Below are 144179 nucleotides of genomic sequence, written 5' to 3'. Positions count from 1 at the left end.
TTACATCATCAGGATGCATTTTGCATATTTTCCATGTGGATTTAAATAATGCCAGTCAACGTTTTGAAACTGTTGATATGTAATATCAAGCAATGTTTTTCGAACAGTGATAGCTAGTCTTAAGGCTGTGACTTGAAAGCCACTTAGCTCTATACGGCAGAATTTTGTGGACATTGCCTCTATTGAGTATAGCTCATGTGCCCAGCCTGTAGGCTCTGGTCGATGAGCGTAAGTGTGTTTTACCAAACTCCGCACGGTTTTCACGATCCGCTGCTTATACTGAAGGAGAATGAATAGAGTTGCTGAAACTTCGCTATCATCACACACATCCATGACGGAGGCAGGATTCGAACCTGCGATCGTAGCAGCAGCACGGTTCTTGACTGAAGCGCCTAGAACCGCTCGGTCAGCGCGGCTGGCGACTATGTGGTATTTCTGAATATATAACCCAGTCAATGAAGACCAAAAGATATTGACAGAGAGAAAAACAATTCAAATTTTTGTACACCTGTAGCAGAGAGTGTCGTGAAGAACATAACAATAATCGAGAAAGATGGGATGTGAGCGAGGAGGTGTGGGTGGGGTAACTCATTTAGATTTTCCTTGAATATCTCGTAACATACGGCATTTAGCGTTAATGCTTGCCAGTAATTAAAAATAAATTAAGAAAATATATTAAACTTCTGTTACGGGGCTGGACAATGGCGAATGTCTGAGAAGTGTTCCAAGTTACAACATCTTCCCCTACTACTGATGAAAAATTCTTGGATTTCAAGCCAGGTAATGGCTTCAACATACGATGGTATATCAACTCTGCCACGGGGCTAGAAACGCTGCTTTCATCGTTGAGTATTGTTGCGTTCAGTACTAGAGCAATTCCCACTTACACTGACAATGAAATGCGAATTTCTTATTTTCACTGTAGTGCCTTTTTATAGCATTCCGGCTGAGAGACTCGGCATTGCTTGGGTATTCATTTTGCCAATTTCCTATTAGAAATGGAAACAATAAATGAACTAATGAACTGTGCTTATAGCGTAGCATCGAAAAAATGTCATTTCCATGTATTTGTAAAAACACCTAGTGTTTGCGACACTATTTTGTAAACGTCCCCATGCTAACGTTTTTACATTGCTCTACAGACGGCTATTGTTTTCGCCCGCAGCTGTTTGCGATTCGCAATTGAAAGCTGTCAAAACTGCTGCCAGATATCAGGGATTTCCTTAAGTTGACTTGACTGTAGAAGTGTCTTTGCAGTAAAGAATAAATCTATTAAAACTTCAAGTATGACACAGCATTTTTTCATACACCTGTGATAATTACATCATATGCCTTGAACTATGTATCGTACAATGACGTATTTGTGCAGTTGGATTCAGCGGCATATATGGACACTGTCTGCGAAATGTGTTACGTGCAGAGTAAGTAGCAAAGAAGTAATACCCGTAAATTCAAAAATCATCCATGATGCAACAGCTTTTCAAGTATCTCAGTATTAGTTACGTCATATCTTCTCATCTATATGTCATGCAATGACATCGTGGATTCGGCGGCATATTTGTGAATACTGTCTGCAATATGTGTTGCAGAAAGAGTGAGTAACAAACAAGTAATAAATTTAAACGTCACACACAGGCCGGCAGTTTTTCACAGATTTCAGTATTTAAGACGTCATATCTATTACACTATGTGTGGTAGCATGATATTATTTGTAGGCGCATTCAGCGGCAAATGTGGCTACTATCATCAAAATTTATTGCGAACAAAATTAGCAGCACATATGTAATATATTTAAACGTCTTGCATGATGCGGTAGTTTTTCACGCGTTTCGTAGTTCATGACGTCATATCTACTGAATTATGACTGGTAGGTGGTTTTTCCGCTACAGCGATTGTTTCAGGAATATGTGTAACAATTGTTTGAAATCGATCCATTGGTTTACGAAGGGATACGGAACATACACAGGTACATAGATACATATATACATGCATACTCATCCAAAAGGAACTGCCATTTTTGTCAGTATGCAGTAGTTAGAAAAATGATTTGCACTTAGATAATACACCATTCACCTTTTGAAGAAATATTTCCAGTATTTTTCAGATTTTTCGTCTGTAGGCTCCCACCATAAGTGAAAGCTGTGCTTATTAAACTGAACACTCTCAAATTTAATTTGAAAGGCTGCTTTAGGACCAACTAGTTTTCTCTGTGCAGAAGTTACTTGGAACAATCTAGAGCCTGTTGCTCTATTGCATTCCTTATTTGTTTACTAATACTGTATAGCAAATTTGTTTTCGTCTATCTAATGTGTTAGAATTTTGTGATTTACTCAGTGCCTCGTTCCATGGCAGAGTAGTTATGGGTCACAGTGCTTCACACCACCTAAATACAAAACGAATAATTATCTCGTCTTCCGCTATATTTGATTATCATTTACTGTTAATCTTCTTCTTTGAATATCGTTTTGTGAACTTCATAGTCTTACCTCTGTAATGACAACTTCCATACCAGAGTAACGTGTTTCTTGGCTATTTACCCAAGTGCCTTATGTGCATTTTTTAGAATCTATAGATTAGTTTCATGCATACCGTGGAAATCAAGACAACGAGAGTGGAGAAAAAGGTTTGGAAATTTGAAGATCCTATGGGACCAAATTCCCGAGGTCATTGGTCCCTAAGCTTACACACTACTTTATCTAACTTTAACTTACGTTAAGGACAACATACACACCCATGCCTGAAAGAGGACTGGAACTTCCGACGGGGGGAGTTGCGTGAACCGTGACAAGGCGCCCTAGACCGCATGTCTATCCCGCGCGCCAAGAGAGTGGAGGAAGGAAAGCATTACTTGAGACAAGTTAAAACTATTGCTGCACTAAGGTCCTTACCACAATAAGTGCTAGTGGCGGATAGTGCACTGCCAGTATTATTAGCTGTGTTACATAGCAGTTTATGCCCTGAGTGTCATGAAATCTGTTTTATAATCGAATATGCAGAGCCCAATAGTCTGCATAGTCATGCCGTTTACGCTGCATAAAAATTACAACCAATATTCTTTATGTTAATGACTGATTTTCCAATTATTTCCACTTCCCCTTTCATACTGATACGGTGAGTGAGCACGTTATTTCGGCAGCCTTCTCGGGGCTTTCAACTGTTTCATGGAAGGGAAGTGAACAGAAGAGTCATAAGATTTATTGCCCATGAAAGCCATTCTTTGCACAAGTGTAGAGTTAGAGGAAACAACTACAGTGTTCACGCAGCTGCAACATCCAGGTGGCTCGTCATAAAAACTGCATGAAAGCCATTTTTTGCACAGGTGTAGAGCAAGATGAAACAGCTACAGTGTTCACGCAGTTGGAACATCCAGACAGATCGTCATAAAAACTGTATTGTGTGAGAATCGAAAAGGAATCCTTGTTAATCAGATAAAAAAAAGTTGAAAACGTCAGCCTCTGTAGCATGGGAGCAGCAGATGAGTTGTGGCACATCTTGCTGGAATGTCTGTTCACATTGTAGCCAGGGTTTTCTGATTGTTCCTAGTAATTAATTCAGGAAAAGGAACAAGTATTCACACATGTGAAGGTGCAGAGATTTTGGTTCGCCATTACTGAAAATCTGTCATGCGGTGGGAGTGATTTTCTGCCTTCTTGCCCGTGGCGTACCTTGCTGGTTAACCATGACAAAATCTAGAAGAGTAGGAAATTGTTAAGCTTATTTACAAAACCTTCACTGGTCGAAATTCAAGAGGCCTGCTACAACTTACCAACAAGATTCCGACAGGGGTAAAGTTTCAGAGGGTAAAGTCAGAACACAAATCATTTAGGGACGCCATCGGAAATGCACTTGCGTCAGGGACGTGGAGGAAGACGCTTACTCCCTGTCGCTCCAGGGTACTGAAGAGATATAGCTGAAACTCAGGGCATAGTACTGAGGACAAGGTGAACATATAATTTTCAGCCACAAGTGCAGCTGTCTTCCATACTCACACAATTTAACAGTGGTAAGCATGTACCAACGTTGCAGTCACTGATACTAGGGGACTGCAACGTCAGCTAACTTTGCTTCAGGATTTCATTTCCCAGATATAATTTTTCACAGCCACCTATTTGTAGTCACCATGCGCTTTGGCAAAAGTATTGGTGTTCGTTCTTGATTTTCTGGGACCTTTTCTTTAATCAACTAACCCTTTTCGCAGTCACTAATCATATTCACAACATTGCTTTATTCCATTTCTTTACCCTCTCACTTAGCCGTGCCAAGGCTATAGATCATATTTACAAACCCAAGTACGCTTATTAAACGTTCATACATTTTCGTCAATTGGTCTGATATTTGAATACAATAAACAACATTGTGCCAGTGACCACTAGCTTCCTTTCATAGTTTCATGGCTTCCTTCATTAATTGTTGTTGTTGTGGTCTTCAGTCCTGAGACTGATTTGATGCAGCTCTCCATGCTACTCTATCCTGTGCAAGCTTCTTCATCTCCCAGTACCTACTGCAGCCTACATCCTTCTGAATCTGCTTAGCGTATTCATCTCTTGGTCTCCCTCTACGATTTTTACCCTCCACGCTGCCCTCCAGTACTAAATTGGATCCCTTGATGCCTCAGAACATGTCCTACCAACCGATCCCTTCTTCTAGTCAAGTTGTGCCACAAACTTCTCTTCATTCCAATCCTATTCAATACCTCCTCATTAGTTACGTGATCTACCCATCTTATCTTCAGCATTCTTCTGTAGCACCACATTTCGAAAGCTTCTATTCTCTTCTTGTCCAAACTGGTTATCGTCCATGTTTCACTTCCGTACATGGCTACACTCCAAAAAATACTTTCAGAAACGACTTCCTGACACTTAAATGAATACTCGATGTTAACAAATTTCTCTTCTTCAGAAACGCTTTCCGTGCCATTGCCAGTCTACATTTTATATCCTCTCTACTTCGACCATCATCAGTTATTTTGCTCCCCAAATAGCAAAACTCCTTTACTACTTTAAGTGTCTCATTTCCTAATCTAATTCTCTCAGCAACACCCGGCTTAATTCGACTACATTCCATTATCCTCGTTTTGCTTTTGTTGATGTTCATCTTATACCCTCCTTTCAAGACATTGTCCATTCCATTCAACTGCTCTTCCAAGTCCTTTGCTGTCTCTGACAGAATTACAATGTCATCGGTGAACCTCAAAGTTTTTATTTCTTCTCCATGGATTGTAATACCTACTCCGAACTTTTCTTTTGTTTCCTTTACTGCTTACTCAATATACAGATTGAATAACATTGGGAAGAGACTACAACCCTGTCTCACTCCCTTCCCAACCACTGCTTCCCTTTCATGCCCCTCGACTCTTATAACTGTCATCTGGTTTCTGTACAAATTGTAAATAGCCTTTCGCTCCCTGTATTTTACCCCTGCCACCTTTAGAATTTGAAAGAGAGTATTCCAATCAACATTGTCAAATGCTTTCTCTAAGTCTATAAATGCTAGCAATGTAGGTTTGCCTTTTCTTAATCTTTCTTCTAAGATAAGTCGTAGGGTCAGTATAGCCTCACGTGTTCCAACATTTCTACGGAGTCCAAACTGATCTTCCCCTAGGTCGGCTTGTACCAGTTTTTCCATTCGTCTGTAAAGAATTCGCGTTAGTATTTTGCTGTTGTGACTTATTGAACTGATAGTTCGGTAATTTTCACATCTGTCAACATCTGCTTTCTTTGGGATAGGAATTATTATATTCTTCTTGTAGACTGAGGGAATTTCGCCTGTCCCAGACATCTTGCTCACCAGATGGTAGAGTTTTGTCAGAACTGGCTCTCCCAAGGCTGACAGCAGTTCAAATGGAATGTTGTCTACTCCCGGCGCCTTCATTAATATGCCTATGTTAGGTGTGGTACCTATACTTTCAAAGTTAATTGGGCTACTCCTAATGAGAACATTATCAATTGTGTGATCTTGTTTGTTTTTAATTTTCATGATCTTATGAAGAGCTTCCCTTTCTTGGTCATTGTGCATGGGATCTGTAGCATTTTAGAAGTACGCTGAACAGCTATCACCAACGCACATTAGAATTTGGTGGCTTTGCCAACATTTATTTTCGAAATCGTACACACTTATGATTTTCCTAGAAACTTTTTTCTAGGGCAGCACATTAGAATTTGTCACTATTTGAATCATTTGCTTATTAGTCACATTTTAACAAGAATAGTATTTAGAAACACCAAAATAATAAAGAACTTCAAGAAACTGAACTAAATGTAAGTTGCCTGCGATGTTCTGGTTTGTTCAGCAAGAATAAGGCAGGTGAGTGGTGTCAGCCATTTTTCTGAGTTTCAGTGCTGCATTTCTGGGGGATGTATTTTGTGTGCTTGTGCTTCTCTTATATTTTCATTTAGTTTTTTGGTGTCTCTAAGTTAGAAATTTGGTAATTAGGGGCACGTATTTTATTTGTATCAGTATTTGGATGGGCCACGGTTACCTGTGCTGATGGATGTAATTTAGAAAATATGACTGAAACACAGGGAAGCAGATGGTTCATCTGTAACTGGACGTAATTTAGAAAATATGAGTGAAACATAGGGAAGCAGCTTCTCCGTCTGTAACCGTAAACAGTAGCAAGACAGTTCGTAGAGTATCAAAGTTAGAGAAAGTCGTAATAATAGTTTGGAAGAGTCGCTAGAGACAGCTAGTAAAACGAATTACATGCTGGCTAACAGGTAACAATCCGAGGCTGAGTCGTAGGCTGAGTAGGGTGGAAAACTACATAGCCACTGGACACGAAGAAGTGACACAGTGTGTTACCAGTCATGCACCAGCTTCTTCGTCACGACCAACTATTGATCTCCAGTCATTCTTAATTGTGATTGCGTTGGAAAACAAGCGTCGTTTTCACGAAGAACGACCACCGTCATAAGAAAACAGAAGAGCGTCACGAAACTGCTGACGAGTGTTATCCATACAATTTCGGAGAAATGTTACAAAAAGTTCGTAGAACAATTGAAAAGGGCTGAAAAGTTTTTCAAAAGACAGACCTAAGTTTTGCGGCACTCAAGTTACGCAATAAACAGCAAGATGAGAAGAGCAATGAGATTTTCTGCAGGTTAGAAGAACAATTCAACGGACATAACGAAAGTTTTGAGACGATAGGTCACCAGTTAATGGGTCACGGTCAAGGACGTGACGAAAAGATGTAGATACGCATAAAAAGATTGGGAAGGAAATCAAGAAAGTCGAAGATAAGTCGGAGTAGATATTTGAGGAACAATGCAGTACTTCGGACAGTAACCGAGGCGCGTTTTCTCAGGAAGTGAAGGTCACGACCGTTCAATTGGTGAGGACATTCATGTTATTAAAGTGTGGAAGAATGAGGTAATGCACTACATAACACTAGAGACAAGTTGAGTAGTTGTTAATATGTAGTGACGCGGGTTTACATAGGATCACTCCAGTCAGTATGAAAGATCAAGAGAAAATGACAGCATAATTTCAGATTACGAAAATACAAGCAGATACCAATCGTGTAACGAGAGAGAACGTCATGGTCTGCTGCATAAAAAATAAATTTCATATGCGAACATTTTCGAGAAGAGGCAACCGCCACGATGTAAGTGATCACAGCAAAATACAGAATTTACGTGGAACTGAAACAGGCATTTCTCGAAGAGAGAAGCAGGAGCGAATTGAACTAGAAATTTTAATGATGTAGCATTATGCTGAATCACAGTTTCTCAGTCCAATTCAATACATCAAGGAAATCGTGAAAAGAAACTACTTGTTGAGCAGCAAGAGGTAATAAAGATCTGCCAAATAAAGTTACCAAACAGAATTGAGAAATTTCTTTTCGATATCTTCACATTTATCAGTCAGCCATTTCACCTCAGTTTCTCTCAACTTCCTATTTATTTCGTTGCCACCCTATGTGATCAAAAGTATCCGGACACCTGGCTGAAAGTGACTTACAAGTTCGTGCCGCTCTCTATCGGTAGTGCTAGAATTCAATATGATGTTGGCCCACTCTTAGTCTTGATGACAGCTTACACCCCGCAGGCATATGTTCAATCAGGTGCTGGAAGATTTCTTGGGGAATGGCAGCCCATTCTTCACGGAGTGCTGCATTGGGGGGAAGGTGACGATGTCGGTCGGTGAAGCCTGGCATGAAGTCGGCGTTCCAAAACGTCCCAAAGGTGTTTTATAGGATTCAGGTCATGACTCTGTGAAGGCCAGTCCATTACAGGGACGTTACTGTCTTGTAACCACTCCGCCACAAGCCGTACATTATGAACAGGTGCTCGATTGTAGTGAAAGATGCAGTCGCCACCCCCGAATTGCTCTTCAACAGTGGGAAGCAAGAAGGTGGTTACGACATCAGTGTTGGCCTGTGCTGTGACATTTCCACGCAAAACAACAAGGGGTGTAATCGCCCTCCATGAAAAACACGACCACACCATAACACCACTGCCTCCGAATTTTACTGTTGACTTTACACACGCTGGCAGATGAAATTTACCGGGCATTCACGATACCCACACCCTGCCATCAGATCACCACATTGTGTACCGTGATTCGTCACTCCACACAACGTTTTTCCACTGTTCAATCGTCCAATCTTTATGCTCCGTACACCAAGCAAGGCGTCGTTTGGCATTTACCGGTGTGATGTATGGCTTATGAGCAGCCGCTCGGCCATGAAATCGAAGTTTTCTCACCTCCCGCCTAACTGTCATAGTACTTGCAGTGGATCCTGATGCAGTTTGGAATTCCTGTGTGACTGTCTGGATTACACTTACGATCCTCTTCAACTGTCAGTGGTCTCTGTCAGTCAACAGACGAGGTCAGCCTGTACGATTTTGTGCTGTACGTGTCTCTTCAAGTTTCCACTTCACTATCACAACGGAAACAGTGGACCTAGGGATGTTTAGGAGTGTGTAAATCGTGCGTACAGACGTATGACGCAAGTGACACCCAATCATCCAACCACGTTCGAAGTCCGTGAGTTACGCTCTCTGACGATGCCTAATGACTTCTGAGGTCGCTGATACGGAGTACCTGACATTAGGTGGCAGCACAGTGCACCTAATATGAAAAACGTATGTTTTTTGGGTATCCGGATACTTTTGACCACATATTCTTGTATTTCTGCATTCCTGAATTTCCCTGAATATTTTCGTACTTCTTTCTTTCATCGAATAATTGAAGTAGCTCTTCTGGTACCCGTGGTGTCTGAGTAGTTACTTTCTTTGTACCTATGTTTTTCTTTCCAACTTCGGTGTTTGCCGTTTTTAGAGTGTCCAGTCCTCTTTAACTGAATTGCTTACTGAGCTATTCCTTATCACAATATCTACGCTTCAGGGAACTTCAAGCGTGTCTTTTCATTCTTTAGTATTTCCGTATTTCACTTATTTACGTATTGATTCGTCCTGGCTAATCTCTTTAATCCCAGCCTGCTCTTCATCACTACCAAATTGTGAACTGAATCTATATCTGCTTCTGGGTACGCCTTACATTCCAGTATCTGTTTTAGGAACGACTGCCTGACCATGATGTAATGTGACTGTATCTTCCCGTATCTCCCTGCCTTTTTCCAATATATACCTCTTTCTCTTGCGATTCTTGAACAAAGTATTCGCTGTTACTAGCTGAAATTTACTGTAAAACTTAATTAGTCTTTCTCCTCTCTCATTCCTATTGCCAAGTCCATATTCTCCCGTAAACATTTCTTCTACTTTTCATAACGGGATTTTCACTCTGTAGCGGAGTGTGCGCTGATATGAAACTTCCTGGCAGGTTAAAACTGTGTGCCGGACCGAGACCCGAACTCGGGACCTTTGCCTTTCGCGGGCAAGTGCTCTACCAACTGAGCTATCCAAGCACGACTCACGACCCATCCTCACAGCTTTAATTCCGCCAGTACCTCGTCTCGTACCTTATGAACTTCACAGAAGCTCTCCCGCATCCAGGAATACTAGATTTTCATTTCCCTTTACGTATTGAACTACCCATTCAGTGTCCTCATATACTTTCTCTATCCCTGTAATGTTGGCATGTGTACCTGAACTATTGTTGTCTCTGCTGGTTTACTGTCGATTCTCATGAAAACAACCCTGTCACTGAACTGTTCATAGCAACTTATTATCTGCCCTAGCTTCCTATTCAGTACTCCCGTTATATAATTTTCTGTTGCTGTTGATATTACCCTATACTCATCCGACCAGAAATCTTTGTCTTTTATTTTTCATTTCACTTCACTGACCCCGACTATATCCACATATCCTGTGGATACACATTACTTGTCTTTAATGCAGTGGTTTCCATTGACTTCTGCATCATCATGGCGTTGATCATCGCTGATTTTTCTGCCCTTAGGAGCGGTTTCCCACCCCAAGAGCAAGAGGATGCCATGGACCTCCATCTGCTCCTCCGCCCTCTTTCAGACGGCCTTTGGCAGAATGATGGTGTCTTCTCCTGCAGGAGGTCCTCGGCTGCCAATGCTGATTTTTATTCAAAGTTTGATCGGTCCCCAGGTTCGAACGGGGACCGAGGACAAATGGAAATTTGTGGTATGGTCTTATGGGACCAAACTGATGAGGATATCGGTCCCTAAGCTTACACACTATTTAATGTAACTTAAACTAATATACGCTAAGGACGACACACACACCCATGCCCGAGGGAGGACTCGAACTTCCGACCGGGGGAGCCGTACGGACCGTGACAAGACGCCAGAGACCTCGCGGCTACCCAGCGCGGCTGGACCGGGGACAGTTTGATTTCTAATCAAAGACGCTACTCCCAAACGACGGTTCCAAAAAGCATTGTTAGAAAAAGCACTGTTGGAAAACAACTATTGTTACCAGTTTCACAATCAAGGATACGTGTATGAGGTAGAATCAGAGAGAATGATGTACAGAAATGTTTATTTTAACTGGCATCTGGACGACTTCCCACCAGGGTTAAAACTGTTGAGACTATGTGGAAGGTGGACAACGGATTCGGCATTGGACAAGTTTAGCCTATAAGGAGGTTGTAAGTTTTATAGGTTTGTTGTTGGAAGTCAATAGCAAGAAGCACTGAGCAATAATGGCTGGTAAAATTGTAGCACCAAGCCTTTTTATGTTTTGTTGGAAGCGATGGAACACCCAGCGTGTGAGGATTTTGTATTTTTTTTGTATTTAAGAAAGCCAGTAGCGTATGGCCATTTGTGAAGACTTAGGTAAATGTAGGATACTAACATGCCACGTCGTGTAAAGGTACGTGACATTGATCAGCTGATGGCACAGGATTTGTTTGTTTCTTTTATTTACGCTGTTCGCAGTGTATGCGACTGTTTTCTAGGGGAAGTCCTTAACAGTAATACTGAATACCTTAGAGGAAGAGAAGCACAATCCATGGGCAAAATGAGTGCTAAAGACTGACTAAAAAAAACGGAGGGAAGATAAGACCACAAATTCAGGTACGGGAATAATCTATAATCTACGTAATGTACTGAATATCAAAATGGAAATTTTGTGTTTACTTGTATTGTTAACCATATGTTACGAATGTGTATCTTATGTGTGTTTTAAACTAGTCATTTGCGTAGCTGAATGACCAACTTCTTCTTATAACTGTAGGAACTGAGGGATAAAGATGTATTTATAAAAGGGCAACATTTCGCCAGATAAGGCAGTATACTCGTGCACGCTGCCACCGCAGTATTTAGACATAAGGCACGCCAATAGTTATCATAACAAGCATGCTGAACAAAGTACAGAGGACTCTGGTAAACATCTGTGGATACCTCGAGAAGTAATGGCCAGTGCATGCACTTCGTATTAACTGCAAGTTCACTAGCTTATTACATGAACTACATAAAATTTGACGTTTTTCCGCTATCAAACTATAAAGAAAAAATTATGATATAATACGTACCACTATGTTCATCTGTGAACGTCATGTTTCAGTACTGATTATTTTCATATGCAAAAGACCAAGGAGCCGAATTTATTTGTTCACTCTAAGAAGCTACTGAGACAGATACAATGTTTATTTGATGCCATTAACAATTACTAGTTTTTAGAGGCCAGGAAGGCACAATATTCATTTATTCCATTTTTGAGAGGCCAAGAAGCCATAATACTTCGACAATATGTTTGTTTACTGCGGGTTTGTAATTTTATCGGAAAAGAGTTTTAAGTGTCATGGTTATTAAGTAAACTTCATTGTTGTCTTTCTAATGTACCTATGTAACACTGTTTGAGGGCATAATGATCGACATGGACAATTATGTGCAGGAAGAGACGAGATGGGACAGCTGTCTGCGGGAGCGAGGTGACCTTGACACACTGGTGCTGGACGAGAATGCGTCTACCGCTGAGCGGCTTTTGACAAGATGGTGCCACCACCCTCACATCAGTTGGGTCTACGCTCCAGTACACTAACCTGTTTGTCACTTGACTCCTTCCAACCGAGTGGAGGCGGTCGTCCCAGCACCACGATGGTACCAGTTTCTACAGTTGGACGACCTGCAGTGCCGAGGGTGGCACTGCGAGAGATAACAGTCTGCTTATTCAGCTGGAGACAACCTTTCAGATGGTAGGTAGTGTGGTCTAGAAGCAATGATGCAGAGGTCATTAAATCAGCATCCACAATATTAATTATCTGGGAGGTTTTACGTTGACCTGTGGGATTAGCAAGTCTGTGTGTGGGGACTGCACGAGGAACCAATTTTGAACTTATTATTTTGTTGTGCACACAAGGTTATACTACACAAATGAAACTCGTTTTAAACTTTCATCCACTTACGCACTTAAACCATCAGGCAAATAACAAAGATGTATCTAGATTGAATTTGCAGGCGACGTCGTATTTATTTGATACTTGCGTGTGAAAATGAACATGATTATGCCACTCGCCTCAGTACTGATTTATTTCTGAATCAAGAACATACACTTTACTATTATTCAGTGAAGCTATTAGAAACTGGAACTTGTGAACTTCATGATGAAAAACACTGTGAACATTGTGAGAGTTATCCATTTGTTGTTTACGAGCAGGCTATGGACATAAACATCAATGCCAGCCAGCCCATTGATTACAATGAAGGTGTGTCACAATTCCAATGAAATATGTTTAAGTTTTTAACATTATAACAAAAGTTTCATGTTGCCCTATGGCTTGGTGCAAGTCTTTCAATTGGAAGACACTTTGACGAGTTGCATGTCACTAAAACAAACGGCACCCGGCTTGCCCGGTCACCCATCCAGGTACCATCAGCGCCCAACGTTGCTTAACTGTAGTGACTCTGTACAAACCTGTGTTACCAAAGCGGCAAGGGCGCTAGGTGTAAACTTACAGCATTTTATTATGGTGATATAACGTGATAATTATTTTGATTTGTCTGAGAAGATCAATGTTTGACATCACAAATGCGATGCCTGGTATTTATCTTTATTTACTTGTACTCCAAATAAATTTACCTTACACCAGTATATATGAATGAGTGTGAGGAGGCTTCTGAATAAGTGCGTGCGTATATTTCCATGTTCGACACCTTGGTACTGGCACAACCTTTTACACCAATAAGATGTGGCACGAAACTTACCAGTCGGTGACCATGCAAAACAAAACAAAATAAAGAGCCCGTAGTCCAACGAAAAGTACTTTGATGAACTTGTGCTGCAGATTAAGTACAGCACAGATACTTGTACATCAGCATTCATTTTGAAATTGATGAGGAGTGGTATTACAAGGATTTATTCCACAAGTGTCATTCATGTAACCTGTTTTAGTGTCTAATACGCAGACCCAATAGTCATTAAGGTCATATTATTCAGCAGCATGAACTCTGCAAGCAATATTCATTACTGCCACTGACTGCATTGCAAATTGCTTTAACATCTTCTTTCCTATTGATATGGTGAGGCAGATTTGTTATTTTGGCAACCTTATGGTGGTTTTCACCTGGCTCACGGAAGGGAAATGAACAGAAGAGTCATAAAGCTGTTTGACGATGACAGCCATTCTATGCACGGGTGTAGAGCAAGAGAAAACTGCTACAGTCTCCATGTAGCTGGAGCCTCCAGGCGGCAAGGCGGATCATCATAGAAACTGCACTGAGTGAGAACCGAAAAGGAACAGCATTTAGCTACATAAGAATCTGAAACCAAAGCGAAAATATGAGCCTTCGTAGCATGGGCGCAGCCGTTGAGCTGAGGCACACTTTGCTGGAATTTTGTTCAGACGATAGTAAAACAGTTTCTAATTGGTTCATAGTAATTATTTCAGTAGATGGGGCTTTTGGTTGCCCAAGACTAAAAATGTCATGTAGTCGGAGAGGTTTTATCTTTTCTTCCCCGTGCCATACCTTATTGGTTAAACATGACACAATCCAGAAGAGTATGAAATTGTTAAACTTATTTATGAAATTGTCATTGGTCAAAACTTGTAGAGTCGGCTCAATTGACCAGCGAGATTCAGACAGGAGTAAAGTTTGAGAGAGAAAAGTCAGAACACTCTCCACATAAGGAAACTGTCAACGATGCACTTGTGTCATGGAAATGGAGGAAGAGACTTGCTCCAGGTCATTGCAGGATGTTGCAAAGGCAGATGTCTCTGACTTATAGTACCGCAGCTGAGATGAACTTAGAGTTTTAAACCCACTATAACAACCGTCTTTCTTATTCACGCAGCTTAACAGTGGTAAGCATGTGTCGTCATTGCAGCCAGTGATACAAGGGGAGTGGGAGGCTAGATAACTTAGTTCAGGATTTCATTTTGCAGATCCAATTTTTTGCGGCCAATTGGTTGCTTTCATCATACACTTTCTCAAAAAATATTTGTGTTCGTTCTTCCTTTTCTGGGACCTTTTCTTTGAATCACTAACCTTTTCACAATCACTGGTCATATTTGAGACATTGTTTTATTCTGTTATTTTTATACATCCCGAGCCATGGTCTAGGGGTAACGTCATTTGCTCGTATATAAACTGCCCTCCGTCCCGGGTTCGGAACCCACCATCGCTTGAATTTTGATTCATATTCAGCATTTGGCGGGCGAAGATTTCCGGCATGAGAAGTCACCCTCATTCTTCCAACGGCCTTGTCGGGATGGTGGACGAGTTCAGGGCACTCTCTTGTCCTTGGGGTGGGAAACTGCCCCTAAAGGCGGAAGAATCAGCAATTATCAACGGCATGTGAATGTAGAAGGCAATGGAAACCACTGCATTAAAGACACATAACGCGTATCCACATGATATGTGGCCTGTAATTGAAAAAGTGTCATGATGATCCCCCCATCGGGAAGAGAGTCCGGAATAGTCCTCCATTCGGATCTCTGGGAGGGGACTTCCAGGGGGAGGTGACCATGAGAAGAGGATTTAATGATCATCGAAGGGATAACGTTCTATGAGACGGGGTGTGGAATGTCAAAGCTTGAATGTGGAAGGGAAGCTAGAAAATCTGAAAAGGAAAATGCATAGGCTCAATCTACATATAGTAGGGAGTCAGTGAAGTTAAATGGAGAGAAGACAACGATTTATGGTCGGATGAGTATAGGGTAATATAAACACCAGCAGAAAATGCTATAACCCGAGTAAAATTCGTTATGAAGAGGAAGGTAGGGCAGAGAGTGTGTTGCAGTGAACGGTTCAGTGATGGGGTTGTTCTTGTCAGAATCGACAGCAAGCCGACACCGACAACGATAGTTCAGGTATACACGCTGACGTCCCAGATGAAGATTAAGAGATAGAGAAAGTATATGAGGATATTGAAATGGTAATAAAATATGCAAAGGGAAATGAAAATCTAATATTCATGGGGAGACTGGAATGTAGTTATAGGGGAAGGAGTAGAAGAAAAGGCTACAGGAGAATATGAGCTTGGGACAAGGGATGAGAGAGGAGAAAGAGTAATTGAGTTCTGTAACAAATTTCAGCTAGTAAGAGCGAATGCTCTGTTCAAGAATCACAAGAGGAGTAAGTACACTTGGAAAAGACAGGGTGATACGGGTCAGACAGAGATTCCGAAGTCAGATACTGGACTGTAAGGAGTACCCAGCAGCAGATACAGATTCAGTTCACAATTTAGCGGCAATGAAAAGCAGGATGAGATTTAAGAGATTAGTGAGGACGAATCAATACATAAGAAAGAGGAAAATAGAAGTACTGAAGAATGATGAGATACGCTTGAAGATCTCTAAGGCTAGAGATACAGCAGTAAGGAATAACTCAGTAGGCAGTACAGTTGAAGAGGAATGGAAATCTCTAAAAAGGGCAGTCATAGAAGCTGGAAAGAAAATGTAGGTACAAAAATGGGTTCCTGCGAAGAAACCATGGGTAACAGAAGAAAACTTCAGTTGATCAATGAAAGAAGAAGGTACAAAAATGTTTAGGGAAATTCAGAAATACAGGTATCTGAGGAAGGAAATAAATAGGAAGTGCAGGGAACCTAAGACGAAATGGCTTCATGAAAAATGTGAAGAAAACGAAAAAGAAATGATTGCCAGGACTGACTCAGCATACAAGAAAGTCAAACCGTGATTCGTTCACACAAAAAGCAAGGATGGTAACATTAAGTGCAACGGGAATTCCAGTGTTAAATACAGAGGAGAGAGCAGGTAGGTGGAAAGAGTACACTGAAGGCCTCTATGCGGGGGAAGATTTATCAGATGTGATAGAAGAAGAAACAGGACTCGATTTAGAAGAGATAGGGGATCCAGTATTAGAATCAGAATTTAAGAGATCTTTGGAGAACTTAAGATCAAATAAGGCAGAAGGGATAGATAAAATTCTATCTGAATTTCTAAAACCATTGAGAGAAGTGACAACAAAACAACTATTCACATTGATGAATTCTGCTTACTGGGCTACAAAATAACCAATGCCGGACGGAGCAAAGGGGGACAGAACACGCAGATTTGCCCTGGCAAAAAGGACATTTCTGGCAGAGAGAAGTCTACTAGTATAAAACATAGGCCTTAATCTGAGGAAGAAAATTTTTGAGAATGTAGGTCTGGAGCACAGCATTGTATGGTAGTCAAACATGGACTGTGGGAAAACCGGAACAGAAGAGTATCGAAGCATTTGAGATGTGGTGCTACAGACGAATGTGGAAAATTAGGTAGACTGATAAGATGAGGAATGAGGAGGTTCTGCGCAGAACTGGAGACGAAAGGAATATGTGGAAAACACTGTCATGGACAAGGGACAGGATGATAGGACATCTGTTAAGACATGAGGGAGTGACTTCCATGGTATTGGAGTGAGCTGTAGAGCGCAAAAACTGTAGAGGAAGACAGAGATTGGAATACATCCAGCAAATAATTGAGGACGTAGATTGCAAGTGCTGTCCGTTTATTAAATGTTCGTATATTTCATCCATTGGGTAAATAATTTTTTCTGATGTCTTGTGGCAGAAAACTATATTTTTATAGTGACCACTAATTTCCTTTCGTAGTTTCACTCTTCCCTTTATTAATATGTCTACGAGTAAGTAAGTTGAGGTACCAACACTTTCGTGCTTACTTCGGTAAGACGTTATCCATTGTGTGGCCTTGTTTGTTTTAAACTTGCATGTTCTAATGGGGAGCTTCCCTTCCCTTTAGTTCAACAGGGATCGAATGTAGCATATTGCGGGTATGCTAAATTGCTCAGCCATCACCCCAACCCTGACTACACCGCACACATACAATCTGAGATTTAGTGAACCGCTTACTTACCTTGCCTCGACCCTCAGGCCTTCACTAACCACCCGTTACTCAATCCTTCCAAACTCCACAGCTGCTCATCAAGGATACTGTAGAACTATCTTCTCAAGGAGAATGGATATAATGAATAGTTTGGGTTCTCTACAGCCTCACTTTTTATTTTCTTGCTTATAATTTAGCAGTGTGTCCTCTGAAAGGGGCAGGAGAACTACATCACAGAAGGTTACAATTTCCGTGTTGTCGGAGTGGAAGCGGTAGTCGTTGTGTATAGCAAATTTGCTTATTTGGAGCAGTATGGCGAATGACTCTGTGGCTGAGTGGTTTACGTCGTAGAGGTCTGGCGTTCAGTATTGAGTCGAACTTTGTTTTTTTTTTTTTCTTTGACTTATCTTCTTTCATGACTGGCAACGATTCGTTAAAATGAAAAATGTCAGAGCCCACTTTCAGCTGCTGGGCAATGCGGCCAGACGTCGCAGTGAAGCAAGTGTATTCGACCTCCAGTACTATCATGCTTAATAAAACAGTGTAGTATAGTTTTCTTTACTTATCTACGTGTTTCATGGATGATAGTAGAGACTTGTTGCTATCATGTGGAATACGTCAACGTTACAATTATACGTATCTATTACACTTTATCAGCGAAAAATAAAACAACTTGCTGAGCATTTGGATGACTGTATAGGCAGGGATTTTTTTTCCAAAGAATGATTTATACTTAACTTCAATAACTTCTCTCTATCTGTCTGTTTCTCCCTCTCAAATACGCATACACACACAAACACCCCCCCCCTCCCCCCCCACACACACACTCACCCACACATACACACCGGCTCGCGCACATATACAACATTATTACTCTTTCATAAATTTTCCTATGATTAAGGAATTCTCAAGCAGTTCTGATTTCAGTATTCGTTTGAAGTTATTATAGTGTCTGTTAACTTCTTTTCATCACTGATTATGTGTTCAAAGCTTTTGTGACTCTCTGTGCCATACTTCGCCAGAGTGAAGAGATGTGGTGATCATTTCCTCACATATTGGATTTATGAAGGTTATTGTTTTGCAGCTGAACAGATTGTTATTAACAAGGTGTGAATAGATTGTGAAGTTATTGTCGGTAAGCCAACTGTTTAAACATTTATCAACAAAAGGTTCTAGAATGGACACTACGCATTACACCTCGATAAAGAATTACACTGGAAGGAGACACCAAAAAAAAGTAGTAAATGAAAATAGAAAAGGTAAGCAAAGCTTTTGGTATTTTAGTCTCCAAAATCTGATTTGTCCGTGATGCAAATGTTGCAGAACTTAGATCTGTAATATTTGACATTCATTTCAGGTTCTTATCATCAAAGAATTTGGAATGTTATGTATCACTCACTGATTTACCCCACTTCCCATTATTTCTAACATATTGAGGGGTACAGTGCAGTACAGAAGTGTGTGTATTATGTTTCATCGAAGTACAGTGACATCTCATTTCCAGAGGATAAGTTTTTAATTTTCATAAAAATTTTGTTCACATTTTCTAATGTTGAAGTTTCTCTGTCGCGCTAGAATATAACACATGCATCGTCAACGAATAGAGCTGTTTCACCATCGTAGATGTATCATGGCATGTCATTCATGTAACAACAAGATCGGATCCAATATCGACTCCTGTGCTGAACATGTAGTGTTCGTTCTAAAGACGTTGGTTCTCTAGTTTTAAAATAATTTTAGGATTGATGACAGCTTATGGGGGAAAGACTCGACGACTCCCCATTGGACAGTGAACGAGGAAAGGGGAACCAGTTAGAGGTATCAGAAGTACGCTCCGCCATACACTGTTAGTTGACTTGTGGAGTGTTAGGTACATATAGGTATAGAAAGACACCATGCAAGTATTTCTTTAAACTGACTGAGTGAGCCTCTTGAATAGCAGCATGGCATCTTAGCTGCTGCGCCAGCCCTCCCATTGGTTTAACCCCTGAGGGAGTGACTGGGTGCAATGCCCAGCAGAGGAAAGGAAACCTGTCGAGTCCTGTACCAGCCGGTAGATCTGAAAGAGCAGAGACGCGGCCAGCTAATTAGCAGGGAGCTGTGAAGCGAGCAGAATGCGGGGGCCTGCGTACTCTGCTTTCTGCAGGAAGCCAGGAATGTGGTTCACCCTCACTGAGTTCGTCCACCCTCTGGATGCAGCGTTCTGTGGCAGACTGAATGGTACACCACTGCATAGGCTACTGCTCGTTGCGTCTACAGGGCACTAGAAGTCACCCAAGGCCTCTTGCCGTTTCTTGGAGACAAACATTAACGCACAGGAAAGAACTCTTCGCAAATTCACGAGTTTTGCAGTATACTTACATCTATATCTACATGACTGCTCTGCAATTCACAGTTAAATTCCTGGCAAAGGGTCCTTCGAACCACCTTCAAGCTACTTCTGTTCCGTTCCATTTCCGAACAGCGCGCGGGGAAAATGAACACTTAAATATTTCCGTAGGAGCTCTGCTTTCTCTTATTTTATTACAGAGATCATTTCTCCCTATGTAGGTGGGTGCCAACAAAACACTGAAGAGCCAAAGAAACTGGTACACCTGCCTAACATCGTGTAGGGCCCCGCGAGCACGCAGAAATGTCGCAACACGACGTCGCAAGGATTCGACTAACTTCTGAAGTAGTGCTGGAAGGAACTGACACCACGATTCCTACAGGTATGCCGGTAAGTGTGAGGGGGTGGAGCTTTCTTCTGAACAGTACGTTGTAAGGCATGAAACGTCCCCTTATGAAAAATTATACATGACTGTGCTTAAACTGACACACAATATTTTTAGCGCAACGCAATCTGACTTTCAGTAATCCCTACAAAAGAATGGCCCTGACTAACATTAAGCTATGCCTTTCACAAATCACTTACCTCACAAAAATCTTCGTTACTCGAACTACTGCAATACAGCGAGCGCCACTACTGCCAGCTAAAGAAAAGATTCAAACTACGGAAGGCACTAACTACTGACAGGCATAGTAAGCAAATGAAAGATTTTAATAGAGGACAAACAATGTATTTACCTTAATAGTCATAATATACATATAGCAGTTCATGACATCCAGTCTTACAAATTTCAAAACTCCGCCATTTCTCTCCCCACATCCACCTCCAACTGCACAACGCTACGCGCTGTTCACATCCAGTTGCCCAACACTACAATGGCAGACAACAATGCAAACTAGCCACAGACTGCACACAGCACAGCCAGTGATTTTCATACAGAGCGCTACGTAACGTTGCCAATAAGAAAACATAAACAGCCTACTTACAGGCATCCCATATATGCTCTATAATGTTCATCTCTAGTGAGTTTGGTGGATAACGGAAGTGTTTAAACTCAAAAGAGTGTTACTGGAGCAATTCTGGACATGTGGGGTGTCGCATTGTCCTCCTGGAATTGCTCAAGTCCGCCGGAACGCACAATGGACACAAATGGGTGCAGGTGTTCAGACAGAATGCTTACTTACATGCCACCTGTCAGAGCCGTATCTAGACATATCAGGGGTCCAGATCACTCCAACTACACACACCCCACGCAATTACAGAGCCTCCACCATCCTAAAAAGTCCCCTGCTGACATGCAGGGTTTAAGGATTCATAAGGTTGTCTCCATACCCGTACACGTCCATCTGCTCGATACAATTTGAAACGAGACTCGTCCGACCAGGCTACACGTTTCCGGTCATCAACAGTCCAATGTCGGTGTTGGCGGGTCCAGGCGAGGCGTAAAGCTTTGTGTCTTGCAGTCATCAAGGGTACACGAGTGGGCCTCGGAAAACCCAGTTGATAACGTTTCGTAAATGGTTCGCACGCTGACAGTTGTTGATCGCCCAGCATTGAAATCTACATCAACCTGAAGAAGGTTTGCACTTCCGTCACGTTGAACGATTCTGTTCAGTTGCCGTAAATCCCGTTCTTGCAGGGTCTTTTACCGGTCGCGCAAGACACTTGTCTTATATAGGCGTTGTCGACCGCAGCGCTGTATTCTGCCTGTTTACATATCTCTGTGTTTGAATATGCATGCCTATACCTGTTTATTTGGTGCTTCAGTGTATTTTCGCACTAGGAGGAGAAAGTTAGTGATTGAAATTTCAGGAGAAGATCCTGCCGCAACGGAAAATGCCTTTGTTTTAATGACTGTCACCTGAATTTGCTTATAATATCTGTGGTACTGTCTCCTCTCTTTCGTAATGAAATAGAACGAGTTGCCCTTCTTTGAACATTTTCAATGTCTTTCATCAATCCTATCTGATGCCGATTCGACATCATGCTGAAATACTCCAGAAGATGACCGGCTAGCGTAATGCAGACTGTGGTTAAAGTGGACCCGTTGTATCATCTAATTGTAATTGTTCTGGCAAAAATCGCAGTTGTTGGTTTGCTTGCTAGACAACATTATCTAAGTGAACATTGCAGTTTAAGTTATTCGTAATTGTAATCCCTAAAGTTAGCTGAATTTGCAGTCTTTGAATAAGTGAGGCTTAGCGTGTAACAGGAATTAAACATATTCCTTTTATTGCTAACGTGCGTGACTTCACATTTTTCATTAGTCAGAGTCAATGGCTACTTTTCTCACCACGCGGGTATCTTGTGTAAATCATTTTGCAATTTGTTTTGATTATCTAATGGCTTTACAAAATGCTAAATGATAGCATATCGGGAAACAATTTAAGAGAACTGCTCAGATTGTCTGCTAAATTATTTATGTAGATGAGGAACAGCTGAGGGCCTATAACACTTCCTTGAAAAACGCCATATATCGGTTGGGTTTTACTCAATGGTTTTCCGTCGATCGCTACGAAATGTGACCTGTCAGGCAGGGTATCACGAATCCATTCACACAATTGAGACGGCATTCCTTAGGCATGCAATTTCTTTAGGAGTAGCTTGCGACGAACGGTGTCAAAAGCGTCCAAATCTAGATATATGGAATCAATTTGAGACCCCCGTCGTTAGCACTCATTTCTTTGTGCGAATAAAGAGCTAGTTGTGTCTCACAAGCACGAACTTTTCTGAATCCGTGCTGACTGTATATTAATAGACCGCTACTTTCGAGTTAATTCATAACGTCCGAAGAAATTATATGTTCCAAAATCCTACTGCAAATCGACTTTACTGACATGATACCGTAATTCAGAAGACTGCTTCTGTTTCCTGAGTATTGGTGTGATATGGGCAACATTCAAGTCTTGTGATACGGATGTTTCATCGAGCGAGCGGTTGTATATGATTTCTAAGTATGGAGCTATTGCATCAGCATACTGTGAAACGAAAGATATTGGTATTCTATTTAGAATACTGACTTAGTACTTTAAGCTGTTTCGCTACACCGAGTATATTTACCTGTGAGCTATTCATGTTGGTGGTGAAAAGTCCCTTTAGAAAAATCTATGAATTATTGTGCTGATAAACCTCTTACATTATTTGATTTTCAAACAGCTGAGCAGAACTGAACGCACTCAGACATTTCTCTCTTTAATTATTCTGATCAACACTAAACTGTCACACAATATTTTTAGCGCAACGCAATCTGACTTTCAATAAACCCTACAAAAGAATGGCCATGACTAACAATAACCTATACCTTTCATGAATCACTTACCTCACAAAAATCTTCGTTACTCAAACTACTGCAATACAGCGAGCGCCAATACTGCCAGCTAAATAAAAGATTTTAACTACTGAAGGCACTAACTACTGATAGGCATAGTTAGCAAATGAAAGATTTTGATAGAGAACAAACAATGCATTTACCTTAATAGTGTTCAAAAGTCATAATATATATAGCAGTTCATGACATCCAGTCTTACAAATTTACTGTCTCTGATGGACACACGTCCAGATCATCCGCTCTCAAAACTCCGCCATCTCTCCCCCCACATCCACCACTGTTGGCGGCTCACCTCCAACTGCACAACGCTATGCGCTGTTCACTTCCAACTGCCCAACACTACAATAGCAAATATTCCAACAATGCTAACCAGCCACAGACTGCACACAGCACATTCAGTGATTTTCGTACAGAGCACTACGTGGCGTTACCAACATAAAAACCTAAACAGCCTACTTACAGTGGTTGTTCTTTATTCGAATTATTGAATATTTACTTTGTCTTCTTTCGTGAAGGAATTTTGGAAAACCGTGGTTAGTAACTTTGTTTTAGCGGCACTACCATCAGGAAGATTACCACTGCTATCGGCGGAGAAGGAACTGATTTTGTCTAGTCGCTGGTGTACTTAATACGCACGACTACAGTCTATTTGGATTTGTGCCAGATTTCGAGACAGGGTATCGTTGGGGAAAGAATCTCGCTCTGAAGACCGCGCTAAAGTTCGAGATGGTCAAATGTGGTGCAGCTACGATAAATACCAAGAATATTAATGTATATAACAAAGAGTATTCAGAATAGTTCTTAACTTGGGGAATATCACAAGGGGAGGTTGTTGTGGATTGGCAGGAGAACCAACCCGTATGAAGAGAGGAAGCCGAATGGCACGCGTTTAAGCTCACACAGGCTGGCGAGAGGTCTGGAACAGCGCAAGGAAATTAGAACTTAGAAAAACGGACGCAGATGGTGGAATACTTAACTTTAATCCATTAATGTTGAACGTAGCTCTTGTCTGTACATTCTTTACAATATCAATAGCAACTGATAATGGCGCCTTGCTAGGTCGTAGCAAATGACGTAGCTGAAGGCTATGCTAACTATCGTCTCGGCAAATGAGAACGTATTTTGTCAGTGAACCATCGCTAGCAAAGTCGGTTGTACAACTGGGCGAGTGCTAGGAAGTCTCTCTAGACCTGCCGTGTGGCGGCGCTCGGTCTGCAATCACTGACAGTGGCGACACGCGGGTCCGACGTATACTAACGGACCGCGGCCGATTTAAAGGCTACCATCTAGCAAGTGTGGTGTCTGGCGTTGACACCACAGAGGTCATAAGTTTTACATGCCACCTCGAAAAATACCAATTTGCGGCCTCAAAACTTGATAATACAGTTAGTTCTTTACTCATCCTGCAGTGTGACACATCTTCCCAGTGATGGATGACTTGACGGAGACCTTGGGTGTTGAAGTCTATTTTGGCTATTCTGGAAACGGTGCCCCTGAAAAATACCCTCGTAGTCATTCTGGACGTAGCTGCCATGTAATATGATTTCTTCAGAGCAATAATTCACTGTGTGTTATGTTTGTACAATACCAGGGTGACGAAAAATTTTGTGGACAAAATAAGCACCACATGTAAATGTGTCCTGTGCAGACTGAACTTGGGCATCCTCCATGACTTTTCGACTTGGCAGCCACTTGTAATCACGTCGGGAGATGTCGGTGGTGTCCTCCTGTGACTGCTTGTTCCTTAAGAGAAGAATCTGTTAGCAGAATCCATAGCATTAGCACCATTAGCACCAGGGACCTTGTGCGATGACAGTTGAGTCGTCGTCTTTTCTGGCTGTCGTGAATCAACATATTTTCTCCACAGGTTCCTCTGCCAAGGGGTCATAGTGACATACCCAGCAATCGTGCACGGAAATTAGGTGGCAGAAGAAGCCATTTAGACCGGCCTGACACAGCTGCGACATCCCCACTCTGTTTGATAGGATTTTTGGATGGGTGTGAGCATTCGCGGAACTCAGCTAACAAACTCTTCGAATGTGTGTGAATTCCTAAGTGACCAAACTGCTGAGGTCATCGGTCCCTCAGCTTACATACTATTTAAGATAACTTAAAACTAACTTATGATAAGAACAACACACACACCCATGCCCGTGGGAGGACCGGAACCTCCGACAGGAGGAGTTGCGCAATCCGTGACATGGCGCATCTAAACGTGCGGCCACTCCTCACGGCGACTCAGCTATCTGTGGCGATCTTTATCATATCCAAAATGTCTTGCAAGGTGTTGAATATCGATGCATGACAGAGTTACACTTCTTTCACTATCGACTCGGTTGCGATACGCAAGTCTTCGAACACCAGAGCCTCGATTTCCAGTCCTTCACAGAGATAGGGTCTGGCGCTTCGTTCCCCGTTACTCAAACGTGTTTCATCACAATGGAAGAGTATACGTCAGCTAACCAATATGATAATGAATTGTTGCCGCACATCTCCATCAGCTCAACATGGATTGTTCAAGCATCGTTCCCTTTCAAATGAAGAAAACGATTAACAACATGATATTATATTTTCTCAATGGACTGTGCCACTTTGTTTTGGCTCATTTAGCGGCATGTACGGTACTGTGAAAGAGGGTTTCAATGTGAGCCAGAATCTCAGACAAATACCTACAAGAAAAAACAAAAAAACAAAAGAATAAGCACGCAGCTCAGTTTATCCAGGGTGTAAGGTGACAATAGTTTCTCACCTTACAAACACTCATCTACATACTTTGCCGTGATTTACAACCGGAATTAGGCATCATTTGATAGGTTGAGCATCGTATATATGAATATTTAATGAAGACTGACATTGTCACGTACGCCTTGTAAATAATTGTTAATGCTTATTGCATGAAAGGTGACGGAGCTTCTTTATTATCAAAACGGCGTAATAAATGATTGCCTATACTAGTAGAGGTTGGAAAGCCAGCGGAAATGAAACGGCAGGAGTAACTCAAGCCCTGGGTGGAAAATCCCGCACAGGTATGTTTGTCCTGCTTCACACAGGAAGTGCCAAGATGTACGATCTGGGCACCTGAACGCAGAAGTACAATACAGCATCGGCTGGGCAGTTTTGTAGCGGGAGCCAGAAGCATAACCGGATATCACTTTGGAAACTCTGAAAATCTTCAACGCAGCAGAGAAGAACGAGGAAGCATTACCTCAGAAATCGCAGGCTGGGTTATTTCCGAGGACTTTTACCATGAGAAGCGTACCATTATATGAGTATAGGAATTTCCTCGCAAACTTTTCGCAATCGACGACAAAAGACTAAAATACGGTTGTTCGGCATTCGGAAGAATCTGTAGAGAGGGAGAACATTCAGTGGTTTCGAGAATATGATTCGCCTTCTGAGGTACGAGGGAGGGGAGCCGAGCTATGCTGGGAAGCCAGCAGAGGAGAAAGGAAGTCTTCTGTTTTGAGCGTCTGGTTTTGATGGTCGCTCAGTATCAGCTTTTGTTGGTACAGACAGACTTGCTGCCTTTGCTCTCAGGAGATTTTATAGTTAGAACGGTTAGTCACAATACTGTTGTGAACTTATACGATTCTGGACTTAGCCTCCGGATAGGGAGTCGTCGTTGAGCACACACCGTTCAGTGATTGAGAGCACTTCTTCTCTCTATACTCGCGTAGAAATATTATCTGAATTCCGTCCTTGTGGCTGGGAGTTCGCGATTCTTGCCTGTAGAACACATAGAGGTTAAGAGACGGTATTAGATCATAATAGTCAGAGGTCCGCTTTCTGCCGTCCTAGTGTTTGAAAGAGTTTTATTTTGTGGATGGGGTCCTTCCTTCGTCACAGATATGTACGAGAACCATCACTCCGACGCACCGGATGCAGTACATACGGTGATATTGTTAATTGCTTCGGCTTATTAGGGCTATAAAGCTAAACAGCTGTGATCGCGTAAATTTTATTTCCACTGAGGTTGCACACCACCGTAGATGATCTTTTACAGTAGTGTCTTCTAGTGTTTGGTACGTAGATGATGTCGTCTCGCGTTATTTATATTAGATCGCGTAGCCATAAAAATGGGCAGGGGCAATTGATCAGTGGTATTAGATAGGAAATTCATTTGTATCTCTTCATGTCCATTGGACATTGATATATAAACATTTGTAATATGAAGGGGTTTTTATCTATAATAAATGTATAAATGGAAACAGCATTTATCATTTGGTAGTTACTAGTTTCCTTGATCATTCATTTATGTCTATGTTGTAATTTATATGTTAAAGAGCAAGAAGGAGAAAATCACCATTAACAGATTCTAAGATGTGCTTCAGGGGGTAGTCAAAAAGGGCCAAATCTTCATTTTCGCGCCTGCGGTAGCATCTTAGAGGGGTGATAATTAAAACTACACTACAGGGAAAGACGATGTCTATTTTGATCCGTTGACGGCATATGGCACCTGGGATATAGTATATTTACTGATAATGGTTTCGACGTCGTCCACCAACAGAGGCATAACTACCAGAGCTCCATCTGCGCCTACACATTAGCAGGGTGGTGCAAACGTGTGAAACAAGCAGGTAACCGTACCATGTACACCCAGTCGTTCTTCCTATAGCTAACTGAGCGAGTTTGGAAGAGAGCGGATTGTGGCCTTCCGAGTGGCGGGATGACCTTTCGGAGAAATGCGTTGCAGGTTGGACGTGCTGCGTCAGTTGTGTAAGGATGCTGGTATCCGTGGTCACGTGAACATTTTCTCACCCACAGACGAATTTCTAGACATTTACACAGCAGAGACATAAGCCAGGATCGTCGTATTGTAAGGGCGGCAGTGGCACATCGTACAGCTCCCGCAGTACATATAAGAGGGATCGGGAGCCCAGAAGTGTGAACACGAACTGTTGCGGGCCGGTTACAAGCTGTGGGAGTAAGCGACACACACTTCTAGAACGTCTTCCACTTACGGCACAGCATCGACCTGCACTTCTGCCCTGGTGCCCTCAGAGGATCACTTGGAAGACAGAATGGTGTACTTTGGTCTTCAGCGATGAAACGAGATTCTGTCTGCGCGTACTGCGTAGAGCTGGGGGCGCTGTGTCGTAAAGTGCATTCGTACAAGACATACTGACCCCATCCCAGGCCTCATGGTCTGGGGTGCGATAAGCTACAACTCTCGCTCACCTTTGGTGTTTCTGGAGTGGATGCTAACTACCACTTGCTACTTGCAGAATGTTGTTAGATTCTTTTTTTTTCTTGCTATTCTCTCAGCGGGAAGGAGATGTGTTGTTCCAACAGGATCTTGCTCGTCCACACACTGCCTGTGAAACTCAGCATGTTCTGCAAGACGTACGGCAGCTTCCCTAGCCAGTACCATCACCGGTCTTGCCTCAGTCGGGCACGTGTGGATATGACGGGACGAGAAGTGCTCGAGTGATCGTCATCCAATAACTGTTATAGAACTACATGAACAGGTCGAGCAGGCGCGTCATAATGTATCCCAGGACAGTATTAACCATCTGTACGATTAACTGGATGCCAAGACATCGCCTGCACTGCAGCCCGTGCATGTTACACCACGTACTAATATGGGTGCTTCCACATGGGTCGATACCTGACCCCTCAAGAACCGCTTATGCTATTGATCTGTAAATGTAATCATTTCATGTACTGCGTATGCTCTGTTGCAACAGTAAACCTCGAGTGACTCTGAAAGCTCTAAAAGGATGTACTATTTTTTTTTCCGGCAGCGTACCTCTGCTAATTCCTGGACGGATGGTGGAGGGTGGGGGCTGTGTCAAAATCAAATACTTTGAGTAATAAAAAAGAAAGGGTTGAATTATGGCTTTCTCATTAGGTTGTCCGTCAGCCGTTTCACGTCTCTTGCAATTAAGCACGGATATTCTTTTGCCCGTGTACCACCCCTTCACGTAGCTACACTTCGCTTTCATTCCTCTCATAATGTTTCCTTCGAGTTCAGTCTTTCTTTGATCAGCTTGCTCTCTGACCACCAACGAGGTTTGTGAACTGATTTCACGATGAAAAGACCGCCTCCCACACATAATTAAAAAAAAAGTACATATTGGTTGAAACTTTAGTTCCAGACACACTAGTGCCTTCGTTCTGAGAAATCTATTTAGTCTACTAACAACATCCCACACCAATTTAAATGTTTCTTTTATTTCGCTCTTCTTGCTTGCATCCATTCTTAAAAGTCAACACTTGTCAACAGCACTTAATTCTATTAGCATATATTTTCCTGATTTGGAAGACAGATAAATAAAATCCTCAGTTCCAAGACACAGTGTCGTGTCGAGCTGCACGGTTGATTTCCTCGCCTCCAGAGAATGAATTATTTAGTATTAAATTTTTCTATGTGTTTAACCAATTTTCTGTGTTATTCTGTAAGAATTCATATAAGCATAGGTAGTATAGTAGAGAGCAGTGTATAGCTTGTAGTAGCTGTCTGGTGACGGGAGTAATAGTAGACCTACGCGTAGTTGTGTGTTATTACATTTATTTATTTATTTAACCTGGTCAGATTCGGACCTTGAGGGTCTCTGATACATCGGACCAGTCTTTGATACATGCAGTACCTTTCTTATCCTAGTTACCTATGAAATAACAGTAGGTCTAATTTTAATATGGCAAGTAACAATAGAATGATTTGACTGTATGTACAGACAGTGTGAATAAATAATAATGACTAGAGCAAATAAAGTTACTACTGGTAGTACTTCTACAACTGCTGCTTCCAATAACAGTTATGATAATAATAATGATGAAAAAAATTAAATGTCGTGTGGTTATGGCCTCCAGTCGGGTGGATCGGTCGCCTGGTACAAGTCTTTTGAGTTGACTCCATTTCGGTGACTGACGTGTCGATGGGGATGAGATGATGAGGATAAGGACAAGGGGTCCCTTGGCAGGGCATTCCGTCGCGTTGACCACTTTCTTTTGTTTCCGTTCGATTTTTTTCGTTGTACTTGGTCGTAGCGGACGTCACATGACATCCATTGAAGTTCGTTGTTGATCCTGTCACTCAGTTTTTTTTTTAATTTTTTAAATTTTTTTCATTACAGAGACCAGCCAGGTCTAGGTTACCGTGCCAGCACCACTCAGCTACCGGGGTGGACATAAAAATAATAATGATAATGATAGTCACAGTGACAAATTGCCTGTTGACTTCTGTATCAGGTTTTTCGGTCGACGTTTGTTTGATGATCTTTTTTTGACATTTCGTCACCACAACTGGCTGGCATTGCTGGTGGCGGATTATAGTCGTCGACGTCACGGCCGCAGGTTATACGTACACGACGCGCCAACGTCTGAGGACTTCTCCGTGGTCAGTAACGCTGCGGTTCTCCCCTTGCTACGTGCAACTGTCGATCGCTGTAGCACGCAAATCCAGGACTTTCACCTTGAGGCTTTCTTCTATCTTGTTTAAGCTATTGTCATATTTGTGTATTTCTATAGTTTCCCTAAACAAGCGGGTGTGATAGCTCTTCTCTACAGCAAGAACTTCCGTGTTGGCGAGTTTTACTCTGTAGTCGTTCTCAGACAGCGTGTGCACAGGTGTGGTACAAATACGTCGACGATACCTTCACTGTTTGGAGCCATGGTGAAGGACTGCTCGGTGATTCTCTAAGACGCCTGACCAGCCTCCACTCCAACATAAACTTTACCAACAGGTACTCTTTCTAGACGTGCTATCCGCGATGGATGGTGTAAACATGGGATACAGCGTGTATCGAAAACCGACACACGTGGACCGATTCGTGCACCAACTGCCAAATCACCACCCGAGCCAGAAAAGAAGCATGACTAATAAGTTTGTAACGCGAGCAGAGCGAATATGTGAGACGCAGCACCTCAGAAGGGAGATGCTGCACCTGAGCAGCAATGGCTACTTCACCAATTACATAATAAGTGTCACAGAATCAAACACTCGGTTAAGTGCTACATCGGAAAAGAAATGTCGGGTACGGTCTTTCTGTCATACATTCCCATAGTGACTGACAGAATCGGCCATATATTGCACAAACACGACGTAAAGACTATTTATAAACCGAGAAAGAAAAACTCAAGGAGTGTCTTAGACCGGCAAAGAACTGACCCGCTTGCAGTATTGGGATTATTCCACATATCATGTACATGCGGATAAGTCTACGTTGTTATGACTGGACCATCAATCAACACGAGGATCCCCGAACATAAGAGATATTCTAGGTTGCGGCAGTTGGAGAAATTGGCCATGGCGGAGCACGTGCTCTGTGAGGCCGACCACATAATAAAATTCGCTGAATGTGTACCTGGACAGCGGTAGACATCATTGTTGATTCAGTAGATATGTCATTAACTGGATATGTTATTCTATTCTCTAATTCAATGGGCGAGATTATTCCAGAGCTGGATTCCTGTTATTGAAAAGGACTTCGAGGAAGTGCCTGACCGATAAAGTGGATAGCTCTGATGGGAACAAGTCTTTCGGTCATCTTATTCTGACAAGAGCGCTAAGGTCGAGGAAACATATGAGGGACAGTGAACGTTGATAAGACGCTAGAAGGGACAGAGTGTGTGTATATCTCTACACCTGTCTGCTCGTGGCCAGGATGCCAGGCATATGATGGTGAAATGTGATCAAAGAGTCGAACGTGACAGATATATCGACAGGCGTTCATTTTCAGTTCTAGGGGCCGCGAGCTGTCCAGAGAAAGTCCTTGCAGGAAACATCGTTGTAATCAATAATCTGAAGTATAAATTTTCGTACAAGTTTCTTTTTCAGGTCAAGAGGAAAGAGATAGTAGAGTCTAAAAGTTGTTTTTCCTTCTTAATGTTCAAATTTTCTCAAATATGATGACTGCTTACAGACGAGGTTCAAATGGCTCTGAGTACTATGGCACTTAACATGTCAGGTCATCAGTCCCCTAGAACTTAGAACTACTTAAACCTAATTAACCTAAGGACATCACACACATCCATGCCCGAGGTAGGATTCGAACCTGCGACCGTAGCGGTCACACGCTTCCAGACTGAAGCGCCTAGAACCGCTCGGCCACACGGCCGGCTATAGACGAGTACAAGGCATTGTAGGCTGTTAGTGTTACGCATCCTTGTACAGGTATATAGGTGAAAGACTGGATTTTATTGTTTTATTTTATGTAATACATTTTTGTATCGGTTGTGTAGAGCCCTATTTACCGGTATTTATGAGCTGCAGAAATATTCTGATTCAGCAAAATTGTATTTCTATTCTGTTGATATTAAATAAAATAATTATTAAATTGTGCCCTTGCACAACCCCCAATCCGAACCCCAATCGAACTAAATCGCACACTACAACCAAAATTTGCAGATAATAGAGCCAAAATGCTTTTTCTTAGACGCCATGAAGACAGTTCACCTAAAATAGGCATGGGTGACACAGAAATGGAAAAAAATTTACGCAAAATTGAACTGAATAGCTGTTAGTATCATGTATGAACGTGGATATTGAGTTTGCTATCAACGACAACAAAAGTGAGAACCTGTCTGAAACAGAAGCAGGACTAACAATGTGCGAAGTGCGTCTCAGAGACTGATTATTCCCTGCTTTAATCAAACTTCTTTACAAAAACCTCAGTTTTATTTCTTCCACCGTTTGCTACGTACTATTTCCATATTGTCATATTAACAATAGGGGCGATTCTCTCTTTAAATCTAAACTTTAGTTAGATGCCGTACCTTAGTGGAGCATTGAATGATACTTGTTTTCGTTCAAGGGTAATGGTCTCATTCTCGTAAAATTTGGTAACCACGGTTAAAGTGGACACAGGTGATTATACAAGTTCTCAGGCTGCATTTTTATTACAACTGAACATGAATTAGGTGATTTTGTCACCAAACTGTTGCCAAGCTCTCTCAAGCAATGGCCCTCATGTAACATTAGGAGCTTAAAGTTTGCTGAAACTCTTAAGTAGCATGGGAAATTTTGTGCGTATATAGCAAACATAAATTCCAGAAATTAGAGTGTTTATCGCACCAATCAAATGCATTAGGTCTAGCGAACCCACTCGAACAAGAGTAACCGAATTCGGTGGACATATTAATAGCCAGGCCGTTCTCCCGGTCAGCTGATGGATTGACCTAGCAGCGTGGACAAATCCCGAGCAAATGATGCTAGTAGATGGTGACTTATATACCTAGTATCGACTGGAAAAGTGAAGTTTACATTACTGACGTTAAGGACGAAATGTCTTGCGTAGTAACACTAAACTGATTGTCAGACAACTGCCTCGAACAACAAATCCAACAGTCCACGTATGACAGAAGTATCTTAGACCGACCGGTTGTAAAGCGACCCGATCTTTTCGAGAGTCTCAGTAAACAAAGAGACGACTGAAGGGCATACGCCAAATATTTTTTAAAATAAGAACGACTACGTGGAAGAAAAGGTTGTTCCGTGCAGTGAAAATGTGCACATATGTTTGGAAGACATTGCATAATACATCGTATAACACGGAAACTGCAAATACTACTCGTATTTCATTCCTAGGCAAGGCCGCGATAGTAAAAATGAAAGCCTTTCCGTGAGTGGTAATCACGAATGCTGGAGGTGGACACACAGCGACGTACAGAAGACCAACTCCTCAACCTCGTTTACCTTCTGCCCCTCCAGCTCAACTCCTGTCGCTCTGCCATTTTTGTTTCCCTTGACCTCCAAAATGCCTATGACTGTGTATGGCATCCCAGTCTCCTCTTTAAACTCCAAACCTACACCCTGCCTATCAAATTTGTTCGTGTGGTCGCTTCCTTCCTCTCGCACCGTCCTTCCTATGTCACCCTCCACAACACCAACTCCCGTATCTTTTATCCAAAGGCTGGCGTCCCCCAGGGTTCTGTCCTCTCCCCTTTCCTTTATCTCTTGTATATGGCTGATATGCCCAAGCCACCCCCACCAGTCCACCTTCTCCAGTATGCTGATGACACCGCCTTCCTGGTCTCTATCCTACCCTTCAACGGTCCCAACGTACCCTCCAAACCCACCTTAACCAGTTCACCACTTGGTGTAACCAGTGGTTCCTCCATCTCAACCCCTCCAAAACCCAGGCAATTATCATAGGCCGCACCACTCGCTCCTTTCGCCTCCATGATTTCTACCTCACCCTTTATGGTCATCCCATCCAGCTCACCTCCACCCTGAAATACCTTGGCCTCACCCTCGACCGACACCTCACCTGGATCCCTCATCTCCAGACCGTCCAGCAGAAAGCCCATTCCTGCCTCCGCCTTCTGAAACTACTGTCTGGCTGGACATGGGGACTGCATCCTTCTACCATCCTCCACACCTACAAATCCCTCATCCGTCCTATCCTCTGCTATGCCAGCGTTGCCTGGATCTCCGTCCCCACCCGCTTTTACAAGGCCCTCCAAATCCTTGAACGCCATGCGCTCCGCCTTGCCTTCCGTATCCGCCTTCCTTCCCCCACACGGCTCCTGTATGAACTGATCCCCTTCCCCCACCTCCTCCTATTCCTCCAACATCTCCGCATCCTTTACATTGTCTGCAGGCTTGATCCCCCCACCCTCTGGTTTCCTCCTTCCTCTCCAGCCCCCGCCTGTTGCCGCGCCTCTATCGCTGTATCCCTCCCTCTCTCCACCTCCACACCCTCCATCTCCTTCATCAGGGGAATTTCCAACGTCTCCCCCTCCTGGATGACGAACTTCGCCGTGACATCTACCCTTCCTTCCAACTATAACCTGGCCTTGTTCCCCTGCCCCCTTCCCAGGGCCCCCTTTTTCCTCTCCCCTCCTTCTCCCAGAGCGCATTTTCCTCCTCCCCCCCTGAGACCCTGCACCCCATACTTTCCTCTTTCCTTCCCACATGCCTCCCTACCTGGCCCTCTCCAGCATGCTCCCTGCCCATCTCCCCCCCTCTCTTCCCATGCCTCCCTCCGTCTCCCCCTTCTTCCGGTCTCCCTCATCTCCTTGCACCTGGCAGATCCTCCGTTTTGATCATCGTCAGTATGCCACGTCAGTGTTGTGTTTAGTACTGTTTCTTCTGTGCGTCAAGAGGTGTGATTTTAATTGTGTACTGCCTTGAGGTTCGCCGTCAGTGTTTGTTATGTGCTACGCCATCTGTCGATACCTTCTATGCTCCAGTCATACTGTGCCTCGTGTTCTTTTAATTGTTGCAGTGTGTGACTTTTTGTGTGTGCTACTTTTAAACAGTTTTTTATCTCCATCTTAGTCACCCCGTTTTTTTGTCTATTACCTTCCATGATGTTCCCCCTTTTTTATATCTATGTTCACCATATTCTCTCCTTTGTTACTTTTAAATGTCTTCTATTGTTTGTTCTATGTCTTTCGGGTGAAGAGCAGCGCATATGCTGCTGCCAGCCCGCCCCGATGGGGAACTGAAATACAATAAAGGAAAAAAAAGCGTACTCGCCAGTACTACTACAGTGGCATTCACCTGAAGATGGCCAGAAGACTCTGCGCCGAAATATCGTGGCAGGACGTTACTGATATCCGGCAGTTCTCCCGTGTTTTAATGGAACAGTTAGTATGCCGGGAAAGCTTTAAACATCACAGTGCAATCGTAGTATATCAAATCTGTTATTCACGACTGCACAGTATTACGTTGGTTCTTTCCATGACAGTCACACGATTATAGGATCTGTGGGTTCAAGAGGGCTATAATAAACTGCTGCAGGATGGCTCAGCAACGTCATTTGCTTTGAATTAGAAAATGGGCAGAATACAGCAAGACAAGGATCCAGACGGACGCGCGACAGCTTTTGGATCACACTGACTGACAGCGTGTCGACCATTGTCACGATAGTCCTTGAGACAGCGTCAAAGAATGACGCACCGACAGAGGTGCTCCGAACACTGGACATTGTAGGGCACATCTTTTCTCACTTATCCCGTTTCTGCGTAGGACACAAAGTCATACGGGTGTAGCACTTAGCACTTTGCATGATGGTGTGAGCTGTCATTGCGTACACAAGTCGTTTACGTATGTTTCGTATATCGGGTAATTTGGACAGCAGTCGTTTCATTCCTGTCATGTCAAGGCCAATGGCTGTCCACTATCTTCGAGGACCCAATAGCATTATCCTTCAACAAGAAAACGCATGACCGCATTACGTCCGTGCTGCCTTGACTTACATAGAAACATAGGCTGTTCGACCTTTAACCTAGTCAGCACATTTTGCAGATTTCTCAGCAGCTGAAAATATCTGGTCACGTGTTGCAGAAAAACTCGTGCGTTATCACTCACCATCTAATACGATTCATGAATTCTGGTATCAAATTGAATCAGCGCTGAATGATGAAGTTGCATCTGACATCCAAGTTCAGCTCGACTCGATGCTGAGTTCGGCCCATTGTTGCTGCCTGAGGCGGCAGCTCTGTGTCGTGAATTTCACTCCTTGTATATCAATAAAACATAAATTTAATTATGTATTCTTACCACTGTGCAGCATATGCACAATAAGTACACTTCATAATTCGATGTTGTTTCTGGTTTTGCAGTTTGAATGACCAGCAGTATAAATCGACTGGGATAGTGATTGTTGAGTTTCTCACTGGCAGCAGTGTCAGTTGATTATAAGGAATAATAGATTCTCTTATAGGTGTCTTGTCTTCAGTCGCTGCAAGATTGTTAACAGCGTATAAAGATTTTGTTGTTACCTGAAGATAAGACTAGATACTCCTCAGTAAAAGACTCGAACTGTGCGAACTGACGCCAATTATAATTTGATAAGATCCTGTGGATAAGTTAATTTTCTTATTTGATATCCAAGAATGGTGCTTAAATAATACGTTTTCGTTCGATGGTGCAGAACTATTCTCAGATCTACTCTAGCGATCAACAACGAAATGTCATTCAGAAAGGAGTGCATATTGCCTGCTGTAGGAAGGGTTACAGAAGGAGAAATTTTAATTACTATGCATGAAGCTTAAATCAATGCCGAAAATTTATAATTATGAAAGTTTTCAAACCAGAGGTAATATTTCAAAAATAAAGTAAGAAGTTGTGAGAAAAAACTTATTTGGTACACTATTTTATTTGTTCCTTAGACACGACTACAGAAAATGATTATAATCATTATCGGTTTCGGCCATACATTGACCATCTTCAAAATTGTACGTCACGAGTAACATACGAGTGTCGAAGAAAGCATCCACATCATTTGGCATGAATTGACTTCTTAACAGTAGTTCAAGGTAGTGAAACTCTAAAACAGTATTTACATGCTTAATGTAAGGAAAGAAAGAAAGAAGAATAGCGTCCCGTCGACGGTGATATTATTACAAATGGACCACAAGACTGAATTGGAAAAGGATTGGGAGTGAAGTCCTCCATGCCCTTACCAGAAAAACCATTCTTCCATTTTCGTCAAGCATTCTAGGGAAAGCACCCCATTAAATTCTATTCAAAGAAACTACCTCCGAACAGCCCAAAGGGTACAAGTACGCTGTAAACGCACCGAATTTCGACATATGAAGGGAAGCTGGCGTTCAAATTCGAATTGTCAGTGGGTGCATTAAGAAAGAAGCACAAGTTTAACATGAACAAGAATGTGTTTTAAAAAGAAACACTAACATGTGATTACGTAGGCTTTCCCAGCGTAATAAGTCTTGAAATGAACACTAACAGTCTTGATAGCAAAATCATTTATTTTGTGGTAGCCGGTTTCGGCCAGGTTTTGACCATCTTCAGATCTTCATACTATGACGGTAAGATCTGGCGAACGTCAACTGCTGAAGTTTGAACAATCGTTGCATGGTATGAAGGTCTGAAGATAGTCAGCACAAAATAAATGTTTTTGCAGTCGAGCCTGTACTCAGTTTTCCAGTAATTTGCCGTACCGCTGATCTCCACGAGAAAACTACTGAACGAGAAAACTACTGAACGAGGATGGGCTGATTACAGATGCGATCCATTCAAAAGGACTTCTACAGCATTCACCTGAAATGACATCTATGTCAGGGTGTAGGAAGGGGAGTTTGTCCTCCCTGGCTCTCTGCTTCCTGCGACCTCTGCCGGGGCTTTGCCAGGTCTTCGCAGCAGGGCGGCATAGGCGGCTTGTCAGGGGATGAAGGATGCGAGGCGGCCAACCGGCAGACGCTGCTAGACACGCCCTCGAGGGCAGAAGGGCAGGGGCCGGAGAGGGTTGCGCGCTCATCTGCATGCGCGCTCGCCCGCTTTAAAGCGGCCCCATTGGCTGCCGCCGTATGCACGCCACGCCCCCGCCGGCTGCGCCGTTTTTTACTCGCCGTATTCAAATCGACGTCTGCGTCCCGACGCCTTCTCGGCGCCGGCGCACAGCGTGTCTGCTGCCGAGGGCGCAGGGGTAGGCAGAGAAAAAAAAACTCCGTTGCGGGGGCGAGCGTACGCAGGAGCCGTAGCAGCCAGATCGCAAGTCGGTGCAGTTACGAGGGTCGTTCATTTTTCCTCAAAACATGGTGCTTTGATTCACGGTTTAAGTTCACCGTATTGTTCTCTTGTTTGCAACGTAATTTCCGTTCAGTTTTATGGCCTTACGCCTCCTTAATGTGAGGCCTTGGATGCCGACGTGATACCACTCTGCAGGTCTCAGCCCAGATCTTGCAGCATCAGTAACTTATCCATCATTGCTGCAGAGTCCGTCCTTCAATGGACCAAGAAGACGGAAGAAGATGCGAGATCCGGGCTGTAGATCGATTGAGGAAGAACTGTCCACAGAAGCATTATCATCTCCTCCCGGATGCACAGACTTGATTTTGTGAACATAGGCACGCAGCAATCACTTTTTCAATTTCTTACGAGTTCCACAGGTGACTTCAGAGTTAGTCGTTTGACCATGAGGGAGAATACTGAACAGAATAGCCCCTTCAGAGTCCCACAAAACTTAACCAAAACCAAAACTCCCCCCGCACAGGCCATGAAGGCCCAAAGGTACCGACTGGCCGCCGCGTCATCCTCAGCCCACAGGTGTTACTGGATGCGGATATGGAGGGGCATGTGGTCAGCACACCCCTATCCCGGCCGTATGTCAGTTTCCGAGACCAGAGCCGCCACTTCTCAATAAAGTAGCTCGTCAGTTTTCCTCACAAGAGCTGAGTGCCTCCTGTTTGCCAACAGCGCTCGGCAGACCGGATGGTCACCCATCCAAGTGCTAGCCGAGCCCGACAAGAAAACTTTACTAGCTGACAGTAATCTTTTGAACTTCTTCGAAGGAGAAGTTGTATGATGACACTCCATGAGTTGCTTTTTATTTGCAGCTGAAAGTGGTGAATCCATGTTTCATCGCCTGTGACAATGTTTATGTTGTACCGCTGAAAAATACACTCATCAGTACGACGTTGGGTCCTTTGGTTTGCTCCAGGAGGACACCGAATTGATGCTACATAAAATATTAGTTGACATTATTGCAATATGGATAACAAGAATTACTTAACTTTGGACAATCATTTCCACGGGAATGACTGAGTATTTAACACTTCTTCTGAACACTAAAGTATTGTTTGAGACTGACAGATTACGAGTCTCTCACTTGAAGCACAACTGACAGAACTTCACTAACAGTTCTGCATCATATATTGATCACACATATGGCTTGCTAAAAGACGATGTTATCATCTTAGTCGATGATCCAGGACTGGGCTGAACGGTACTGTACACGGTCGTAAGTAGAAGATCTGTTGCGGCGGCGTAGAGAAACGTTTCGGGGCGTGGCTACGATGGTGTCGCTTATTGGTCGATGCGGCTTGCAGCAACTATCCTTTCTTGTGGTTGGGTTGCGAGGTACCAAACTTTCTTTTGCACCTCGCTCTTCGGTCGACACCACAGTTTCACAAGACATCGTCAGTACAGGTGTTCCTTCACTCCTTTTTATGCTCTTCAGTTAGGCTTCTCGAAGCCCAGTGGACCAATTTTCCAGCACTTCCAAGAGAGATTTCAAGTTGAGCACAGAGGCGTTTGATTGTTATTCGTCGATAACCTCTAATAATAGTGCATGGAAAATGTAATAATGCAGGCGTCACAGCTGTGTGCGGCTGGCCTGCGTTTGGTAGATCAGATTTGCCTCTCTTTGGTCTGTTGACGATAGGCGCTTCGCCCACGGATTCACCCTCTTCTCATCTGCTGCCCGTTGCCCGTAGACATTCTGTAAACGCCTGCGAATATTTTTCATGGTTTGGTTTTGCGCCAAAACAAATTTAATGACTGCTCTCTGCTTGGAACGCACGTCAGCTGCAGATGCTACTCACAAGCGACTTGTAATCAATATCGTCTCAGTTACGCTACTGCATTTGTGATTTCCTGTCAGAGGTTACAGGTCATAGTAACTGATGAAAGTCATCGAGTAAAACAGAAGTGATATGTGGAGTTCCTCGAGGTAGTGTTACAGGCCCTCCGCTGTTCCTTATCTTTATAAACGATTTAAGACACAATCCGAACAGCTCTCTTAGTTTGTTTGCAGAAGATGCTGTCGTTTATCGTCTAGTAAAGTCGTCATAAGAACAAAACCAATTACAAAACGATTTAGATAACGTGTGTAAGGTACAAAAATTGGCAACTGACTCAATATAATGAAAAGTTTGAGGTCACCCAAATGTGTGCTAAAAGAAGTCCGTTAAACTTCGGTTACATGATACATCAATCAGATCTAAAGGGCGTAAATTCAACTACATACGTAGGAACTACAATTACGAACAACTTGAATTAGAAAGTGCAGAAGGCGAACCAAAGACTGCGATTTATTGGCAGAACACTAAGAAGATGCAACAGATCTACTAAAGAGACTGCCTACACTACTCTTGTCCATCCTCTTTTGGAATGCTAGTGCGCCGGGTTGGATCCTTATCAGATAGAATTAACGGAGGACATCGAGAAAGTTCAAACAAGAACAGCACGTTTCGTATTATAGAGAAACGGAGGAGAGAGTGTTAGGGACATCGTACCGGATTTGGGGTGGAAATAATTAAAACAAAGGCGTTTTCCGTTGCGGTTGGATCTTCTTACAAAATTTCAGTCACCAACCTTCTCCTTCGAATGGGAAAATATTTTTTTTTAGGCCGACCTACACAGGAGGAAACTATCAACATAATAAAATAAGGGAAATCGGAGTTCTCACGGGAAGATACAGGTGTCGTTTTTTCCGTGTGCTGTTCGAGAGTAGAATAATAGATAACTAATGTGTTGGTTGTTCGATGAATCCTCTGCCAGGCGATTAAGTGTGATCTGAAGAGTAGCCATGTAGATGTAGATAAAGACTCGTTATAACGCTGCCATCTGTCGGTAATTACCGGAAATATATGAGATCCAGCACGAATGTTTGAATGCAATGTCGCAAGCATAATCACATTTTTTAGGCAGAATTGGTCGAGGAAAAATATTGGTGTTGTATTACTTACTGGACACCCATCGTAGTTATTCTGCGCATTCACAACACGAATTATGTAACTGACGGTAAACAAAGACCTGTTCTTTAATCAAAAATAATACTCATAATAATAATCTGTCAAAAATGGTAACGATGTAGCGCTGAACAATTGGAGATACTAGCTGTGAGTCCACAGTAGAGAGATGGCATGGAAAGCATCGGTCTGTCCTCTAAGACTGCGTTTGACATCAGAAGAGGCTGGAGGGCGCCGACACAGAGACAATAAGGTGGCGCGATGCCTGCCTTTAAAAATGCAGGAAGCTACGAGAGGTCATGCGGAAGTAAATACAAAGCAAACTCGTAGCACACGATGTGTGCTTTACGTCTTCAGTATAAAAAGTTTCGAGAATGGATTGCTCGGGGTGTTGTTAAACTCACATTGGCTCGACTGTGTTATGTGATTAAGGCGTTGACCCTTTATGCGAATTTCTGCACAGTGTCAGTTCTGCAGTAGATTCAAGTTGTTAACACCAACACTCCCCACCCGTGATAATTTTCACCGGAAAAGAACATTCCGCATTTTGCATTCCAGTTACGTCGCAGCAGACGTCCACGCGTCGTTGTTTTTGTTCGAGACTCAAGTGCAACAAACGTTGCACACACTGAAATGAAATGAGCGTATGGCATCGTTGTCCGGGAGGCCCCATCCGGGGAAGTTCGGCCGCCAACTGCAAGTCTTATTTCAGTTCAAATGGTTCAAATGGCTCTGAGCACTATGGGACTTAACATCTGTGGTCATCAGTCCCCTAGAACTTAGAACTACTTAAACCTAACTAACCTAAGGACATCACACACATCCATGCCCGAGGCAGGGTTCGAACCTGCGACCGTAGCAGTCGTGCGGTTCCGGACTGAGCGCCTGAACCGCTAGACCACCGCGGCCGGCTCTTATTTCAGTCGACGCCACATTGGACGACTTGCACGCCGGCGAAGATGGTAAAATGATGATGAGGACAGCACAACACCCAGTCCCTGAACGGAGAAATTCTCCAACCCGGCCGGGAATCGAACCCGGGCGCGCTTGCACGGGAGGCAAGCACGTTACCACCCAGCTAAGCAGGTGGACGTTGCACATACTTTTGTCTTCTTAAAACTTTCTGGAGAATTTATTGAACTGCGTCGAGTTCGATAGGTCGTGCCCGGTGAGATGAGCACTTTCTTTGTCGGTTAGAGGGTCTTTCGTTTTCACTCTGGTGGACGAGAAGGATTGCGTTGTACGATTGGAGACGGTGGTCGTCGGGGCTGGGCTGGGTGGACGGTGTGTCTGGTGAAACGCAGGGTCTTCCTGGAGAGCAATTGGTCAGCTTTGTCGGCGCACCGTTTCCCTCGTGCAGGGAGATGCGGCTGTTGGCGTGACGTGCTGGGCCAGCCTAGTCCCGTTCTGGCTGTACTTAATACACGCAGTACTCGCTTTAATCCTGGAAAGTTTCGCGCGATTCGTCGAAGCCCTCCTGCATTAGACGACCAAAACACCTTCACCACGGGATTTCGCCGCGTTGGTCTTCTTTGGGTTCCTTGGTCAAGGAAAGATCCAAGATCTGCTTTATGAGCGTCATTTGAACGTTCTCCAGAGTTTTGTCTCCGTTGCATGCTGTTGCTTGGGTTCGAAGCAGCTTGGCGCTCGCCTTCCGCTTGACTTTTCAAATTTATTGCCCGCGAAAGGCAAAAGTCCCGAGTTGAAGTTTTGGTCCGGCACACAGTTTTAATCTGCCAGGAAGTTCCATCATCCACATAGGTTCCGAAGATAGCAATCAGTTTAACAGTTCATGCGTTCAGGTTGTTGGTAAGAGTAGTATACCGAAGAATGGAAAATAAAATTTAGGGTCTGTTAGGTGACGATCAGTTTAGATTTAGAAAAGATAAAGGCACAAGAGAGGCATTTCTTACTTTGCAGTTGACAATGGAAGTAAGAAGCAACATTAAAGAGAAATCAAGACAGGTTCGTGCGATCTGTTTGCCCGTAGAAACCGTTCGATAGTGTAAAATAGTGCCAGATGTTCAATATTATAAGTGAAATAGGGATAATATACAATACGTGCAACAATTAGTAAGAGCGGGAGTGCTCGGATTAAAAACTGTGTTAGACAGTGATGTAGTCTTTCGCCCCTACTGCACAATCTAAACATCGAAGAAGTAAAGATGGAATAAAATAAAGGTTCAAGAGTAGGTTTATAATCCACGGTGAAAGTATATGAATCATAAGATTCGCTGGTGACATTGCTATCCTCAGTAAAGAGAAGTTACAGGATTTCTTGAACAGAATTAACTCTCTTATGAGTACAGAACGTGGGTTGAGAGTAAATACAAAGAAAAACGAAAACAGTGAGAAGCAGAAACGAAACAGCGAGAAACTTAACAACATAATTGGGGCTTACAAAGTAGATAAAAGTAAGGAAATCTGCTACCTAGGGAGCAAAATAGCCCATGACTGACGGAGCAAGTATGAAACAAAAAGCAAGCTAGCACTGAGCAAAAGGGATTTCCTGTTCAAGAGCAGTCTTCTAGTATCAAATATAAGCCTTTATTTTTGGGAAGAAATTTTTGAGAATGTACGTTTAGAGCACAGCATTGTATAGTAGTGAAAGATGGACTGTGGGAAATCCGTTAAAGAAGAAAATCAAAGCATTTGAGATGTGGTGCTACAGAATAATGCTGAAAATTAGGTGGACTGATAAGGTAAGCGATGAGGAGGTTCTACGCAGAATCGGCAAGGAAAGAATATGTGGAAAACACTCAGAAGAATAGGTAGGATGATAGGACACCTGTTAAGACTTTAGGGAAAAAGTCCCATGATACTAGAAATTAGGTAACTGAGTACGTACGTTGCAAGCGCTGTTCTGGGATGAAAAGGTTGGAACAGGAGAGCTGCTTCAGACCAGTGAGAAGACTGGTAACTAAAAACAAAAATGAATAAATAAATGAATAAAAGGAAGTAAATAGAAGGGTTTAACTGACGAAGATCTCCAGTGAACTTAAGGAACTCCATTTGGCAACGATATCTCATACACATTTGCTGCTATTGTGGAAACGGTTCACCACATGTACACGTCACATTCTTATCTACCTCTATGGCTGACGTTATTAATGATACCCAGCAAACTGGAGCACCATACAGCGGTAGCAGAATGGACATAAAAAATTTTTTCGGAATTTGTAAAATTATTTCGAACGTAGCAACCAAAAAATTATTCGAAGGTAGCAAATTCAGATAAATACAAGAAATATCGCCTAATCATTTTAGCAGCTCATGTACGCAAGTTACTGGCCAGAAAATATACGGTAGGATTGAAAAGAAAATTGATCTGTAGATGATGATCAGCCTGGATTTAGGAAAGAGAAAGGCACCAAAGAAGAAGTTTAGGCGTTACACCTGATAGTACTCGCAAGACTTAAGAAAAATCAGGACAATTTCATTTCATTTGTTGACACAGAAAAGGGTCGTACAATGTAAAATGGTGCAAGATATTTGAAATTCTCGTGAAAATAGGCATAAGCTGCAGAAAAAAACGGGTATATATGACATGTTATAAGATTTGTTTAGTGACAAGAACTGAATCATTCCACGACCAATGAAAAGAGGAACACCGAACTTTTAAGCTGTCCGACATGAACCTTCAAGCCCCAGAATGAAACTGGAAACACAAAGTGTAATATTCAACAGAATAATCACATACACACACACTTACATAACCTAAGAGCAACTGAAACTGGATTTTAGTTGCCTGCTGTTTGGACATTAAGCAGAAATTAATGGTTCATGAAGAAACTGATCAAGAATTGAATAACTGTACTTTTTACTCTCTCCTTATAGCGTCCAGCAGTGCACATCAGGGTGATTCCTCAGATTAGTGATCACAGAATCTGGACTTGGAAGAATAACTGAACTATTATTATCAACACCCAGGTTAAGAACTAAACGTTCATCTAACGTTATCATTAGTAAGCCGCACACAGTCCTGCATATCACGATATATGTGGTGGGTATACTGGCGACTGAGAGAGGTGTACTGAACAACATTAAATCAGTATTTAGTTAATTTGCAGACTAATAGTTATAGCCATTAGGAGTAATATGTTTTTAGGTTGCGTAGTATCTGCACGTACATGTGGCAAGACGAAGCCATTAATGCCTATTTTCACCTGGGCAGCAAGTCAAGTATTCAATTATGGACACATGGCCGAAAAACGTTTAGTCTATACTGACAAGCGTTGTACACTTACAGAAGCAATTATGGCCATGCGGAACACATCAGGTCATAAAGTTTGTAACTGTCTGTGGAGAGACTGTTCGATGTAGAGAAAAAACAACCAGCACACTGATACGTGTACGTATTAAGGAACAGCATAAAAGATATCACACCCTTTATATTTCAATAATGTGCCACATAACTCCGTAGTGCACCTAGAAATTAGCACTAGTCCACAACAGCCGCCGGTGATTCATCTATTTACACCAGAAACTTGCGAGTACTTTCATGTAAAGTAAACCTTATTACTGCTCATATGCAGCTGCAGACCTAATTCATCAAATAGCTGCCGATGCATCAGAATATTAAACTGTCACAGTTTGCCCGTCAAGTACATGTTCAAATGTGTCTAAATTACTAAGGGACCAAACTGCTGAGGTCATCGGTCCCTAGACTTACACACTACTTAAACTAACTTATGCTAAGAAAGACACACACAGTCATGCCGGAGGAAGGATTCGAACCTACGGCGGGAAGGGCCGCGCAGTCAGTGGCATGGCGCCCTTAACCGCGCGGCCACTCCGCACGGCCACCCGTCAAGTACAAATAACAATGAGCCGGCGAGGTAATATGCCGCAGTGACGCGAAAAACATAGTACTGAAACGACTCGGTTCTCATGGAAATAATTCATAAAAGAATCCCATTAATTTGTATGTATTGTTGCCAAAAGAAACCAATAGAATTGTATGCATACAGGGATTCACACAGCACTGAACTCAGAAGTGAATCTCCCAGACTTAACTGTAAGTATGTTTTCAGAACACATCTTTAAAGGAAGCAACGACTCTTCCAAAATTCAGGAGAGGAAACTTTGAAACTGCAGCATGACTGATTGAGAAAGGTAACGTTCACTCCTACAATCGGTTTCAATTTAAGCAAAAATGAGCAACCTGCGAGTTCTCATTTCGCCACGATCCGAAGCCGAAACACGTGGTTACTGCAAGTAAACTGTGTAGAAATTTAGATGCTATCCAGAACTAATGTGACCATTTGTCTAATATTCACTACGGTAAATAATTGAAATGCTCTCTCTTGATTTCTTAATCTCTGTAGAATTTCCAGACTATCTCAGGTCGACACCAGATGGAGCCAGTCTTCTTCCCAAAGCAAAAACAGAACTGAACTTGACGAGACACGTGACCAAAATGAGAACAGAAAACAGAACTTTGGATGTACGCCAATACAAAGAAAGCTCGTGGCTTCAAAGCTCACGAGAGCTTCCCGACATCCAAAAGATGCGAGAAACGCCTCAGTGGACCGCAAAGAGGTTGCACAAAGACCTTATTTCAATAATCGACACTGAGTGTAGCATATACAAGCAAAATATTGCAAGAACTACTATATCGATATACTAAAAGCAAAATATGTTGGATAAAAACGAAATAGCCAAATTAATAGGCCACTTTCAAAGTGTAACAGCGATCAGTTAGAATGAAACACTAAGACAGAAGAACTCGAAGTAACGAAAGGGTAAAGAAATCAAGCAGTCCTTCTGTTCGACAGTTCAATAAGCAATGAAAGAGACAAAAGCAAGCTTCGGAATTCCGAAAACATCCAAAGTAAAACATCATTTGTTATATATTTCGTTAATGACATTCCTATCTCCGTTGAGATGATATTAATATTCTTGTACGTTGCTACAGTGTCATTCTTGCAGAATCTGTGTACCCAACGTTTTTACGGAAACTGGCTGTCATTGTTGTGACTATCAGATTTCCATTAGTTTGAGGACTATTTCCAGTGTTTATCGCCGTAAATCTTAGTCATTTGCCGTTTAGTGATATTGTTGGATGCAATCACTCTATTATTGGTGGTTATAATTTATTGTCGTACAATATCCACAAGCAAAATACCGCTTGTATCAGGTTATAACTGAATAAACATGTCATCGTTACTATTGACATATGTATCTAGGAAATCGTTACCTAACTGGGAAAGTACAACACGTTTGTGAGGGATTCTACACATTTTGGGGGAATCGAGATAATAAAGATTTCTCCAACAGGTATGTTGGTTAATCTTGATATACATTCTTTGGACATGAATGTTTCGGTACAAGGAGCTTTGGACTTAGTGGAGGAAAAGGTGTCTCCAGAAACTGCATGTAAATCATCTACATCAATAGGCGAGAAGTATTTTATAAATACACTGAATGAGTAGATAACTGGTAATGGGTTTTCCCCTGGACATACCTTAACGGAAGATTTTGGAGGAAGGACTCCGTTACGTATATGACATATTCATCATCTGGCCACATGAACCACGCTAAAACCGCTTGTACCATGGAAAGAGGAGGTAGCTGTGATTTTCGTTTTCTCAGTATTCTGGACTGCGGACAACCCGATGGAAAACTGAGACTCACAATACATAGGAAATCCACAAATACCTTGAGATAACTACCGTCTCATGGAAAGCTTTCTAAAAACCGTAGTAATATATTACGATAAACATAGGTGAACTTTGTCAATAACGAACAAAAGTATTCTTGTTTATGTAAGTAAATGTGCTCTCAATGACGGAATATTATTTTTGAACGAGAAAATTCTTCATCATTATGTGTTTTGAAAATAAAAATATTAATACTAAATGTATTTCTCTGTAACAAATACTAGGAATAACAAAGACTATGAGTATATCATCTCACATGATTTCTATATAATTATGTGATAAATACTTGGATGAATAAAATGAGGACTCTGGTGTCAGCTGTCGAACCTTCTAGACGATTTTGTACGGGATTGCTTCTGGATGCATGGTACATAAGTTTCTTCAGACTATATGTATAAAAAATGATTGTCCTCGTAATCGAATTTCATACATATCCCTCCATGAGAATATAATTAAGTGAAAATAATTAATTATCACTAGAATTCAAATTTTATCATTGACCGTCTGCCATTACTTTATCGTAATAGCGTATTGGCAGCCATTGTGTGGAATATAATTAATAACATCATTTTCGAACTTCACTGACAAGATAATAGGAAAAAAATACTTCAAATATTTTTTTGCAGAAAAACTTTTCATTAATTATATACAACGACCGCAAAGATAATAAATAATAATATGAGGCTCAGGCTTCCTATGTATAAATCGCTGACTGGTAAAAATCTTGTTTTCCTTGCTATAAATATTATTCAAGTCATAACTAAAAGACTAAAAGGTCAGTGTTTATCAAAGAATTTACGTTACATTGAGAATAACGGTGCAGCTACGAAGGTGATTATACTGTGTCTCTGTCTGCAACAATATTTACTTATCGAACATTAATTACTACAGTTTTAAACAAACGACAGGCATATTTGAGCAAACCTTGTTTGTTGACAACGTAGGTGTTCCGGCGTATCGACAAGCGCCGGCTCGAAGATGAAGAACACAAGAGTAGAGAAGGCTGTGAAACGACATCAGCCAATAGCGCGCTGACTAGGACGTCATCACGACAGGAGGGGCCTCTACAAGACGAAAGTAAACTACTGGCCATTAAAATTGCTACACCAAGGAGAAATGCAGATGATAAACGGGTATTCATTGGATAAACTGACATGTGAATACATTTTCACGCAATTTGGGTGCATAGATCCTGAGAAATCAGTACCCAGAACTACCACCTCTGGCCTTAATAACTGCCTTGATACGCCTGGGCATTGAACCAAACAGAGCATCGATGGCGCGTACAGGTTCAGCTGCCCATGCAGCTTCAACACGATACCACAGTTCATCAGGAGTAGTGACTGGCGTATTGTGATGGGACAGTTGCTCGGCCACCATTGACCAGACGTTTTCAGTTGGTTAGAGATATGGAGAATGTGCTGGTCGGGGCAGCAGTCGAACATTTTCTATATCCAGAAAGGCCCGTACAGGACCTGCAACATGCAGTAGTGTATTATCCTGCTGAAATGTAGGGTTTCGCAGGGATCGATTGAAGGGTAGAGCCACGGGTAATAACACGTCTGAAATGTAACGTCCACTGTTCAAAGTGCCGTCAATGCGAACAAGAGGTGACCGAGACGTGTAACCAGTGGCACCCCATACCATCACGCCGGGTGATACGCCAGTATGGCGATGACGAACACACGCTTCCAATGCGCGTTTGTTGAGTACTCCGTCGCAAGCGCTCCTGTATGTGATGCAGCGTCAAGGGTAACCGCAGGCATGGTGTCCGAGCTGATAGTCCATGCTGCTGCAAACGTCGTCGAACTGTTCGTGCAGATGGTTGTCTTGCAAACGTCCCCATCGGTTGACTCAAGGATCGAGACGTGGCTGCACGATCCGTTACAATCATGCGGATGCCTGTCATCTCGACTGCTAGTGATGCGAGGCCATTGGGATCCAGCACGGCGCTCCGTATTACCCTCCTGAACCCACCGATTCTATGTTCTGCTAACAGTCATTGGATCTCTACCAACGCGAGCAGCAATGTCGCGATACGATAAACCACAATCGCGATAGGCTACTATCCGACCTTTATCAAAGTCGGAAACGCGATAGTACGCATTTCTCCTCCTTACACGAGGTATCACAACAACGTTTCACCAGGCAACGCCGGTCTACTGCTGTTTGTGTATGAGAAATCGGTTGGAAACTTTCCTCATGTCAGTACGTTGTAGATGTCGCCACCAGCGCCAACCTTTTGCTCTGACAAGCTAATCATTTGCATATCACAGCATCTTCTTCCTGTCGGTTAAATTTCGCGTCTGTAACACGTCATCTTCGTGGTGTAGCAATTTTAATGGCCAATAGTGTATAAGCGCCGCTCCTGCCAGTCATGCCCGCACAGTAGCCGCACTTTACCAGACCGGGACTCGCAGACCAGTACAGATCTATACCGACACTACGATAGTAGTTATTAGTGATCCATATCCATTGCTTACATAGACATTGTCTACAGCGAAGAACGTTACTTATATGCATGTCTCCCATCGCTTGCGATAACCCATTGTAAATACAAAGTTAAGTAATGTCAATCTGCTTATTTGTAATGAAAACATTGCTTACATAGACATTGTCTACAGCGAAGAACGTTACTTATATGCATGTCTCCCATCGCTTGCGATAACCCATTGTAAATACAAAGTTAAGTAATGTCAATCTGCTTATTTGTAATGAAAACATTGCTTACATAGACATTGTCTACAGCGAAGAACGTTACTTATATGCATGTCTCCCATCGCTTGCGATAACCCATTGTAAATACAAAGTTAAGTAATGTCAATCTGCTTATTTGTAATGAAAACATTGCTTACATAGACATTGTCTACAGCGAAGAACGTTACTTATATGCATGTCTCCCATCGCTTGCGATAACCCATTGTAAATACAAAGTTAAGTAATGTCAATCTGCTTATTTGTAATGAAAACATTGCTTACATAGACATTGTCTACAGCGAAGAACGTTACTTATATGCATGTCTCCCATCGCTTGCGATAACCCATTGTAAATACAAAGTTAAGTAATGTCAATCTGCTTATTTGTAATGAAAACATTGCTTACATAGACATTGTCTACAGCGAAGAACGTTACTTATATGCATGTCTCCCATCGCTTGCGATAACCCATTGTAAATACAAAGTTAAGTAATGTCAATCTGCTTATTGGTAATGAAAACATTGCTTACATAGACATTGTCTACAGCGAAGAACGTTACTTATGTGCATGTCTCCCATCGCTTGCGATAACCCATTGTAAATACAAAGTTAAGTAATGTCAATCTGCTTATTTGTAATGAAAACATTGCTTACATAGACATTGTCTACAGCGAAGAACGTTACTTATGTGCATGTCTCCCATCGCTTGCGATAACCCATTGTAAATACAAAGTTAAGTAATGTCAATCTGCTTATTGGTAATGAAAACATTGCTTACATAGACATTGTCTACAGCGAAGAACGTTACTTATATGCATGTCTCCCATCGCTTGCGATAACCCATTGTAAATACAAAGTTAAGTAATGTCAATCTGCTTATTTGTAATGAAAACATTGCTTACATAGACATTGTCTACAGCGAAGAACGTTACTTATATGCATGTCTCCCATCGCTTGCGATAACCCATTGTAAATACAAAGTTAAGTAATGTCAATCTGCTTATTTGTAATGAAAACATTGCTTACATAGACATTGTCTACAGCGAAGAACGTTACTTATATGCATGTCTCCCATCGCTTGCGATAACCCATTGTAAATACAAAGTTAAGTAATGTCAATCTGCTTATTTGTAATGAAAACATTGCTTACATAGACATTGTCTACAGCGAAGAACGTTACTTATATGCATGTCTCCCATCGCTTGCGATAACCCATTGTAAATACAAAGTTAAGTAATGTCAATCTGCTTATTTGTAATGAAAACATTGCTTACATAGACATTGTCTACAGCGAAGAACGTTACTTATATGCATGTCTCCCATCGCTTGCGATAACCCATTGTAAATACAAAGTTAAGTAATGTCAATCTGCTTATTTGTAATGAAAACATTGCTTACATAGACATTGTCTACAGCGAAGAACGTTACTTATATGCATGTCTCCCATCGCTTGCGATAACCCATTGTAAATACAAAGTTAAGTAATGTCAATCTGCTTATTGGTAATGAAAACATTGCTTACATAGACATTGTCTACAGCGAAGAACGTTACTTATATGCATGTCTCCCATCGCTTGCGATAACCCATTGTAAATACAAAGTTAAGTAATGTCAATCTGCTTATTTGTAATGAAAACATTGCTTACATAGACATTGTCTACAGCGAAGAACGTTACTTATATGCATGTCTCCCATCGCTTGCGATAACCCATTGTAAATACAAAGTTAAGTAATGTCAATCTGCTTATTTGTAATGAAAACATTGCTTACATAGACATTGTCTACAGCGAAGAACGTTACTTATATGCATGTCTCCCATCGCTTGCGATAACCCATTGTAAATACAAAGTTAAGTAATGTCAATCTGCTTATTTGTAATGAAAACATTGCTTACATAGACATTGTCTACAGCGAAGAACGTTACTTATATGCATGTCTCCCATCGCTTGCGATAACCCATTGTAAATACAAAGTTAAGTAATGTCAATCTGCTTATTTGTAATGAAAACATTGCTTACATAGACATTGTCTACAGCGAAGAACGTTACTTATATGCATGTCTCCCATCGCTTGCGATAACCCATTGTAAATACAAAGTTAAGTAATGTCAATCTGCTTATTTGTAATGAAAACATTGCTTACATAGACATTGTCTACAGCGAAGAACGTTACTTATATGCATGTCTCCCATCGCTTGCGATAACCCATTGTAAATACAAAGTTAAGTAATGTCAATCTGCTTATTGGTAATGAAAACATTGCTTACATAGACATTGTCTACAGCGAAGAACGTTACTTATATGCATGTCTCCCATCGCTTGCGATAACCCATTGTAAATACAAAGTTAAGTAATGTCAATCTGCTTATTTGTAATGAAAACATTGCTTACATAGACATTGTCTACAGCGAAGAACGTTACTTATGTGCATGTCTCCCATCGCTTGCGATAACCCATTGTAAATACAAAGTTAAGTAATGTCAATCTGCTTATTTGTAATGAAAACATTGCTTACATAGACATTGTCTACAGCGAAGTACGTTACTTATATGCATGTCTCCCATCGCTTGCGACAACCCATTGTAAATACAAAGTTAAGTAATGTCAATCTGCTTATTTGTAATGAAAACATTGCTTACATAGACATTGTCTACAGCGAAGAACGTTACTTATATGCATGTCTCCCATCGCTTGCGATAACCCATTGTAAATACAAAGTTAAGTAATGTCAATCTGCTTATTTGTAATGAAAACATTGCTTACATAGACATTGTCTACAGCGAAGAACGTTACTTATATGCATGTCTCCCATCGCTTGCGATAACGCATTGTAAATACAAAGTTAAGTAATGTCAATCTGCTTATTTGTAATGAAAACATTGCTTACATAGACATTGTCTACAGCGAAGAACGTTACTTATATGCATGTCTCCCATCGCTTGCGATAACCCATTGTAAATACAAAGTTAAGTAATGTCAATCTGCTTATTTGTAATGAAAACATTGCTTACATAGACATTGTCTACAGCGAAGAACGTTACTTATATGCATGTCTCCCATCGCTTGCGATAACCCATTGTAAATACAAAGTTAAGTAATGTCAATCTGCTTATTGGTAATGAAAACATTGCTTACATAGACATTGTCTACAGCGAAGAACGTTACTTATATGCATGTCTCCCATCGCTTGCGATAACCCATTGTAAATACAAAGTTAAGTAATGTCAATCTGCTTATTTGTAATGAAAACATTGCTTACATAGACATTGTCTACAGCGAAGAACGTTACTTATATGCATGTCTCCCATCGCTTGCGATAACCCATTGTAAATACAAAGTTAAGTAATGTCAATCTGCTTATTTGTAATGAAAACATTGCTTACATAGACATTGTCTACAGCGAAGAACGTTACTTATATGCATGTCTCCCATCGCTTGCGATAACCCATTGTAAATACAAAGTTAAGTAATGTCAATCTGCTTATTTGTAATGAAAACATTGCTTACATAGACATTGTCTACAGCGAAGAACGTTACTTATATGCATGTCTCCCATCGCTTGCGATAACCCATTGTAAATACAAAGTTAAGTAATGTCAATCTGCTTATTTGTAATGAAAACATTGCTTACATAGACATTGTCTACAGCGAAGAACGTTACTTATATGCATGTCTCCCATCGCTTGCGATAACCCATTGTAAATACAAAGTTAAGTATTGTCAATCTGCTTATTTGTAATAAAAACTATTAATGTGATTTGCTTGAATTGTTGTATACCCTTCCGAGACCGCAGCATCCTTTAGTCACCCAAAATAAGTAAATCTAGTACTTTTACTCAGAATTATTTGCATACATAGCAATATTGATGATTGTTGACGTATATTTTAGCTGCTACTACGAGTGTGCAAAACATACGCGACGTCACGACTTATAAACATTTTCATGCATGATTGCAAACGTTACAAACATATATCATTCATAAAAAAGAAGAGAGAAACAAAGACGATATAATGTGCTCTCGCCGTCACCTTGAGGAAAAATAGTACGCTAGAAACAAAGGCATATTGTATCAGTGACAAGGTTAATTTAAGACAAGACTTCACTCATTTAAGGAAATATTGATCACAAATGCTCTAGGCAGAGCTTTGAAGGGGCAGATGAAAAAGAGAAGGCACAGCACAGCAACTTGTGGCTGTGCTATCTGTCGCATAAAGGTTTAAAGCCAAGTTTCTGAAGTAAATTAAAGCTCCTCAAATTTAAAGTGGATAATGTTACTTTCAAAGGGTAACAGTAAAGATCATTGATTTATTGCTTTTGCTAATTAATTGTTCACTTTATAACTGTACGCGGTGACCTTTTCGTAACTGTTCAAACAACAATATGTTCCGAAAACGGAAGCCACAAAGAACGACGATACTATTTTCTCTACTGATTTCATATATAAATGCGAGCGCCTTCCGCGGATTAACGAAATCATTACTCACTATTACGCTACCAGTTGATGACAGTACGGTAATCTCTCATCACGCAGCATCAAAAGTTCCAGATAACCAGCAATGCCTAAGGATTATTATTTACTAGATCACGCCTTTGTCATTGTTAGTGCCACTCACAAGTGTGATGATCTAAGACGTCTAAGGCGAAAGCTTTCACGGAAGATGCACACGTACTTCTGGGTTCTACACTAAAACAATTCACGTCCACATACGGCCTTCATTATTGAAATTTTTGACCAAGAATAAGACGTTCCTTCCCTGTCGTACTCACCAGTGACTTCTCCCTCTTCCCCAAGACGACAATCGAGATGAATGATCGAAGGTTTCACGCACTGGAGGAGATAAAAACCTTTTTTGCAGAGGGTACTTAAAATCTTGAAGACTGCCAGAATACATCTGAAAAGTGGCAGAAACGTTATGATTGATGTACTCGCTCCCAAGGGGACTACTTTTAAGGCGACGGTGCTGAATACTATTGGAGATGGAATTTAAGTTCAGGGAGAAGAAACGAAAACTTCGAAGAAATTTGTCACTGAAATCGTAATTCTGTCAGAAGAACGAAGGACTTGGAAGCGTAGTTAAACGGAGTGGAAAATGTCTTGAAAGAAGTATATAAGATGAACATCAACAAGAAAGAAAAATGGAATGTAGTCGAATCAAATCAGGTAGCGATGAGAGAATTGGATTAGGAAGTGAGACACTAAAAGTAGTGGAAGAGTTTTGCTATTCGGCAGCAAAAGAACTGACACTGGCCAAAGTATAGTGGATATAAAATGTAGAATGATGAAGAGAAATCTCTTTATATTGAATATAAAGTGTTAGGAAGTTTTTTCTGAGGGCATTTGTCTGGAATTTAGCCTTTTACGGAAGCAAAGTGCGAACGATAAACATTTTATACAAGAAGAGACTAGAAGCGTTTGAAATGTGAGACCGCAGAAGAATGCTGAAGATTCGATGGTTAGATACAGTTATTAACGATGAGATGCTAAGCAGAATTGGTAAGAAAAGGTAGGGCCTACTTGTGGCATATCTCGACTAAAAGAAGGGATCTGTTGACAGAACATGTTCTGAGACATACAATGACGTAACAGAAGTAATGGAATAGCGATATGCACATACAAAGATGGTGGTAGTGTCGCATACACATACTACAACACCAGTGCATTAGCGGAGCTGTCATTTGTACTTAGGTGATTAACGTGAACAGATTTCCAACCTGATTATGACCGCACGACTGGCATAAAAAAACTTTGAACACGTAATGGTAGTTCGAGCTAGACGCACAGGACAAGCCATTTCGGAAATCTTTAGGGAATTCAGAATTCCGAGGTCAACAGTGTCAAGAGCATGAGGAGAATATTGCCTCTCACCACAGACAACGCACTGGCCAACGGCCTTCACTTACCGACCGGGAGCAGCAGTGATTGGGTACAGTTGCAGTGCGAACAGACAAGCAACACTGCTTGAAATAACCGCAGAAATCAATGTTGGACGTACGACGATCGTATCTGTTAGGACAGTGTGGCGAAATTTGGCATTTATGTGCTACAGCAGCAGACGACCGACGCGGGTGCCATCAGCATGATATCGCCTCTAGCGCCTCTCCTGTGCTCGTAATGATAACGGTCGGACCTTAGACGACTGCGCTACGGTCTCAGGTTCGAATCCTGCCTAGGGCATGGATGTGTGTGATGTCCTGGGTTTAGTTAGGTTTAAGTAGTTCTGACTTCTAGGGGACTGATGACCTCAGATGTTAAGTCCCATGGTGCTCAGAGCCCTTTAAACAATTTTTTTTTAGACTGCAAAGCCGTGGTCTTGTCACTTGAGTCCAGTTTCAGTTGATGGTAGAGCTAGAGTGTGGCGCAGACCCCACAAAGGCACAGAACCAAGTTGTCAACAAGACGTGGTGAACGCTGGCGGTGGCTCCATAACGGTGTGGGCTGTGTGCACAACGGGCTGCGTCCACTGTTCCAAATGAACCAATCATTGACAGGAAATGGTTATTTTCGGCTACCTGGAGACAGTTTGCAACCATTCATGGGTTTCATGTTCCCAAACAAGGATTGACTATTTATGGATGAGAATGGGCTAAGTCACTGTGCCACAACTGTTCACGACTGGTTCGAAGAACATTCTGGGTAATTCGAGCGATTGATTTGGCCACTCATATCGCCCGACATGACACCAATCGTATATTTATGGGACATAATCGAGAGGCCAGTTCGTGCATAAAACCCTGCACCGGCTACAGTTTCGGTATTATGGTCGGCTATAGAGGCTACATGGCTCAGTATTTCTGCAGTGGACTTCCAACAACTTGCTGAGTCCATGCCACGTCGAGTTGCTGTACTACGCCGGGCAATAGGAGGACCGACATGATACCTGGAGGTATCCCAGGATTTTTGTCACCTCACTGCAAACGAATCACTATTTTAGGGTTAGGGGGCGGGAGGAAGTGTGGGGGTAAAAATCGCAGAGGAAGACCATGAGATTCAGAATGAGATTTTCACTCTGCAGCGGAGTGTGCGCTGATATGAAGCTTCCTGGCAGATTAAAACTGTGTGCCGGACCGAGACTCGAACTCGGGAACTTTGCCTTTCGCTGGAAAGTGCTCTACTAACTGAGCTACCCAAGCACGACTCACGCCCCGTCCTCACAGCTTTACTTCTGCCAGTACCTTGTCTCCTACGTTCCAAACGTTACATAAGCTCTCCTGCGAAACTTGCAGAACTAGCACTCCTGAAAGAAAGGATATTGCAGAGACATGGCTTAGCCACAGCCTGGGGGAAGTTTCCAGAGTGAGGTTTTCACTCTGCAGCGGAGTGTGCGCTAATATGAAACTTCCTGGCAGATTAAAACTGTGTACCGGACCGAGAATCGAACTCGGGACCTTTGCCTTTTGCGGGCAAGTGCTCTAGTAATTGAGCTACCCAAGTACGACTCACGCCCCGTCCTCACAGCTTTACTTCTGCCAGTACCTTGCTCGCGAAAGGCAAAGGTCCCGAGTTTAAGTCGCGGCCCGGCACACAGTTTTAATCTGCCAGGAAGTTTCAAAATGGCTCTGAGCACTATGGGACTTAACAGCTATGGTCATCAGTCCCCTAGAACTTAGAACTACTTAAACCTAACTAAGCTAAGGACATCACACAACAAACAGTCATCACGAGGCAGAGAAAATCCCTGACCCCGCCGGGAATCGAACTCGGGAACCCGGGCGCGGGAAGCGCGAACGCTACCACACGACCACGAGCTGCGGACAGGAAGTTTCAAGACCATGAGGTGTTTACAGTGAGCAGGTTGAAATGGACGTGGGTTACTGTAATCATTCGGAGTTGAAGAGGCTTGCACAAGATAGAGTAGCGCGGAGAGTTACATTAAACCAGTTTTCGGACTGAAGACCACAACAAGAAAATGACTTAATAATTTAATTAACATATCTCGAGAATTTAACGGCGCCACCTTGTGTAACTACCAGACGTAAGACAGGTGGAACAGCCTCGCCGTCGGAAGCTCGTTGCAGTGAGAGTGACGGGCTGGGGCGCTGGTGGTGGGTGGGTTAGGGAGCGCATGCAAAGCAGGTGTACTCGGCGGTCCCCTGGTGCATGAGTGATGGTGGCCGGCGGCGCTTGCTATTCAGCGATTAAGTGGCCGGCCGCGCACAAAAAACCGGCCGGAGTTACGGGTTAGCAGGTAGGAGGCGCGTGCGCGGCGCGTGCGGGGCGCGTGGCCGCCAGGTACAACCCTTCCCTCACCGCGCGACACCCTCCGACATAAAAAAAGCCACACACACCTCCGCCTCGGGGTAGGCGGGCTCCGGTTACCGATGCGGACCCGCTGCAGCGGACGGGCGACTCCATACGCACTAAAGCCGGCGGCACACGGACCGTGCTGTCGAACGTTAACGTTGAGCGTGCCAAGTTCAACGTGCTGCTGGACGCTCAGGAGCGATGCGACTTGTGCATACGGTACGTGGGCCCCAACATGGTATACGCGATAGCAACGCACTCCAGCGGCAGTTGAGGAATGCTTCTAGTTCGTAAATCACACTGTTTACTCAACGGGCTCGCGTAAAATTCCCACGCCAGCTCTATTAAAACGCACATTTCCTCCATAGTCCACGAAAAGGAAAGTACCATGTCCAATCAATAAGGACACAGGCTTATAAAAGTTCCATTACAAATTTGGAATACTTCTCCGCATAAGATAAACATTATTTCATGATCCCCACATTTTAGTAGAACCCTAAGGTCAGGCTTACTTGATCACTGTTCCTACCCAGTAGCAGAATCTTTGCAACATGTCAATTACGAAGCGTAAAAGATAAAGGAGCAAAATATCTTTATGCAAGTAGCGCAAGCTGTCCTGTAGATTAAGCCAATCGAACAGTCACCCCTAAAAAAAAGGTGAACTTATATTTACATAACATCAAATATTTTAGTACGTAGTTATATTAAACTAATAATAAAGTATCAGAACCTAATAAAAACGCGAATGTTAGGAAAAAAATTTGGTAGTGTCTAGACGCGAACCACTGCCCCAACTATCAACTCTAAGACAGCGACGCTACTCATTACGCTAAACCAACACCAAACGCGTTGTGTGTAATCGTATTATGTTACCGCTTGCTTAATCGTAGATATGTTACTGATTGAAATTTAATTATAAAATCTTGTACCAAGAAATATACGTTTTGGGTGGATCTTCAGTGTGTCACTGCTTTCAAATACACTACTCTCATAATACGCAAGTTACAATAATTATTTTGCCACGAATATGATGTTTCTCATTTTATTGTGACGAATCACACAGCTAACAACGGGTTTTCCAGTGATTCTCAATTTGCTGGTGCTCAGAAACGGCATATATACATATAGGCTTGAAATGAATGCCAATATGGCGCCTCAAAACTCTGTACTGAAGGGAGACGGCGTGCGTGTGACGTAGCTGGCGTTGTGCCATCTCATTGGTCAACGCTCAGACGCACGCTCGGAATATCTGACATGCCAGATATTGCTCTGCACGTTCGGAAAGACTCCCGAACGTGCTATTCCACGCTATGACGTCAGAAACTCGGCACGCTCAACGCTCAACGTTCGGATGCACGGTCCGTGTGCCAACGGCTTAAGGCGTAGCGAGGACAGGTTTCGGTGTCGACATCTACAAACAATCTCTGCAAACCACTCTGAATGCATGGCACAGGGTACTGCATTTTAGGAGCTCCTCCCGTTACAATCATGCTTGCAGCGCGAGGAGAGGGACTGCTTATCTGTGCCCGCTGCAGTTAGTCCGATCTCGTCTCCGTGATCCAATATGAGCTATAAACTGGGCGCCGTAATATACTGTATCGTTAGATTCTTCATTCCATGCTGATGCTTGAAACTTTGTAAGTACGCTTTCGCAGGGTGATTGAGATCTTGACTGACGGAAAAAAATCGTTAAAGCCAAAAAATGTTAATGTAGAGTAATAAAATTTCGGCAATTTTCTTAAGATAACACATTTATGTGATTAACATTGCAAGATCACAGCGAGAGCGCGAGATGGTCACTGAAAATGTGAAATGCTGGTATATTAATGACCGGTGTACCCGCCAGAATATTAAATGTAAACATGCCAAAACCCATGCATTGTATTGTACGGGTGCTGAAATGCCTGGGCTAGCAGGACAGAGCGGATTAGGTTGTAGAAAGGGGCCAAAATAAGTTGCTGTCAGTTGCACTCAACATACAAACTTTATTTATCAACACGCAATATTACAACAAGGATGCAAAACACTCAGAACTTTAATCGACCTCCTTTGATTAACTTTCGATCGGCTGAAGGCCACACTCAAAATCCAAGACACAAGGCCTAAGCAAGAAATTGAAATACAAGTTTCTTCTGGAGGTTTCACCTAAAATATTTTCTAAATCTTCAATCTAAACAGGCTGAAGGACTTAGCAATTTAATTTTAACGGAACTTGGCTGGAGGCCGCATATTAGGCAATAAGAAGAGTTTCAATCAAAAGGCAGAAGGCCTTATCTTAAAACATTTCATGCAAAATTCGGCTGAAGGCCCCATACAAAAGCATAACAATCTTAAGCCTTAAGGGCAAGACAAGAACATTAATTTAAGAGCTAGTGATACTCGGCTGAAGGCCACACAGCAACCAAATAACTATAACCCAAATAGGGAAATTACTATGCAACACACATGGAACAGAGCTCAGAAGTTTCCAGTGATCGGCCTGGGATTGTAACACTAACGCCCGTTTAGGTGAGACAGGCAGCCTGTCAAACGACTTCTTACTCTGTAGGCAACCCAACCGACAGACAGCCAACCGACCAATCAACAATATCAGTTCCACTCCATACAACCAACAAACTGACCACAAGGTTTCAATATAACGACACACAGTATATTTGCGCCCGCAACGACCAACAACACCTCAGCTGTCGAACTACACGCCACGCTGTACAGCAACAACACGACGAGGAAAATACACTGCCGAAAATTACGTCAACGACCAGGTCAGGTAACCGGAACGTCAACGGCCACGAGGCAGAAGATACCTCTGGTGAACTTCAATAATAGGGAATAAATTAAGCTAAACTCCGCAGGAAGACGGGTGGAATCTTAGCCAACTTGAATACACACACGTTGTTGCTTGAGGGAATGTGCCAAAAGCGACAACAGGGATCAAACGACGACATCTAAACAGTTGAGGCTCGATAGTAAGTTAAGTGAGGACTCAACTTTCATGTCCAGCATCGGTCGGCGACGAACTTCGCAGCACATGCAAGCAGCAGTTCACACTACAACACTATACGCCACACCAAAGATAGTACAGCAGTACTAGTATCGATACCCGCTCCTGCTGCCATTCACGGAGAGGACAGCAACATTATCGCGATAACCGCAGGAGAAATAAAACAACGGAACTACAACCAGGGTTTAACCCAAGACAAGCATGACACGAGCCAGCCACGGCTCAGGTGCCGGATGTCAGTTTGTGGGATGGAGTTCTGTGCCAATTACATATGATTGGTCAATACATGGACGGTTAGTGCTGTTTGTGGATGACGCTGCAGTTATCGTCCGATGATGTCCCATATGTGATCAATTGGAAACAGATCTGGTGATCGAGCAGCCCGAGGCATCATGTCGATACGCTGTAGGGCACGTTGAGTTACAATAGCGGTATGTGGGCGAGGGTTATCCTGTTGGAAAACACCCCCTGGAATGCTGTTCATGAATGGCAGCACAACAGGTCGAATATTTTCAGTCACAGTGGATAGGATGACCACGAGAGTGCTCCTGCTGTCGTATGAATTCGCACCTGAGACCATAATTCCAGGTGAAGGACCAGTGTGCGTAGCATGCAGACATGTTGCTTGCAGACTCCCAACTGGCCTCCTTATGTCCAACATACGGCTATCACAGGCACTGATGCAGAATCATTTTTCATCAGAAACCCAACATACCTCCAGCCTGCCCTCCAATGAGCTCTTGCTTGACAGCAATGAATGTGGTTTGGGGTTAGTGAAAAGCACGTCGCAGGGCGCCTGACTCCGAGCTGTACTGAAAGAAACCGATTTGTAACAGTTAGTTGTGTTATTTGGCTGCCAAGTGCTGCTCAAATTGCTGCTGCAGATGCAGTAGGATGCGCATGAGCCATACGTTCAAAAGATAGTCTTCCCTCTCAGTAGTGCCACCTGCCTATGTGGAGCCCGGTCTTCTTGCGACCATACCCCGTGACCACCGCTGCCAGCACTCATATAAGGTTAATAAATTCCTGCCAGTTCTTTCTACAGTTCCACAGAAGGAACATCTGGCTTCTAGTACCCATGTTACCGACCTCGTTCAAACTCAATGAGATGTTGATAGTGGCGTCTTTGTGGTCTTAAAGACCTTCTTGACTAACACAACTTACCACGTCTAATTTCAAAGATAACTAATGCTCACGACCGTCACAGTGTATTTAAAGCATATCTGATTTGCATCCTCATAATGGCAGTACTAGCGCCAGTCTTATGCGACTGGTGTGAAACTTGAATAGATGTAATATTTCAAATGTACAAACAATCCTAGCAGCGTTAGTTTATGTCGATAACTACACTCATGCTCATAAATTAAGGATAATGCTGATACATTGTGATAAAACGCTCTGGTGGGCGGTTTGCGGGTTTAAATCACCTCGGGGTATGCCCATGCAGTGAATTTGACCTGCGGTCGTCACACGGTGGCGCTGTCAGCAGTCCACATAGGCAGAGGTGTGTTGGTGCATGTCAGAGTACAGTGCAGCGAGTAGGTGTGCAGACGTTTTCAGACGTGCTAATGGTGACTGTGTGTTGAAAATGGCCCAAAGAACACATACTGATGATGTTATGAGGGGTAGAATATTAGGGGCACTGGAGGCTGGTCAAACACAGCAGGTCGTAGCACGGGCCCTCTATGTGCCACAAAGTGTGATCTCAAGATTATGGCAACGATTCTAGCAGACAGGAAACGTGTCCAGGAGTAACAGTACTTGACGTCCACAGTGTACAACGCCACAAGAAGACCAATGTCTCACCATCAGTGCCCGCAGACGGCCACGGAGTACTGCAGGTACCCTGGCTCGGGACCTAACCGCAGCCACTGGAACAGTTGTCTCCAGACACACAGTCCACAGACGACTGAACAGACATGGTTTATTCGCGCAGACACCTGCAAAGTGCATTCCACTGAACCCTGGTCACAGGAGAGCCCGTAAATCATGGTGTCAAGAACACCGTACATGTCCTTGGGACAGTGATCTCAGGTTACGTTCACGGACGAGTCCAGGTGTAGCCTGGTTTTCATTTGGCGTGAACCAGGAACTCGATACCAGCTCCTTAATATCCTTGAAAGGGACCTGTGTGGAGGGCGTGGTTTGATGGTGTGGGGTGGGATTACAATTGGTGCACGTACACCCCTGCATGTCTTTGACAGAGGAACTGTAACAGGTCAGGTGTATCGGGACGTCATTTTGCACCAGTATGTCCGCCTTTTCAGGGGTGCAGTGGGCCCTACCTTCCTCCTGAAGGACGATAACGTACGGGTCCCACCGAGCTGCCATCGTGGAGGAGTACCTTGAAACAGAAGATATCAGGCGAGTGGAGTGGCCTGCCTGTTCTCCAGACCCAAATCCCATCGAGCCCGTCTGGGATGCTCTCGGTCGACGTATCGTTGCATGTCTTCAAATCCCTAGGAACTTCAGGAGCTCCGACAGGCACTGGTGCAAGAATGGGAGGCTATACCCCAGCAGCTGCTCAACCACCTAATCCAGAGTATGCCAACCCGTTGTGCGGCCTGTGTAAGTGTGCATGGTGATCATATTCCATACTGATGTCGGGGTACATGGGCAGGAAACAGTGGCGTCTTGTAACACAAGTGTTTCGGGACGGTTTTCTAAATTTATCACCAAAGCGTGGACTTACAGATTTGTGTAGTGTGTGTTCCCTATCTGCCTATCCTATTAGCATCAGTTTTGTGTAGTGCCACGTTGTGTAGCACCACATTCTCCAATTATCCTTAATTTATTAGCATGAGTGTACTATTCGGTGTTGAGCCTATTTTCTGTAGGTCTATGTTCAACTTCCTGTCAAATAAAAAAGATGTGTGTGCACTTACGATTGCGGATACTTGCGACCCCGAACATTTACGTTTTTACCTACTCTGACACGTAGGTTACCCTCGTATCCTCCTCCTCCAGTCCCACCACCCGTAGATTTCCTTAGGGATAATGCCACGCTGCCACAACGTAAGTCCTTGTCCTCACTTTGCTTCCGTAGTTCCTACTGTGGCCACCAGCATGGAAGTTACTACAACGACTGCGTATCGTAAACTGAAAGCACCTCAAGAAGATGCGGTTATGTAGGTGTACTTACGCCAAGAAACAGGATTATGGCAAGGGAAGGATATATTCGAAGAACGTAGAAGTGTTTAACATATCAGAACTTCTCTGTGGATCACCTGATGTCACAGCTTTGGAAATGAAGAAGAAGGTGGAGAGGGCGAGGAGGACAACTCGAGAAGAAACTATGCAGTTATCCGAGATACAGGGTGACAATTATTGACCTATATGAAATGAAATTATCGTCACTTCTGACCGGTTTGCTTTAGAACTTTCAAAGTGACCATATTTTCTTTCTCTGTTTTGATCGTTGTCGCGCAACACGTTATTAATGAATTTTTCGCCACAAGGGATAGCGAATTTTGCTAAATTAACGTGCAGTGTATCGTTATTCTTTTCAACCATTCACATAGTCATTTCATCTTTCCTTATTTTTATTTTTTTTTGGACTATCAGACATAGTAATTAAAACGGGTATAAACGCTACGTTCAAAATGACTAGAGCTCCTTTGCATTATACATCGTTCCTTTCCTGTTCCTGCCATGGTGATGGATTGTTCCTCTCGCAATCAAAAAATAAGTATGAAAAGAAGCTACTGAACAGACAGGGAGATTTATGCTTGGAAAAACTAATTAAATGTTGATATAGTCGATGGTAGTGCCTTCGTTTCTGAAAAGTTTTAAATATTTCGATTTCCAGATACTGAAAAGAAGCTCTATATTTAGGTACAATAGAACAGTAGTTAGAATTATGCAACTACTGCGTCTAAAATCCATCTGTGTAGTGGGACACTATCAATAATTATTGATACGCCCGCTAAAACCGCTGGGCAGAACAGGTTATAGGATTGTGGAAAGGGCCAAAGGTCGAGATCAGTTTCTCCTTCTAATTGTCATTTTTTGTAATTTAATAACATTTATAACCAAAGCGGAACAATGCCGGACGTTTACCGAATGCAACTCTTTCACGGCTGAAGACCTCCAAACAAGAAATCTTGACAAATCAACAAGATTAAAATGCCATTAAAGAAGCAAATCAAATAAATAAAAAAACTTATCAAGGGTACGTGGAACGCCTTAAGGCTAAGCAGATAGAAACACATATGCAAGGTGCAATACCAATGGTTGAAGGCCAGAATAAACTTTCAAAATTTTAAAATATGTTACCATAATCCTTTAAAGGCAGAAGGCCGCAATGTTTAAGCTTGAATGATAAATATAAAAATTAATTTTGCAAAATTTTTGAGAAAATAAAAAAATAACCATAAGCCTTGAATTTAAAGTAGCTGAAAACAGATAATTAAACACCATTGGCCGTCAGAAGCCTTTAGAGAGGTCGGTCTGCCCTCGTTCACTTAGGCGAGACAGGTGATGAGCCCAACTACACTTGATCCGTCGGAACCCAACCAGGGGACAGCCAGGGACCGACCGACACAACGACTTGCTCCCCGTCAATCAGTACATGAGAATTCAAACCGGAAAGGTTACAAACGTGATAATCCACAATGGAGTATGTACTATCTGTCAAAATTACACACCATGTTGGACAGCGACAACAGGTGAGGAAAGGACGCTGCCTGAAATTACGTTAGTGGCCAGGGAAGGTATGTGAAACACTAACGGCCACAAGACAGAAAATTCCACTGGCGCACTCAAATTGTAGTCGACCAAAATAGTTAATTGCACCGCATGGCGGCTACATTTCAGCGGTAGAACACTCGGTTTTGCTCACAGGAAAGCCTCCCCAACAGTAAACCACCGAAACAAACGACTCAAACATGAATCAAAGTGGATTGGGTAGTTGAAACCACTACTCAACTTTGACCTCCAGCGTCTGTGAATCACGAAGCTCGTAGCGATCGGACAGCTCCACACACACACCCCAACACTGCGCAGGGGCTGCCAGCGGCCCCAGCCTACTGCACCGCGAGGAGATAACTTCCCTCATCCGCAACAACCGACCGACTGCCTTCAGACCCCTTAGTCGGGAACTATATGCACCAAACCAAAGATGGTACACGGCACAAATATCGATACACATCACTGCTGCCACATATAGAAGGAAGAAGAACCACGACGTAACCGCAACAAGGGCGGGAAACCAAACACAGATAGACAGTTCACGAAAACGCATAGTTGGGAGTGAGCACGGCTCAATTATGTCAGTATTTTCATTTGGAAACATAATTTCAAAAAGTCAAGATGTCGAAGAAAGAGGCCCATAACGTACTGGCTGTGTCGGGTAAGATGCAGAGACGGCAGCTTGAAAGCGGACACGACAAATACAAGAAAGGGCCGCCCTCGTCTGACGGATCGCTGCTCAAATTACGCCAGGCAAACCGTGCCGACCGCAGATGCCCGCCATTGCAACAGCCCAGCATTCGTCAAACAAACCTGTGCGCACTCCTGCTGACCTTCTTTGTACACGTTCTAATCCTCCTGTCAGTTCTATTTGGTATGTGATCCACACACCTGAACTGTATTCTAAGTTGCGGAAAGGATTTTCTCGTGTGGAACTTGGCTTACAAAAAGAGCAACCTCTCGATAACCTTGAACAGAACCAAATGATGAGGTTTTTAATTTAATTCCGGGCCCTTGGGAACCACAGAAAAATTAAAGCCTAATTCATATCTTAATATATCTGTTCATGTGTGTACAGAGTAAGACGCATGACTCGATCGTCATGTGCCGTGTGCTTGTGTCTCAGATTGCAGGTGGTGAGGTCGACAGAGGCTACACTGCCGCACTTCGGCCGGCCGCGGCTACACAACACTGGTCTAGCAGGAGGCTATTGACTGACCTTTGCTAGCACTAAGATGAGAACAGAGCGCCGTGTCCCGTTAATACAGACTTCATCCACCTGCGCATCGCTGGACGGCGGACATTTAAATGATTAATTTACCGAATCTTTCCTGTCCAGTGTTGCAGAACCGCCTCAACTTCCCCTTGGTCGTAGTCTTTTCTTATCTCTTGGAACTCAGTGAAGCAAATTCTTTGGTTCAGTTATCATCCATCTTCCTGGACTGGCTGCCATTCAGCTAACCTCAGTTTGCAATTATAGTTACATTTACACATTAGTAATAACCCATCTGTTTCCTCTTCCATTTGTTTATTCCGCTGTTTCTTCTAATAATTCCAAACATGCATCAATTCGTTAATCGCTGCTCAAACATCAGTTTTTCAATAGTTTTCGCATTAAGAAGTTTATGCATCACTGCCAAAACTCCAGGCAGGTAATATGTACTAACTGAAAACGTTTCATTTGAAATCTTATTGCGCAAAACGCTATTTGATTTGCCAATAGCGTTCCAGTGAATTTTAACACTTCCATATATTTCTTTTCGAGTAGTTATCACCAACTGCCCCATATACGAGGAGACTTCAAGAAGTAAGAGTCTTCGACAAAAAAAAAAAAAAAAAAAAAAAAAAAGGAAACACCGCGGGAAATTCATGCTTGATCATAAATAAAGCCGAGGCAGCAGGTTGCGCTTTTCTATTTGAGCACGAACGGCACCTGTGCAGTGTCCTATGTATGTTGCGAGTGTCAGTAGTGGTCTGATCTGTGTAGTTGTGAGTGCATTATGTCGGTGCTAAGTGAATTAGAACCTGGGCAAGTTGTTGGTGGTCATGTGGTGGGTGGTTCCGTAACCGTGTTTCAAGAGGCACCATATGGAAGATTTATACCGCATGCACTCAAAACGAAACATCATCCGGTAAATCACAACGAGGACGCATGTGTGTGTCGAGCGGCCGTGGCAGATTGTCACTGAAGAGGATTTTGACCAAAAGTAAGAGGGCAACAGCTGCAAAAGTGATTAATGATTTTTTTTCTTTTCTGGTACCACAGTCATGTAAAATCCTTGCAAAGATTTTTCCGTGATCTAAATGCATATAATGCGTGTATTTCGCTATCTAGATTACGATCTTACGCCATTTTCAGGTGTTACGATGTCAAAAACAAGTCAGACGAATTTGAAAATGGATTAAGGCTTCTAGGCGCTACAGTCTGGAACCGCGCGACCGCTACGGTTGCAGGTTCGAATCCTGCCTCGGGCATGGATGTGTGTGCTGTCCTTATGTTAGTTTGGTTTCAGTAGTTCTAAGTTCTAGGGGACTGATGACCTCAGAGGTTAAGTCCCATAGTGCTCTGAGCCATTTGAACCATTTGCCAGGTCCATTCCAGATTTGAACTTGGTGGTTCCATCTCTTTCGAGATCGTCTCTAATCTCTGCTTCCCAAGCAGACGTAATTTTTAAACTTCCTAGACAATCTTTAGCTGTTCATTACGTAAATACCACTTTATCTCGTGTTGTTATATATTTCCTGTTAGAAGAACTACACGTATTTCATTTGTGTGGCCATCGCTATGCTATGGGGTTACCCCCTTCCCGTCCTCCAGTAAAAGCTTATTTGCACCACAACTTCAATCGAAAATTTTCTGGGTAGCCAGCCGGGGTGGCCGAGCGGTTCTAGGCGCTACATTCTGGAACCCCACGACCGCTACGATTGCAGGTTCGAATCCCGCCTCGGGCATGGGTGTGTGTTACGTCCTTAGGTTGGTTAGGTTTAAGTAGTTCTAAGTTCTAGGAGACTGATGACCTCAGAACTTAAGTCCCATAGTGCTTAGAGCCATTTGAACCATTTTCTGGGTATTGTAGTTGGTATTACGTGTAGTAGATTAAGAAAACACCATCAGTTACCATGTTTTACGGACTATAAGAGGCACCTTTTTTCTTCGAAATATTGCCTCCAAAATTTAGGTGCACGTTATAATCGAAATTAATATAAAAATATCTAGTATTTGCTTTAAAATTCCAGCTAGTATTAAAAATGGCCATGTGTTCGATTCCGCGGGAAACCTTTCCTCTATATGGCAAAATTGGATTCAACTGGCAGCATCAGTGCACCGATGCGACGAACATGATTTCCTGGGATTCACAAGCTTGCTAATACTGCCCCTCCCTCCTGTCCTGGTGCCACAACCCAGAGCACTGTCTAGCCTATGATGCGTCACTGCAGTCAATGGTGCTAGTGAACTTGAATTGAAAGTGATTTGTGCTATCGTAACAATACTATATTCTTGTTAGAATGGTCTAAGGCGCCTTGTCACGGTTCGCGCGGCTCCTCCTGTCGGAGGTTCGAGTTCTCCCTCGGGCATGGGTGTGTGTGTTGGCCTTAGCGTAAGATAGATTAAGTAGTGTGTAAGTTTAGGGACCGTTGACCTCAGTAGTTTGGTCCCATGGAACTTACCACAAATTTCCAATTTCTTGTTAGTAGCTGGTTTCGTAAAGGATAAAATAAGAGGTTTTTATATTCATGCGAGCTATAAATTGAAAGTAACAGCATATGCAGAGGAGCATGGAAACAGTGCAGCTGAGCGGCATTTGGGCCCTCCGCCAACAGAAAAAACCGTTCGCGATTGGCGGGCACGTAAAGATGAACCGAAGAAAATGAGGAAGACTACATGTGCAAATAGAGGACTGAATGTAAAATGGCCAAAACTAGAAGATGATGAATTTCATGAATTTTAAAGATCAGTTCGGTTTTATAAACCAAGATTTTTTTTTAGTCTGGCTTTGCAGTCTAATAACAAAAATGGTAAAAATGTTATTTTTTTTTAATTCTTAAAAATTAAGGTGAGTATTATAATCCGTAGCGTCTTGCAGCCGAAAAATGTGGTACTCTAGGCAATTTTGAGACGGCACTGGGGTACAGAATTTCTAAGCCCTCAGCTGCCTTCCCGTCCCTCAAGGAGCATAATCCAGGGTTCGACTCTCTCCGAGCTAAGTGAATCGATCCGAAAGCAAACATTTTAGGTTACACCTTAGCTTGCTTCACATTAGTGTCAAGTATCTCTTTCACATCGTAGCGTTGGTATCGTTGTACTGGATCTACTGTCTTTCCATAATTTGGCAGAGTCATTTTATTTTAATTTTGTGACTGTATACCCTTACTGCGCCGTAGTTTTCAGTTTAGCTACGTAGGGAATTTATGTGCGGCATCTGTCTGTGAATCGTGTAAGCTACGTTCTGTGAGTTATTGTGTTTTAATTCTTTGTGTATCGTACCTTCCGAGCCGGTGACTGACACCAACATAGCATTTACTTAAATATGCGTGGAAAACTGCCTAAAAATCACGCTCAGACTTTCCAGTGTACACGACCGTCAATTCTCCATCCAGATTCGATCCTGATCTACGTTATCTCCACATCTCATAAGTTAGCTCAGTGTGCGTTACTCTATAGGAGCAAGCCTGTTATAAATCAAAGCTCGCAAATAACTCTGACCAGTCACTTTTATTCACGAGTTGAAAATACTAGAAGCAGTCTACGTGCCCTCGTTCTCTCCCTATCCTCCTTCACGTCTCTTCATGCCTGTGTTGTCTTCTTTTATTTTCTTCCGAAAATCTCTTCATTAATTCACTGCGTTTCTTTCTTCTTATCGTCTGTCCATTTCTCCCTTTTCTTTCTTTCATTTAGGCTAGTTCGTGCTTCTTGTCTTTTATTTTATTTCTGAATTGTTTTCTGTCCTTAGTATCTACTTCTGACTTTTTCAACTGTTGCAGATATTGTCCTTCTTTCATCCAAAAGGTTTTTAATTTGCTTGCATTAAGATTATTGAAAATTTTCTTGGCTACTCTGTTTTCATCATCCTTCATTTATGCTAACGCATTCACACTTACTCACATGCTACTTCTACAGCTAAATATCTGTACCCGAAAGACATCTTCGAAATAATAACGCGCTACGTAACTGTTGCTAATCCATGTGTACTACTGCAGTTCCAGGGAACGTTTTATTCAGCTAATATTGTGCAGCCCCTGGGGCCATCCGGTCAAGTCGCAAACAAAAGTGAAGACCTTTATCACGGGTTTTAGTAGGCTGGCGTCTGTGTTGTACTCCACGATGTGGTTTCGAAATGAGCCAATACGCGATCGTCAAATTCCCCAGCCACAAGGAAGGCCGCCTTCCCTTGTTACAAGATAATAATATTTTATTCCTTTCACTAGAGACATGCGTCTCCCTTTAATAATGAAATGAAATTGGTATGTGGCTAGAGCCTCCCTTTTACCAGACCGGTCAACTGGTGCAAGTCTTATTATTTGCGCCATGTCGGTGTCTTGACTTCCATGTCGATGAGGATGAAACGATAATGAAGACAACACCCAGTCTTCGAGCGGAGAAGATCTCCGACCCGACTGGGAGTCGAACTCAGGCTGAGCCGTGTTGCGATTCGATTTGATTCTGGCGTCAGTCAGAGATACTTGATTCCACTGCTGCACATACCACGCGGCTATTATTGAAGTACATGAAATAAAATCTTGATAACTTCTGAAGGGTTTGCGTTAGGACTTTAAAACTGCACGGTTGACAGCGGGGCATGATGGAAATTAATGTGCGCTGTATGATTTGGTTTAGCAACGGAACCCACTTTCATTTGGATGGATTCGTCAATAAGTAAAATTGCCGCGTCTGGGGGAGGATCTAAGTTCCTTCATGCTCAACGGCTGATTATGTAATGTTCAGTGTCCAGTCACGCCAAAATCTGTGCGGAATTCCTTGTGGCACAGTGACTACCGAACGGTACGTGAAAGTTTTTGAGCATGGTTTCATTCCCATTACCTAAAGTGACTTTGATTTCGACAAGATGTGGTTAAAGCAAGACTGAGCACGACGCAATCGAAGCAGGAGAGTGTCTAATGTCCTGGAGGAGCACTTTGGGGACCGCATTCTGCCTCTGGGGTGCGCAGAGGCCTCTGGCATGGGCCTCGATTGGCCGCCTTATTCTCCGGATCTGAACACATGCGGCTCCTTATTGTGGGGCTATATTAAAGACAAGCTGTACAGCAATAACCACAAAACCATTGTTGAGCTGAAAACAGCCATTCAGGAGGTCATCGACGGCAGAGGTGTTCCGACACTTCAGCGGGTCATGCAGGATTTCGCTATTCGTCTGCGCCACATAATCGCCAATGATGGCGGGCATATCGAACATGGCATAACCTATATCCGAATATCTGTAGTGACGTTTACATGTTGAATAAAGTGTGTGAACGCCGTACTTTGTAACTAATTTACGTTTCTTTTTATATAGTTCAATAATTGTCAGCCTGTATGTTTTACCCGGTCGCTGTGTGGACACCGGGGGCGTGGCAGTCAGTGGGGTACTTAGCGCTGGCCGAGCCTGCCCGTTTAAATAGTCAACCGCTTCCCGTTAAGACACTGTAGAGACAGTTGGTGGATGGAAACACGGCAGTTCGTGGCAATACCGTCAACAGTCAGTTTCTGGATTCGTGTTCCACTTCAGCTACCTTTTAATGTCAACTATATGGAAGATACGTAAAATTTTGTTACCTGTTTTGCTTCCGCAGTTCCGCAGTATCTATTGTGAACTGTGATTGCCGTTCTGGTAACCCGGATTTTTTACTCTGTGTGTTACGTGGTTCATTCTCTGTATTGATCTCGCTCCTGTTGGCGGTTGGACGAGCGTGTGAGGTGCAAGGAGCACGTCGCCATTTCGCTCGTTCCTACTGAAGCTAGTTCATTCACCGATTTGGTTCATGTGTTTCTTATAATTAAATTTTGTCTCTGTGTGAAAGATGTACGTAGTGTTAATCTTATCAGAATTGTGTGAATATTTTCTGTTTTGGAATTAATGCTCTTAGAGCCTTCAGTTTTATCTGGTTGAGTCCGCAGCTCGTGGTCGTGCAGTAGCGTTCTCGCTTCCCGCGCCCGGGTTTCCGGGTTCGATTCCCGGTGGTGTCAGGGATTTTCTCTGGCTCGTGATGACTGGGTGTGATGTCCTTAGGTTAGTTAGGTTTAAGTAGTTCTAAGTTCTAGGGGACTGATGGCCATAGATGTTAAGTCCCATAGTGCTCAGAGCCATCTGGACCATACATGCCCTGGGGGTTAGTGTATGTAACGGCAGTGTATATTTCCTCGCCTTGCCACTGACGTCCGGTGAGGCGTGTAGCTTTGACAGCTCTCTTGATTGTAGGTTCTACTCTGGTGGTAATGGTTCCTTTCTCGTTCTGGGAGCTCTAAGCACAGTATTCTGCAGATGGAGTCCAGACAGCCGGTTCTGGCTTTGGCGTATTTTCACATCTTTGTATTTGGTTTATTGGACGTCAGGTAGCCTCAGCAAGATTATTATTAGTCATTCGTTGGACTGCTACTAGTCTAAGTTACCATCTTGTGAAGTGAATGCAACTCTTGGCTGCCTATTTCATCGCTCGCGAAAGTGTTTGTTGTCGGACCCGCTCAGAGGTCGATTCCTGGTGCACCGTCTGTGACTGGCCCTTGTGTTTTATTACTGTATTTGCTATTTTACTGTATGTTTATAAATTTTTTATATAATTGCCATTCTTGGCATTACAGCAGGTTTAAATGATTGTGCTACCAAGTTTACCATAATTTTGTCTCACCTGTTTTCTAATCAGTTGCTTGTTCTTTTAAATTAATCTTTGCTGTTGTATTTACTGTATGTTTTTCTTAAATTTGTTGTATAATTGCCACTCTTGGCGTTAGAGCAGGTTTAAGTGGTTGTGCTACCAAGTTAACCATCATTTTGTCTCACCCGTTTGGTGATCAGTTGCCCGTCTTTTTAAATTAACCTTTCCTATTGCATTGCTGTTTTACAGTGTGTTTGTTAAATTTTTTATAATTGCCGTTCTTGACGTTAAAAGCCTTCAGCTGTGGTTACTTCCCTTAAAATTCTAATTAGGATCTCATTGGCTTGTTTTTAAAACATTATTAACTGTGTCTCTATTTTACACTCATTTGGTAAATTGTAACGCACTGGAAGCACTATTAATTACACAGTTGTTTATCATTTCATTAATAACGTGTGATATCTTTATTTATTGCTGAGTCTGGAATTTCCATTTAAAATAAATGTGTGTAATCGTAACCGAATCCTGCCTTCCTTGAGTACCAGATTTCACTGAGTACTGAAAGATTCACTGTGCGTCAAAAACATGTTAAATTTTCTTCTACCTTTTCTTTTAGCTGAAACCTTTTATTTAAAATTGAGATAAAGGCAGTAATAAGCGAGCTCAGTACATGGGTCTGGTGATGATTTCATACAAGGGTTAGTACTGTACCAAGTTTCCTTTAAAAAAAGGGGAGAGAAGAAACAAAAAGATCCTGGGACATAAATGTGTTACAGTTTGACAAAAATATTTCTTTTCTGTGTAACTAGCTCATGACTTTGCTAACCAGTTCCATTTCACAGGCCCCTCGTATTGCATTCTGCTGCTCTGACCAATTACCTACGGAGGCGGACTTCCTTTCAGAGAAGCCATTATATTTCATCTTCTTAAAAACTTTCATGTTCACCAAGAACTGTGCAAATTCCTTGTAATGTTAGGAGTCACGATTTCGTGCCACGGTCCGGTCCCGCGGTTATGCTGTCCGTTTGAAAATCTTCCTCCTCGCAAGGGGCAGTGGGCGGGGGAGATTGCCTGTCCGATCAGCAACGGCTTTTACGAGGAAAACACATCTGCAAAGTGCTGCCCTGGGGCGGCCGGAAATCCTTCTCGCCATACTAGCGTAACATCTCTGTATGCTCCTAGCACACCCTGACAACTCGTTACCTAACAAGACGACAGTTCGAAATTTTTGACTACCCCTGGTAATAGCATTTATCGCAGTGTATCTGCTTCCTAATGTGTCTGGAGAGATTTGTTTCACATCTCACAGTCGAAAATGAACTCATAGTCTGTAACATGTCTTGTACAGGCAGATGGTAAATGATTCATTGGGCTTCAAAGCATTCTTTATTGACAAGTACACGACGAATAAAAACGGATGAGCATGAAAAGATAAGTATACTCCCTGAATTAGCCTGCTTAACCCGCAGGACAGGACACATAGGATAAATTGTGGAAAGGGGCTAAAATAAGGGGCTGTCAGTTACACTCGAATGTACAACTTTATTATTTGATCAAACATTACAAGAGTCCAAAAAAAATTTTTTTAAGCACACAGCTTTAATCTTTGGGACTTAATTAATAGCTGATAGTCACTTTAATTTAAAAACGACTGAAGGCAAGTAACTTAAAATGAAAAACAATCAGAAATTTAAAAGGCAAGCCTTATATTAAAACCCCTTCTTTAGTTAGGCTGAAGGAAACAAGTTAAATTCAAATCGGTTGAAGGCCGTACACTTAAATCTCCAAAACATTAATTTTTTTAAAAAAAAATATGAAAGGCCTTACGTGAAACAGTTCTTTAATTTAGGCTGCAGGCCTTAAAAACAAACAACTGAAAGTCAAACCGGCTGAAGGCCGAAGACTTAAAAATTCAATAGGTTGAAGTAAAAAAGTTAAATTCAAATCGGTTGAAGGCCGAAGACTTACAAATTGAAATTTTTTTAAAATAATTCCAAAGGACTTACGTGAAACAGTACTTTAAACTAGGCTGAAGGCCTTAAGAGTAAAACAACTCTAATTTGAAACACAAAACCGGCTAGAAGCCATACAAGTACCAACAACAAGAACAAATTTAAAAAAAATAAATAACGCAGTCCACACAAGGGCGCGCAGATGTTCGAGGGTCGGCCTGTAATTCAAACACTAACGCTCGCTTAGGTGAGATAGGCAGTCGGGCCAACCATTCACGATCCGACGACAACCCAACCAATCGACAGTCAGAGGACCCACCGACCAGGGCACAACAGGGAGTTCAACGGAACAACGTAGAAGATATTGGAGCAGACAAACAATCACACACGGAGCTGTCAAACTACACACCGTGCTGGACAGCAACAACACGATGAGGAAACTACACTGCATGAAATTTACATCAACGTCCAGGGCAGGTAACCGGAACGTTAACGGCCACAAGGCAGAATATTCCGTTGCTGCACTTCAATTCAAATAACCAAATACAGTGAAACTCCACCGGAGGGTGGCTAGAATTTTCCAACTTGAAAACCACGTTGTTGCTCGCGGGAATATCCCAACAGCCAAACGACACAATGTGAACAGTCTTGACTTGCTGGTAGGTTAAATCAAAACTCAACTTTGGTGTCCAGGGTTGGTGAACCACGGACCTCGTAGCCATACTGCGACAGCCAGACGGGCCCCGGCCAAACTACGCCCCGAAGAGAATTCCTCACTGTTCCACGCCAACCGACCGACTCCTCAGAGCCACTACACCGACAACATTTCAAATAACTTGTCAACCATAATTACAAGAACTACACACAGTTTCACGAACACTTGCACGAAGAACCAGACAATACTAACGGCAGTGGCTGTACAATAACAGGGACGAATCACGAGTCGGCACACTCAGCCAGCCCATTAGCGATCGCCGGCCAAATAAACGTCGTCGGGCAAGACAACCGACCGTCGACCAACCAAAGTCGTCGCCACTCGAATCATGTGTGTCGGCAAGCGTCGGGCGAGTCATGGCGGTCCGGACCCCGCTGCTGCCGCGCCCCGACTGAACTTGTGCCGCGTGTCAACTCAGACAGTGCTAGGTCCCAACTAACTACTGGCATGTTCCAACTGACTCATCGGCACACGACGACCGGTAAGTAATAGCAGTCCAGCAAAGATAATACGGCAGGGCTTCTATCGATAAGCGCTGCTGCTGCCGCTCAGGGACAGGCAAAGCAGCAACTCAGTGACACAACTAACTGAAACTAACATAATGGGGTGACAGTACAGCAAAACCAGGATGTCAAATAAGAGGTGGCACGAACACGAGTGACGCACGGCTCACTCGCCGAGTTTAAACATCCCGCCTCGTGGTACGCGTGTACGATATATGGCAGACCTATGACGGCACTCTACAAGATGGCGGCAACGCAGAAGAGCTCTCGTGTGTTAAGATATGGGAGGTGTTCGTTGGTTACGAGCGTTCAGGGTGCATTCGTCCGCAAAAACGGAATAGCTGCACTTGGTCACCACAGCATTTTGCGTTGGTTTCGCCAGTCTCGTGATGCTTGTTGTCCGCGTAAAGGCAAAGGCGCCGGACGACCGCCTGTCTCAGAGGAAGTGGTGGAGAACGCGAGACAGAGCTTTGAGCGCAACCCCCAAAAACCAACCTTTCGTGTAAGCCGTGAACTAGGCAGTCCACAGAAAACAGCGTGGAATGTTTTTGCGCGACCTCGTTTGCATTTCAGACCCTATGCCTGCCAACTGGAATGTTGCATCCGAATGCAGAAAGCTACGGAAGATGATGATGACATCGCGATGTCACGTTAGATAGTGTGCACTATAGAATTGTCGCATGCCCGCCTGGAGCTGGAAAGAGATTCGCCAAAGTGAACGTCTTCCGTGCCATATCTGACACGAACGTGTGCCCTCGCTTTTATTCATCGAGCACATGGTGACAGGTACTGTGTATCTCGAAATGTGGCAGTTGCCACAAATGACTGCTGACTCCTCGACTTTTATCTTTCAACAAGACGGGGCTCCAGCATACTAGAGTAAACTTGTCCGCACTTTTCTTAGCAGAGAGCTGGCTAATCGTTGGATAGGGCGAACTGGTCTGGTTGATGTTTGACTGTTGCAGTACTCCCCCCCCCCCCCCCCCCCTCTCTCCCCACCCTTACCAAAAGTCGCAGGATCTCACGCCATGTGTTACCTTCCTGTGTGGTTATGTGAAAGACAGAGATTATGAACCAACCCCCCCCCCCCCCTTCCAGTGCCAACAACGCTGCAGGAGGAGGAGGAGGAGGAGGAGGAGGAGATTAGTGTTAAACGTTCCGTTGACACCGAGATCATCAGAGACGGAGCACAAGCTCAGATTAGGGAAGAATGGAGAAGAAAAGGGGCCGTGCCCTTTCAGTGGAACAATTCCGCCATTTGTCTTAAGCGATTTAGGGAAATCACAGAAAACCTAAACCAGGACACTGGTTTGAACCGTCATCATCCCGAATGCGAACGCTGCAGGAATTGCAGGAACGAATCACCGCTGCATTGGTGGAAACTTGCTAGTGAATGTAAGGACGGAAATGAATTACCGTTTGGATGTGTGTCGAGTGAACAAGGGCGCCCACGACGAACGTTTGTGTATTGTACCAGAAAGTTGGTGAGTGTACCTATCCTTTATGCATCACCTGTCTATGTACTTCAAATACTTATAAATAAACAGTCCTTCGAAATCCGATGAATCATTTAGGCTAACCCTGTAATTTGTACTAAAATCGTTAAGTTTTGCTGGAGACACTAAGATTATGCCGTTCAATAAATATCTGGTCCCTGCAAGACATTTGTCGACACCTTGCCGTTTTGCTATTCTGAGTGAAAGTGAAGAAGAATTACATGATCCGCTGAATGGAATGAACAGTCTAATGAGTACAGAATATTGGTTGAGAGTAAATCGAAGAAAGACGAAAGTAATGAGAAGTAGCAGAAATGAGAACAGCGAGAAACTTACATCAGGACTGATCGTCATAAAGTAAATGAAGTAAAGAATTATGCTACCTAGGCAGCAAAATAACCAATGACGGTCGGAGAACGGAGGACATCAAAAGCAAACTCGCACTGGCAAAAAGGGCTTTCCTGGCCAAGAAAAGTCTACTAGTATCAAATATTGGCCTTAATTTGAGGAAGAAATTTCTGAGAATGTACGTCTGGAGTATGTTTGGAGCACAGTATTGTGTGACAGTGAACCATGGATTGTGGGTAAGACCGAGCGGTTCTAGGCGCTGCAGTCTGGAGCCGAGTGACCGCTGCGGTCGTAGGTTCGAATCCTGCCTCGGGCGTGGATGTGTGTGATGTCCTTAGGTTGGTTAGGTTTAATTAGTTCTAAGTTCTAGGCGACTGATGACCTCATAAGTTAAGTCGCATAGTGCTCAGAGCCATTTGAACTATTTTTTGAACTGTGAGAATCTAAGCATTTGAGATGTATTGCTACAGACGAAAGTTGAAAATTATGTGGATTGATAAGGTAAGGAATGACGAGGCTCTGCGCAGAATCAGAGAGGAAATGAATATGTGGAAAACACTGACAAGGAGAAGGGTCAGGATAACAGGACATCTATTAAGACGGAATGACTTCCATGGTACTAGAGGAAACTGTAGAGGAAGACAAAGATTGGAATACATCCAGCAAATAATTGAGGACGTAGGTTGCAAGTGCTACTCTGAGATGAAGAGGTTCGCACAAGAGACGAATTTGTGGCGGACTAAAAACAGAAAAGAAAAAATACACTTATATGGCCTTGTGGATAAGGTAGGAAGTTACATGAGGATTTTCGGTAATGATTTATATGGATAATTTGCAATGATAGAAAAATTAGCCTGCGGAGGACCTACTCTAGGTGCACGGGGTACCAATTGACCTTCAACGTAAACAAATGTAACATATTGCCAATACATAGTCATAAAGACTCTTTATTGTATGATTACACTATTCAAGAACAATCCCTGGAAGCATTTAGTTCCAAAAACGTGAAGCAGTATGCGTGTAGAGCGGTCTTAAGTAGAATGACCACATAAAACTAAAAACGGGCAAGGCAGATGCCAGACTGAAATCCCTTGGAAGAATTCTGAGGAAATGTACTCCGTCAACAAAGGAACTAGCTTGCACGGAACTCGTTCGACCAATACTTGAACTTTGCTCCTCAGTCTGGGTTTCACATTAGATACTATTGATAGATAAAATATAGCAGATCCAATGAATAGCAGCACAGGTTCATTCAGTATGTGCGAAACCATCACAGATATGTTCAGTGAACACCAGTAGCGGACGCTGGAAAGGAAAGCGTTATGCATCACGGTACGGATTACTGTTAAAATTCCGAGAATTTTCTTTCCTCCTATGTAAGGGTGTCCAGGAGGTAAGGACAATTTTGAATTTTGCGCCTTTTTGTCGTATGACGTATGGTAGTCGTGGTTTTTTCGTATTTGTTATTTGCGATGCTTCCCATTAGTAGCCTGATGGCTTTTGCGTTGTGAACTTCGTTGTTTGATGTCTATTTTTGTCATAGAGCAGATGACAACTGAGCAACGTATACAAGTGATAGTAAGTTGTTAAAAAAAACCAGTGAAAGTCACACGGAAACCGTTCCTAAATTGCTTGTGACACTCGGACGTAATGTTGCTTCAAGGAAGTTGATCAGAAAGTTTGAGACCACGGGTCCCGTTTCAAACTTTAAGAAAACAGGACGACCGGGTTCTGTTTGAAAACAAGAAAACATTTCTGTCGTGCGTGACAGCGTGACCTTAAGCCCCAAAAACGGGTTTCGCCGATGATCTCAACAACTGAATTTATCATAAAGTTCACTACATTAAATCCTTTCAAAAGATCTGAAAATTTGTGCGTACAGGATTCAACTTACAGAAGAGTCGAAGCCTGCAGATCACGGAGAACTCGATTTGCTCATCGGGTCTTGGCTCGGAAAGAGGAGAACGAGAACATTACAAGAAGAATAATTTTCACAAATGAAGCGCAGTTCCCCATCAGTGGCTACGTCAATAAGCAGAACTGCAGAATTTGGAGTACCGTAACAGAAATTCTCGAGTGACTGTGGAAGATGAGATGCATCTACAAAGCACGACTGTGTGCTGTGGCTTCTGGGCAGGAGGAGTGATCCGCCCGAGCTTCTTTGAAAATGATGAGGGAGCTGCCGTCACTGTGGACGGCGACTGTTACCGAAATACGCTTTCAGATTGGTTTTTCCCTCTTATTCATGAAAATGACGATTTTCGGTTTCAAAAAGACGGTGCGGCATGTCACACATTCCGTGAAACGATAACTTTGCTGAATCAAAAGTTTCCTAAGAAAGTATTTCTTTGCGTGACAACCAGGAACGGCATGCGAGATCATGCGATCTTACACCCTGTGGCTATTTTTTGTGTATATTTGTGAAATCAATAATGTACGTGAACAAATCACAAACAATACAACAGTTGAAGGATGAAATTTATTATTAACGGCATCCCACCAGATTTTTGTGAACACGTCATCGAGAACTTCGATGAACGCATTGCTCGTTTCGGAGAACTTACTTAATGGATTTGTAAAAAATAAAAAAATTACATTTTCAATAAGTTTTGAAAGTTCTGTATCACTTTAATACTTGTCCCTACTACCTGGACACCCTCGATATCTCGCGAAAAGACCATGAAGATAAAATGAGAGAGATTCGAGCCCAGACGGAGAGTTACCAGAAATCATTTTTTATGCGAACCACAGGACTGGGAGCTTCAACTTGGACGAAAATCTCGCTGCCGCTGAAACAAATAAACGTGTCCTGGTGTCCTGGTAGGACAGGATGCGTGAATTCAAGGGCAGCACATGCACAATGAAAGTAACGCGGAATATTGCTCAACTTTCTAAACACTGGTTGCAGAAATTGTAGAATGCAGGTTTAGCCTATCTGTCCTGCGTTGACTACAATTCCAGGAATACAAACTAAATTATGTTCTCTGATCTGAAGTCGGAAGAAAACTAATCTTCTATCTTGATGTACTATTCGAAGAACTGTTCCAAACTAAAAGTACTAGTTAAATCCCTAGGCAGGCGGTCTCTGTCCGTACGTGACAATTCTATTCACTGTGCTGTTTTTACTGAAGACTAACCACTATCTATCTATCAGCCACTGCTCCTATCTCGCTCGACGACTTGAAGACACTACCAACGTTCTCCGGGAACTACCCAGAAAGACTCGGTCTGATTTGTAACTTGCAACTCTGCTCGTCCACGGTTACTTAAGCGCGCGTCTCTCTTCCTGGTGGTCATTCTTGCTGGTAGCGCTTTTGGTTTGAGCCCAATGATGCCGTGCGGGATTAGCCGAGCGGTCTAAGGCGCTGCAGTCATGGACTGTGTGGTTGGTCCCGGCGGAGGTTCGAGTTCTCCCTTGGGCGTGGGTTTGTGTGTTTATCCTTAGGATAATTTCGGTTAAGTAGTTTGTACACTTAGAAACTGATGACCTTAGCAGTTAAGTCCCATAAGATTTCACACACATTTTAACATTTGAGCCCAATGAAGTTCCTGCTACAGATGGACGTCCACGACACTTCTGGTATCAATTGCCACAAGCTCTTCTTGTGAGGTATCTCAGGCATCAGTCCTCTGACTGATTTGACAAAGTCTGCCACGAACAGGAACTCCTAGCTTGTGTCAACCTCTTCATCTCAGAGTAGCACTTTGCAACCTGCATTATCAGTTATTTGCTGGATGTATTCGTATCTCTGCCTTATCCTACAGTTTTTACCCTCTACATCTCCCTCTAGTACCATGTAAGTAATCTCAAAAGTTGTCCTATCATCCTGTTCCTTCTTCTTATGAGTGTTTACCATATATTCCTTTCTTCGCCGATTCTGCAGAGAACCTCCTTATTCCTTACCTTATCAGTCCATCTTACTTCCAACGTTTTCCAAGATGCTATTCCAGGCGGGTGTAAAATGAATGTGCGCAACGGAAAATAATAAACGCTAAAATGAAGATTTGGCCTTGTCTGACTACCTCCTGTAGTAGATCTTATGATCTCTACATTCTATAAATTTCAACCTAAACATAAATGAATGATGAAGTCATTAATCCTACTAATAAACGTTGTTCCTGTTTATATATTTATTACAGATTTAAAAAAATTTAATATTACAAAGTTTACATTTCCTAAGTAAAATTACTGATCAATTGCCCAACTCTGTCCCTTATTATGACTGCGCGGTCTGATATCAGTAACGCGCAATGACTGACATCATCTACGTACCAAACACTAGAAGACACTATTTTCAAAGATGATCTACGGTGGTGTGAAACCTCAGTGGCAATAAAGTAACGTGATCACAGCTGTTTAGCTTTTTAGCCCTAATAATCCGAAGCAATTTGCGATATCACCGTATGTACTGCGTCTGGAGCGTCGAAGTGTTGGTTCTCGCGCTCGTCTGCGCCGATAGAAGAACTCTAGCCACAAATAAACTCTTTCAAACACTAGTACGGCAGAAGGCGGTCCTCTGACTAATACACTCCTGGAAATTGAAATAAGAACACCGTGAATTCATTGTCCCAGGAAGGGGAAACTTTATTGACACATTCCTGGGGTCAGATACATCACATGATCACACTGACAGAACCACAGGCACATAGACACAGGCAACAGAGCATGCACAATGTCGGCACTAGTACAGTGTATATCCACCTTTCGCAGCAATGCAGGCTGCTATTCTCCCATGGAGACGATCGTAGAGATGCTGAATGTAGTCCTGTGGAACGGCTTGCCATGCCATTTCCACCTGGCGCCTCAGTTGGACCAGCGTTCGTGCTGGACGTGCAGACCGCGTGAGACGACGCTTCATCCAGTCCCAAACATGCTCAATGGGGGACAGATCCGGAGATCTTGCTGGCCAGGGTAGTTGACTTACACCTTCTAGAGCACGTTGGGTGGCACGGGATACATGCGGACGTGCATTGTCCTGTTGGAACAGCAAGTTCCCTTGCCGGTCTAGGAATGGTAGAACGATGGGTTCGATGACGGTTTGGATGTACCGTGCACTATTCAGTGTCCCCTCGACGATCACCATTGGTGTACGGCCAGTGTAGGAGATCGCTCCCCACACCATGATGCCGGGTGTTGGCCCTGTGTGCCTCGGTCGTATGCAGTCCTGATTGTGGCGCTCACCTGCACGGCGCCAAACACGCATACGACCATCATTGGCACCAAGGCAGAAGCGACTCTCATCGCTGAAGACGACACGTCTCCATTCGTCCCTCCATTCACGCCTGTCGTGACACCACTGGAGGCGGGCTGCACGATGTTGGGGCGTGAGCGGAAGACGGCCTAACGGTGTGCGGGACCGTAGCCCAGCTTCATGGAGACGGTTGCGAATGGTCCTTGCCGATACCCCAGGAGCAACGGTGTCCCTAATTTGCTGGGAAGTGGCGGTGCGGTCCCCTACGGCACTGCGTAGGATCCTACGGTCTTGGCGTGCATCCGTGCGTCGCTGCGGTCCGGTCCCAGGTCGACGGGCACGTGCACCTTCCGCCGACCACTGGCGACAACATCGATGTACTGTGGAGACCTCACGCCCCACGTATTGAGCAATTCGGCGGTACGTCCACCCGGCCTCCCGCATGCCCACTATACGCCCTCGCTCAAAGCCCGTCAACTGCACATACGGTTCACGTCCACGCTGTCGCGGCATGCTACCAGTGTTAAAGACTGCGATGGAGCTCCGTATGCCACGGCAAATTGGCTGACACTGACGGCGGCGGTGCACAAATGCTGCGCAACTAGCGCCATTCGACGGCCAACACCGCGGTTCCTGGTGTGTCCGCTGTGCCGTGCGTGTGATCATTGCTTGTACAGCCCTCTCGCAGTGTCCGGAGCAAGTATGGTGGGTCTGACACACCGGTGTCAATGTGTTCTTTTTTCCATTTCCAGGAGTGTATAATCTAATATTGTCTACTCCTCTCTGTGTTCTACAGACGAGAAACGCGAACTCCCAGCCGCAAGGACGGAGTTCAGATAACGTCTCAACGTAAGTATAGGCAGAGGAAGTGCTCTCAATTACTGAACGATGAGTACTCAATGACGACTTCCAACCCGAAGTTCTGAATCGTATAGGTCTGCAACAGTACATTTCCTGACTGTTCTAAATATAAACTCTCATTAGAGCAAGGACAGCAAATTCGTTTGTATCGACAAAGCTGATATCGAGCGTCCGTCACACACGGGCGCTCACAACGGAAGACCACTTCTCTCCATCGCTGGCTTCCCAGCAAGGCTTGGCTCCCTACCATCGTAATTCCGAAAACGAATCATATTCCCGAAACCACGGAATATTCTCCCTCTCTACAGATTCTTCCGAACGCCGACCAACCATATTTTAGTCTTTTGTCGTCCAGCGCGGAAACTTTGCGAGGAAAAACCTATACTCGTACAATGGTACGCTTCTGAGTAAAAATCCTTGGAAATAACCCAGCCTGCGTGGTTTCCGAGGTGCCGCTTCTTCGTTCCTCTCACCTACGTCCAAGATTTTCAGCGTTCGGAAGTATTATCCCGTTATCCTTCCGGCGCCTACTACGATAGCGGCCGGCCGTCACCCTATTGTGCTCCAGAGCTCACGTGCCAAGACGTCTACTTCCTGTGTTTAAGCAGGACCAACACCTGTGCGGGCCTTCCACCCAGAGCTAGAGTTCTGCCTATCGTTTCATCTCCACTGGCGTTCCCAACCTCTACTAGTACAGGCAATCATTCTTTAGGTCGTTTTTATAATAAAGCCACTCCGTCACCTTTCATGCAATAAGTGTTAACAATTACTTACAATACGTACGTGAAAATGTCAGTCTCCTTTATATATTCATATATGCTATGTACAATCTGTCTCATGATACCTAATTGTGTTTGTAAAACACGGCAAAGTATTTGGATGAGTTCTTGTAAGGTGCGAAATTATAGCCACCTTACAGTTTTTCTGCGGAAGGATCATAGGAGTGCACATGTGCGTTTTTTAGGCTAGAGAATTCCCTCCCTAGGTCCGACAAGACGCCTCCTGAGACGCGACAAGGTAGGAGTAGGCAAAATGCAACAGGGAATAACAATATTAATGTGCTAATAGTAAACTGCAGGAGCGTCTATAGAAAGGTCCCAGAACTGCTCACATTAATAAACGGTCACAATGCCCATATAGTAATAGGGGCAGAAAGTTGGCTGAAACCAGACATAAACAGTAATGAAATCCTTAACTCAGATTGGAATGTATACCGCAGAGACAGGCTGGACAGTGAACGGGGAAGCGTGTTTATAGCGATAAGAAGTGCAATAGTATCGAAGGAAATTGACGGAGATCCGAAATGTGAAATAATTTGGGTGAAGGTCACGGTTAAAGCAGGCTCAGACATGGTAATTGGATGTCTCTATAGGCCCCCTGGCTCAGCAGCTGTTGTGGCTGAGCATCTGAAAGATAATTTGGAAAATATTTCGAGTAGATGTCCCCACCATGTCACAGTTCTGGGTGGAGATTTTAATTTGCCGGATATAGACTGGGAGACTCAAACGTTCATAACGGGTGGCAGGGACAAAGAATCCAGTGAAATTTTTTAAGTACTTTATCTGAAAACTACCTTGAGCAGTGAAACAGAGAACCGACTAGTGGCGATAACATATTAGACCTTCTGGTGACAAACAAGCCCGAACTATTTGAAACAGTTTACACAGAACAGGGAATCAGCGATCATAAAGCGGTTACTGCATCGATGATTTCAGCCGTAAATAGAAATATTAAAAAAAGGTAGGAAGATTTTTCTGTTTAGCAAAAGTGACAAAAAGCAGATTACAGAGTACCTGACGGCTCAACACAAAAATTTTGTCTCAAGTACAGATAGTGTTGAGGATCAGTGGACAAATTTCAAAACCATCGTTCAATATGCGTTAGATGAATATGTGCCAAGCAAGATCGTAAGAGATGGAAAGGAGCCATGGTACAACAACCGAATTAGAAAACTGCTGCAGAAGCAAAGGGAACTTCAGCAAACATAAACATAGCCAAAGCCTTGCAGACAAACAAAAATTACGCGAAGGGAAATGTAGTGTGAGGAGGGCTATGCGAGAGGCGTTCAATGAATTCGAAAGTAAATTTCTATGTACTGACTTGGCAGAAAATCCTCAGAAATTTTGGTCTTATGTCAAAGCGGTAGGTGGATCAAAACAAAATGTCCAGACACTCTGTGACCAAAATGGTACTGAAACAGAGGATGACAGACTAAAGGCCGAAATACTAAATGTCTTTTTCCAAAGCTGTTTCACGGAGGAAGACTGCACTGTAGTTCCTTCTCTAGATTGTCGCACAGATGACAAAATGGTAGATATGGAAATAGACGACAGAGGGATAGAGAAACAATTAAAATCGCTCAAAAGAGGAAAGGCCGCTGGACCTGATGGGATACCAGTTCGATTTTACGCAGAGTACGCGAAGGAACTTGCCGCCTTCTTGCAGCGGTGTACCGTAGGTCTCTAGAAGAGCGTAGCGTTCCAAAGGATTAGAAGAGGGCACAGGTCATTCCCGTTTTCAAGAAGAGACGTCGAACAGATGTGCAGAACTATAGACCTATATCTCTAACGTCGATCAGTTGTAGAATTTTGGAACACGTATTATGTTCGAGTATGATGACTTTTCTGGAGAGTAGGAATCTATTCTGTAGGAATCAGCATGGGTTTCGAAAACGACGGTCGTGTGAAACCCAGCTCGCGCTATTCGTCCACGAGACTCAGAGGGCCATAGACGCGGGTTCACAGGAAGATGCCGTGTTTCTTGACTTCCGCAAGGCGTTCGATACAGTCCCCCACAGTCGTTTAATGAACAAAGTAAGAGCATATGGACTATCATACCAATTGTGTGATTGGATTGAAGAGTTCCTAGATAACAGAACGCAGCATGTCATTCTCAATGGAGAGAAGTCTTCCGAAGTAAGAGTGATTTCAGGTGTGCCGCCGGGACGTGTCGTAGGACTGTTGCTATTCACAATATACATAAATGACCTTGTGGATGACATCGGAAGTTCACTGAGGCTTTTTGCAGATGATGCTGTGGTGTATCGAGAGGTTGTAACAATGGAAAATTGTACTAAAATGCAGGAGGATCTGCAGCGAATTGACGCAAGGTGCAGGGAATGGCAACTGAATCTCAATGTAGACAAGTGTAATGTGCTGCGAATACACAGAAAGATAGATCCCTTATAATTTAGCTACAAAATAGCAGGTCAGCAACTGGAAGCAGTTAATTCCATAAATTATCTGGGAGTACACATTAGGAGTGATTTAAAATGGAATGATCATATAAAGTTGATCGTCGGTAAAGCAGATGCCAGACTGCGATTCATTGGAAGAATCCTAAGGAAATGCAATCCGTAAACAAAGGAAGTAGGTTACAGTACGCTTGTTCGCCCACTGCTTGAATACTGCTCAACAGTGTGGGGTCCGTACCAGATAGGGTTGATAGAAGAGATAGAGAAGATCCAACGGAGAGCAGCGCTCTTCGTTAGAGGATCATTTAGTAATCGCGAAAGCATTACGGAGATGATAGATAAACTCCAGTGGAAGACTCTGCAGGAGAGACGCTCAGTAGCTCGGTTCGGGCTTTTGTTAGCAAGCACGGAGACAACAAGAAGAACTGCACAACAAGATGAGTAGTTAGTGTATTTCAGGAGATGAGTGAAGCATCTGATCTCCCTAGTTTCCATTGCGGTAGAATGGTGTGAAGAGCTATTGAGAGGCTCCTCTCTGAATACGCCACCAGCTCCCACCGCCCACTCGGTTTATCCGAGCGTAAAAACGGGACGATGTGGAAGGCTTGTTTCTGTGAAACGGCCAGCAGAATTACCATTCGTTATGACGCTGAACAAACAGCGCCGGTAAAAACGCGACCCGCCGAGGCCTGAGACTGCAAATAAAGCGCGGCACGGCTTAATTGCCTGATTACACGGCCGGCTGGGCGCTTACACGGCGCGCGCTTTTTGCCGCCGGGGATTCGCCCGTTGTCGCTGCGGCCGCCTTTTGTTGGGGCGCGCCCGCCGTGGGAGTCCCGGACACGTACCCGCCCGCCGCTTGCTTGTTAGCCGGGAGCGCCGCGCAGGGCAAAAACGCCGCGAGGATGCGCTCCGCGCCGCCCTCGAATAAATTAGTACTTGCTTTTGGTAAACGACGGTGGCGAATGGTGATGTTCCGGCCCGCGATCGCGCGTGGGCCACAATTAGCCGCTTCCCTGAAGCTCACGGCCGCTGATGGCCGTGGAGTGGCCGCTACGTGAGGCTGGGAGCCCGGCCGCGGCGCGCCTTCCGCGGAACCGCTCCTACAGATCGGGTAACCGGCCCGCACAGCTGGTGTTCCTACAGCTTAGGCTCTCCTCATCCCCACGGTCGGCTTCAACACCGCAGTGCTATTGCCGGGCTCCACGTCCTTGCCTTGCCTGATTTTAGAACTTGACAACTGCGTTAAACTGCACTTTCATTACCACCCACAGTTTGTAACACCCCACCCGTCACTTATCTGGTTTTGGTGTGTGTTTACCCCAGGTAATTGACTAACAGACCAACAGTGCAAACTGCCACAATGTCGTATAACGCAAACAAAGTAATAAGGCCCTGTGACTCCTGATTGAACTGCTGTGGCAGTGTTACCATTAATTGATTCGGAATTGATCCCTTTTAATTAAAAGGGGTGCACATTGATGTTATATTCAGCTATTGAACACCAGATGCAGATGTTGAACATAAAATTAATTATGAAAGTGACTTGGGATTTCAACTACTTGATTGAAAACAGATGCAATCGATTAGCACAGATTTATTTTTAACTCACGACCTTCAATCATCACATTATATGACTCTCCTAACAGGCAGTGGTAATAAATTGCGTTTGCGTGGAGTAAAGCGTGATAACTCAAAAGTAATTCCTATCGACTGACACAGCCGTAATGCGAAGTGCGAGAAGAATTCTGCAATACACAGCCCATGAAACCCTCGTGGAAACTTTCCCCACGTGATCCAACAAATTAATCAGTGGCCGGAGAGGGCGCAATATCACCGAATACAGCGTGGCGGAGCGGCGTCGTTGTGCAGATGTCGGCCGACCTCGTGGTGCTGCAAGGCTGCGCTCGTTTATTCACTCCTAGCTATCTTGTACAGTACATAGCTGAACCAAAACTTCCTATCTCCGAGCTCAATCGTTCCATTTGCTAGGTCCTAAACTGTAGAGATGCTCACTCTTTCCCAGGCAAGCTGAGTAAAGAACGCCACATCCGCACTCTAGGCAAGCTGGGAAGGGTAGACTACTACGGGGACTTCTCCCAGTCCGCTCTTTGCCTCGGTTTCCCCTCCAGCAAAATCACTTACGCCAATTGCAGCGCAAGTCCCATTAATTATGCGTCGCTTCCCAGCGCCGACCAACGCCTGCTCTGGGAAGTGAACAAATTCCCACAAAATTTCCCTTCTTCTCAACTTCTGTTATTCAGCTCCTCCCAGGCCACCCATCAAGGTTAGCGTCTGCACAAACACCAAGTTTTCCGGAATTCTGACTCCCAGGAGAGTATTCAGATTCCTTGGTCCTACGTTCCCATCGGAGGCCGGCGTATTTCATTCTGTCGCTCTTCACCTGATTTACTTCAGACTCTATGGACCGTGAATTCAGCGTGAAGTTGCTGTAGTCACGAATACGCATATTTTGACCTCTGTTGATCGCTCCACCGTAGCTTTGCGCGGCTTTCTCGCATGTTTCACTGAAAACGGGATGACAGACATTTATCAACAGGCGTACAAGTTCTCCGTCTGCTTCCCAGTACACCAGCATGGGGACAAACCACCCACTCACTGTCACCCATCTTAAGGCAGCTGGAGGCCGCGCCCCGTTACCACTTTCTTAGAGCTTGAGCCGCCCTAAGCTGCCTATTGTCGCCTCCCTTCGCCGCTCCCCTGCCGGCCACGGTCACTCGAATACTTCCCTGGGATAAACTAGCCTCCAGTAAATCGACGCGTTTCCACAAAGTTTTCATGTCATGTGAATTACTTTAAAACCATCACCCAACATTAATTATTCCAATACATCCATACTATACCCTCTACAAGACGCATTGTGCCTGTCAGTCATTTTTTGTTCAGCCCTACTGTTCGCTCAACGTGAGTTAGGTGATCTTTAATGACTTCATGTAAGGGGCATAGTTCTTGCCATCTTACAAGTTTTCCTATTCTCTAAATCGCGAAATAGGCATTGTAATATTCAGCAAAGACAGGCGATAACCATTATCGATTAGTCGTGGAAATTCTTTGAGTTCTCTCTTTGAGGCATTGCTGTAACCTATTTAATCTTTAGTGAGCTTCTCGGACCTTAGCTAAACAGCCACGAGAGAGGGGTCGCTTGGGTCACTTCACCATCTGTATTTGATCTTCAAACATCCATATTTCAACTGTATGAAGGTGGGACACAGCTGGTATAATTTTCATTAAAAGTGAAATTCCTCCAGCTCTAATTAAGATTTTATATTTACTTCGCTACTAGTTTCGACGTTGTGTCAACGCCATCTTCAGGCCCGTACACTATGATGAAATCAGTTGTGTGTGGCTCAGTCTAGAAGTTCGCGGTGAGACCAACACGTGCTCCACGTGGATGGCGGGCAGTAATTCAAAGTGTGCGGGCCTGAAGATGGCGTTGACGCAACGTCGAAACTGCTAGCGAAGCAAATATAAAATCTTAAGTACAGCTGGAGGAATTTCATTTTTAACAAAAATTATACCAGATGTGTCCCATCTTCATCCAGTTTAAATATGGATGTACAAAGATCAAATACAGATCGTCAAGTGAGCCAAGCGACCCCTCTCTCGTGACTGTTTAGCTAAGGTCCGAGAAGCTCACTAAAGATTAAACACGCTATAGCAGTGTTGGAGATTTTGGCGAGAATTCAGTTATGCCTTGGTTGTTCTCAGGAAACTTTCAGAACATTTCAGTCGTGTGATATAAATATTTGCACAGTTATTTTACCATCATTCCGCATTCAGAATTTGTAATGACTTATAACGTGATATGGTATTCAGGACCGAAGCATTATAACGGTTCCGAGATCGTTCGTTTTTCATAATCCGGATGCTGCTAACGATCAGTCGCACTGATTCAATCCGACGCTTTATGCACTCTTATTGTCTCCTTCTGCGCTTTAAATAGTATCCCGCTTTGCTGGAAGATTTGTATACTCAACGTATGATTCTTCCATTTACTAGAAGTTCAATTCATGACACGGTTATTGAGAACTCCATGCGGTTTACGTTGTTGTTTGATTAATTTGAAGTTAATAAAATTCGTCATTACGGCTAGTTATTTTTGCACTCCCTAAACCGTTCATTATTGTTACATGTAAGATTGATGCACGTTTTGGGTGACACCATCTTATCATCTTTTGTTGGAAGCCTATTCGTGGCGCTTTGCAAATAAAGAGATCCCACGCCAAAGTTGGTGCGCCATGACGGATCCACAGTTAAGAACAGTCACTGCCTGACACAACAACGAATGAGAGACGTCGATGTAAAGGCGCCCTCAAGAGGTTCCAATATGCCGCCGGTGCTGGATGAGTACTTTGGAAGAGTACTTTTCCAGTTGTGTATGGTTTGTGATATAAAAGCTATAGGAGATCCAGTGTTAGAATAAGAATTTAAAAGAGCTCTGCAAGAGTTAACATTGAATAGGGCAGAAGGGATTGATGGCATTCCAGCGGAAATTACAAAATCGTTGAGAGAAGTGGCAACAAACGAGTTTTCACATTGGCACAGTGACGCTCAGCTCACTCTACTCTCATCGCATACGACGACAGAATCGTCATGCTTCAGATCCACCAACATCAGCTGTATTATAACTCAGAAGTGTATAGAAGCTAGTAATCAGTTGTATATTGAGGGAAGACACTATCAATCCGTATTGTATCAAGCGATAACTTATAGAATTTCGCGACTATAACAAACACATTGGTATCCTTGTGGACATGGATTGATTCCAAGTTAAGCGTTTCATATTGTTAAAAGTTTAATAAAATGACCTAATATTTTGTGCTTGTATGTTGTAGTGTCCACTCGAGCCCCTTCAGAAATAAATCTAGGCTTGCTAGGTCCCACTACAACGGTGAAAGTCTCAAGTGGTCTCTTTCGTCCGGTACTACTCTTTGTCTCACTTCGGTGATTATTCGGTGCACGTATAACCAAGCAGTTCGATTGTATACAGCTTTCTAACAACACTAATAACATATATTCCGCTCTTTTGGCCACTAATTCCAGATGCGGAAAGGTAATTTCCGATGCGGTTTCCGGAATGCAGATTACTGTGGAAGAATTCTCTGTGTGTATATTATATAATGATGAGATATTTTGTGTAGCAGTGGTGCTAATGCCTTCCCCCATTCTCAGTAGTATGAGAAGATTTCGTGGTTGAACTACAGTCTGATCGTCTGACAAGATATTGTAGCGATAAATCATTTTCGAATCCCATTACAGTCAGGAGGAACCATTCTCATTTCACAGCTTCAGACTACAAGCAGAAATCATCCATACTGTATAGTTTTGGTAGCATTTTTTGACTGAATACCTACCGTTTAATGTTCAAATGTACACTGAGGTGACAATAAGGCATGGGATAGCGATATGCGTTAGTATCGCTTACACAAGGAATAAAACTGCAGAGCATTGCCAGGACTGTCATCTGTATTCAAGTGATCCATGTGATAAGGTTTCCGACGTGATTATGGCCGCACGGTGGGATTTGACAGACTTTGAACGCGGAATGGTAGTTGGAGCTAGGCGCTTGGGACATTCGCTTTCAAAAATCGTCAGGTAATTCAATATTCCGAGATCCACAGCGTCGAGAGTGCGCCGAGAATACCAAATTTCAGGCGTTACCTCTCACCACAGACAACGCAGTTGCCGACGGCGTTCACTTAACGACCGAGAGGAGCTGCGTTTGTGTAGAGTTGTCAGTATTAAAACACTAGCAACATAACGTGAAATAACCGCAGAAATCAATGTGGGACGTACCACGAACGTATCTGTTAGGACAGTACGGCGAAGTTCGGCGTTGATGGGATATGGCAACAGAGGAGCACCACGAGTGCCTGCGCTAATAGTGGGACATCGCCTGCAGCGCCTCTCCTGGGCTCGTGACCATATCGGTTGGACCCTAGACAAATGGAAACCGTGGCCGTGGCTAAGAGCTGTTGGTAGAGTTCGACTAAGGGGCAGTTCCTAGGATGCGATGGACCCAAATTGTCAAAAAGACGCTATGCAAGCTGGTGATGGCTCCATTGCGCTGTTGGTTCTGTTTACGTGGAATGGACTGGGTTGAAATTATCACTGACTGGAAATTATTATGTTGGGCTGTTTGGAAACCATTTGCACTCATGCATAGACTTCATCTACTCAAACAACGATGGAAATTTTATGGATGACAGTGCGCCATATCACAGTGCCACAATTGTTCACAATTTGTTTCAAGAACAATCTGGACAATTCGAACCAATCATCTGGCCAGCTACATAGCGCGACATGAATGCCGTCGGACATGTTTGGGACATAATCGACAGATCACTTCGTGCACAACATCCTGCAACGGCAACACTTTCCCACTTATGGGCGGCAACAGTGGCACTGTGGCTCAATATTTCTGCAGAGGATTTCCAACAACTTGTTGAGTCCATGTCACGTCGAGTTGCTGCACTACGCCGGGCAGAGGGATGTCCGACACGATGTTACGAGGTATTCCACGACTTTTCTCACCTCTGTGTGCACTCTACGACACCTCGTGTTCCAGCTGCTAATAAGGCGAGTATACCGTTCGTTTTTTATATATTTTTACGAGCTTCCAACAGGAGCGACTTATTTACAGATACCTATGTAGTTACTAGATTATTTTTGTAATTTCTTGTGTGTTCGAGTGCTTACTAGGCACAACCTTTTATTTTTAGTTTAATTTTAATAACAGCATAGCGTACAGTACCGCCGTTGATATCGACCCTTGTATTGTTTAGGCTTTTGTTTGTTTTGGTTAGAACAGCACAGTGTAATATATACCATTAGTGAGAGAGAACTTAGAATTCCTGCTGCTAATAATCCAAGTACACAGTTCGTTTGTTACATATTTTTACGAGCTTCAAACAGGAGCGAATGCAGTAATGAATAGGAACTGTGATTTCTATGTATGGATGCGAGCTGAGTTGGCGACCCTTTGCTCACAGCTCCAGGCTGAATTGGCTTCTGTCACACGGCTTGAGGCTGCTACCAAGGGGCATCAATGTGGGGGGGTCAGAAGTGGGGATGCAAGGTACATGGAGCACGTCCAACATGTCCCCTGATCGGTCCACTGCTGTGGCCGCCTGTAGTGTGGTTGACCCCTCACCTGTGGTCGAGTGGGAGATCATTCCAACGTCTGGGAGACAGGAAAAAACTTTACGAGGGGCTGATCGTAGGGTCTCCCTCATTCGTTTGACGAACAGGTTTCGAGTGTTATCTGTCACTGACGATGTCTCTAAGATAGATGGAGTCGTCCACCCTATTCCAGAGGAAGCTACTCGATCCGAAAGGTTTGGGCATTCATAGAGGGTGGGTTTGCTGGTAGTTGGGAGCTCCAACGTTAGGTGCATAATGGATCCACTAAGGAACACGGCTGCCAAGGAGGGGAAGGAAGCTAGTGTGCACTCTGTGTGCATACCGGGGGGATTCATTCCGGATGTGGAAAGGGTGCTTCCGGATGCCTTGAAAAGTCCAGGGTGCAGACAACTGCAGGTGGTGACTCATTTTGGTATGAATAACATGTATCGCTTTGGATCGGAGCAGATTCTGTCTGGTTTCGGACAGCTAGCGGAAATGGTAAAGACTGCCACTCTTAATTCCTAGATTAAGGCGAAACTCACCATCTGCAGCAGCATCGATAGAACCGACTGAGGTCCTCTGATGCAGAGCCAAGTGGAGGGTCTGAATCAGAGGCTCAGGCGGTTCTGTGACCAGCCGGCCGTTGTGGCCGAGCGGTTCTAGGCGCTTGAGTCTGGAACCGCGCGACCGCTCCAGTCACAGGTTTGAATACTGCCTCGGGCATGGATGTGTGTAGTGTCCTTAGGTTAGTTAGGTTTAAGTAGTTCTAAGTTCTAGGGGACTGATGACCTCAGATGCTAAGTCTCATAGTGCTCAAAGCCATTTGAACCATTTGGTTCTGTGACCGTGTAGGCTCCAGATTCCTTGACTTGCGCCATCTGGTGGTGGGTTTCCGGGTTCTGCTTAATAGGTCAGGAGTATACTACACATAGGAGGCGGTTACACGGGTAACGGGGGCTGTGTGAAAGGGACTGGGTGGTTTTTTTGGTTCGAGCGTTTCACGAAACAACAGAAAGGGCATCTGTCTAAAAGGGGGCAGGTGAAACACAGTTAGGTAGTTGCAGAAATGATCGGTATTGTAGTTGTAAATTGTCGTAACTGCGTTGGGAAAGAACCAGAGCTCCAAGCCCTAATAGAAAGCACTGAATCTCAAACAGTTATAGGCACAGGAAGCTGGTTAAAGGCAGAAATACACTCCTGGAAATGGAAAAAAGAACACATTGACACAGGTGTGTCAGACCCACCATACTTGCTCCGGACACTGCGAGAGGGCTGTACAAGCAATGATCACACACACGGCACAGCGGACACACCAGGAACCGAGGTGTTGGCCGTCGAATGGCGCTAGCTGCGCAGCATTTGTGCACCGCCGGCGTCAGTGTCAGCCAGTTTGCCGTGGCATACGGAGCTCCATCGCAGTCTTTAACACTGGTAGCATGCCGCGACAGCGTGGACGTGAACCGTATGTGCAGTTGACGGACTTTGAGCGAGGGCGTATAGTGGGCATGCGGGAGGCCGGATGGACGTACCGCCGAATTGCTCAACACGTGGGGCGTGAGGTCTCCACAGTACATCGATGTTGTCGCCAGTGGTCGGCGGAAGGTGCACGTGCCCGTCGACCTGGGACCGGACCGCAGCGACGCACGGATGCACGCCAAGACCGTAGGATCCTACGCAGTGCCGTAGGGGACAGCACCGCCACTTCCCAGCAAATTAGGGACACTGTTGCTCCTGGGGTATCGGCGAGGACCATTCGCAACCGTCTCCATGAAGCTGGGCTACGGTCCTGCACACCGTTAGGCCGTCTTCCGCTCACGCCCCAACATCGTGCAGCCCGCCTCCAGTGGCGTCGCGACAGGCGTGAATGGAGGGACGAATGGAGACGTGTCGTCTTCAGCGATGAGAGTCGCTTCTGCCTTGGTGCCAATGATGGTCGTATGCGTGTTTGGCGCCGTGCAGGTGAGCGCCACAATCAGGACTGCATACGACCGAGGCACACAGGGCCAGCACCCGGCATCATGGTGTGGGGAGCGATCTCCTACACTGGCCGTACACCACTGGTGATCGTCGAGGGGACACTGAATAGTGCACGGTACATCCAAACCGTCATCGAACCCATCGTTCTACCATTCCTAGACCGGCAAGGGAACTTGCTGTTCCAACAGGACAATGCACGTCCGCATGTATCCCGTGCCACCCAACGTGCTCTAGAAGGTGTAAGTCAACTACCCTGGCCAGCAAGATCTCCGGATCTGTCCCCCATTGAGCATGTTTGGGACTGGATGAAGCGTCGTCTCACGCGGTCTGCACGTCCAGCACGAACGCTGGTCCAACTGAGGCGCCAGGTGGAAATGGCATGGCAAGCCGTTCCACAGGACTACATCCAGCATCTCTACGATCGTCTCCTTGGGAGAATAGCAGCCTGCATTGCTGCGAAAGGTGGATATACACTGTACTAGTGCCGACATTGTGCATGCTCTGTTGCCTGTGTCTATGTGCCTGTGGTTCTGTCAGTGTGATCATGTGATGTATCTGACCCCAGGAATGTGTCAATAAAGTTCCCCTTCCTGGCACAATGAATTCACGGTGTTCTTATTTCAATTTCCAGGAGTGTAAGTTCAACCGAAATTTTTTCAAACGATCTAACAGTGCTCATAAAGGATAGATTAAATACAGTCGGTGGTGGAGTATTCATTGCTGTCAGCAGTAGTTTGCCTTGTAGTGAAACTGAAGTAGATAGTTCCTGCGAAATAGTGTGGGTAGTGGTGAAACGTCCCCATTTGAAAAATTATATATGTGACTGGGCTTAAACTGACACACAATGTTTTTAGCGCAACGCAATCTGACTTTCAAAAATCCCTACAAAATAATGGCCCTGACTAACATTAACCTATGCGTTTCACAAATCGCTTACCTCACAAAATCTTGGTTACTCGAACTATTGCAATACAGCTAGCCCCACTACTGCCAGCTAAATAAAAGATTCAAACTACGAAAGGCACTAACTACTGATAGGCATAGTTAGCAAATGAAAGATTTTGATAGAGAACAAACAATGTATAGTGTTGAAAAATCATAATATACATAGCAGTTCATGATATCCAGTATTACAAATTTCAAAACTCCGCCATCTCTCTCCCCACATCCACTACTGCTGGCGGCTCACCTCCAACTGCGCAACGCTACACGCTGTTCACATCCAGCTGCCCAACACTACAATGGCAGACAACAATGCAAACTAGCCACAGACTGCACACAGCACAGCCAGTGATTTTCATACAGAGCGCTATGTAACGTTGCCAATAAGAAAACATAAACAGCCTACTTACATAACCCCCATACTCCCCACAAAAAATTTTACAAATTGTTTTGGCAGTGGCCAATAATGATTTGATAAAATTTTTCGTAATTGCAATAACAAAGATATCAAATGCACACACTTATTGAGACAACGTTGGTCAAAAGCTAAAATTTTCTCACAGTCCATAAAGACAGTCGTGATCATTTATCACAGGAAAATTGCAGTGTTTTTCTCAAAGTTTGAGCAGTAAAAGAAAATGCACATGGAAGTAGTGGATTTCCATGCAATCTTGAAGAAGTAGTGTTGTCCTTCCAACGGAAAGACAGTGCTGACTCTTGACATGCAGACAGGTAATGGGCCACAACAGAGCAAACCCACCGCAGAGTCAGACGAAGTTTTGAAGAATATTGGTACGTAGGTCATCACAGAGTAGACCCACTGTAGTCCTGGTAGAGACTACGGTATTGGTGGGCCACCGGAGGTGCAGACCCACTGCAGTCCTTGTAGAGATTACGGTATTGGTGGGCCACCAGAGGTGCAGACCCACTGCAGTCCTTGTAGAAATAATGGTATTGATGGATCATCAAAGGTGTAGACCCACTGTAGTCCTTGTACAGATGACAAGCAGCCATCTGCTGCGACTGTGCAGGTGCACAATCACCATCGAAGAGTCTTGCAGGCAATATAGCAAATCCATAACCACCACTTGTGCACTCAAAAAGTTTTTGGAATTGTCCTTAGAACCAGCAATGCTGTTATCCAGTTCCTTGCTGAATTTTTAACACACGTGCAAACACTAACAGTCCCTACTTCTCACATATTGTCCATATACTATGACCAACCGAAACGTGTGCAGTGAAAGGGAACTTACAAGTTACTTAATTTGATGAACTGGTGTCAATTACAATTTTATAACATAAGAATACAATTACAAAGGTACAAAATACATCATTAAAGAACATAACAATACAGATAACATTTGTAGTACAGACTTTGCAAAAGAATCAAAATAATATATACATCAGTGTTACAGGAATTATGACGTAAGTAAATACATAAAAGATCAGAATAACTTTTGAAACATCAACTTCACACATGAGCATTAAAACAGAACAGAATAAATAATGTCTAAACATCTTTACAAAGAAAGTAACATATTATCAGAAAAATTCTACAACATAACTCTTATTAGCTAAACACATTAAGACAGGAAAAACACAAATTCACATAGTGTAATAACACAAAAATACAGGACAGGGTTTGTTTTCAGTGTGACATTTGGTACTGCAGTCCACCCCAAAACTTCATTCCATATATCTTTCCTCTTATTTCAACATTTGTTCTCCACCAAAAAAATTCTATCCAAGCATGCTTTCTGTATTTTTATGTTCACACATTTCTTACCCCATTATTTATTTACCATTATCTTACCTCATCATTTATTTCCAAGAAAATCCTACCTAAACCTGTTGTCCCTAAACCCTACTTTTTTGGTTCATATCCTCTTTCAAAATACTTTTTTGGCCAAACCATTTTCTTATAGCTTCTCAAAGCATTTCCTCCAATTCATCACAATTCGTTCTCTCATATAGCCTACCCCATCTTAAGCTAACTTAAATCTATTGAGCTCAGATGCTAAACTAAGGAACGAGGCAATGCAGCAGCACAAAACAATTAACACAAACAGCAATGATAAAAAATACAAATGGCAAAGCAAGCAGCATAAATTAGCAAAGCAAATGCAATATTACAACTAATATAAGGCAATGTGCAGCAAACAAGAAAAATAAATTCGTAGTAAAACTGGCCTAACAGAGTAATACAAAGTCAAATTCAGTAACACTATGCCTGGCAAACAGCAGCAGCAAATGCAATAACATATATCTAAACATGACATAGCTCAAGCAGAAAAAATTTTACACTAAAAATGGCCAAGTCTAATACCTATGTCACATCTTAACACTAGAGTGATGCATCACAAAAACTTACTCTGCAAGAAAGTTACCAAGTTATTTAAAAAATTATTTATGCAATTCCTGTGAAGGGAATTGTCTATTTGTGCTCTCTTTTCTAACAATGTATATGAGAAATGTATTCTTTACTGGGTCTGTAGACAGAAAATAGTGATATTAGTACATCTATTAAATTTTATAATAACTAATGCTGCAGTGCAGCTAGAAACTAGATATTAAAGAAAATGAGCAAATATGTACAAAGGAAGGCATGAAACAACATTCATTAGCCATATGGCATTTCATTAGGTAGTAAAAAAAAATCTCTCACCTAGAAAGACAGTAGTCATAATCAGGTGTATAGACATAACAATATTTCTCCTCATTTCATTAGGAATTTCAGTAAATATAAATTAAGAGCTCCACAGTGTTATCATATGTTTCCAAGTTTGAGTGTGTCGTATTTGCGATGCATTCTACAAAGGAATGTCAATAGCGAGAATAATGGTCCCGCTTTTTTTTTTTTTCTCCACCTGTGCCTCTGAAAGGCACACACTAATGGCTTTTTCTCCAGGTGTCTTTCACGCAGCTGGGTGCCCACGACGCATTACGTGAAGGTGGTCACTTAACTTTCTTACCGAAATATTTACAACAGCAGTTTCCGCTACAGTAACAGTCTCATATAAAAAAATTCCACAGGTTGAGAATTTGCGTTACAGTATTTAAAAAGTTTTCGTCAGAATTGTGATACATTCACGCATTTACACACATTTCATAACTCTTAAAGTACGATTCTTGGTTTCCAACATCCTTTTCCACAAATCAGAGTCCCTAATCACTACTCATTATTCCTTACCTTATTCGTTGACACTTCTTCAATATTTCATCATAACAGATACGTAGCATACTCAAATAACTCATATAGCATCACCTTATTGATCATAAACATACCTCAACAGCATAATACACATCATCATCGTAATAATAACATCATAAAACCTCAGCCAAATCTCAAAATCGTCGTAGCTTCCTCCAATAGTTTCAAAACCTAAAAAAAATTCTCTGCACATGTCAGTAGTGTCATTTACCTCAAACTTACTTTAAAAATCATGCTCTCTTACCAAATACATCATTCAAAGCTCTCATAGTATCACAATGGTTCCAAAAAAATATGAACAGTTCACAAAGTACAGACAAAATACTATTTCATAAATGTGAAGTTACCCAACTGTGTAATTGCGTAAACATATGTCACTGATGTAGTAAAAAATGTTTATCTCTCAGTTAAATGATCAGATAGCTGTGTAATTCTGTGTTAGAGAAATATGGTACCGATGTGCAAAGTTGTATAAGCAAATACCATATTAGCTAGAGCTCCTTGTGCTTGCCAAACACATGGTACACAAAGTAGGCGTGTACCCCCCTGAGGATTAATGTAATTATACCCTCAGGTGTCACAGATTACAGCAATGGAATGAAATGTATCACAGAAAACTTTCTTTGTAATTCAAAAATCTTTAAAAATAAATGTTTTAAGTACAAAATTAATCACTGAAGTGCTTGTCCTGTAGCGCTAAATGTGCATCTTGCTGTAAGATAATTCTGTTGAAGTGTCGTAGTTATCATCCTCTGTAAGCAAAGTTCTGCTGAAGTCAATGTACTCACCTATCATAAACAAAAGTGAGATGCTTTGCATATAGATATCGTAGTTATTATGTTTATTCCCATGATGAAGAAAGTACTATAATGTAACATATTGTTGTGCTACGAAAAAGACTGTCTCATTGTAGCTATACCACAAAAGGTACTACTAAAACATGTTTTACTTTCCAGAAGAATTCAGAAAACCCGTGCAGATATAAAACAGATACACCGCGAAAACAACATTATAAATTGTCACTCATTAGTAGCGTCGTGATAAAATCGTGTAGCTGTCACATAAAATAACCACTGTGTCATCTGGTATCTCACAGAAAGTACTTTAAATCCAGAATGTATTTTCAAGTAAACCAAAATGTTGCATTAAAATCTCATTAGCAGTACTGGTAAATGTTCTAAGTATGTGAGCCTTACAGTCATTGCGTAGTCGTGCAACTAACAAGCAAGAATGTACAATAACACTGTGTCGTCTGTTCACAATAACAATGCATTCCTAATTTCTGTTTAAATAAGTTCTATTGGTTCTTGACTGGATATTTAACTTCAAACATTGTTGCATATTAACAGATTCTACATTTGACAAAGCATACTAGTAATGTAAAGTGAAAAGTTATATGGCAAAGACAAAGCTAAAAAGCAGATTATCTTTCAATAAACGGTTTTACATGTGAAATGTGGTGCAATCCTTTACTCTTCCTAGTACGCAGAGACTCAACTTGAACGGAATTATCATGCGGTATACGTCGGTGAGGAATGCTAAAATTTTTCTCAGGGTTAGCGTCAATGTTATTTTTCTCTGAGCCAGTCGGCGCACGTGGCTGCCTGCGGTGTGAGTCATTGTCTGTTCCTTTGTTGGCGCGCATCGTTATTGGGATTAGTAGACCTAGCTTCTACAAATTCACGTTCTCGAAAGTGCCCTGCTCTGTTTGAATCCCGCCAGTTCTGATGAAATTCAGGTCTGTCGTTATGATTATCTCGTGTCTCGTCATGTCGGTAGATTTCATAATTTCTTTCTTGTCGGTCATGTGGTGGAGAATTTCTTCCTGAATCGTAACCGGCGCGCTGAACTGTTGCGTCTGAAGTTATTCTGTCTCCCTTGATAATAATTGTTTTGGTTCCCATATTGTCTGTTTCTAAGGTAATCTCTGTCATATTCATTACTACGGAAATGTGATCTTTCTCTGTAACTATTATTACTCTGCCAGTGGTTGTCATACGGGTCGTGTCTGTTTTGGTCACGATTTGTGTTGTGAGAATAGCCTTGTCGTGTCCAGTTATTACTTCTTTCATCGCGGAATTGCGACGGATGTGACCTGTAATTGTTGTGTTCCTGTTTTCGCGTTCCGTGATTGCCAGTGTCAATTTCTAATTCTTGTAAGAGTCCCTGAAAAGCTTCAATGTCGTCTTTGCAACGTCCTGCCAAAATAATATTTCTTAAATGTTCAGTCAATTTCATTAAGCAAATGCGGATGAGTTTTGAAGGGCTGTATGGGTTTGAAAGATATTGATTCTTATGCAACATGTCTTCAAAATATTTGACAAGACTGGAAAATTCTGATTGTTCAAAGTGTTTCATCGTCATGATGCTATGTTTTACTCGGTCTTGTGTAGCTTGAGACCAATATGCTGAGAGGAAGGCATGGTAAAATTCTCCTTCACTGTGACAATCGTGAATGACCGATTGCATTCTTACAGCTGGTTCATTCTCTAAGTAGCCACACATAAATTCTTATCTGTGCTCTAATGACCAGTTGGGTGGAAAACAATGAGAGAATCGATGAAGCCACGCTTGTGGATGAATGTCGTTGCCGGAATTCTTAAATGTTTTGAATTTACGTGTAGTAATGAACAGCTTATAGTCAAAATCATGATGTCGGCAAGTTGCATGTCGGTCATTGTTACGTCGTTTCGGCGGTTCCATCTCAAAATTCGGTGCACCTTGCCAATTTCTTTCATAACTTCCGAAGTGTCCTGTGTTATTATTTTGTGGTTGTTCCGTATTTCTAAGTCCCTCTTCCCGTATTGGGGCGCGAGTATCCTCTGAAATACGTAATTCTTGTATTAACTGTGTCAGCTGATCTTGTACTTCCCGGATTTCTCTTTGGTGTTGCGTATTAATTTGATTCTGATTTTGTTTGAATTTCCTAATTTGTTCGTACTCTTCTGTGTCATTAAAGACTACCGGTTTTGTGTCATTCAGATTATCATCTACCTTTGTAGATAAGTTAGTGAACTGATCCGAAAGTTCGGCTACTTTCTCCGATAGTGAACACATTTCCTCAGTGTGTTTTTCTGAACAAAGTTTCGGAGTGTCCATTTGTGTTGAAATCGAATCTACTGTGACCTTTAAGTTTTCTTGAGTTTTTGCAAGTTGCGTAACCGAATCGGTAGATGCAACTGAGTAAATTTTAGCCCACAAGGTCTCATGATTTTCATGAACAATGGTTTGCAGTTCTTTTATGGCCGCTTCGTGATTCTGTAATGCATTTTCATGCCGCAAAAAAATAGGTTGAAAATGCTCACAAATTTGTGTTTTTACGTCGTTACAGACTTTTTGACATTTCGATTCGATTTTATGTAACTCAGTAGTTAAATTTTCACGTGTTTGTTCAAGCGTGGTGTGAAGATTTTGTTCCATTGCGTCTAACTGTTGCTGTGTTTGTCTCTGGTGTTGTTCCATTGTGTCTAACTTATGAAGCTTTTGCTGTGTTTGTCTCTGGTGTTGTTCCATTGTGTCTAACTTTTGAAGCTTTTGCTGTGTTTGTCTCTGATTTTGTTCCATTTGTTGCATTAGCTGTAATAACAATGCATTAGTGTCTGGAATCTGTTCCTCTACGCTTTTCGGCAGTGCATTTGCACCGGCAACATTCACATTTTGACAAGCAGAAAATGTGTCTTGACTTATTTGAGAAAACGGTGAGGACGCAAAACCTGAATCTACAGTATTTGCAAAATTGTGTCCTGTCTTTTCGGATTCCTGTGGCGAGCTATTGCCGACCGATCGATCGATAATGCTTCCCTGTTCACTAATTGTTTCACTGCCTACACCATTGTTTGCCGCCCGCTCCATTTCCCTATGCACAATTACCAAATTACTATGTTGAGCATTAGTTAATTCATTACACGGTGGCGCTAACACACTGCTTTCGTCTTCACTGTCATTTCTCAGTTTACTTTGGAGCCTAGTATTACGTTTTTCACACGCCATTATTGTCACAATATTTCACACGACAACACAGAAAAACACAATTTGAAGAGCAAAAATAAGAGAACACATTAACATAGCACTGAAAATAATGTCTAGTTAATTGCAAGCGCAGCTGCGAAATACTTGCTGCAAATCTACATGCATGCCACAACTGTTTTACTGTACAACAATGAAAAACTACAACTACAAAGGAAACTCTCTATAATTACGCACTAGCAATAAACAAAAGCTACACTAATTACACAAACTACAAGAAAAAAATCAGATGATTCCAGTGAGGTATCCTGGCAGGGTCAGTGAGGTATTCTCGGCTAAGGGTCGACATATGAAACGTCCCCTTTTGAAAAATTATATACGTGACTGGGCTTAAACTGACACACAATGTTTTTAGCGCAACGCAATCTGACTTTCAAAAATACTTACAAAAAAATGGCCCTGACTAACATTAACCTATGCATTTCACAAATCGCTTACCTCACAAAATCTTGGTTACTCGATCTACTGCAATACAGCTAGCGCCACTACTGCCAGCTAAATAAAAGATTCAAACTACGGAAGGCACTAACTACTGATAGGCATAGTTAGCAAATAAAAGATTTTGATAGAGAACAAACAATGTATTTACCTTAATAGTGTTGAAAAATCATAATATACATAGCAGTTCATGATATCCAGTATTACAAATTTCAAAACTCCGCCATCTCTCTCCCCACATCCACCACTGCTGGCGGCTCACCTCCAACTGCGCAACGCTACGCGCTGTTCACATCCAGCTGCCCAACACTTCAATGGCAGACAACAATGCAAACTAGCCACAGACTGCACACAACACAGCCAGTGATTTTCATACAGAGCGCTACGTAACGTTGCCAATAAGAAAACATAAACAGCCTACTTACAGTGGTTATACCTGACGATCAGAGTAATATATTAATTAGGTAGTTTTACCGACCCGCCGACTCAGACGATGTAGTTCCTGAACAGTTCAAAGAAAACTTGAGTCTCATTTCAAATAGGTACCTCACTCATACAATTATAGTGGGTGGCGACTTCAATTTACCCTCGATATGCTGGAAAAATTTTATGCCGGTGGCAGGCATAAAACGTCATCAGAAATTATACTGTTATGATTTCTCAGAAAATTATTTTGAACAGTTAGTTCATGAGCTGACTCAAAGCGTTGATGGTTCCGAAAGCATACTTGAGTTCTTTGCAACAAATAATCCTGGACAAATAGTGAGTGTTGTGACGAACGCAGGGATGAGCGACCACAAGGCAGTTGCTGCTAGGCTGATTACCGTAACACCTACAGCCATCAAAAAGAAGCGCAAAGTATATCTATTTAAAAAGCTGATAAAAATGCTCTTAACGCCTTTTTATGAGACAGTCTTCTCTCTTTCCGATCTGATTATGTAAGCATAGAAAACTTGTGGAATGATTTCAGAGGGATAGTATCGACAGCAGTTGAGAAATATATACCGCATAAATTAATAAGAGATGGTACTGATCCCCTAAGGTGCACAAAACGGGTCAGATCGCTGTTGCAGGAGCAACAAAAAAGCATGCCAAAACAATGCAAAATCCACAAGACTGGCAAAGTTTTGCAGAACTTCGAAATACAGCGAGATACTTTTAATCAATTCCACAACGAAATTCTGTCTCGAAATCTGGCAGAACACCCAAAGAGATTCTGGTCATACATAAAGCACACCAGTGGAAAGACGCAAGCAATACCTTCACTGCACGATAACAACGATGAAGTCGCTGATGACAGTGCCATTAAAGCAGAGCTATTAAACACGGTTTTCCAAAACTCCTTCATCAAAGAAGACGACGTAAATATTCCTGAATTCTAATCAAGAACAACTGCCAGGATGATGAACATAGAAGTACGAGTATATATCCTCGGTGTAGCAAATGAGCTTAAATTACTTAATAAAGCGAAGGCCTCCGGTCCAGACTGTATACCGGTCAGGTTCCTCTCAGAGTATGCTGATACAATAGTTCCATATTTAGCAGTTATATACAACCGCTCGCTCACAGAACGATCCGTACCTAAAGACTGGAAAATTGCTCAAGCCACACCAATACTCAAAAAGGGAAGCAGGAATAATCCGCTGAATTACAGGCCCATATCACTAACGTCGATTTGCAGCAGGGTTTTGGAGCATATACTGTATTCGAGCATTATAAAATACGTCGAAGAAAACGATTTATTGACATATAGTCAGCACGGATTTAGAAAATATCGTTCTTGTGAAACACAACTAGGTCTTTATACTCATGAAGTAATAAGTTCTATCGACAGGGGATGTCAAATTCATTCCATACTTTTAGATTTCCGGAAGGCTTTCGACACCGTTCCTCACAAGCGTCTTCTAATCAAACTGCGTGCCTACGGAGTATCGCCTCAGTTGTGCGACTGGATTCGACATTTCTTGTCAGAAAGGTCACAGTTCGTAGTAATAGACGGAAAGTCATCGAGTAAAAAAGAAGTAATATACGACGTTCTCCAAGGAAGTGTTATAGGCCCTCTATTATTCCCATATAAATAAATGTCGTGTGACTAGGGCCTTCCGTCGGGTAGACCTTTCGCCGGGTGCAAGTCTTTCCATTTGACGCCACTTCGGCAACTTGCGCGTCAGTGAGGATGAAATGATGATGATTAAGACAACACCCAGTCCCTGAGCGGAGAAAACCTCCGATCCAGCCGGGAATCGAACCCGTGCCCTTAGGATTGACATACTGTGGCGCTGACCACTCAACTACCGAGGTCGGACTCTGTTGTTCCTGATCTATGTTAATGACATAGGAGATCGTTTGCTGATGATGCTGTCATTTACCGTCTTGTAAAGTCATCAGATGACCAAAACGAATTTGCAAGATGATTTAGACAAGATCTCTGTATGGTGCGAAAAGTAGCAATTGACCATAAATAAAGAAATGTGTGAAGTTATTCAAATAAGTACTAAAAGAAAGCCGCTAAATTACGATTACGCGATAATGCAAATTTAACTAAATGCTTCGGGATTACGATTGCAGATAACCTAAATTGGAACGATCACATAGATATTGTTGTGGGTAGAGCAAACCAAAGACTGCGATTCATTGGCAGAACACTTAGAAGGTGCAGCAGATTTACTAAAGAGACTGCTTACATTACACTTGTCCGATCTATTCTGGAGTATTGCTGTGCGATGTGGGATCCGCATCAGGTGGGACTGACGGATTACATCGAAGAAGTACAGTAAAGGGCAGCTCGTTTTGTATTATCACGAAATAGGGGAGATAGTGCCACAGACGTGATACGTGAATTGGAATGACAGTCATTAAAACAAAGGCGTTTATAGTTGCGACGGGATCTTCTCATGAAATTTCAATCACCAGTTTTCCCCTTTGATTGCGAAAACATTCTGTTGGCACCCACCTACATAGGGAGAAATGATCATCACGATAAAATAAGAGAAATCAGGGCTCGCACAGAAAAATTTAAGTGCTCGTTTTTCCCGTGCGCCATTCAGGTGCGGAACGGTAGACAGCTTGAAGCTGGTTCATTGAACCCTTTTCCAGGCATTTTATGGTGAATAGCAGAGCAATCACGTAGATGTAGATGTAGATCCATTTTACGCTGCGCAGATTTATGTAAGGGTTTATATTACTGTGATAAATTCCTTTACTTACTTGTGATCAGGCAACGTTTGCAAATTGAACATTGGGTCATGAACATTCATAGAACAGAACATAGCTTTCTACATCAGGACTTTATCAAACTATTCATGATAGTAGGTCAGATCTAAACATATTACCCACCACTTAAGAAACGACTTAACTAGTCAGTAATTGGGGCACCTAGAGTGTAACATGGAATCCGATCCACGGTGCCAGGAAGTATATATTATTTTCATCTACATACGTAGAGTTTTTTTTGGGGGAGAAACAGTAAGTATTTTAGGTGTCTGTAATATAGACTAACTGCAATAAAACATTCCATATAACGTGTTCTACTATTGTTGCAGAATTTTGATCAGTTCTGGGTCCACAACTTTAATGTTTATTGAAAGTAATCATTACGTATATAGCTGTGACAAGAGTTTGAACCTATGTCCCTACCAAGCGTTTTGAAAGCAGTCACCAAACAAGATACGGTGAAGGTAAAATAAATAAGCGAAACACTATAACCGAAAACATAAGCAAACTTACATGGAATGTTACGGCCCACTGCACAATGTAGGCATGCAACAACTTAGTTCCTGGCAATCTGGATCCAAATATGTGTGATAATGTAAGTATTCCGCCTCTTTCGTACACCACGTGAGAAGGAGCCATGTGGCAAACATAGTTATAGCGATCAATCTGCATAAAAATTGAACCTGCACAATATACACTGATATGATTTGCTCGAGTAGTCATCGTGGTGGTTACATTGGTTGGATTACAAAAGTGGAAAAATGTCAAGAATGTAGAGGCACAGAGAGTGTTGTAAAATTAAAAGTGGTCCCACAACGGACGAATGTGACTGATTATAAATAGTACTGTGAAAGGAATAAAACGAATAAAACCGCGAATATAGAGCAAAATTAGATAACATCTCATATATAAGTACATGTACGTCTGATCGTAACTAACATATCGTATGGTAAAAACGAAGTTACTTTCATAGGAACAGAGATACTAATTTCGCCCGTTGCCACTCCATTTCCTAAGGGATTATTTATCGTCTGTCTTTTTGTTCTGAGGTATTACTTGAGTTTGCATAACTGAATTTTTCAGTGACTCACCTATACTATGTGATCAAAACATACGTTTTCATATTAGGTGCATTGCGGTGCCACGTACCACCGGGTAATCCGTATCGGCGACTTCAGTAGTCGTGAGACAGCGTGAGAGAGCAGAATGGGGCGCTCCACGGAACTCGCGGACTTCGAACGTGGTCTGGTGATTGGGAGTCACTTGTGTCAAACGTCTGTACGCGAGATTTCCACACTCCTAAACATCCCTAGGTCCACTGTTTCCGATGTGACAATAAAGTGGAAACGTGAAGGGACATGTACAGCACAAAAGCGTACAGTCCGACCTCGTCTGTTGACTGACAGAGACCACCGACAGTTGAAGAGAGTCGTAATGTGTAATAGGCAGACATCTATGCAGACCATAACACAGGAATTCCAAACTGCATCAGGATCTACTGGAAGTACTATGACAGTTAGGCAATAGGTGAGAAAGCTTGGATTTCATGGTCGAGCGGCTGCTCATAAGCCACACATCATGCCGGTAAATGCCAAACGACGCCTCGCTTGGTGTAAGGAGCGTAAACGTTGGACGTTTGAACAGAGGAAACACGGTGTGTGGAGTGATGAATTACGGTACACAATGTGGAGATCCGATGGCAGGGTGTGGGTATGGCGAATGCGCGGTGAACGTCATCTGCCAGCGTGTGTAGTGCCAATAGTAAAATTTGGAGGCGTTGGTGTTATGGTGTGATCGTGTTTTTCATGGAGGGGCTTGCACCCCTTGTTGTTTTGCGTGTCACTATCACAGCACAGACCTACATTGATATTTTAAGCACCTTCTTGCTTCCCACTGTTGAAGAGCAATTCTGGGATGACGATTGCGTCCTTCAACACGATCGAGCACATGTTTATAAATCACGACCTGTGGCGGAGTGGTTACACGACGATAACCACTGTAACGGACTGGCCTGCACAGATTCCGGATCTAAAGCCTGTAGAACACGTTTGGGGTCTTCTGAAACGTCAGTATCTCTCCTCAGTGCAGCGCTCCGTGAAGAATGGGCTGCCATTCCCCAAGAAACCTTCCAGCACCTGATTGAACGTATGCCTGCGAGAGTGGAAGCTGTTATCAAGGCTAAGGATGGGCCAACACTATATTGAATTCCAGCATTACCGATGGAGGGTGCCATGAACTTGTCATTTTCAGTAGGTATCCGGATACTTTTAATCACATAGTGCATTTACACGTGGCGGTTATACCAATACCGTATTTATGTGCAGGTTTTGTAATGGAAAAGCTGCTGCTGCTTGTAGAGAGTATGGTAAACAATTTTCTAAGCACAGAGTACCAAATTCAGGCGTGTTTACTCGTGTTTTCACGGAAATGCGTGAGGCTGACGCAGTGCTCAACAGTCATACCTCGTATCATGAATTTCTACACGTATCGGTGGGAAGTTTCTGCCGCTTTTCTCTTTTTTTGCGTAGAAAAGGGAACAAATTCGTTCGTCAGATTAGCAGCTGCATCCAGTCTCCCCTTCCAAGTGGAGCTCGAAAACTGCGCGGAGTCCAGGATAGGACTTGGAGTGGAGAGGATTTACTCCCCAAATCTGGTCTGGCGCTTACCGACGCCCTCTCGCAGCGCTTGAACGTAAAGCCTTGCTCAGACAACAGCGTAGTCCATCTTCTGAGCATTTCGCATTTAACTCATTTCTTCATTTATTTCGAAAGCTCAATTATCTATATTAAATTCATGTCTCTTTTACCTTGCTTTTGCGAGTTGCCCAGATGTAGAAGTCTTATTCATTTTTGATTCCTGCAGTCTTCCAATTTAACAAGATTCTCACGAAGTTTATTTTAGTTTGCTCTGATTTTCAGAACGCTGCACTACATTATTCACTGTATGTTGTACACTTGATTGGATAAAGTAGTCTCGATCTGACTTACGTTTTGAGATCCCTAATATCCTACATTTTCCCTATGGTTAGGCGACCCTTAATCGATACATATTAAAAAAATCGTTGTGTGTAAGCATGTAAGTTCCACATTCCTCACCGAGCGAGGTGGCGCAGTGATTAGACACTGGACTCGCATTCGGGAGGACGACGGTTCAATCCCGCGTCCGGCCATCCTGATTTAGGTTTTCCGTGATTTCCCTAAATCATTCCAGGCAAATGCCGGGATGGTTCCTCTGAAAGGGCACGGCCGACTTCCTTCCCTAATCCGATAAGACCGATGACCACGCTGTCTGGTCTTCATCCCCAACCAACCAACCAACCATCCACATCCCCCTAGACCGATTTCAGCCAGTTTTGGCACACATACCCCTTACTTTGAGGAAACATCGCTGTGGGTGTGATCGCCTACCTATCTTAGTTCAGGAGATACGACATCGTGCACAATTACACACGTGAAAAACTGTCACATCATAAACGGATTTAAAATTTATTTCTGTGCAACTAACTCTAATCTCAATAAATTTTTCAGTATCTAAATATACCTCTAATTGCACCTGCTGTCGCACCATAAACGGATTTTAATTTTATTTCTGTGTTGCTAACTCTATTCCCAATAAATTTCTCAGACAGTACCTAGATATACCTCTAATTGCAACTACAAAATTATGTCAATCTGCTACACATAGTGCAGGAGATATCACGTCATAAGCACTAAGGTGCGTGAAAAACTGCCGCATTGTCCATGAAGTTTAAATTTATTACTACTTTACTACTAGCACTATTCGCACCACATTTTGTAGACAGTGTTCACATAAGCCTGTGACTGTGTCGGTTTATGACACATAGATCAGGAGATATAGTGTCATAAATACTGAAATACGTGAAAAATACCGCATCATACATGAAGTTTTAATACATTTATTAGTTATTACTAACGAGGAGAAGTCTCCAGCAGTGTGACAGAGTTTTTGAAACCAAATATACGGTGATGCAGGTTAAGGTCCCAGGTATCACGCCGTGCAGCCGTTCACCCTGGTGAGCCCTCGTTTGCGAGCAAATGATGAAACAAAAATTTCTAAATTTCTCTTGACGGTCAATGACGTTAAAACGTCATGCGACGTGGACTGGTTCCGTGGCGTAGTCGCTAGAATAACAGCTTTGCATGTAGAACATTGTGGTTTACAATATCGTCAACTACACTACAGTTTTTATTTTTAAATCTCTATCGAAATGACTTTAATAATTATTTTTAGTCAATTAATTGGTTTAAATGTGATTTTATATTTCTATTCCTTTCTCACAGCATTTTAATCAGCTATGAACCTTTTCATTTGTTTAATTTTTTCTTTATATCATTCTTTATCCAATCTGAATTTTTGTGAATATGAATTTACGTAACTTTATCTATTTTAATATTCAATTATTTAAAAATCTCGATCTATCACATAAAAAACAAAAGACGAAATAATCTATTTATATTGACTGTGCAATGGTCTGAAAAATGTATTTTTCGTTAGCAGATGTGAAAATTATCTTTTCTTATTTTGCATGGTAGTCTTCATACAAACATATAATACAACACAAATACCCACTGCACTACGGGAAAAATTATGCAGATTAAGATCTAAACGAGAGAAGGGTTTATAAGTAAAACGAAATTCAACAAAAATGAGAAATAGATGTAATGAACGCAATAACGTGGATGGAAAAACATGACGATAAAAAAGGGATTAAATAGAAATTAATAAATAAAATTAATTAAAACACATCAACAAAGGTTTCAAATGGAAGAAGAAAGATAGGGAGAAAAAAAGAGAGCAAATAAAAAAATTAATATTATGATTAAAATTATGTGACAAAGGAATGGAATGGAAACAAAAAAATTACATCCAAATCAGATCGATAAAGATTTAAAATTCAAAAAAACTGCTGCACCGCGCAAGATTTGAAACTACAGCCTCCTACGTATAGTTGTTATCCTATTCCCTAGACCAAGCTGACATTCTACATAACGGGAATTTTTTAACATTGTGCACTAGACATAATTTCGAATTTTTTGTCAATTTATTCGAAAACGAGGGTCCACCAGTGTGTGGTACCTAGGATCTTAGCCTACATCATCGTGTAAATGGTTCCTGAAAGTCGATTCCATTGCTGGGGACCTGTAGACACTCCCACGGTAGAGTCAACTTCAGGCAATTACTGACACCTGGCAGCACTTTTGACAGCTTCTAAGTGCGAAGCGCAAACGGCTGCAGGCAGAAATAAAAGCCGTCTACAGGATGACAATTGTTGATATATATAAAAAGTACCACATTCCGAAAGCTATTTTTGTCTATACTGTTTATTGTCCATGTTCTACTTGCATACATGGCTACACTGCTTACAAATACTTCAGAAAAGATTTCTCTTCTTCAGAACAGGTTTTCTTGCGTTTAGCAATTACTACTTTAAGTGTCTCATTTCCTGATCTAATCTCCTCAGCATTGCCTTATTTAATTCGACTACATTCCACTATCCTCGTTTTATTCTTGTCGATGTTCATCTTATATTCTCCTTTCAAAATACTGTCCATTCCGCTCAACTGTTCTTCCAAGTCCTTTGTTATCTCTGACAGAATTACAGTGTCATCAGCGAACCTCGAAGTTTTTATTTCTTCTTCCCAAACTTTAATTCCTGCTCCAAATTTTTCTTTTGTTTCCTTTACTGCTTGTTTAATATACAGATTGAATAACATCGGGGATAGGCTACAACCCTGTCTCACTCCCTTCTCAACCACTGCTTCCTTTTCATGACCCTCGACTCCTATAACAGCCTTCTGGTTTATGTACAAATTGCAAATGGCCTTACGCTCCCTGTATTTTACCCCTGTCATTTTTAGAATTTGAAAGAGAATATTTCAGTAGGTTTGTCGTTCCTTAAGCTATCTTCTATGAGAAGTTGTGGGGTCAGTATCACGTCGGATGCACCTAAATTTCTCCTGAATCCAAACTCATCTTCACCGAGGTCGGCTTCTACCAGATTTTTACATTCTCTTGTAAAGAATTCCTGTTAGAATTTTGCAACCGTGACTTATTGAACTGATAGTTCGGTAATTTTCACACCTGTCTCTACCTGCTTTCTTTGGAATAGAAATTATTATATTCTTTTTGAAAGCTGAGGTTATTTCTCCTGTCTCATACATTTTGCTCACCAGATGGAATAGTTTAGTCGTGGCTGGCTCTCCCAGTAGTTCTAACGGAGTGTTGTGTATCCCCGGGATCTTGTTCCGTCTTAGGTCTTTCAGAGCTCTGTCAAATTCTTCTTGCAGTGTTGTATCTTCCATTTCATCTCCATCTATGTCGTCTTCCATTTCCAACATATTGCCTTCAAGTACATCTCCCTCTATGTACTCCTTCCACCTTTCTGCTTTCCCTTCTTTGCTGCCCGCATCTCGTGGTCGTGCGGTAGCGTTCTCGCTTCCCACGCCCGGGTTCCCGGGTTCGATTCCCGGCGGGGTCAGGGATTTTCTCTGCCTCGTGATGGCTGGGTGTTGTGTGCTGTCCTTAGGTTAGTTAGGTTTAAGTAGTTATAAGTTCTAGGGGACTGATGACCATAGATGTTAAGTCCCATAGTGCTCAGAGCCAACCTTCTTTGCTTAGGACTGGTTTTGCATTTGCGCTCTTGATATTCATACAAGTGGTTCTCTTTTCTCCAAAGATGTCTATAATTTTCCTGTAGGTGGCATCTATCTTTCTCCTACTGAAGTATGCTTCTAAATTCTTATTTTTGTCCTCTAGCCATTCCTGATTAGCCATTTTGCATTTCCTGTCGTTATTTTTACACGTCTGTATTCCCTTTTGGGTACATCTTTTGTTCACTTTTATATTTTCTCCTTTCATCAATTAAATTCAGTAACTTCTATGTTACCCAAGGATTTCTATTAGCCCTCGTCTTTTTACCTACTCGATCCTCTGCTGCCTTCACTGTTTCATCTCTCCAAGGTACTCATCTTCTTCTACTATATTCCTTTCCCCTGCTCTAGTCAAAAGTTCCCTAATGCTGCGTTTATAACGCTCTGCAACATCTGGTAATGTCAGTTTATCCAGTCATTTTTCTTTAAATTCCTATCTTTTTGCAGTTTCCTCTGTTTCAATTTACAGTTCATAACGTATAAATTGTGATCAGAGTTCACATTTGCCCCTGGATATGTCTTACAATTTAAAATCTGGTTCCGAAATCTCTGTCTTACCATTATACAGGGTGGTCCATTGATAGTGACCGGGCCAAATATTTCACGAAATAAGCATCAATCGAAAAAACTACAAAGAACGAAACTCGTCTAACTTGATGGGGGAAACCAGATGGCGTTATGGTTGGCCCGCTAGATGGCGGTGCCATAGATCAAACGGATATCAACTGCGTTTTTTTAAAAGAGGAACCCCCATTTTTATTACATATTCGTGTAGTACGTACAGAAATATGAATGTTTTAGTTGGACCACTTTTTTCGCTTTGTGATAGATGACGCTGTAATAGTCACAAACGTATCAGTACATGGTATCACACAACATTCCGCCAGTGCGGACGGTATTTGCTTCGTGATACATTGCCCGTGTTAAAATGAACCGTTTACCAACTGCGGAAAAGGTCGATACCGTGTTGTTGTATGGTCATTGTGATCAAAATGCCCAACGGGCGTATGCTATGAATGCTGCTCGGTATCCTGGACGATATCATCCAAGTGTCCGGACTGTTCGCCGTATAGTTAAGTTATTTAAGGAAACAGGAAGTGTTCAGCCACATGTGAAACGTCAACCACGACCTGCAACAAATGATGATGCCCAAGTAGGTGTTTCAGCTGCTGTCGCGGCTAATACGCACATCAGTAACAGACAAACTGTGCGAGAATCAAGCATATAAAAAACGTCGCTGTTGAGAATGCTACATCAACCTCGATTGCACCCGTACCATATTTCTATGCACCAGGAATGGCATGGCGACGACTTTAAGTGCCGTGTACAGTTCTGCCACTTGACACAAGAGAAATTACGGGACGATGACAGATTTTTTGCACGCGTTCTATTTAGCGACGAGGCGTCATTCACCAACAGCGGTTACGTAAACCGGTATTACATGCACTATTGGGCAACGGAAAATCCACGATGGCTGCGACAACTGGAACATCAGCGAACTTGCCGGGTTAATGTATGGTGCGGCATTATGAGAAGAAGGATAATTGCCCCCATTCTATCGATGGCAATCTAAATACTGCAGTGAATGCTGGTTTCCTACGTAATGTTCTACCGTTGTTACTACAAGATTTTTCACTGCATGACAGAATGGCGATGTACTTCCAACATGATGGATGTCCGGCACATAGCTCGCGTGCGGTTGAAGCGGTATTGAATAGCATATTTCATGACAGGTGGATTGGTCGCCGAAGCACCATACCATGGCCCGCACGTTCACCGGATCTGACGTCCCTGGATATCTTTCTGTGGGGAAAGTTGATGGATATTTGCTATGGTGATCCACCGACAACGCCTACCAACATGCGTCGGCGCATTGTCAATGCATGTGCGAACATTACGGAAGGCGAACTACTCGCTGTTGAGAGGAATGTCGTTACGCGTATTGCCAAATGCACTGAGGTTGACGGACATCATTTTGAGCATTTATTGTATTAATGTGGTATTTACAGGTAATCACGTTGTAACAGTATGCGTTCTCAGAAATGATAAGTTCACAAAGGTACATGTATCACACTGGAACAACGGAAATAAAGTGCTGAAACGTACCTATGTTCTGTATTTTAATTTAAAAAACTTACCTCTTACCAACTCTTCGTCTAAAATTGTGAGCCATATGTTTATGACTATTACAGCGCCATCTATCACAAAGCGAAAAAAGTGGTCCAACTAAAACATTCATATTTCTTTACGTAATATACGAATATATGATAAAAGAATGGGTGTTCCTGTTTAAAAAACGCAATTGATATCCGTTTGACCTATGGCAGCGTCATCTAGCGGGCCAACCTTAGCCCCATGTGGTTTCCCCTCCAAGCTAAATAAGTTTCGTTCTTTGTAGTTTTTTCGTTTGACGCTTATTTCGTGAGATATTTGGCCCGGTCATGATCAATGGACCACCTTGTATAATCAACCTTCCTGTGTCTACAGGTCTCCTCCACGTATTAAACCTTCTTTCAAGATTCTGAAACCAAGTGTTAGCGATGATTAAATTATGCTCTGTGCAAAATTCTACCAGGCGGCTTCCTATTTCATTCAGCAGTGGATTTCTTCTCCAAAGAATGCGCAGTATGTTACATTTATTTTCGTTCAGGGTCAAGTGGCAATCCCTGTGCCATTCATGAATCTTCTGCAGTCCATTCTACAAAATGTTACTATTGTCTGGCGTTGCTACCTTTTTATAGACAAGTGCGTCATCTCGAACAGCCTTACGGAACTTCTGACATTTTCTGCTATGTCATCTCTACTAGGTCACTGTAGACAGTAAAGATCCTATGGCTCTTTTTTGTGCTACTCTTTAAACTGCATTTACGTCTGTCGATTTTGTTCCGTTAAGAGCGACTTGTTGAGCTTTGTCTGCAAGGAAGTCTTGAATCCAGTCGCAGATCTAGTCCGATTCCCGATAAGCTCATTTTTTTTCTTTTTTTTTTTTTTGTTCGAAACGGCGTTGCGGGACGGTGTCACATCCTCTCTAAAGTCAAGGAACGGAACATGGATGAACCTGAGCGCCTATGTCTACAGCTCTGTGGATCTAGGAGAGCGAGCTTAGTTTCGCGAAATCTATGCTGAGCATAGCACATGTTCCATTATTCTACAACAGACTGACGTCAAGGACGTAGGCCTATAGCTACGGTCATCTGCCCTACGACACTTCTGGAAAACGGGACTGTGCTCGCTCTTTGCCAGTCGCTAGGTACCCTTCGTGGCTCCAACGACCTATGATAAACTGTTGCTAGAAGGGGAGCAAGTTCTTTCGCATAATCTCTGCAGAATTTTACAGGTACGAGGCCTGGTCCTGATGCCTTTCCACTACTAACAAGGAGAACCAGCCATAGGTTGCTCTCTCATAAAGTCGAAACTTGGCATGGTGAAGGGAGGGTGAAAATAAAGGTGCACCTATTTTGGCTTAGTCGAAGTTTCAACACGACGTCATCAGACCACTGTTCCATCGAGTTCGTAGCACAGAGAGCTAAAAACACAGTATGGAAGCTTCGCGTCCAGTGTTGAAATCCAGTTTTACGTTATGTTTCTCTTTTGTCATTGCGGAAGTACCTCATATCAACATACCTTGTGACATGGTATAATACAATGGAACAATTGGCTAAAAAATAAGTATTTCAAATCCTATCGAAAGAAGATTGTATCGAAATAGATTGTATCTTCACAAATGTCATAAAATTAACAGTAACTGAAAAATAAAGCATGAGAATTCTAGTATTTCAAGTTTTGCTTTGTGTTCTATTTTTACGCTACAAGAGAAGCAGTGCTTTCGTGAAAACACACAACGCATATAAATTCAGGGTGCCACGAACTACTAGCGAAGCCATATGCCACAGCCACAATTTTTTGTGTGAATATCACTAGGAAAAGAACCTCACACACCAAATGCTGCAGCCTACTGATTGATTATGGTATGTATTTTTATTACATTGCGTAAACTTGTGATTTCCCCTTGCAAATGAAATGACATTAGGGCTCTTCTGTAATCGGCTAATGTAATTCTTCCACCTGTCAGTAAAAGTATATGTCGCAGAATTTACATAACGGCATACACTTTCATGTAATTACATTTAATGAACATGTCGGTATACCGATTCCATCAACAAACAGCCCATCGTATAAGAACGGATCCTTTTGCGCTCCCCACAAGTGAATAATGTACAGAAATCCCTCCATTTGTCCAGAAACTGATAATAGGTTTATTTTGTGAACCTTTCAGATTTTGTAGCTGTTGCATGTACATCTTAATGTCGTTCCATTAATTGATTTACGTTTCGATGGACTCGTGTTACGATTAATCAAGGAAAACCCCCAGTTGGGAAACGGGGCCAAAATTAGTTGGCTACTATTGAGTTGCTATTTACAATTTCTTTATTGATTTTTTTCAACCATTAAAAGTCATTTCTTTACCAGTTGACCAGGAACAGATCCAAAAAAGCTAGCAGACATGAGCGCCTTTTCAAAACAATTTACTTTATAGTTTACGGTGAAGCCATTTTATTTAAAACCGGCTTTGATAAAACATTTGATAACAAATCAAAATTTTGCAGGTAATGAAATTAAACTTTATTTTACCGTTAATAGCCAAACCATTTTACTTAAAACAGACTTTGATAAAGCATTTAATAACAAAATTAAAACTTTCCAATTAATGAAACAAAACACCAATTTGCATACAATTTCACTGCCGAACATGTAGGGAGCCACTTCTTTTAAATTTTGGCACAACAAGATATTAAATTACAAGGGCTCGCTAAAAGGGAGGCAGAACTAACATTTTCAAAGGATGCCAAGTAGATTAAAACAATCAAAGTAAAGATACAGTCATTCATCTTTCACAATAACTAACAATTTTAAAGCCACATAATTTTAAAAAACCCACCAACGAAGGGCAAACTTAACCTTTTCAAACAGTGGCCAAAAACAGTCACAGTAAAATACAACCATTTAACATTTTACAATAACTGACAACTTTAATAGCATGTCCTGCCACCAAAATGTCCTGGGATAGAAATAATTAACCGACCGGGTGTAAGGACGGTCACAATTGTCTCCCGAAGGATGCTCAGGCTAGAAGCGGACTAACAGACTCACAACGCCACACATTCAGCAATCACATCGACCTCACGCGAGGCCAGGGGAGGAGGAGGAATCAAATCAGGAACCATAATACCTGCCAAAAAATACGCTTCCTCCCAGGCAGTAATAATAAGAAGTCAAAAGATCACTGTCTATAATTACACCGGCTACAGGGACAGGAAAACCGAACGCATGAGGCCACAAGGCCGAAAAAATTTAATCTAAAACAATAATCCCTGCCCAAAAATACACTTCCTACCGGGCAGTACTAATAAGAAGCGGAAAAGATCACTGTCTATAAATACACCGACGACAGGGACAGGAAACGATAAACTGTTGGTATTGGTGTTCTAGACGGTATTAATTCGTGTGAACTGTGATCACAGAATCTATTTATAATAAGAATTGAAATCTGAATTTACTTTGCCATTAATTCCATTGTATTTCACTATATCATAAAATGATGTCACCTACTTAGCCGGCCGGTGTGGCCGTTCGGTTCTAGGCACTTCAGTCTGGAACCGCGTGACCGCTACGGTCGCAGGTTTGAATCCTGCCTCGGGCATGGATGTGTGTGATGGGTTAGTTAGGTTTAAGTAGTTCTAAGTTCTAGGGGACTGATGACCACAGATGTTAAGTCCCATAGTGCTCAGAGCCATTTGAACCATTTTCACCTACTTCCGCGACAACGAGAGAGGATTGGATCTGAATACAAGGCTTAAAATTTTGAAACAGTGCTCTTAGCAACTGTGCTAACAACGCACGCGAGTAGCCTGATGGAGTCGCGCCAAAACTTTTATCGTCATTTCATCAGAGGCTACTGTGTGTTGGCACCTAAGCCAAGATGGTGTCTCTTTATTTTCAGCCTTCTTTCATCTTGACAAGATTCGACTGTGTCAGACAGCGAAATGTGGCGAGTTCCCCTTGTAAGCGATTGTAGCTCCTTTTTCTGTTCTGCGATCAGTTATCTCAATCTTTTCTAATGAATATGTGGCTGTTTACGATCTACTGGTTCAAAGTCAAATGGCTCTAAGCACTATGGGACTTAACATCTGAGGTCATCAGTCCCCTATACTTAGAACTGCTTAAACCTAACTAACCTAAGGACTTCACACACATCCATGCCCGAGGCAGGATTCGAACCTGCGACCGTAGCAGCAGCGCAGTTCCGGTCTGAAGCGCCTAGAACCGCTCGGCCACAGTGGCCGGCTACGATCTACTATAAAAATTTTTTGTAGTATAGTTCCTCATAATTTTTCTTAAATATTGCCCGGAAGCGCAACAGAAGGTGAAATGGACATGTTCAGGATTTTCTGGACGTCTCGTAACCCCAGTATTTGGAATTGTGACTACCCCTGCCAGAGAGCTCGGTTTCCGCCTTCTCAGCGCGGCCAGCCCCACGACGGCAGCGTCGGTGTGTCAAAAGAACGGCCGTCGTTAACGCTGGCCGGCGCTGAGTTTCCATTCGGCGCACGGCGCGGCCGTTGTGATGCAAAGTGGGCGCGACGCACGCGGGTGGGCGCGCCTCCAGCCGCCCACACGCACAAGTACGCACGGGCACGCACAGGGGGCGGGGGCGGCCAGGGGGAGGCGAGAATGGGGCCATTGCGCCGCTATTGATTCGCTGGACAGCCTACGGTGACACGACACGGGTTTCGCTTTTGCCGCCGTCTTCGCACCCGGTCGCAAATAGACGGACCAAGATTTTCCTCATTAGTGGCCCGATGTATTTGTGCCGTCTGGCTTAAGGCGTGTCTTCACTAGCAAGTAAACGCCCACATGTCGCTTACAGAAGTTACTTCTGAAAGTTGCGTGGCTTGAAGAAATGTACAGAAGGTTGTGGAAACCCAATTTTGATGCCCTGTAATCTCTACTGCATCCATCGATATCCCTTACGTCAACTGAAATTGCGGTACCCTCTTGTGTAAATTGGCGCATATCTCACTTTTGCACGGCAGCTCGTTTTATCTGTATTGTAGTTGTTGTTGTGGTCTTCAGTCCTGAGACTGGTTTGATGTAGCTCTCCATGCTACTCTGTCCTGTGCAAGCTTCTTTATCTCCCAGTACCTACTGCAACCTACATCCTTCTGAATCTGCTTAGTGTATTCATCTCTTGGTCTCCCTCTACGATTTTTACCCTCCACGCTGCCCTTCAACACTAAATTTGTGATCCCTTGATGCCTCAGAACATGTACTACCAAACGATCCCTTCTTCTAGTCAAGTTGTGCCACAAACTTCTCTTCTCCCCAATCCTATTCAATACCTCCTCATTAGTTATGTGATCTACCCATCTAATCTTCAGCATTCTTGTGTAGCACCACATTTCGAAAGCTTCTATTCTCTTCTTGTCCAAACTATTTATCGTCCACGTTTCACTTCCATACATGGCTATACTCCATACAAGTACTCTCAGAAACAGCTTCCTGACCCTTAAATCTATACTCGATGTTAACAAATTTCTCTTCTTCAGAAATGCTTTCCTTGTCATTGCCAGTCTACATTTTATATCCTCTCTACTTCGACCATCATCAGTTATTTTGCCCCCCCCAAATAGCAAAACTCCTTTACTACTTTAAGTGTCTCATTTCCTAATCTAATTCCCTCAGCATCACCCGATTTAATTCGACTACATTCCATTATCCACGTTTTGCTTTTGTTGATGTTCATCTTATACCTTTCTTTTAAAACACTGTCCATTCCGTTCAACTGGTCTTCTAAGTCCTTTGCTGTCTCTGACAGAATTACAATGTCATCGGCAAACCTCAAAGTTTTTATTTCTTCTCCATGGATTTTAATACCTACTCCGAATTTTTCTTTTGTTTCCTTCACTGCTTGCTCAACATACAGATTGAATAACATTGGGGAGAGGCTACAACCCTGTCTCACTCCCTTCCCAACCACTGCTTCCGTTTCATACCCCTCGACTCTTATAACTGCCATCTCGTTTCTATACAAATTGTAAATAGCCTTTCGCTCCCTGTATTTTACCCCTGCCACCTTTAGAATTTGAAAGAGAGTATTCCAGTCAACATTTCAAAAGCTTTCTCTAAGTCTACAAATGCTAGAAACGTAGGTTTGCTTTTCCTTAATCTATCTTCTAAGATAAGTCGTAGGGTCAGTATTGCCTCACGTGTTCCGATATTTCTACGGAATCCAAAATGATCTACCACGAGGTCGGTTTCTACTAGTTTTTCCATTCGTCTGTAAAGAATTCTTGTTAGTATTTTGCAACCATGACTTATTAAACTGATAGTTCGGTAATTTTCACATCTGTCAACACCTGATTTCTTTGGGATTGGAATTATTATATTCTTATCTGTATTATTTTCAGTTATTAGCAATCGTTTCACCAGTTCGAAGTTATTTGAGAATTTTGTACGTTCTCAGAAGGAATAATTACGGTAACTCCGAAAAGGTTAGTCATCCTGTGATTCTTACGTTCCATTAAACTTATTGTACAGTCAAACCTGTTATTGCTTCTCCTTGTATGATATTGGTACACGTACTATGATCCGTATGACTACGGAACTGTGGAGGATACACCTGCATGCGCTCGCTAGTAACATGATAGTTACAATCTTCTGAAGAAGGGCACTTAGTGTCTTTAACCGGTAAAGAAATAAAATTTCATTTTACAACTTGTTGCTAATTTTTTCAGCATATTTAAACAGCATTCTTTAAAATAATAATTACAAATATTATTACAAAGTATGTTCTGCAATAACACATGAATTTCTACTTTTCAATGCACCAAGAAGTTATCGCCACACTTTAAATTTTAATATCAATATAACACTCTTCACAGCTATTGTCGGTATACTATTGTCTTTCATAGTATGTTGACATCAAGTGTGACGGACACAGTTGTTCTGAGTTGTTAATTACGGACTGTGTTGGCAATCTAACGGACTTGTTTCGAGCAGTGATTGCTATATTGCTGTTAATGTAACTATTTCAAAGTTTTGGCAAGCTTATATGAAAAGAGTTGTGGACTTTATGGATGTGACAGCAAAATTTGTAATAGTGTGAAGTTCTAAGTAAAATATTTCAGTCATTTCACAGTAAGCCTGGACCTCGTTTTTGGAGTATCTGCCCCTGGACACTGATGCTGTAAAAAGATAAGTTCAAATGATCTTTGTTTGTGTATTCTGCTGTTGCTACTGTTATAATATTCACATCATTGCAATACGTGTGGTACGCATATAATGTGCAATGCTGATAACTCATCTACGCCATTCATTATTAATTAGTGCTCAACAGTTGTGGGGGTTTAGTAAATCGACATCCGCAAGTTTTGTGAACTCTGCAAGTTAGTATAACGGTTTCTTACAACTTGCTACAACTACTTGCCTAAATTGCCAGTTGATGATAGTCTTTGCCAAACTTTCAGAAGACCTGTGGGTTCAATCCCGGTACGACAAAGCCAGTGTCGAAAAGGAGGATGCCCCAAAGAGATATGGGCCGAAATAAATGTGCCACTGGAACCCCGAAATATATAACAGCGACGATCAACGAAGGAAGTGGGAAATGATTTTCTATATTAATCTGTTTGAACAAAAGATGAAGTAGAATGACAGTACAGAATCTTTCAATTTTAGCTGATTCTTGGTAATGTTAAAAATTAATAAATATTGTTTGCAAATATAGAAGAGTATCCTGGTGTTTTTGCTTGTCACATTTTTGTACCCTGTTGTAGAATATTTCATTGCACAACAGTGAAGAGATGTTGGAAACTGTTAAACGACAGTGTTTCTTGATAAATGTAAACGTCTCTGTATAAGTTTCTTCGTCCAATTTGTTTTTGAATTTTTTTTGTTTTTCATCACAATTTTTCTTCAATAATATACTTCAACAACATTTTCGGGTGCTCCCCTTTTTAAGCATAGCACTGTAAACTTCCTGTCACCTTACTCACAACACTACTCTATTGGAAATACTTCTGAAAGTACTTGTAGCAGGTACCTGAACTCAACTTGCACAAACGACTATTCTGATGTGCAAGTTCCTGCTGCAATTTGAAACGTCCGTATGAAACGTCCCCTTAGAAATAATTTATGAGTTATTGTGCTGGCAAACTTCTACGTTATTTGATACGGAGACAGCTGAGTAAAACTGAACGTACTCAGACATTTCTCTCTTTACTTATTCTGATAATCAATAAACTGACACACAATATTTTTAGCGCAACGCAAACTGACTTTCAACAATCCCCGCAAAAGAATGGACCTGACTAACAATAACCTATACCTTTCATGAATCACGTATCTCACAAAAATCTTCGTTACTCGAATTACTGCAATACAGCGAGCGCCAATAGTGCCAGCTAAATAAAAGATTCTAACTACGGAAGGCACTAACTGTTGATAGGCATAGTTAGCAAATGAAAGATTTTTCTGGACAGCAAACAATGTATTTACTTTAATAGTGTTCAAAAGTCAACGTATATATGTATTAGTTCGTGATATCCACCATTATAAATTTCCTCTTTCTGACGGACACACGTCCATATAGTCCGCTCTCAAAACTCTGGCATCTCTGTCCCTACATCCACCACTGCTGGCGGCTCACCTCCAACTGCGCAACGCCACACGCTGTTCACATCCAACTGCCCAACACTAGAATAGCGAATATTCCAACAATGTCAACCAGCCTCAGACTGCACGCAGCACAGCCAGTGATTTTCATACAGAGCGCTACGTGACGTTACCAACATAAAAACCTAAACATCCTACTTACAAATTACTTGCATAAGTTACTTCCTAGTGGACACGTATCATTTCCGAACTTCTTGCGACATTGTGGTTTTAAAACGGAGAAATAAATAAGGAGGAAGCTTCTGATGTCAGTGCTATTCGTTTGAAATGGAAGGGGGAGTGGAAGACGACAGTAGAAGAGGAACCATGAAGGCAACAGTGATATGATTTTGAAGCGAATATAAATGCATGGAAAGGAACGACGAAGAGTGCAAAGTAAGGTAAGTGATGTACGTCTGAAGCAGATAAAAGTCGGAATTGAAGCAGTAAAGATATAACTGCTACAATACTTAAATCTTGAGAAGGCAGAAGTAGAAGTATTGTTTCTTTGCGATCTGTGACGACAAATTTTTATTATGAAATTCATCATTACGTAAGACTTTCAAGGCTCTTCTTACACACCAGTAAGGCCACCTCCTCCCCTTCACTAACTCCCTTTTTTAAAGAATCGAGCTCTCATGTGTAAATCAGCTCCGTTTTAAGGAAAGCTACTTTTTGATCCATTTCAAAGTTTATGACACCATGTCTCCTGCGCTATGTGGCGTACAATAACAGAATTTTTCAGGTACATTCAGTGCTTTATGTGGATACTGCTATAGTGGGACGCGAAATTGAAGCGTCACCCAGCCACCAGTGTCAGCCCAGGTGAATATAAATTTAATTTGGTGTTTTGTTTATGTATTTTCGTAATCTTTGTAATTGTTGGGAATTATCTGAAGTTTTGTATTTATTTTTTTATGTTTCATGTACGGAGAGGGCGGCGCAACGAACGGAGACAGCGTCTTCACTGCCGGGATCAGAGAGAGAATTGCTGGCCACTATACGTCGCGGGTCGACAGCCAAAGAGCAACGGAAGATCCTGAAACCGAGTTGTTGCGTCGTGCTTCTAAAAACTGAAAAAATAAGATTTTGTAATTTTGTACAACAATGATGTCATAGAAAGTTTAATCATGTTGTAAATTGTCAGTCCTCTCTTGTCAAGGCTCAGATTCACGTCTATATGTAGGAAGATAATAAACTAGTGGATACTGCTAAAGTTCAAATACGTGTTCCGAGAATTTATTTATGAAGAATCATGTGAATGAATTGATTATCAATTTTGACAACGTTCATCGCGAGTTTGAATCTGGAAAGTTTATTCAATGTGGTTCTAATATTTGTTAAATCAGATAACTTGCATTAATATAATTTCTGAGAAGAAACAAAACGACATCTAAATTGAAAAAAAAGTTTGCACGAACAAATTGGACTGAGTGACGAAATTAAATTGGACTGAGTGACGAAATTCTGCGCATACGACTCAAATGATGATGTTTTACAGTTTCGTTCAAGAACCATTCAGAGACAATTTAAAAAGAATTTAAATAATTTTGAAGTTTGTTGTAACTGACGTAGGTGACGAAGTCTGCACACGGTCATATGTCAAAAGAAAATCATTGATACAAACTTACGTCGCTACACTACACTGCCTGCAAAATGTGTTGAGAATAGCGTTAGTAGGAAAGAAGTAATAAAACAAAACGAAACTTCCTGGCAGATTAAAACTGTGTGCCGGACCGAGACTCGAACTCGGGACCTTTGCCTTTCGCGGACAAGTGCTCTACCAACTTTTTTTTCGTTGTGTTTGGTCGGTGCGGACGTCACATGACATCCGGTCAAGTTCGTTTGTTGATCCTTCCACTCAGTTTTTTTATTACAGAGGCCAACCAGCTCTCTCAGACCGAACACGCTGAGCTACCGTGCCGGCAATTTTTTTGTTTTTTTTGTTCGATATAGTTCGTTGCGTTTGGTCGGGGCGGACGTCACAAGACATACATTCAAACTGATCATTGGTTCCTTGACTCAGTTTTTTTTAATTACAGAGAGCACGCAGCCCTCTGACCAAACACGCTGAGCTACCATGCAGGCTCCAACTGAGCTACCCAACCACGACTCACGCCCGGTACTCACAGCTTTAGTTCTGCCAGTACCTCGTCTCCTACCTTCCAAACTCTACAAAAGCTCTCCTGCGAACCTAGCAGAACTAGCACTCCTGAAAAAAACGGATATTGCGGAGACATGGCTTAGCCGCAGCCTGGGGATGTTTCCAGAATGAGATTTTCACTCTGCAGCGGAGTGTGCGCTGATATGCAACTTCCTGGCAGATTACAACTGCGTGCCGGCCCGAGACTCAAACTCGGGACCTTTGCCTTTCGCGGGCAAGTGCTCTACCATCTGAGCTACAGAAGAACGACTCACGCCCGGTCGTCACAGCTTTACTTCTGCCAGTATCTCGTCTCCTACCTTCCAAACTTTACAGAAGCTCTCCTGCGAAACTTGCAGAAAGTTTGGAAGGTAGGAGACGAGATATTGGCAGAAGTAAAGCTGTGAGGACCGGGCGTGAGTCGTGCTTCGGTAGCTCAGATGGTAGAGCACTTGCCGTCGAAAGGCAAAGGTCCAGAGTTCGAGTCTCGGTCGCGCACACAGTTTTAATCTGCCAGGAAGTTTCTTTACGTTAAAGTTTGTTCGAAGTCGCTAAATAATCTCATTCTGAACTTCTGAATGAACAAAATCTGGGTAATTTGCTAGCTGTACGTTACGTTCGATCAAGATGTATACAGTTTTAACTTTAATGCTTGTCTTTTTTGGGTTAAACTTCTAACATAAGATTGTACTTCTCAATGAAAAATTTATGATAGCATTTAAAACTTCTGCCGCGCAAGATTACCAGTGCGGTCTAAGGCGCAGCAGTCATGGACTGTGCGGCTGGTCACGGCGGAGGTTCGAATCCTCCCTCGGGCATGGGTATGTGTGTTTGTCCTTAGGATAATTTAGGTTAAGTAGTGTGTAAGCTCAGGGACTGATAACCTTAGCAGTTAAGTCCCATAAGATTTCACACACATTTGAACATTTAAAACTTCTAAATTCGGTACATAATGATTCGAAATAATGAAAATCAACTTCCTGTTGCCTGTGATAGCCGTTAAATAAGCATCCTGCAGCTGCGACCGGTTGATCATTGTAGCAGATTAGTAATATAGATTTCCTCCATTCCCAACAGTAGGGATTATTCAGGATGTAACAGTGGTGCTATCGAAAAATGTTCCAGTTTAAGCGGACTGATAAAGTACAAAATTATTTTTTAAGTGTTGATGTACAGTCTGTTAGTATCCGATGCTTCAGAAAAACTTTTTGTACCTACTTTCATGTTGTAAGATTGTCAGAAATCACATACTTATAGAACCTTGTTTTATACCTTGCAGTATCTCCTTTGAATATGGCAGCCGTGTCTAAACCGGTAGCGAATAAATAAAGTTGTACAGCTGTTGGCACGTCAAGTATCATTTCTCTGCGTAGAAGACAACGCACTACACGCAGTGCTGTTGCTGTCTCATGCTGACAGCGGCAAGAAGTCAGTCGATAATGATTTATGCCATTCGATTTCTATCGATTCAAGTACTGTGATTCTTGAAGATTTTCCGGCATAAAGATTTTTGCACGAAGTTTCGGGGTTGCAGCCGGATAACGTGGACTTTTTTCTTTTAATTACATATGAACATTTTGATACAAACACAAAGAAAATATTTTTTACTTTACGTGTCACGATATTTCGTCTGACAACCAGCCAGCCAGCTTCAGGTGGGTATTGATAGTTCACATAGCTAACTACGACAAAAAATTGGCGTAAACACGCATGCCCAAAGGTAACAGCTACATGAGCGACCTCTGTCGAGTTATGCGTCCTCTTCGAATATTGCTCCTTCTATGGGGCGCAGGTGCGTGCGTAATAAGATACCAAATGCACGCTCTCTGCTGGAATGTGCACTCGCGGAGTTAAAAATTCAGATGTCGAAATGAATCAAATTAAATGTCGCTAGACGAGTCATTGGTCATAAAATACACTCCTGGAAATGGAAAAAAGAACACATTGACACCGGTGTGTCAGACCCACCATACTTGCTCCGGACACTGCGAGAGGGCTGTACAAGCAATGATCACACGCACGGCACAGCGGACACACCAGGAACCGCGGTGTTGGCCGTCGAATGGCGCTAGCTGCGCAGCATTTGTGCACCGCCGCCGTCAGTGTCAGCCAGTTTGCCATGGCATACGGAGCTCCATCGCAGTCTTTAACACTGGTAGCATGCCGCGACAGCGTGGACGTGAACCGTATGTGCAGTTGACGGACTTTGAGCGAGGGCGTATAGTAGGCATGCGGGAGGCCGGGTGGACGTACCGCCGAATTGCTCAACACGTGGGGCGTGAGGTCTCCACAGTACATCGATGTTGTCGCCAGTGGTCGGCGGAAGGTGCACGTGCCCGTCGACCTGAGACCGGACCGCAGAGACGCACGGATGCACGCCAAGACCGTAGGATCCTACGCAGTGGCGTAGGGGACCGCACCGCCACTTCCCAGCAAATTAGGGACACTGTTGCTCCTGGGGTATCGGCGAGGACCATTCGCAACCGTCTCCATGAAGCTGGGCTACGGTCCCGCACACCGTTAGGCCGTCTTCCGCTCACGCCCCAACATCGTGCAGCCCGCCTCCAGTGGTGTCGCGACAGGCGTGAATGGAGGGACGAATGGAGACGTGTCGTCTTCAGCGATGAGAGTCGCTTCTGCCTTGGTGCCAATGATGGTCGTATGCGTGTTTGGCGCCGTGCAGGTGAGCGCCACAATCAGGACTGCATACGACCGAGGCACACAGGGCCAACACCCGGCATCATGGTGTGGGGAGCGATCTCCTACACTGGCCGTACACCACTGGTGATCGTCGAGGGGACACTGAATAGTGCACGGTACATCCAAACCGTCATCGAACCCATCGTTCTACCATTCCTAGACCGGCAAGGGAACTTGCTGTTCCAACAGGACAATGCACGTCCGCATGTATCCCGTGCCACCCAACGTGCTCTAGAAGGTGTAAGTCAACTACCCTGGCCAGCAAGATCTCCGGATCTGTTCCCCATTGAGCATGTTTGGGACTGGATGAAGCGTCGTCTCACGCGGTCTGCACGTCCAGCACGAACGCTGGTCCAACTGAGGCGCCAGGTGGAAATGGCATGGCAAGCCGTTCCACAGGACTACATCCAGCATCTCTACGATCGTCTCCATGGGAGAATAGCAGCCTGCATTGCTGCGAAAGGTGGATATACACTGTACTAGTGCCGACATTGTGCATGCTCTGTTGCCTGTGTCTATGTGCCTGTGGTTCTGTCAGTGTGATCATGTGATGTATCTGACCCCAGGAATGTGTCAATAAAGTTTCCCCTTCCTGGGACAATGAATTCACGGTGTTCTTATTTCAATTTCCAGGAGTGTATTTTCTTTCTGAAGAAATAAGAGATATCACCGGGTCCCACGTCTTATCCAGTTGAAAACCACCATCACCATTAATAAGATCTTGCGCTAAACATATATCCACTAATTCTTTAATAACTGAATTCCAAAAGGATTTCGTCGAGGGCAGGATTTCCGTAGTAGAGTAATTCTTGGAATCTCCTGTGGAGATACACTACTGGCCATTAAAATTGCTACACCACGAAGATGACGTGCTACAGACGCGAAATTTAACCGAAAGGGAGAAGATGCTGTGATGATTAGATTTTCAGAGCATTCACACAAGGTTGGCGCCGGTGGCGACACCTACAGCGTGCTGAAATGAGGAAAGTTTCCAACCGATTTCTCATACACAAACAGCAGTTGACCGGCGTTGCCTGGTGAAACGTTGTTGTGATGCCTCGTGTAAGGACGAGAAATTCTAAGCATCACGTTTGCAGCAGCATGGACTATCAGCTCGGAGACCATTCATGCAGTTACCCTTGATGCTGCATCACAGACAGGAGCGCCTGCGATGGTGTACTCAACGACGAACCTGGGTACACGAATGGCAAAACGTAATTTTTTCGGATGAATCCAGGTTCTGTTTACAGCATCATGATGGTCGCATCCGTGTTTGGCGACATCGCGGTGAACGCACATTGGACGTGTGTATTCGTCATCGCCATGCTGGAGTATCACCTGGCGTGGTGGTATGGGGTGCCATTGGTTACACGTCTCGATCACCTCTTGTTCACACTGACGGCACTTTGAACAGTGTACGTTACATTTCTGATGTGTTACGACTCGTGGCTCTACCCCTCATCCCATCCCTGCGAAACCCTACATTTCAGCAGGATAATGCACGACCACATGTTTCAGGTTCTGTACGGGCCTTCCTGGATACAGAAAATGTTTGACTGCTGCCCTGGCCAGCACATTCTCCAGACCTTTCACCAACTGAAAACGTCTGGTCAGTGGTGGCAGATCAACTGGCTCGTCACAATACGCCAGTCACTACTCTTGATGAACTGTGGTATCGTGTTGAAGCTGCATGGGCTGCTGTACCTGTACACGCCATCCAAGCTCTGTTTGACTCAATGCTCAGGCGTATAAAGGCCGTTATTACGGCCAGAGGTGGTTGTTCTGGGTAATGATTTCTCAGGATCTATGCACCCAAATTGCGTGAAAATGTAATCACATCTCAGTTCTAGTATAACATATTCGTCCAATGAATACCCGTTTATCATCTGCATTTCTTCTTGGTGCAGCAATTTTAATGGCCAGTAGTGTACAGTGCTCCGCTGCGTCTGACTTCGTCGGGTGCGAAACGCGAGTGTGGCGATGAAGCTCAACGCACCTTCACTTACTGTGCGCGTTTTCTGACCAATGTAGGCTGTGCCACACCGTCAAGGTATTCTGTAGGTTCCACCCTTCAGCTGTCTCCGATCGTCACGCTTTTTGCAGCATCTGCATTCTATCTCCGAGAATATCAAATGATCGATGGAAGTGGAGAAGGGCGGCTGTCTGCCTTTTCTGGACATCGTGGTCAGACGGAAAGTCATGGATCATTGGGGCATTCCGTCTACCGTAAGCGCACATACACAGAGCTGTATTTGCAGGCGTCTAGCTGGCAACGTCCCCCTGTATCTCGTTGCTGAGCCCCAGAGAATTGCGTCGGTGGGAGCATGAGTTACAGGAAGTGACAGACAATAAGCTCCGTCTAGCGAAGCCCACAAGGCGGCCATGGCGTACGTCCTTCCAGACGAGGCCCTCCTTACTCGTCTTTGCAGAGGCCACAGCCCTACGAGGCTTGGCTTGCTCCGGCGAGAGGACCCTCCAATATATGGTGCATGTGGCGTTCAAACCACTATCTGCCCAGTTTATTGGGCTGCGTTTTATTTTCCGACCAGCGGGCCGCTGCGGCTTTGTTGACGGATCTGCTCTCTCTTCTAAGTAACATTCAATGGAATGTGATTCGAGTTTTAAAGTTTTTGTGAACTGACCAGAAGAAGGGATCGGTTGGTAGGACATGTTCTGAGGCATCAAGGGATTACCAATTTAGAATTGGAGGGCAGCGTGGAGGGTAAAAATCGTAGGGGGAGACCAAGAGATGAATACTCTAAGCAGATTCAGAAGGATGTAGGTTGCAGTAGGTACTGGGAGATGAAGAAGCTTGCACAGGATAGAGTAGCATGGAGAGCTGTATCAAACCAGTCTCAGGACTGAAGACCACAACAACAACGTGAACTGTCCAACATTTTACCTAAGATTTTAGGGAGATGTTTTTAATATGTCAACAGGGTAACTAACTCACCCGTATTCTTCGTAAGTGGTCAGCCAGTGACACTTGCTAGTGCCCTTCTTTTAGTTCCTTAGTCACTTTACTTGGGCTTTAATCTCAACAATAGTTACTACTAGTCTTCCTTCATTGTTTTAGATCATATAAGATAGAGTGAACGTGTGATCGATCGAGTGCATGAGTATGGAACAATTTTCTGAATGTCAGTCAAATTCATTTGTTTTAATGAGTGTAAGGGCGCTGATGACGCCGCTGTTGAGTTCCCGTAAGCTCCAGCCTCACCATCATCATCACTGCACGTTGGTTCGCTGGGCACATGTTGTCTCTGATGTTGACAGCCTTGCAAACGAACTGGACCACATACACTAAGTGTTCAAAGATAACTGATATTCTCCATATCAGATCAGCACAGCTTTAAGGAAGAAGAAACGTGACCACCCACGCTATCAAGAGGAGAAGTCCAAGAGGAAGTGTCCGGGACATTCCTCCCGTGCGTCGGCAACATTTCGTCGAAATGAGGAAGAATCTTAAGAAAACATCACGTCAAAGTGATCTTCCGCGCACCTGCAAAGACTTGTGCTCTTCTCGGTTCGGCAAAGATTGACATTGCGGAAGCCTGGAATACACAGAATACCTTGTCAGTGTGGCAAAGCCTGCACTGGTCAGGCAACGCGCACAGTGCGTGATAGATGCGTTGAACATGATCGTCACACGCGTCTTTCAGCCGTACTTGAGCATCGTATCTCCACGGGACATTCCAAGGGTTATTCTGCCATGGAAATCTTGGCCTCAACGAGATCCGTCCGGGATTCAGTTATTACACGTTTACCGCAAGATATTATTAGTCCTGACGGCGTTTTTCAACTGGATAAGGCGTGGGGCACGATGATATTTTTAATTTCTTGAAGAAGAAAACATTTTAAGGCCGATGACACGTCTAATTACATTTTATTTCATTCGTTTTCACATCTGAATCTTAGCGAGTGCGCATTGGGAGAGAGGGCGCTCCTGTGGCGGCTGTCTTTCCACATGCGTCTTCGCACCAATTTTTTGTATAAAGTTAGAGATGCGAACTAAGAATCTGCAGAGCGGAACATTCACCTGAAGATGGCTGTATGGTTGTCAGCCGAAATATCATGACAATAAGTCGACGTTATCCGGCATCAAACTCGAAACTCTGTAGAATATTCCAGTACTCCCATCAACAACGACGTTGTCAAAGATATTTTATCAAAGACGTTACATAAAATGTTTGAGCGCCTGTTAGGGTCCTTTTGTAATTCAGGGCATGACAATAAATTGAAGAATCCAGAAGACGTGGTCGGATGTAAGTGTAGCTACGTATACTTACACACCGTAGGCGGGCATGTAAATGATTAGAGTTGCAGTTCTCTCTGACAAATAACGGTCACGAGAGTGCATTAGTGTTGCTCGTATTTGATGTGATTAACAGTCCTGGTACGGTACTTAACGGACGTGAACAGCGTAAGATTTTGAATAATCACTGTGAAGAACTCGGAGTTGGCGCGTACTCGCATGGGACAGCATTGTCAACGCCTGCCAGAGTTTAAAGGCAGCCATTTATTGATTTGTTGAATCCTTCGATATCGAGGTTTGTAGGGCATTCAGATGAGACGGTGACCCGATGCTGGACTGCATGGAAATGTGAGGTCACGCAGAATCCTCGTCAAGGTCCTGGTAGACCACGTTTGACCACCACAAAAAAACATCACCATGTCGTGTACAGAGCACATCGTAACCCTTTTACAACTGCTCCTGCCAACCGAGAACAAGTAATGGACTGCCTTCAACATTCTGTGTCATACCCTATCAATGGTCAGAGCCTACCAGCAGTCGGACAGGAGAACAATCACCGTAGGCTACTTTTAACACAGTTTCACCCAGCTTGCGTCGGGAGAATATAGAAGGGCTTTATGACATGCTTCCCAAACTAACCAGTGCATGCTTCCAGGCCAGAGGTGGTGCTACAATACAAATGCTACGTTTGTACTGATGCCGAGACCGTGAAACACGCACTGCTATGAATAGCGACACATCTGTCACTAGTCAATCTGTGCTGCTCCAGATAATAAGCGTCTGCGAGTATGGCGGCGACTTCAAGAGAGGTCCCATTCACTCTACGGAGGAGCAGAGCGGTGTTATTCCTGGCGTCACGGTGTGGGGAGCCATTGGGGATGGTTTCAGGTCGTGGCTGGTACGCCGTGGACATCTTGTGTCCTCATATATTACCTCTCATTTGACAGTGGCATGGTGCCATTTTTCAACAGGACAATACTCGTCCATAGTTAGTACGTGTCTTCATAAACTGTCTGCGTGGTGTTGAGGTACTACCACGGTCAGCAAGATGCCAAGATCTTCCCCAGTAGAACATGAGTGGGATCTGCTGGACGTAAACTTTGTCTGAGTGCTAATACCCTATGTAGTAACTACTACACTTACGCTCGTAAATTAAGGATAATGTTGGTACGTAGTGAAACAACGCTCTGGTGGGCGGTTTGCGGGTTTAAATCATCTCGGGGTGTGACCATGCAGTGCATTTGACCTGCGGCCGTCGCACGGTGGCGCTGGCAGCAGTCCACATACGCAGAGGTGTGTTGGTGCATGTCAGAGTGTGGTGCAGCGAGTAAGTGTGCAGACGATTTCAGAGGTGCTATTGGTGACTGTGTGTTGGAAATGGCTCCATGAACACATGATGACGTTATGAGGGGCAGAATAATAGGGCGACTGGAGGCTGGTCTAACACAGCAGGTCGTAGCACGGTCCCTCCGTGTGCAACAAAGTGTGATCTCAAGATTATTGAAACGATTCCAGCAGACAGGAAACGTGGCCAGACCCTACAGTACGGGAAGTTCACAGTGTATAACACCATAAGAAGACCGATATCTCACCATCAGTGCCCGCAGACGGCCACGGAGTACTGCAGGTAGCCTTACACGGGACCTTACGGCAGCCACTGGAACAGTTGTCTCCAGACACACAGTCTACAGACGACTGAACAGACATGTTTTATTCATACGGAGACCTGCAAGGTGCATTCCACTGACCCCTCATCATAGGAGAGCCCGTAAAGCCTAGTGTCAAGAACACAGTACATGGTCATTGGAACAGTGGTCCCAGGTTATGTTCACGGACGAGTATAGGTATAGTCTGAACAGTGATTCTCCCCGGATATTCATCTGGCGTGAACCAGGAAGCAGATACCAACCCCTTAATGTCCTTGAAAGGGACCTATATGGAGGTCGTGGTTTTATGGTGTGGGGTGGCATTATGTTTGGTGCACGTACACCCCTTCATGTAACAGGTCAGGTGTGTCGGGACGTCATTTTGCACCAGTATGTCCGCCTTTTCAGACGTTCGGTTGGTCCCATCTTCCTCCTGATGGATGATAACGCACGGCCCACAGAGCTACCATCGTGGAGGAGTACCCTGGAACAGAAGATATCAGGCGAATGGAGTGTCCTGAATGTTCTCCAGACCTAAACCCCATTGAGCACGTCTGGGATGCTCTCGGTCGACGTATCGCTGCACGTCTTCAAACCCCTATGACACTTCAGGAACTCCAATAGGCACTGGTGCAAGAATGGAAGGCTATACCCCAGCAGCTGCTTGACCACCTGATCCAAAGTATGCCAACCAGTTGTGCGGCCTGTGTACGTGTGCATGGTGATCATATCCCATACGCACAAGAAACAGTGGCGTTTTGTAGCACATGTGTTTCGGGACGGTTTTTTCAACTTATCACCAATACTGTGGACTTACAGATATGTGTCGTGTATGTTCCCTATGTGCCTATGCAATGAGCGCCAGTTTTGTGTATTGCCACGTCGTGTGGCGCCACATTCTACAAGTATCCTTAATTTATGAGCATGAGTGTAGTTACAACAGTTGTGACCCAGCTTGGGTCAGAAGAATATAGAAGGGCTTTATGTCATGCTTCCCAAACTAACCAGGGCATGCTTCTAGGTCAGAGGAGGTGCAACGTCATACTGTTAATTGGGACCATTCTGCCAAGTTCTTTGTAAATTCGACTCGATATTGAAATCACTGAAATAACGTCAAATATACATTCAGCCTGTGAAGTTTCATTTACTTCTCTCATTCCGGGTGCTTCACATTTTCTGTCAGGCAGTGTATCTTTTATAAGAGCTATAGCATAGTCACAGCTTTTGTAAAAGGTATACCAAATTTTTGACAGGGTAAGCGGCTTTTGTGGTGTTATAAATGCAAGAAATCGAGTAACGGTCTGTACTAAGTTTCAAAACTGGCACAACATATAATTTCGACTGTCCTTTTATCCTCTATGAACGTTTGTAAACTCACAGAGTTGCCCCAAAATGCGATGTCGTAGGATCGTAGGAGATATCAGCGTCGACATCTCAAGGTGTGTCTCTGTACCAATGAAAAAGAAAGGTGCGTTCAGTTTCTGCGCGATATGACAAATGTGATTCTTGTAATAAACATTTTACTCTATTTTTGATCACAATTTCAAAAATTAATTGATTCTGTGTTTACAAAGTTTCGCTCTTATGAATATTCCATTCAGAAGCTGTATATTTTTATTGAGGCAATCAACAATGTGTTCTCTTTAGATCACGAACTTCTGTTAGCCAGAATTCTCTCTGCTAAATGGTTTATAGTATATCCCACGTCTCCGAGATGACAGTGTGTTGCTTGTAAACCAAATTTATTTTAATCACGAAAAGTTTAGTCGTCAACCGTGTTTAATTATGGAGCACTGAACAAAATAAAGAAAAGGTGTGGTCTTGCGTGGAATTCTGAGGCATCATCCAATATCAAAGTGGGATTGGAAGCTGTTCTCTGTATTTGGACAATTCAACTTTTCGGTTTGTACGTGTTAGAGATACGAGCGGTGAACAAATCTATGGAAACGCTAAAAACAGAACGTGTTGCCAAACCTGATACGGTGTAGATAAACCATTTGCATTCAAAATAGCTTCCAGTCGTCTCATAATTGATAAATACAAGTCATGTTTGATTTTCAAGGGAATCTTATATTTTCTTCCTGTGAAACAGTGGCATGTTCAGTTAACGATGACAGCGATCACGCACCGTCCTCTATGCAGCAGACCGCAAAGGCTCAATAATATTGAGAGCTACTGCCTTTGGTGGCCAGGGGAGAGGCAGCAACTCATCCTCGCGCTCACAAATGCAGTGCGAACTGTGTGAGCAGAAGCCCTGTCGTCTTGGAACACAGCATGTCCATGAAGGGGGAAAGAGGGGAGGGGGAGAGTGGGACCAACATTGTACCTAGGAAGGACCTGATTAGCCAAAATGGTTTCATCATCCTTAGCAGTAATACGCGCGTTGTGATTATGTGTGTGTGGGGGGGGGGGGGGGGGGGGGGAGCGGGGGAGGGTGATGTCTTTCCAATTTTCCTGGATATGGTACAAATTTTCGACATGGTGCCTCTTCAGATACTGAACACTGCTGCTCCTTAGTTGCGCAAGCACACGAAGTACGTGCACCAATAATTTGCCCATGTTTGAATTCGCTAAGCTCCGACATAATGCACTCACAACTACACAAAGCAAAAATTTTACGAGGTGTTACCATATATTTGTGTAACCTCTGCGTAAAACTGACCATTGCTGAGCTTTATACACCTGAAAAGTGCAACATAGTCCATATCAGCATATAATCAAATCCTTTTGTTAAACTAAGGAGATGCCTATAGTCGATTTTTGATTTAACCCTGCGGGTACGTCACACACAAAGAAACACTTTCTACAAAGCTCTTCCTAGTCATGAACTTACGATATCTCCAAAATTTCTGACCTGCAGTAAAATTTTACGATACCTATACATATACAGAAGTAATTTAAAGACACGGAGAATTTTATAAGCAGAGGTAGTGTATAGAATTTTCATTCCGACACAACCCTAGGACGGAAAATGTAAACCAAGCGAACTCTTCTGATCATCATCGACCTCATCGACCTCACAGTAGTTTACAATGTGTAAACCTATATGTAGAAAAAACACTAAGTAAAAAATAATACAGCAGCGACTGTTAGCCTGAAAGTGAAAGAAGGTGTCTTGTAAAGTTGGGCTGCTTACCTCCACAATATTGAAAGAACTAACAGTACTTACTATCGACGAGCTGCATGCGAAGGGACGACGTAATATGGTCTATAGGCTGAAGCAAATATACGCTGGTAAACTCACATCTCGACATGCATTCAGTTTCCATCTCGCAGAATACGCAATACCAATACAGAAAAGACTATTTTAGCACTCTTAATAATAATAGTACACAAAACTGTTAGAAGGTCTGGTACAAGCATGAAAAGTACCAGAGTTTATCAATAGAACAGCGAGCTTTCATAGGAGTGACCAGGTGCTGATAACAGCGTATTAAAGATTGTCTTGTTGTATGACTCTCTCATGATCTCGGTTAAGGATTTTTGCCTCAATTGCCTGATTTGCTTGTCCCTGAGAAATGCGCTGTCAAGTAAGGAATGCAAAAACCAGCTAACAGACACTAAATGTATGTAGTCATTCAATAACTGACTCACCATGACCGATATCCAGATGAGTCAGTAAACTGCCTCATGTCTACAACTCATTTAAGAAGATCGACTGATGTCATCGATAGTTGCTTGAACGCATTTTCTTTTGTGCCATCGTGTCCCAAAATTGAACAGTGAAGACAGCTGCCATCCAATCCTCGGACTAATGAAAAAGCACGTACCCTGCAATAAAAACAGTTGACGTAAATCATTATGGAAACAAAGGTGAAGCTCAGAGCTTTTGACAAAGAAAGTGTACCTGAGTAAAAATATAACTGAAGTATTTACTAAAACGTAGTCTCAAACAATGCGGAACATCATGTGTACATAACACCGTGTATTTGATGTAAAATTTAACGGTTGAGGATAAACATTTTGTAATAGCGTTGCTGAAAATATAAGTACGGTGAAAGGTAATTTAGTATCATAATTTATGGTAAACATGTATGTCTTTATGTTGTTTTCTCACGTGAAGTGGAACTACATCAATGTACATATTTACCAGTTGAGTCATACTTTTACTCTAGTGTAGTGAATAATATTGAGTTTTGTTCATTGTGTAAAGCACTCTTCCATACGTTAACGCTTTTGCTCCTGTATACTGACGAAATTCTTTGAAAAGATACGTTAGAAATCAAGTCGGCTATCCTCGAAGTGCGAACTAAGCTAATAATACAAATGTTAAAAGACTTCTGTAGACAAAAGATGGAGAAAGGAGGAGTTGCCACATTTGTTAAAAACAGTTTTAAATTTAAGAATATTGACATTAATAAATTTTGCTTAGATCACCACTTAGAAGCCTGTGCAACAGAGATAGAATTTCATAATAGGTCCTTTATAATAGAAACCATATACAGAGCACCTTCAGGAAATATCAACCTGTTTATAAACGGTCTTGAAGATTATTATTTCATCTAAAATTAAAAAACAAAGAACTAGTGGTTGCTGGAGATTTTAATATAGAGTCCTGAAAAACACTGACAGTGAACAGTTACTGAAATCAGTTACATTGTCATTCAGCTTAATTTCTACTGTAAAATTTCCAACTAGGGTATACAAATGTTCTAAGAGTGCCATTGATAATATATTTATAGACAATTCTAGGCAACTAAGCCACATTACAAAACCAGTAGTAAATGGGCTATCTGACCATGACATGCAACACCTAACATTATATTTTGAAAATTGTCAGGGTAAAATATCTATCACAACTGAGTACAGAATGCCAATAAAACAGTCAAAAACTGAGAAATTTAGGAGATTGCTCAAAGAAATTAATTGGATGGATATTTACGGCATCCAAGACACAAATGGAAAATACAAAACATTCATTAATAAAGTTAGCACTTTATTTGAAAACTGTTTTCCCCAGAAGGTAACTGAAATTAAGCAGAAGTCTAATAAGAAACTGTGGATCACACAAGGGGTAAAGATATGATGTGAGACAAAAAGCAAACTATCTGATATGTAGGGATACCTTTGATACTAGCATTATAGTTCATTACAAAAATTACTGCAAAATATTGAAGAAGGTTATCCAGAAATCTAAACACCTGTATTATGAGAAGAGGATAAATACATCCAGCAATAGCCGGCCTGGGTGGCCGAGCGGTTCTAGGTGCTTCAGTCTGGAACTGCGCGACCGCTATGGTCGCAGGTACGAATCCTGCCTCGGGCATGGATGTGTGTGATGTCCTTAGGTTAGTTAGGTTTAAGTAGTTCTAAGTTCTAGGGGACTGATGACCTCAGATGTTACGTCCCATAGTGCTCAGAGCCATTTGAACCATTTTGAACCATCCTGCAATACAATAAAAACAATATGGGATATAGTTAAGTCAGAGACAGATAGGACCAGAAATTAGGAGGAACAAATAGCTCTAAAAATAAATGAAACCATTTAAACAAGTATTTTGTCTCTGTTACTGCTAGCATGCGATTGTCAGATTCAGTAAATAATGCAATGGAATATCTGAGAACAGTGCACATAAGCAATCTCAGTAAAATGGAATTGACACTTCCTTGAAATCAAAGCATTATAGTGGTTATGATAACATATCAACAAAGTTAATAAAAGAGTGTTCATGTGAGTTTAGTCATATCTTAAGTTATTTGTGTAATCAATTACTTGTCACAGGAACATTCCCAGACTGGCTAAAATATGCTGAAGTTATACCTCTCCACAAGATAGGGGAGAAAGAAATGCCGTCAAATTACCGACTGATCTCACTTTTGCCAGCTTTTTCAAAAATCTTTGAAAAGGTTATGTTCAAGCGTCTACTTAAGCACCTTAGTGAAAATAATGTACAGTCAAAGTCACAGTTTGGGTTTCTTAAGGGTTCTGATATTGAGAAAGCTATTTACACTCACAGCAAAAATGTCCTTAATTCATTGGACAACAAATTACAAGCAACTGGCATATTCTGTGACCTGGCAAAGGCGTTTGACTGTGTG

General features: G+C 42.8%; 1 protein-coding gene across 1 annotated transcript; it reads right to left on the bottom strand.

Moving 5' to 3' along the window:
* Positions 1 to 38288: 38288 nt before the first annotated feature.
* Positions 38289 to 123428, bottom strand: LOC126416916 (uncharacterized). The gene is made up of 3 exons (XM_050084799.1): positions 123265 to 123428; positions 89817 to 90165; positions 38289 to 38639 (listed from the first exon to the last, which is right to left on the bottom strand). Exons 1-3 carry the CDS (start codon positions 123426 to 123428, stop codon positions 38289 to 38291), a joined length of 864 nt encoding a protein of 287 aa, XP_049940756.1.
* Between the last annotated feature and the right edge of the window lie 20751 nt (positions 123429 to 144179).

This window comes from Schistocerca serialis, chromosome 8, assembly GCF_023864345.2.
Source record: "Schistocerca serialis cubense isolate TAMUIC-IGC-003099 chromosome 8, iqSchSeri2.2, whole genome shotgun sequence".
NCBI lineage: Eukaryota > Metazoa > Arthropoda > Insecta > Orthoptera > Acrididae > Schistocerca > Schistocerca serialis.
This window is presented reverse-complemented; position numbering and strand designations above follow the sequence as displayed.

Bases quoted from the DNA above. Each gene is read 5' to 3' on its own strand.
- LOC126416916 (XM_050084799.1), bottom strand. From the start codon at position 123,428: ATGGCCCCATTCTCGCCTCCCCCTGGCCGCCCCCGCCCCCTGTGCGTG. The intron at 90,166-123,264 runs GTTAACGACGGC...CCCGATCTGTAG, and splicing joins GAAACTCAGCGCCGGCCAGC to GAGCGGTTCCGCGGAAGGCG. The intron at 38,640-89,816 runs GTAAGCGCCCAG...CGCCCTCGGCAG, and splicing joins CGGCAAAAAGCGCGCGCCGT to CAGACACGCTGTGCGCCGGC.